At 46.0% G+C, this 144,179-nt stretch overlaps 2 long non-coding RNA genes across 2 annotated transcripts; one reads left to right on the forward strand and one right to left on the reverse strand.

Moving 5' to 3' along the window:
- Nucleotides 1–35,514: 35,514 nt before the first annotated feature.
- Nucleotides 35,515–58,537, forward strand: LOC140213531 (uncharacterized). Its single transcript, XR_011890390.1, has 3 exons — nt 35,515–35,598; nt 54,656–54,883; nt 58,275–58,537. It is a non-coding gene; the product is annotated as an uncharacterized lncRNA (long non-coding RNA).
- A 29,965-nt stretch (nt 58,538–88,502) lies between these two features.
- Nucleotides 88,503–106,344, reverse strand: LOC129388334 (uncharacterized). Its single transcript, XR_011890391.1, has 3 exons — nt 106,214–106,344; nt 92,940–93,167; nt 88,503–88,769 (listed from the first exon to the last, which is right to left on the reverse strand). It is a non-coding gene; the product is annotated as an uncharacterized lncRNA (long non-coding RNA).
- Between the last annotated feature and the right edge of the window lie 37,835 nt (nt 106,345–144,179).

The raw sequence follows: 144,179 nt of genomic DNA on the forward strand, positions 1-144,179 counted from the left end.
AAACGGTTTTAAATCTAGCATTAAGTAGCCTCCTTACTCTGAGTATACTTTTAGGTCATTAGTATTTGCGCATGGGCATGCGCATGCGTTTTCTTATCTTCAGCATTCAGTATTTCCCATTACCAATGAATGCATGACCTTTAGGGAATCGAAAATTGTAGGGCCTCATTACGTCAAGCACAATTCAGGCAAATGGAATACATGAAACATGGGCAACATCAGACAACGACGCCCGGGAATGACAAAATGAAAACAATGAGACTGGTATATTTATGTCAATATACGCGGCTTACCGCACAAACCTTTTCAACATTGCTGTCTAAACAGAGATTTATGGGTCAGGTTGGTCAGATTGGTGCCACTACAAACAGATGGAAAGCTTCAACTACTGATGCTTCAAATGATGATGACGATGGTTTATTGGCAACCGCTTGAGCATGTTGACCTACTCAAGCAGCTTATGTATGCTATACGTGCTTGTCATTATAGCATTTCTGTGTACACATATCGTTAATCTCTCTTCTCTTTCTCAAAACTTCTCTATCTACCTTGTAGCGCTACCTATTCCTGTAACGAACGCAGTCGTATCAATATCTTGCTTACTTATTTCACCAACGTTCTAAAGCGCTCTTCATTGTCTCGACTATTGATCGGTTGTTGCTTCTGTACATTTTAAATCTGAGCGCTTCTCAAAGGTATACGTTGCATGCGGGCCTCACTGAATGAAACCTTTGCGTTCTATTCTCATTAGCTGAGTGGTTTCTAGATTTATGCTACAGCACACACATTCCTCATACAGTTGCGAATATTTGAGCTCGCTTTTTCTTGTCCTTAGGCAACCAACTCGAGCCTCAAATAGTAGGCCGCTGACATTTGTGTTATCGCACAGGTGGTCCCTTTTAAATTTTTTCTTCGTACTCTTGAAGATATTCATGGTCGCTTTTTTTTACATTCTTTGCGCACAATTCACTGTCGCCTTTTCTTTCACTTTCTTTCTGATGACTCTTCCTTTTCTTTTTGCACTTTCAATTATTCTGTACGTGGTTGCAAACTTTCCTGATCTCTTCCTTCATTTCGTGTCCGCTATTTTGATGTTGAGATACTTGTGCACTTTAGGTCGTTATTTTCATCCATGTTCATCTGTATGTGTTCAAATCAAATTCCGTGGGAAAAGGGGATGGTTACCAGGTGGGAGGTTTAGACCCTACTGCGCCGATGACTCAGTTGTCTGTGTATGTATCCCTCAGCAGCTTCACAATATGGCCATCAATACCTTTGGACTTCAGAATAACCTATAACAGTTCTCTGCAACGCTGTCGTAGGCCCCATTACCATCTGGAAACGTAATCCATAAAGATATATCCTTCCCTATTGAAATCTCTATGCACTAACTTACTACAAACGCATTATCCTCTAAGCGTCAGCATGATCTCAACGCATTCTCAAGTTCCCTCAACAAACCAAAATCTTGCGCCCACCCATGTTACTAGAGGCATTTCTTTTGCCTTCTTGTATAAAATATTTCTGCACAAAATTTTGATCTCTCTACTTCTTTGTTGTTCCTGGACCTTTCTTGCAAAAGTTATTTGCAACATTTATTTGGAGCTCGAGTAGCGAATCGATGAGGCGCGACAGTCTCTTCATCCCCCTTGAACGTGGTGGTCTAGGATTAGCACACATCTTCATCAGGCAAATTGTTTCTCGCCTGTTTTTCTTTATCTGTTTTTCTGCGAAATTTTGCAACTCCAATTAGTTCATTATTTTCTCAATATAGTTGTGTCATCAGATGACAAATATGTCCCACAGGCTCCTTGGGGCTCTCTCAATATGGCCATTGACTCATTTCTTGAAAGTTACATTCAGCCTGGAATACATGTCCACTGCAAGTGGAAAAGCAATTTCTTCGGCACTGGTGGACTCGATTTCCCCAGATCCTTTGCATCGCCCACCTTATTTAAGTCGCCCTTATCCGAATGTCCTTATGCGGGGCCGTGAAATGTGTATACCTTCTGGAGCAAAAGCATTTTTCTTTAAACGGCATTCGGAAACACTCCCTTTTATAACGGTTAAATTCCAGAGGCTGCTTTGTGCCATGGTCAACGAACTGTCGACTCTGTCCACGTGCCAAGAACATAGATGATTGGTTTATGGCTTGTAGACACGCTGTATTTTTTAGACATGCTGTAACGGACGCTTGAAAAGGACATTTACATCATTCCTTAACCATGCCAGCGCTGGCCACCGCCATCCGAAATGGCTGTTGGAATGAGCCCCTAATAGCGTACGCTCTAGAAGTATGCGCCTGCTTTTTTCGGTAACTTAAACCAATATAAAGCCAAGAAACAATGAAGCATGGGAAAGCGTACGGGTTACACGCTTTTATGTTTACTTTATACCTAGAAATAATCAGAAAAAGAAAATTGCGAAAGGGCCAAGAACAACACGATCAAGGAAAGAAGCGAGCCTTCATTAGCGTAATAGCGTACGCTGCTCTATCATTCATCTTCCGCTGATGTGATGTTCCCATCCACTTTCGTGGATATTCCGACGTATGATACACCTAGCTTTTGGATTTTCGGTAAGTGTTGGTTGTAGTTATGGCAGCGAATGTGAAGCATTCTATTACTCGCGGGCGTACGACTCGAGTGTTCCTCTAAGTGCCTCGAGCGGCCAGTCGCGCGGCAATTACATCATAAGCTGTCATGGGCTCATTCCAACAACCGTTTCGGGTGGTGATGGTGACCGCGGCAGCAGGCGCCCCCGGTGTCCGGTGTCCGGCATCCTAGCAGCTGTCGCCGGGAATGAGAATAAAAAGATAGGGGCATGGTTCCCGCCGGAGTCGAACACGGACACTCTGCGCTGAAATCAGCTACTCGACAACTGAGCCACGCCAGAGGTTTTCTTTTTCCGAAATTGACATTGAAACAGATGGATTGTTTCTGAGTGAGCCACACCATCGCTTGTGAGCGTGCAGCAAAAATGCCCTATAAACGCGTCCTAGCGCGCGAGCAGAGACGCGACGACAGACATGCGTGCCGCGTAGCGTCGATACGTGCAGATTTCGCATTTCAGTTGCATATTATTGCACCAGACAGAACACTATGTGGCACATTCACATGTAGCGGTACAAGGCAGCTAAACAAGGTTTGAGGAATAAAAAGAAGTGTAAGGAGCTGCAGACAATAATTCTAAAAAAAATATTCATCGTGAACATGTTTAAAGCAAGCTGGCCAGGTGCCTACGTCACCGCCCCACTTCAAAAGATTTGCCAATAAATCATAATCATCATTAGCATCGTACAGTGCTACTTGGCTAGCGATGCGAAATTCGCGGCCGCGTAGCGTCTATATGTGCGCCATTTCCATTGCAGTTGCATATTATTACACTAGGTGGCAACCCTGTAGCAAGCTGAAATGCCATGCAGCGGTGCAATGTAGATAGAGAAGTCTTAAAGAAAGAAAAGAAGATTATGGAGATGTGTAAACATTGATGCAATAAAAAACATGTACGATATACCTGGCTAATTTAAGCAATCTAGATGACTGTTTTTCAAAGCCTCGCTTCATTAAATCAGCATCATCATCATTACCATCGCAACGTGCAAATGAACATGCGCGCCGCGTAGCGTCAATACGTATAAAATATGCATTGCAGTTCCAATAAGTTTCACAAGTTGTTCCGACGTGTGGCAGTTGAATATAGCTGTTTCATGCTGCATATAGCTGACCCTGGATGTAGCAGGCTAGGTGACTATTTGTCCCCGTCCCGTTTCCAAGGGGATGCCATCATTATCATCAACAGCAATCTCCTGTGCCATGGTTCCAGGGATGTGACATGTGCGCCATGTAGTCTGGATTCCTGTGTTTACTCTTCGGTACACGTTATGGTGCCTCCTCGCAAGGGATGAAACTGCATAAGCGATTCATAGAGCTACGCGTGCGGCTGCAGCCAGGCAACATCGGGCTCTGCGAGCCATTGTGCACAAAGAAGAAAAAGCCGTAGTTCACCGCAATTCAGGCGGACAGTTCAGATCGTTCTCGAGAAAACGACGCGAAGATACTTCGCCGCTAAGACCCGTGGAGCGTAGTGCACAAAATGGAGCTCTTAGGTAGTCGCTCATCCAGCTTACACTGAGACTGTGCTCCATGTGTCACGCAGGCTTGCGAACTTTTTCACGCAAGGAAAAATACTTATGCAGCACGTATTGAGCAACAGAAAGGTATATAGGAATTTTTCTTTATGTTGCTCTACACTTTTCTTATTGACAGTTTTCTTTTTTCATAGTTATTGAGAAACTGAAATAATTATTCAGAAGAATCAGAATCAAAAATTTATTATTAGAAGTTGGGTCACAATTACAAGTACTTAGTATGCAGAAGGAGGTCCCATAGTCAAAAACTGTATCGGGACCTCCTGTACAAGAACAGTTATTGTAGTTAACATCTAAAAGCAACAACAGCATATAATCAGGAAGTATACAAGCAACAAGAAAAGAACGGTTACAGAACAAAATACATGATTGATTACAAAAAATAACAAGGTTTAGCATATCTCATGGTAGCAGCAAAATTTTGCGCGAAAAAATACCAGCTGTTTATTTACAACAACAAAAGAAAAAAAGAGGAAAAAGAAAAAGAGAAGAAAAAAGCGAACAATGAAAGACTACAGTAATCGTTGTCGTTAATCTGTCAATAAAAAATGCATTTTTAGTTCTCTTTTAAAATGTGATAAAGATCTTGTGTTTTTTATTGTGAAAGGAAGCGTGTTCCATATTGATATGGAAGAGAATTCTACAGTCTGTTTGCCATAGTCAGTACGGATTCTTGGTAAAAGAAAATTGTTATTCAACGCAAATCTGGTGGTACTATGAATCATCAGGTTAGGAGGCGAAAATGGGATCGATGGTAGCTCAATAACTTTCCCAAAGAATGGTAGAATGCAAATAGGTCTGTAATTATTTAATAATGAGCTATCGCCTTTCTTAAAAACTCGGATGATTTTGCCACGCTTAAGTTCAGAAGGAAATAAACCAGCCTTGAAAAATAAATTAACAATAAATGACAGTATATCTGAAATTAAGTGCACAATTAATATAATGTTAGCAGGCTGGACCTCATCAATTCCAGCACTTGTCACTTTTAGAATATTTACAACTGTAGTTATTTCTGCCGGCGTTGTAGGAAATAAAAAGAATGAATGAGGTAGACGGTTCATGCTGATGGTCTGTGTAGGGGAAGGTAAATTGTTAGGAAAGATAAAACTACTAAAAGCCTCAGCCATATATGCAGGGGAATTTAGCTCGCCTCCATCATTTAAAATTCTGGATACTTGGTTTAGTCGAGTGTTCCTGTTTAAGAAAGAGTTGACAATCTCCTATTTTTTTACTATTAGCCGCCTGTAAAATTTTTTGCTCGAAATACAATCGCTTAGCTGATTTTAGTTTACAGGTAAGAGTGTTACAGAAGTTTTTATATCGGGCACGTAAGTTCATGTTAAACGGTTGGCTTTTGGTTTTCCTATATAACTTATCCCGTTTACGCAATGCTGTTAATAACTGCTGCGAGATCCATGGATTGTGAGAAAATGCTACAGTTTTTTTACATTTCTTTTTGCTTTCATTTCCTTTTACATTTCTTTTAATGCTTTCTGTGGGTCGTTTAGTGATTTAATTTCAGACCAATTTGTATTAGCAACAGCAGTTATGAAGCCGACTTTGTCCAGAACTTCTTTAGTACGTGAAGGTGGGCAAGGTCGTACGTTGGAGTTGAAGCGTAAGAGCAGGGGATAATTATCAGTAATGTCCATGAGCAAAACTTTTGCCTCTGGTGAATGAAGGAGGTTAGAAAGAGCATGATCAATAAGTGTACCTGTGCCGTTAGAAACTTCACGTGTGGGAACTTCAATTAAACAATCATATCTGTAGCTATGGAAGAAACTAGTATAGTGAATACATATGGGTGATGTTTTATCTAGTAAATTAATATTTATATCACCCATTATAACAACTTTCTTATTTTCTAGTGATATAGTGTGTAAGATATTATCAAGATTAGTACAGAAATCATTAACTGATGATGAAGGAGAACGGTAAATGCAGCCAAATATCAAATCCTTGTTGTCCTAAGCAAGAAAGCAGTTACTGAATTCAATCCAAACAGATTCGCAATTAGTAATGGTTAAGGATGATAGGTCATGTCTTCTTCGATAAGCAATATTAGGAGAAACAAATATGGCCGCACCACCGTGACAGCTCGTTAATCTATTGCAGTATTCGGATTTATAGTTAGGGAAGCAATATAAATTTTTGTCGTCGTCAGATACCCAAGTTTCAGTAATGGCAATTAGCGAAAACGAACTAGTTAGCGATGCGAGGAAATTATCGATTGAGTCAAAGTGCTTACGAAGACTCCTCGCGTTAAAAGGAATGATGGAATGAAATCCCCTCAAAAAGGAATTCACTTGATGAGGTTTCAGTAGGGAAGCCATAATTGTTATGTGATTTGGTTAAACAATGAGCTCTAGTCTATTTTGGTTCGGTCACATTCGTCTCGAATGCGGAGAACTTTGCTGTTAGTGGTTTTCCTAGCCCTGATTCGGCAGTTGTCCGTCCAAAGGAACATCCAGTTCCTTTCTTTCTTCAAAGTTAGGGCGTTCGAAAAGAGAGCCTTGTTGGATGGGGTTAGATGCTCATTTACAAAGACGGGAGCATTAAATGAGCCAGAAAATCCAATGTCACTAAGACAGAGTTTGGCTTTACGCGCTTTGCTCACAAGATCAGCTTTCTTAGCTCTGGAGCAGAACCGAGCAATGATATTTTTTTTTGTCGTTAGCTCTGGTGGGTACGCGATGAACAATGTCCAGATCGCTAGGCGATACGGGACAGCCAATTTTGTCTCCTACTGTTGTCATTATTGCGATACAGTCCTCTCCTTGGGAGCAGAGAATGCCCTTGATCTCAACATTGCCAAGCCGAGAGTACTGTTCAAGCTCCTCCATCTTGCGAGTCAATGACTGGTTTTGAGATTTCAATTGTTTGTTCTCAGCAATTAGGGTTGTATTTTGGCTACGCAGTTCTTCTACAAGACCGGTCAAGTGCTCGGCACTTGTATTCAAGGAATCAACTTCTTTTTTCAGCTCGACAAAGTCAATCCCAGACTCCTTCATTCTTAGCAAGATCTTACCAAAGACCAGTTCATGCGTGCTTTTAGCCATGTTGTTAATCTTAACTTCCAGCTCCTCAATTTTCTTTGATAGTTCTGCATTCGTTGGCATGTTATCAGTATTAAACAGACTCGGATAGAAAAAAAACAGAAGAAAAACAGTTGATGGCAGGACTACTTATCTAATTAGGCGGAAAGCATAAAAAGATTTTCTGAGCATCTTCAAGCGACGGCACACATCATTACCTTGGTTCGGTCCAGCCACGTGGCATATGCTAATCTTTCAAGTGTGCCACAAGTCGCGTGAAACAGCCTGTATGCGTAGCTGCCTAATGTATTGCTGCTCATGTACTGGCTAACAACTTTGTTATCTATGGAATGAAGCAATGAGGCAACAAATACTATTTAACTAACCTCACTGAATCAAATGTACATGTTCAAGCCTATCATACTTTCAATAAAGTGAATATCTTTCTAGAAGCGTTCTGAAGCATTCTAGATGCGTCAGCAGTGCAGCTGTAATGCAGTCTGCCAAACACTCAACCAGCAAGCCAGGTCTGGTATTGACAGCAGGTTAAAACAGCTTCCAGAGACGGCCGAATTCACTGGGTTGCAAAAAAAAAAAAAGCCTTATCACTTCGCTCAATCGAGTTAGCCACAGTCGGGATAGCATTCTAGCTTACACTGATGGCATACGCGCTTTGCGTAAACTAAGTCGAGTTTCTGCTGAGACACTTCATGCATACCATGACCATGGTAGACACTGTAAAAAGAGCTACAGCGTCGCACTGTTTGGAATCGTCTCTTCAGAAGTCGTGCCCGCACCTGATGCAGAAAAGTTTTGAGAATCAGGCCAGCCGACTTGTGGCGGCGGGCTTCCCCCATTCGGTCTTGATTGCGGTGTCTGAGACCCTCCTTCAGAAGCTAAAACTGGGAACACGAGGAAAAGATGACCGTCGGAAGACCGACAAGCCTTTGGTTGTGCCGTACCTGCACAAGACTTCGCACAGTCTTAAGAAGGTAGCCAACAGGCATGGTGTTTCCGTAGTTTTTTCGGCACCCTACAAGCTGGCACAGTTATGCCCACGCATCTGCAACTCTAAAAAAAGAGGTTGCCAGCTAAAACATGAGAAGCCGTTCATCAAGTGTTCCACAGGAGTGGTCTACGCCATTCCCTTGAAGTGTGGAAAGGCTTATGTCGGCCAAACGGGCCGCTGCATTAGTGAACGCTTGGGGGAACATGCCCGAAATTTAAGCAACTTAAAGGACAAGTACGCACATTTGGTCGCGCACGTAATTGGATGCACAGGATGTGAGGCTCGTTTGGGAGAGACGAAGATTCTCGGCAAGAGTGCCGACGCGATGGCGCGCGTCAGTTTGGAAGCGTTCCACATACACAAATATGGCAGCAAGTGCGTAAGCACCCCTTTTGTATCGCTTTTTGCGGCAGAACTTCATTTTTTGGAAGCGACTGCTTACTGATTTCATTGTATCTTAGTATCCCTCGCCTTTTTGCTAGTGTTTTTCTAGTTTTTTCGTTTTCTTGTTTTTTCGCGCCTGATTGCGTTGACTGCTGGCACGTTCGTTCATCGATGCGCATTGTCATTTTCCCCGATTGTATCACTCCCTTCCCCCTTAACTTCTGCCTTTCCCCTTATATAAGGTATCCGTCTTCCGTTAATAAAAGTTAGTTGACAGTCAGCGCTTGTGTCTTGTCCCTTATACTTTGTGGTTGCATGTGTTTGCGCTGTAACAGTTTTTATGTCAATGTGCACCAACTCGCCCAGAAAGAAGTTTTAATGAACCATCTTCTTCTCACTGGCGCCACTCTTGGTTGTGCCGTAACATAACTCTCGCCTGGAAAGGCGCCGTATCGACGCTAACTAAAAGGGAGCTTAACTCAAGGCAAACGCTTCAGCCGAGACACATGCACAACGTCCGTGGAGATATGTGAGTTAAGTGGAGCGATATCGTAGTTGACATCGCCAAGCTGATTTAATATCGTGCAGCGCCCTGTGCAGCGCGGAAGCAGCATTTCAAGCAAGCCGACGCGGCGACATGGCGCCCATAGGAGGACGATGGATCCAGGAAGAAATCGGACGTCCTGATGTCGGCTGTCGCACCAGATCTCCTGCACGGCCGGGGAATGAGTTAGCCAGGAGTGGCCACTATGACGTGCCGCGCGAGCCGAGGCGAAGACTTCTTGGGCGTATTCAGTGGTATTTCGGGAAACTCGAGTGCAACGGTGAACTTTTCTATCACTTTGTGAATTACGGGGTCATGCAGTACCCTCTAGAGAACTTAAGGCCTTCTGGCTGTACCTTCTCCCCTTGAGCTACGGCACGCAAAAGAGGCCCACATAGAAGTTCCGTGCAGCGGGCAACGAAGCTACGAGCGGCACACCTGTGTTGAAAATGAGACGCGGAAGACCGAGTGGGCGACAACGGCGACAATTCGATTAGTTCCGGGAACCCTGCCGCTCCTTCGATATCTTCGAGGTTGGAAAAGTCCTGGCATGCTGCGACATGCTTCTGAGCGCACTTTTTTTGTGGACGTGAACCGTGCATGTAGTCTCTGCGCTTGTGCTGCGATTGCGGTTGTGTGTCCGACATGCCTTCATTGCCGCGGAATGTGGATTACGTTCATGCCAGGATATGCCTAATAAGTGCTGCGTGCCCAATTCCTGGAGCAATTACAAATCGGGGCTGAAGAATCATGCATTCATGTTTCCGCAAGATCAATGACTGAATATTGGGTGCCCATGCTAAGGCAAAGCAGCTTCAATTCTTCGGAATAAGTAGCTGTTTCTTTGTAAATAGTTGCATGGATGTGTTGTATCTCCATTGATAATTTGAGGCGTTGTAAGTATGTGGACTGCGGTACTATATGTAATAACGCTTCGAACGCGTAATTATTTGTTTAGAGCGTAATCTAGACTAGAATAAATACATGTGTTCCGAATGTGAAGCAGTGCACACCAGTGAAGTTGTCATGAGATATGTGTTATGTTGTAGTGCTAATATTTGTGAAATTTTCGTGGTCGAATGAATGGCAAACTTCTTGACGCCGACCATAAATCAAGGCAAAGAAGCTACTCTCAAGAAGAGGGCAGCACTGTGACTTTTAATTATAAGCCATGCTCCCTGTCATCATTTACCCGAAATTCATTCTGAATCCTAAGGCTGAACCATTTCGTTTTTGATGGACAAGTTTTTAATAATACAAAGCGTAAATCATCATCATCACCACCACCATCATCATCATCAGCCTGGATACGCCCACTGCAGTGAAATGACCTCTCCCATTCTTTTCCAACTATCCAGGTGATGTTCAAATTGTGGCGATGTTGTCCCTGCAAACTTCTTAATCTCATCCGCCCGCCTGACTTTCTGCCGCCCCCTGCTGCGCTCGCCTTCTCTTCGTATCCAGTGCGTCACCCTTAATAGCGATCGGCTATCTCCCCTCATCAGTACATGCTCTCTCCATGCCCATTTCTATTTCTTGATTTCAACTAAGATGTCATTAACTCGCGTTTGTTTCCTCAACTTTTCCCCTTTAACGTAACACCCATCATTCTTCTTTCAATAACTCGTTGCGTCGTCCTTAATTTAGGTAGAACCCTTTTCGCAAGCCTTCAGATTTCTGCACTGTACGTGAGTACAAGTAAGACACAGCTGTTATACACTTTTCTCTTGAGGGATAAAACAACCTGCTGTTCATGATCTGAGAATGCCTGCCAAACGCACCCCAGCCCATTCTTATTCTGATTATTTCAGTCTCATTATCCGGATCCACGGTCACTACCTGCCCTAAGTAAACGTATTCCCTTAACACTTCCAGTGCCTCGCTACCTATCGTAAACTGCTGTTCTCTTCCCGAGACTGTTCAACATTACTTTAGTTTTCTGCAGATTCTTTTAGACCTTCTTTTAGATTCTTTTTGATAATTTTTAGACCCACCATTCTGTTTTGCCTCTCTAGGTCAGTGAGCATTCATTGCAATTGGTCCCCTGAGTTACTAAACAAGGCAATATCATCAGCGAATAGCAAGTTACTAAGGTATTCTCCATTAACTCTTATCCCCAGTTCTTCCCAATCCAGGTCTCGGAATACCTCCTGTAAACACGCTGTGAAGAGCATCGGAGAAATCGTATCGCCCTGCCTGACGCCTTTCTTTATTGGGACTTTGTTGCTTTCTTTATGGAGGACTACGCTGGCTGTGGAGCTGCTATAGATATCTTTCAGTATTTATACACACGGCTCGTGTACACCCTGATTCCGCAATGCCTGCATGACTGCTGAGGTTTCGACTGAATCAAACGCTTTCTCGTAATGAATGAAAGCTATATACAAGGGTTGGTTGTATTCCGCACATTCCTCTATCACATTATTGATAGTTTGAATATGGTCTATTGTTGAGTAGCCTTTACGAAATCCTGCAGATATTTTGGTTGACAGGAATCTAAGGTGCTCCTGATTCTATTTGTTATTACCTTAGTAAATACATCGAAGGCAACCGACAGTGAGCTGATCGGTCTATAATTTTTCATGTTTCTGGCGTCCCCTTTCTTATGGATTAAGATTATTTGGCGTTCTTCCAAGATACCGCTACGCTCGAGGTCCTGAGGCATTGCCTATACAGGGTCGCCAGTTTCAACATACTTACCATACTTGACCATACTTGACATACTTGACATACATACTTGACCATACATACTTGGCCATACTTCAACAAATCTGCTGTTACCTGATCCTCCCCAGCTGCCTTCCCCCTTTGCATAGCTGCCAAGGCTTTGTTTACTTTTTCCAGCGTTACTTGTGGGACGTCAAATCTCCCTAGGATTTTAGGCTTCCTCCATTCCTCAGAGCATGCTCTATTCTATCCGTATTATACTTTCATATGTCCGCTATCTTACGCATGATGATTAACTTGAAAAGTTCTGCCAGTTATATTTTAGCTGTAGGCTTATAGCCTTTCATACATTGGCGTTTCTTAATCAGATCCTTCGTCTCGTGCGATTACTTACCGGTATCCTGTCTAACGACGTTATCACCGACTTCTATTGCACGTCCCTAATGATGTCCATGAGATTGTCGCTCATCGCTTCAACAGTAACGTCCTCTTCTTGAGTTAAAGCCGAATACCTGTTCTGTAGCTTGGTCCGGAATTCCTGTATTTGCCCTCTTACCGCTTATATACCAGTTTCTTCCGTTCCCTCCTCAAGTCTTGGCTAATTCTAGATCTCACCACCCTGCGGTCACTGCAGCGCACTATGCCGAGCACGTCCACATCTTGTATGATGCCGGAGTTATCGTAGAGCGTGAATTCTATTTCATTTCTAGTCTAGACGTTTGGGCTCCTCCACGTCCACTTTCGGTTATCCCGCTTGCGGAAGAAGGTATTCATTATCTGCAAATTATTGTGTTCTGCAAGCTCTACTAATACCTATCCCCTGCTAATCTTATTACCATGCTGGGATGAATCCAAAATAGAGCCGCACGTTTCATTTTCCGAAATTATGACTACCGTTGTAGCGTAACTCAAATAAGGATTCACCTTTCACTTCAGCTGCTAAGTAATCGTCGCGACATAGCCCTTTTGTCATTATTTCATAAATACGCCCACCACACTAACAAACGTACCTTACACCTAGAAACGTCATCGCACACGTCGCACAGATTATACAATCATCATAGCTTCACGCGCATCTATGGTAAAACAGAAGCATTTAACTCGTCTGCAATTCCACGTGCCATTCGGCTCTGGAACGACCTCCCCGACAACATAGTTTCGGAAGCTGACCGTGAAAAATTCAAGCACTCACTGAACTCGCTTAACCCATGTTAACTATTAATATCACACTCACTGTTCTGTGTTATTTTTTTTTCGACCTTCTTCTTGCACTGTTATACGTTTGTTACAAACTTATATTGTTCCTTTTTATTGTAATCATATGCAGCTTTATGTAGCTATATGTTTCTCTGACTTTTAGGCTGTGCACTTGGCTGCTGTTTTCATTTGTTATTGTTGTTAATATATTGTTTGTACTTGATTGTATGCCCCCTTACTCAATCCCCATGTAGGGGCCTTGTAAGGTATTTTACAAATAAAATAAATAAATAAATATGCCATATTCCCTCACTGACTTGTCTCCACCGTGCTTCTTGCCTACCCTGGCATTGAAGTCATCCATCACTGTAGTGCCCTTTGTTTTGACTTTACCCATTGCCGATTCCACGTCTTCATAGAGGCTTTCGACTTGCTGGTCATCATGACTGGATGTAGGTGCACAGACCGGTGCGACCTTCAATTTGTAACTCTTATTAAGCTTCACAACAAGACCTGCCACCGTCTCCTTAATGCTATATAATTCCTGTAAGTTAGCAGCTATATCCTTATTAATCAGGAATCCAACTCCTAGTTTTCGTCTCTCCGCTAAGCCCCGGTAGCGCAGGACGTGCCCACTTTTTAGCACTGTATATGCTTCATTTGTCCTCCTAAGTTCACTGAGGCCTATTATATCCCATTGATGATGGCTAATTTCGCCAATCGCACTGCTAGACTCGTCTCACTAGATACCGTTCTAGCGTTAAACGTAGCCTGGTTCAGATCCCAATGGCGGCGGACTGGATGCGCGTAAATAGTTTTGCATAAATAGAATAATCTTGGAACACCCTCTGTTTTCTGCGAGTCGTTTGCTCAACTATGCCTAAAAACAATAACAGCGATCTGGTTAACGTTGCCCATAAAGACGACATCCCTTCATTCATCCCGTATCCCCGAGCACGCCGCTGGCCTCTTCTCCGTTATGTCACTCACCCAGCGCCCAGGTCTTCTCTTCTATCGGTAGGTTTGGGTCGTGCCCCAAATGTTGACTCACTTGAGGCGATGACATCCCCGTCCCGATGTTGTGCACGTAATACTGATGAAGCCGAAATGCCTAGTGTAACGTGCGCTCTCCGGGTGACAACTATTATTATTGGAATATGGAATGACCCGGTTCTTGTCCAATACCCCAAAATGGATATGTACCACTAACGCCTAGGCTCTACAGCTACATCTACATCTGAACGAACACCATTTTCCAAGGTCTCGCGTGTAAACATCGTGAAAATATTGCAATGCACCTCGAAGAATTGGCCCGCTTGTTTTGAGCGCATGAACACCTCTATGTCTATAGAGAAAAATACTGAATATTTGATGTACGAAGTCAATCAAGAATGTCAATAGCGCAAGAAGTACGGGACTTGATGTGGGGAGTAAAACAACAATTCTTGAATGTCCTGATTACCCACCCGGCCAATGCGCTCACAGAACCCACGCAGGTGTTAAGGAACGTATATATGGGAGATGGCTGCTCTTTTCCGTGACCACACTTATGTAACCTTAGACAACGCCGATGCCATTAGGGAGATCATGAGGATTGCCACTTGGGATGAGCTCCAAAAGCTCTTCTACATCCAGTCTCGGTACCTTGAGTTTCTGTCACTGAGGGCATACATGAGGCAATCCCGCAGGCTGTCAGTGATTCAGAGCGTATCAAAACCCACGGCGCCAAATACTGCAGCTGACACTTACCAAATCGTATGCGGAAGGTTTACGAAAGCGACTGCGATTGCTATTCCATCGGGCTTTGTCGGGCTACCAGGAATCATCTGTTGTGTTGTCATGAGACAGGGCTTGTGTGTTCGGTACTAACTGCCCTCGGAAGATGGTAGATGAGAAATTTGCAGGAGAATTTTCGCCTTCTGAGTGCCCTCTTTGCACCCTATGCGCGTCTTTTCTTCATGAGGGCGTGAAGTTCTGAGGCCTTACGCCACACCTGTCATGGCGGACGCATGAACTCCAAGGAATGGAGTTTGTCGTTTTCCACGTCGGTGGCATCTCTGCTTCTGTGGTGAGGCCTGCAGTTTGTACAGGATATGTCCTTGCCGTCGAGCGGCGTTTCGCGGCTTTTTGCCTAATAAACCCTATCGATGCAACGGCAAACAACGACTGCAAATTTAAGCTTCCCAGGCATAGTTCAGAACCTATGTTTATCCATGATAACGCAAGCATGAATTACGGTATCCGGCCAAAAGAGCGTGTCTGGTCTGTTCAAGGCAACAGAATCTATGAGGTGTCGCTCGCCATTCCTTCCACCCGGAAAACCATAACTTCATTTATCTGCACGGATGACTTCAGCAGGGGAAAGTGCGGTACCTCTTTAGGACAATGCCGTCATTTGTTTTGTTCATCTGCATCTTCTGTCTACGTGGAAATATTTCTTATGTGTGCCAATATTACATGGTGTCATCGAATAGCGAAAGAGCTAGTAGTGAACCAACTCTAGTTTAACAGTAGCGAGGACTGTCACACGCACATGTTGAAAGGTCTGCTTGAAACCACAGTCATGCCACGTAGGGTTGTCGGTCCTTCCAACGTGAAAATCAAGAGTTCTTAATGGCTACTCTTAGCAACATCCGAGAAAGCAGGGTGGACTTACGTCCGCATAGTCCAGTTCGGATTAAAAGGGAGAGGGAAGCGTGCATGTAATGCAGATGGAGCACCTTAACATTTGAAGCAACACTTGAATTACCCTAGCGTCTACTGACTATGATGAGAGTGTAGATTCCTTATTACTCTTTTAAAAAACAGCCCGAGCAGGTATATAAGCGTACTCGTTACCTATGATGCCGAAGTGAAACCACTGGTAAGAAAACTGCCCTATTCTGGCGTAGGTATGAAATAATTATTTGTTTTTGAATTCCACTTGGTTCTGTGATCCGTGCCACTGGGCTGTTTGCAAAAACAGCGATTATACCTTCGAGTCGCTCAATTTTGGCCACCTGGCTTGTTTTTCACGGGTGATACAAAGTACAGCGTGAAGCGCTCCAGGTTGTGAGGCAATCGATACCTTCGCAGAACAAATCAGATAAGGGACGGTGGCGGCGTACAGAAAATAACTGCTAACTGCGCTAGCTGGCTCGCTTAAATGAAATTATCCAATCAAACTATTTAGGAATGCCGACCACCCAGTACAGCCCAGCCGAAGGCGACACAGGCGCTGCCACACATTTTAGGACAACCCACTGGCACAAGCGGTCTCGCGCGAACTGGAGTTCTTAGAGCAGAGCTCTTAAGGCCCAAGTTCTGGCTTGCAGCAGCAGTTACTGACATGCGCCGACAAGCGAACGCGTCGTTTCGCATTGGTTGGACAGAAGCTCTGACGCGCGCCGACGCTCGCTCCTCGGCTGCGGCGCACTGTCGCTAGACTAGTTATCTTCAATCGCCCAAGTCCTGCCTAAAATAGCCCGTTGTAAACTAAACTTTAAACAATAGGTTAGTTATCTGCATGCTGTTTATATATGAAAAACACGTTTGATTAATGAATGTACGCCTGCCGCGACAGTTTTTTTTTACCTTTGAAGTAACAATAGTGCACTAAATATTGACGTCAGCGTTCTCCTTCGCGCGTTTTCTGTCTACAAGATAGCTTTGCGAACACCTGCACAACCATGCCATATCGTATCAAAAGCTCTCGTACGATTTCGTTTTTGATAGCTCATTGCTTAGCCAGCTACGAAAGAATTAGGCGTGCAAAGTATCTCTGAAATGTATGTTTTATAAATATTGTCACGTCGTAAGGACGGTGAAAAATTATGCAGAGTCAAAACTTGTAGTTAAAATTTACCTCTTTATTAGGCGTATTTGCACCCAGCAAAATCAACACTCGTTCGCAACAATAGCGGCGAGCAAAGTCGGCCACCGTCGAGAATCTCATGTGCGGGACAAGCGTGTTGGCTTTCATAAATCAGTCGTCGAAATCTCCTGCGTATTCGCCGGGGCGCGCGTGCCTTCCAGAAACTACTACATAATTCGTGTCGCAGGTGCCATCAGACTATACAAGGTTCGTCCGCAACAGACAAATGACCGAACCATCGATGACATTCCCGATACTTCCGATACATGCAAGCGCGTCCTGCGCCGAGCGATAACTCACAAAATTTGTTAGCCGCTCAAATACGGTGACCAGATGCCTCATAAAGAAGTATACGTGTCAATATGATTATGCTTGCTTGTGCATCAAAGAAACGTGAAAGTGGGTTCTTAGAAAATCAGCAAAAAAAATTGAAGCAGCTGTAGCACTAAAAAACATATTGAATAGCTACAATTTACGTATTCCGTAGTTTGTCTGCTCTCGATCCATGATTGCGTCAAATCTTGGCCATGGAGGACCTAATTTATCATTCTATGTTGTTCTGTAGCACCAACACCGTATCAAGAAGACTTCACATCGAGTGTATTGCTAGAAAAAAATTTCACAAAATAAAATATTTCAGTCTAAATGCCATGTTCTATTGTAACTGGTTTCAAGATGGCAGGTTTGTCTTTCCGGACATTAATGAAATGACATACCATCAGATAATACAAGCTGGAGAATCGCAGGGCTTTAATAGGTGTTTTCGTTGCCCTTTCCCAAGCCGTAGTGTTCAAGCGCTTATTCGAATGTACGAGGGCAGCTCCTTTCCATAATATAAGAAATATATATGTGTATAAACATGTCATTTTCCCAATTTCTACACTTCTTCACCACAAAAAATACTAGTTTATGGTTTTACGTCTACGATAATGTTTTGGCTGAGAAAGGCATTCAATTTCTTCTTTGAGGCAGGCAAGAATTGCTGTGGCATATTATGCAGCCTCAAATCAGTGAGAAAGAAACTTGGCATGGGACAAACCAAGAGGTGTGCACTGAAAGGTCAGCAGGGCAATATCGTCAGCAATATCGAAGATATAGTAAAAGCAGCGGAATAATTCTATACTGGCCTGTACAGTACCCAGAGGAGTCACGAAACCTCAATTAGAAACAGTAATGAACAGGATACAGAAACTGATCCTATAACTAGCGATGAAGTCAGAAAGGCTCTGCAAGACATGAAACGAGGAAGAGTGGCAGGAGAAGATGGAATATCAATCGATTGAATCAACGATGGAGGAGACATATTGCTTGAAAAACTGGCGGCTCTTTATACGAAGTGCCTATCGACTGCACGGGTCCCAGAAAACTGGAAGAATGCAAACATTATACTCATTATTAAACGGGGCGACGTTAAAAAAACTGAAAAATAATAGGCCCATTAGCTTGCTACCAGTATTTTATAAGATATTTACCAAAATGATCTCCAATAGAATAAGGGCAACACGGGGCTTCAGTCAACCAACGGAATAGACTGACTTCAGGAAGGGATACTCTACAATGGTTCACAACCATGTCATTAAAATGAGGTTGTCGAGAAATCCGCAGGGCATAATAAGCCTCTCTATATGGCTTTCATAGATTACGAACAGGCATTTGATTCAGTAGAGATACCAACAGTCATAGCGGCATTGCGTAATCAAGGAGTACAGAACGCTTACGTAAATACCTTGGAAAATTCATACAGAGTTTCTACAGCTACCTTGCTTCTACACAAGAAAAGCAGGAAGGCATCTGTAAAGAAAGGGGTCACAGAGGGAGACACAATTTTTCCAATGCTATTCACTGCGTGTTTGGAAGAAGTATGCAAGCCATTAAACTGGGAAAGCTGAAGAGTAAAGATCGACAGCGAATATCACAGCAACCTTCAGTTTGCCTATTACATTGTTCTATTCAGCAACAATGCAGACGAGTTACACCAAATGATAGAGGACCTTAGTAGAGAGAGTGTAAGAGTGGGGTTGAAGATTATTATGCAGAAGACAAAGATAATGATAAAAAGCTGGGCAAAGGGACAACAGTTCAGGATCGCCAGTCAGCCTCTAGAGTCTGTGACGGACTACGTTTACCTAGGTCAAATAATCACACGGAACCTTGGTCATGAGAAGCGAATTCACAGAAGAATAAAAACGGGTTGGATCGCATACGGAAGACATTGGCAGCTCCTGACTGAAAGCTTACCAGTATCATTGAAAAGGCAGGTGCACAAGCAGTGCATTTTACCAGTGCTGACATATGGGGCAGGGACTTGCACACGGAAAAAGAAGTTTTAGAACAAGTTAAGGACCGCGCGAAGAGCGATGGAACGAAGATTGCTAGGCATAACTTTAAGAGACCGAAAGAGAGCGGTTTGGATCAGAGAGCAAACGGGTGTCGACGATATACTAATTGACATCAAGCGAAAAAAATGGAGCTGGGCAGGTGATGTAACGCGCCGGCTAGATAACCGTTGGACCATTAGCGTCACATAATGGACACCAAGAGAAGGGAAACGCAATCGAGGACGACAGAAGACTAGGTGGAGCGATGAATTTAGGAAATTCGAGGGCGCTAGTTGGAATCGGTGAGCGCATGACAGGGGTAATTGAAGATCGCAGGGAGAGGCCTTCGTCCTGCAGTAGACATAAAACAGGCTGATTATTATTATTATTATTATTATTATTATTATTATTATTATTATTATCATATTGCACAACACTGGATATAGTAGCGAACCAATACAAAAACTGAAAAGAAATATTTAGCACAATGCATATGATCAGGTACATAGCATTTTATTGCACTTTCTTAATTCATGCCTTTTTTTCATTGCTCTAGAGCTACTGCACTGAAATAATATTGTATTACATACTTAAAAAGCACAATTTTATACTATAATAATAATGAAATACTTGTTCTGATGAACATGTCTTTCATTATTATTATAGTATAAAATTGTGCTTTTTAAGTGCCCAGGAATGGCAAGAGAGCCTTCGTAATGGTGCACTTAAAGAGCAATGTGTGAGACAAATGTACTGAAAACATGAATGTGGTAGACAAAAAAATGCGAGATAAAGAAACAAATAGGCAAAAAGAAAACGAGGAAGATTAAAAGGTAGTTAGCCATACATGGTTATCTGCAGATACACAAAGCAAAGGAAATGAACTCTGAAGTATATCAATACAGGCACAGTTCATATTACATGTGTTTTAGAGTCGAGTCATATATAGCACAGCCTTGCAACTAGGAGAGGCAAGGAATGCGGAATTCTGCCTTGTATACTCTTGAGGCAGGAACAAATGCATATGATCAAGAAGCTTTGAGGAATGTATAATATCATGAACCACCTTATATAGGAACAAAGTGTGTCATTAATTAAGTCTTGAATGTAGATGGTGCGAGTTGAGGTATACTTGAGAAGGCTGAACTGAGGTCTCCAGAATGGCAAAAGTGGGGCTTGAAGATAGATATAAATTTATTCTTGACATGTTCAAAGAGGTCAGAATTAGATTTGCACGTTGCACCCCCTACTACAGAGGAATACTATAATAGTGGAACGCACAGAGCAGTATACAATTTCAGAAACACAACAGGTCAGTGGAAATCATGCAATATGCGGCATGCAATTGCAATAGCGTGAAGGGCATATTGTGTAATAATCTCTGTGAAGAGAAACTCAGCATTTTGTCGAAATGCACACCAAGATCTTTCATTTCATTGACCCTGGGCAATGGAGCATCCCGTGGGGTGTATGAAAATTGCACAAGGTGTGTATTCCGCATATAACTTAATGCCATATTATTGCGAGCATTTAAGAGTACCTTACTTTTCTCTGCACCAGTTTAAGAGGGAACAAATGTCTTTTTGGAGGTTGATGCAGTGGTGAACATTGTTGACAGTCTCAAATAGTTTTAAGTCATCGGCACACAAATACATGTGTTTATTTATTAAAATGCTCTTAGCACTACCAGAAAACAAAGAATACAACACCGATTCAAACAATTCTGATGCACTGCAGAGGATAGATCTATGCTGGCAGTTGGTAACCACCGGATTTATCCACGCGCAATGTCCACGCTACCATCCGAGGGCTAGAAAACGTACTGGACTTTAGAGAAGCATTCAAGGTCCTAGTGAGAACAAGGAACAAATGTGCTTCAATACGTCTTAACCCTTTCAGACGCCACTCTATCCTGTAATCGAAAACATGCATTCAGTACGTCTCTTGCATCTTAAGAATCATAGAAAGTGTAAAACCGCAGAAAAGATGAAGCATTTTCGCTTGTTTTGTGAGTTTCGTCAAGTTTACAAAACTTTGACTCCATGCGAAAGCTCACAACAGGAACATCAACTATGAGAACACGTGCTATTTCGTGTTTCAAAATCTTGAAAAACACTTATTCAGTCACTTGAAAGTTATGCCTGGTGCATAACGTTGTGAAAAACAATAAAAGAAGTGAACCCACTACATACAACTTACTGAGACAGAGTAAAAACACACAGCCGTCTACCTTCCCACTCATTTTCCTAAAACATTCTGCACATTAATCAAAATTGCAGCACAGGTCCAATAAAAAGTGTTTCAAGATGTATGAAACACATTTTGATATCATTACTTTCAAGGTGCTTCTGCTATTGATGCACTATCCTGCTGTGCGTAATTGTGTAGACAGCGTCTCAAAGTGTTAAGCACTGCCGAAAAAATGGCGTCGACAGTACATGCGGGATGGAGCTCAGGCCGTGCAGACTACTTGTTCAGACGAACTGAAGAAGAAAGGTGAGTGTTGCCCAGAGAGCCGTGAAGCACCCTGCAGAATTGACAGACTAGTGCAATGTAGCGCTGGTATTGCAGGGTGTGCCACTTAAGGGCTTTGAGGCAATCGTCCTAGGCTGGGATGAGCTTGCGACAACCAAAAAGAGTAGAGGGTGCGTGTTTTCCGGCGCTGAACAAGCTCAAGTTTGTCAGCGACACGAGTTGAGTACGGGCACTCTACAGATGAGCAGTAGTCAAGCCGTGACAGAATGATAGAAGTGTATAATGCTCGGAAAACCTCAGGTCACCAGGGAAGGGAGACACGGGACACAAACGCATGAATGGGCCGATTCTGATTCAGTGCTGGTGACATATGCGAAAGCGAAATGTTCAGAGAAGAGCTGAATGTTACACCCAGAAGGGGAAGGGCCCGTACAGTCTCTATAGAGGTGCCTTCGAGGATGTAGGTTGGACACGCAGCTGTTTCGTTGTTGCTGATACGCATGGCAGCACTATTTGCAACGCTACTACAAAGGTTGTGATTGTAGGCCCAGTCGTTCACCTTGAGAGAATGTATTTTGTTCAAGCACATATGCTCTAAATCAGCATAATGTTGCAGTGGAAGTGTCAAGTTGGTAATGAAACCAGTTCTGCGAAGGTTCATTAGGAACTTGGTTTTCACTGGATCCTTCTCCTGACAGCAGTTTATAGTGCCGCAGCGAGAAACATAGTAGTAGAAGCTGGCGAGATTTAGGCAGTTTAAGCATACCACCTGCAGAAAGCACTTATGACACCTTTCCACGTTGCCCACAATGCACTCACACCATCTGCACTTTCCATAAACAAAAAGTGAGACAATCGATTACCGTTTCATTTGCTAAGTACTTGCTGATTCTGAAGCAGTCATTGAACCAGTCCTGGTATACGCCGCTACATGCATAGGCCTTGTAGTCAAGAGTTCGATGAAATATCTTCTGGGCAGGTAATATGACGATGAAGAAATTGCGGTCACTGACAAAGTCAAGGTGAAAATAACAAAGATACCTTTCGGAACACGTACGCGTTCCTTGATCATATGAGAAGCGGACAAGAGCCGCGAGTCGTTTTTATGCCAAAATGTGACGTAGAGAGCGCGCGTAGTTCGCAGGCCGATTTCCATCAGTCCTGTTGATACTGTTGTCCGTAGTTTGAATAAATAAAGATTGTAACAAGTGTGCGTTATCGGATTCTATTCCTTAGCTATTATAGCAGCGTTTTCCCAATTGATGCGGTGACTGCGATTATCGGCGTTCGTTCCCGTTCGCTTCCGTTTCTGATGTTTAGAAAAAGTCACAGTTTTCCCCTAAACGTGAAGAATCGACTGCGACAGCAAATTATTGGACACAAAAAAAGACAGCAGCTTTATCGGCCGCATGCACTTGTGAACATAGGCATAATAACTAAATTAACAAGCGTTTTGTCACGCGCACACAAGCGAGCATATCTCACTCGACGACTGCGGAAACTCGCTGTCAAAACGCTGGGACTAGGAAGCGAAGGAGCAGCAGCGAGCGAATAGACCTTCGTGCCGCGTCTCGCATCAACGCGAACTAAGCCGCGGAAACACGCTGCGTGGCAGGCTGTGTCCCTGTCGCAGATGGCTTGCAAGGTACAGTGGTCCGGGTGGGCGGGCCCGACCAAGCAGCTCGGCAGAAATGCGCCTGGAATGTCCAGATAATTGATATCGCAATAAAATGACTTACCACTGGAATTACATCGTCTATTCGCCTCTGCGCGGATGATTGAATTGTCTTCCGCCAGACCTCAAACAGCACGGATCAAACATTACTGCAACACGACCTTAACCTTATCGCAGCATGGTGCGCGCGCAGGCTCACGGAGTCCAATTACTCAAGGTGCAAATGCATGGTTGTCTCACACAAAAAAACTAACGTTGTGTTTCAGTATTAGAGTCTAAAGAAATATCCGAAGTGGATTCCTGCAGCTGTCTAGCTGTTCTCATGAACAATTCATTGTCCTGGTTCGACCATATCGGAAACCTGCAGCCCATGCCTCAAGGTCCCACTTGGTTACCTAAAATGTCGCAGTCTCTCCTTAGAGGCCAATCATCATTTGGATTGCGCATTTATAGACAACTAAATGATGTAAGGACAGCAGCTTTACCGCCGGTACAAACTCGTAAACATTCGCTTACTAAAATAGCAAGCATGGTGTTACGCTAGCACACGCAAACATCAACACAGCTCACTTCATGAGCGCGGACATTCGCTGTAAAAACACCGGCGTCAGGAAGACCGGCAGCGTCAGCGGGCGAATTGACCTTCGTGCTCTTTCTCACTTCAACTTAAAAGAACCCGAGAAAACGCAGCGTAGACGAAGGTATCAGCCTCCGGCGCACCTTCACACAGAACTCATCGCAGGTTCCTTTCTCGATAGGAACAGAGCGGTCGCGCTATACGCAGCGACCGCCGGAGTTGAACGCCCCGCCCTCTCCCTCCCTTCCACTGGTGCCCTGTGCGCGAAGGAACACGGCGCACCTCCTCCCCACTTTCCTTTCTTGAGCGCGCGAGATTTAGCTGACGGCTCAATGTAGTAAGTCTAATAAGTTTAATAAACGAAGCATACCGACTTCGTTCGAGCTTTAAGCTAATTAGACTATGGGCGCGCACTTCTCGCCAGGAGATTCCAATGAGCCAGGCTATTGCTTCCTTCCATGGTGTTTGCTTATTCCTCAAGTACAACTCATTATTCCAGCCCTTTACAAAAAACATTACCTATCGCCACATTCATTAAACCAACTTAGTTTACCCATCTGGCAATAAAGTGCAGAAACTTGCGCATCAAACGTCTATACTGATGGCTCGACTACACTTATCATATCTGGCGGATCTGTGGTTATACCGCTAAACTGAGTAGTACCACGATTCAAGACGCCACATGCAACGATGTCTACGGCGGCGGAACTCACGGACCGGACCAGTGCATTTCTGTTCATTGATAAGACAGCTAAAGGGTCCGCGTTTTCTAAAATATATTTCAGCTTTTCAATGCAGTAGGCTATCCGAAGCAGATTTTAAGACCAGCTGACGCATAAACTCATAGAGCATCACCACCGCGTAAAATAAATAGGCCACAAACTTTCTTTCCAATGGTTGAATAAGAAAGCATTGGAAGTTTTTATGCAGACAAGTCTGCTGGAGCGTCAAGTTCCATTATAACCTCCATGAGTGTTCATATTCCACTCTTCGAAACAGACACTAGAAAACAGTATTGGTACTTGGCATGGGGCACATTCTTGTTTAATAATGAAACACGTCACACGATCACCAGACTACACTAACCAAACCTTTCACTCAACCTCCAACCTCCGCCAACCTCGCATTTTCTTTCTGTGTCGGCTGTGGCTGGCCAGACCGTCACTGCTGTGTGCGTTCTCTGCAGCTGAAAAAGTACACCAAGCACTTATTGTGCCACTATCCTGGATTTCTATCACACAGACAAGCACACTCTAACGCTTTGCGACCACTAGGCGATTGATTGATGATAATATGATCGAGGTCAGCGCGGGCCTCGCACGCTTTGCAGAGTGGGGAGTATGCATCGGGGTAAATGCGGTTGTAAAACACGGGGTTCGGAAAAGTTCGTGTCTGAATGAGTTGCCAAATGGTGGATTGAGATTTATTCAGTGTTTTGTGTGCGGGGGGGTAGCGTAACCGCTCTCTGTGGTAGTGTAGGAGAATTTCTCTGAACGTGACCATTCGGTTCTGCGCGTGACCGCAATGCAGAACAGAGGGCTGGTCGGGATCGGAAGACGCAGGAGAAGGATGATGCGCCCGGTGTGCGAGAGCTCGGGCGGCATCGGGGGCGGCTTCGTTTCCAGCCAGAACCGAGTGACCAGAAGCCCAGATGATCTGCACGTGGCGTTGCCTTAAGGGAGGAGTGCCAGAGAGAGTCTTCTGCGCTTGGGGTGCTATCAGTCCTCTTGTGTAGTTACGAATGGCCGTTTTTGAATCGCTGATGATGCAGTGTGCATTGGTAGCCGCGTAGGCCAAAGCGATGGCCGTTTCTTCTCCTATTTCGGGTTGCGTGGTGAATATTGATGCGGCCGCGGGGAGGCGGTACTGCGAACCCGCTACTGCGACGACCGCCATGCCATTTTGGTTGGGGTATTCTGCTGCGTCCACGTAGGTTACGTCAGCGGCTTGGTCGTAGCGCTTTTGTAGTTGTTTAGTTCTTTCTGCACGTCGCTCCGGATTGTGTTCAGGATGCATATTGCGAGGTATAGGCGGGATAACTATCTGAGCACGAATGTTTGGAGGGATGGGTACTTTTGGTCCGAATTGGGTGGTGTACGTTATGCCTAGGGTGCCTAGAATGTGCCTGCCCGTGGTGGAATTGGTGAGTCGTTCGTATTGGCTAATACGTTGCGCTTCAATGAGCTCGTCTATGGTGTCATGAATGCCGAGGGCGTCCAGTTTCTCATTAGAGCTGGTGATGGGAAGATGTAGGGCTTGTTTGTAAGCTCTCTTGATCATGGTATTGAGTTTGAGCTTGTCAGTTGCATTGAGGCTAAGGTACGGGGCGACATAGGTGATCCTGCTCAGGGCGTAGGCGGTTACCAGGCGTATAAGGTTTTCTTTCATGCCGTGATGTCGATTTCCGATGCGTGCAATGAGGCGAGTGGTTTGGTGTACATGTTTATCTAACTGCTTGAGTATCTCCGTGTTTCTGCCGCTTTGTTGGATGCGTAAGCCAAGGATACGAATTCTAGGTACTGTAGGTATGCGTTGCTGGTGCACGTGGAGTTCTATCTCGGGTGGGTGAGGGTCTGGACGTCGACCTCCCCAATTAGGCTTGTACAGGAGGAGCTCCGATTTCTGTGGGGAACATGCCAGGCTGCGCGGTTCTACGTATGCAACGACCTCGTTGATGTCTTCCTGCAGCGTGTCTTGGATGTCCCCTTCGCTGCCCCCGGTGACCCACAGGGTGATATCGTCTGCGTAGAGGCTATGCTTGAGGTTGGGGATGTTAGCTAATGCAGGCGGTAGTCCGAGCAAGGCCACGTTAAACAGAAAAGGGGATAGAACCGATCCTTGCGGCGTGCCTTTGCTGCCCAAGTGAATTATTGGTGACTGCAACTCTCCGATAGTAATGGTGGCCGTGCGACCTGTAAGAAAATTCTTCACGTAGTTATATGTTCGATGTCCAACCTGGAGTTGTGCCAGTTGGTTCAGTATGACCTCATGCGTGACGTTATCGAAGGCTTTGTTTAGGTCTAGCCCCAAGATGGCTCTGATGTCCAGCCTGGAGCTTTTATCGCCATCGATAATTTGGTGTTTGAGCTGAATCATGATATCTTGAGCAGAAAGTTTCGGGCGGAAGCCAACCATGGTATTGGGGAAGAGGTCGTTGTCGTTCATACGTCTGTGTAAGCGTGTGAGGATGACGTGTTCGAGGACCTTTCCGACACAAGAAGTTAGGGAGATAGGGCGGAGGTTTTCGAGTAGGAGGCGCTTCCCGGGTTTGGGAATCATAATAATTTTGGCTTCTTTCCATTGTGAGGGGAGGTTTCCAGTTTCCCAGTATGCGTTAAAATAAACTGTGAGGGCAAGTATAGAATACTCATCTAGGTTGCGAAGCATTTTATTAGTAATGCCATCAGGTCCTGGGGCCGCGTCCAGGTGGTCGTATGGGCGGGTCCAGGTGGTCGTTAGCGGTGCCTGTGTATGCTGGAGCGGTTGTAGCAGGTTGAGGTCCTATGTATCGATCTAACAGGCCTTGAAGAACTTGTGCGTCCGTGCCCGTACGGGTGTGAATAATTTTTTGCAAGGTGTGCTGTTGTGTGTTCTTGCTGTTGGCCGGATTGAGGAGGCAACGGAGGATATTCCGCGTTTTGGGCAGGTTTGGTTGCCGCTCCATGCTGTCGCAAGTGCTGTGCCAATTTTGACGAGCAAGTTTTTGTGCATAGTCTTCAATGTGAAGGGTAAGAGTACTAATACGTTTTCTGAGCGTTCGGTTGAGCTTGTTGTGTTTGTACCGGCATTGCAGACTGGCGAGGGCTTCCCACATATGCAGTAACTTGCTATCTGCCTCCTGTAGATTGGCTTCCTCAGGCACCAATTTAGTGGCTTCGCTCGCGTCTTAAAGCAAGGATGCGACCCAATCTTCGAAAGGGGGTTGGGTACCGGAGAAAGAGGTGAGGACTCTGGTCTGCCGGAAAGCGTCCCAGTTCGTTTTGCGGAGTTGACGGCCCTTAGGCTTTCGCGGGCCTGCTCGAACTGTTGTTTGGATTAAAGAGTGGTCGCTGCCCAAGTTGTCTTGTGTGTTGATCCAGTCTGCTTGTGGAATTCGTTTTGCGAATGTCAAGTCCGGAGTAGTGTCTCTTCAGACGCTGTTTCCCATACGAGTGGGACAAGTTGGATCCGTGACAGGAGTAAGACCTAGATTCTGTCCGTCAAGCCACTGTTGTCTTCTCTGTCGGCGGTCCATTGGGTATCCCCGTGCCACCGCAGGGGCGTTTAGGTCCCCTACGATGAGCAGGGGGGCTCCCATAGCTACTTGATCTGCTTTGGTGAAAAGTTGTAGAAACCTATGTTGTTGTTTGAGGCTGCTGTACACATTGAGGATGAAGAGGCTCTGTTGCTTGCGCCTTGCAGACGGGATGATCTCCAGGAAAATGTGGGCTGCTGTATCAATGCCTGTGTGATGCTGTATAACCCCCGATGCTCTATACTTCCCCCGATGTTATCGCATTACAAGAGACCGGAGAAGCGGCTAGGTTTCTGGATACGCGGCATACACCGCAGTTTGCCATGATAACCGCAGGCCCCAAGTAACCACACTAGTTAAGCGAAACATTCCGCGCAGGAAATGCTGCTGTACCGTCCCTATTTCCCGTCAGCCACCAAAGCAGTGAATGCATATCTGTGTTGCTTGAGGGCAGCAACCTTGTCTTCATTCCTTTGACCGTGTGGCACAATTCACGCACGTGCATGCCTGCCTGTGTCTTCCCTTCCTTCTCTTTCACTGTGATCTTTTTATACCCATTTCAAACAGCTAGTATACGGTAGCCAAATAGGCAGTTTTCCTGTCAACGCTATTCTCTTTTCGCTTGTGCTTATCTCACTAATCTTTGTCAATGATCCCCTTTATACGTGTCTCATTTTCTGAATCCTTGGGTAATTCTTCCTTTGGCGACTTTCTTTCCTTGAGAGAAGCAATGCAGGCGGCCTTGGTGTGGCCACGTGCAGTATTTTTCAATGCGGCATGCACTCTACTAACTATAACAAAAATAATGTGCCGGTGAGTGGTTGCGTCGAAAGCAGCAATCTACTGCCTAATAAAAAAACGCACTTAAAAAACATCAATGTGCCTTACGTAAAGCATCTCATATACCAGACTTTCCGCCGAAGTCGTTTAATAATGCACAACTGTCCTTTCTTCTTTATTTTTCCTACATTAATTTAGTCCTGCACATATATAGAAACTTATCAGCGCGTTCAACGAAGTCGTTAGATTTCAAGCGTACTTATTTCATGAAAACGCTGACCATTAAACTACATCTAAAGAATTGCTCAATAGTAATAGCATGTCTAAAATACGCATACAGCTTAATGCTGCTCACTTCATTATTACGATCACTTTCCGAGTTTATTCGTACAGCGCGCCTGGTGGTATGATTGGATTCCGACTACTTATATTGTGCGAGTGAATGTACCTCTGTTCGGCATAGTGAAACAATAAATCGTCGCATAAACTCTATCGGTGCATCGTCGCAGACGAACTGAAATGTGGGCGAGTTGGTGTTCATTCATCCGGTGGGTTACAGCGGCTACACAGACTGTTCTATTTTGGTAATTGCTTTTGTCAATCTTTTTCTGCTCTCTTTACTTTTTATTGTTTTATAGTGGTTTTCCCATTCCCCAGTACAGGGTGGCCAGCTAGATATCTCTCTGGGTAACCTGTCTCTTTTATCTCTCTCTTTCTCTATGGGTGGCGCTGAACACGGGGACGAGACACGAAGACACGTCCGATGCGAGCGCAAGATATTAATTTATGTTTTATTGAAGGCATGCTCGGTTACTGAAATACGTATCTTACAAGTGAACCAAAAGAGAGAGAGTTTTGGAGTGATGCGAACACAGAACCACAGGCATTTCCTGCCTGGAAGTCGCGCGACGTGTGCTTCACGCATACAATATTATTTTTCTATTAAAAAACATACGCGATTGACTGGCGTATGTGTCTCCCAACTTTTTAATGCGAAGCGCCTCTGTCATTTCCCTTTAACTTTTCTCCAACTACCGCCACTGTATCTGCAGTTAATTGATCCACTGCATCCAGTGCATGAGGCTTCAACCTCATGCAACAGCTGCTGACCTAAAAATCTGAAGTGACCGGAGTGCCAATAGACATCGCCAACAGTTTCTCACTACCTACGAGTACTTTGTCTTGTTGTTCAAGATTTACAGCGCTACCTGAGAGCAAGAGTTGTCAGTCACACCTTTCTAGTTAAGCTTTGTTAACAATGTAGATTAAGTGTAGATACCAAGGACAGCTTTTAGATTTGTTAAGAAAGTGCACAAAAAAGGCATCCACTAGTTTATATTGCATGACTACGCGCATTTCCTGTCCTGCATACTAGCCATTGCGATGGATTTTACTGATTTGTTTCTAAGAGAAAAAAAGAACTTTTGTTGTTTCTTCAGAATACTTAGGAGATAATATAGATGTACCTTAAACAAAAGATTCTTGAGCAAAAAAATACATTTTGCTGTCAACTCATCTATATGCAGCTGACCAGGAATAATGCTGCAGTGACCAATTAAAGGAATCTGATTGATACGGTCATGTCAGGGATAACGTCTTAAAAAGAAGCAATTATAGCGTATCTAAAGCTTTGGCTTCTGGTAACGCGCATGCAAGTCATAACTAAGATTACTGAGCCCCGCTGTGCATGCTAGCTAGCTTTTCTTCCTTATTGAGGTAGTAAATATTCAACAGTAATTTTGCTATAAGAAGACCAAGAGTATAACTCCTATCTATATAGCGTAATGTGTCTTAATTAATATATTGACCTGCTTTCCCTAAATATATACAAAAATATCATATAATGTATTTGTTTTTAGTCTTTGGAAGCCTCATCGCCTTAGAAAAAATACCATTTTAGAATTCTCTACAAGCAACCTTTAATCCGCTAATTGGCTCTGTTTGCTGCTTTATTAGTACTTCAATTGTGAATACACCCTGGTCGCACACTTGTTGAGCTCGAAAGGAAGCGTGCTACTGTATAGAATCAAAATAAATATAATCTAGTAATAAAATTAGGAGACGGAATGCATATTTCAATACATTTTTAAAGGATATAGGTGTCTGGTTATATGTATTACCTTTGTAGGTTATATGTATAAGGCCATATATGTGGTTATATGGCCATATATGTTTGATCGATATACGTGTGCATACTCTAGCATTTATGCGTCACTTCTGCACAGTACTCGGCTCACATTAGCCCCTACATGGGAACCACAGGAATGTGGTTGGATTATGCCGTTTTTCTTCACTGAACAAGAGAATCAGGAGACCAACAACATTGCTGCTAATTATTTGATGTATTCTTCTGTAATTTGAAAACAAATATTCAAGAGTAGCCGAAGAACGCTGGAAAGTAGGTGCTTTACGCTGCGTTATGATTTAGTATTCCACCTTTATTAGAATGCTCCTTGTCATGTTTTTTTTTGTTGTTGTTGTTGTCATTGTGTTGCTGTTTACAAAAGTACAGAACTCGCAATGCCTTCAACGTTTTTAATTACGAGAAAAGAAACTGCGTCCAATGTTACGTACAAAACACGGACGCACAGCCTAAAGAGAAGGCCATATGAAGAGAGTTAGCGAATAGTACAGTGAACCGCCTTCTATACTTGAAGCCTTATAGGACTTTTTACCAGGACTGCGGGGCTAAGAAACAGGTCTGCTTCAAAGCCTCCTCAACTGCATTATCAGTCTTCGTACTTGTTCAGCGTGAACGCATACATGGCGGCACAAGATCTAAATGTGAACGTCAGCAAATGGATGGAAAAGAACACCGCGATAAAGGCTAATACAAAAAAAAAGAGGACAGGACTGACTGCTACTTTATCATTTCCTTTCTCGCAATGTTTTTCGCGTCATGATGCCGTACCAATCAGGTTCAGACTTTTTTTAGAAATTCAAACCTTTTTGTCAAGACATTCTTGCTTCGTTCACCTCATGATGATATGCGAGGCAAGTGCGTTGACTTCGCAGCGTTCATTGAGCACACCAAAGTCTATTGGTTAAAACAAAGAGCGCGCCCGTCAGCTACCATGGTGGAGTTGGGCTTCCAGAAACGATACCAAATATTGAAGAAACACTCATATTTCATTAGTGATGTTTCTGAAAAGCACTGATCCATTCATAGTGTGGAAATCTTAAGCACTATTCGCGAAACGTCATTAAATTCGTACTACTTGGTTTGGTACACCAAGCAAAGTAGTACAGTGTTCTCGCTATTTTCAAAATGAAACAACTTAGTCAGTGGCCAGGCGAAATCATTTCCCGACGGCAAGTAACGTAATAAAACAATTGAATCGCAGCTAACGAAGCAATAAAATTAATACCGTGTGCTATGTGCCCACATTTGCGACGGGTTCAATTGCTAACATCAAAACAATTAAAATATTACACAGCAGAAAAAAAGTCGCTCTCTCCTATCACTTCATTAAACTAAATACTCTTTCGTAGCTATGAGCGAACGTCACGAAATTAGCTCTGTTTAAAAAAAATTATTGGGTTTTAGTCGCCTGGGGTACTTAACGTGCACCTAAATCTAAGTACACAGGTGTTTTTGCATTTCGCCCCCAGCAAAATATGGCCACCGTGGCCGGGATTCGATCCCTCGACCTTGAATAAGATTTGTTAAGAACTCACGCATGCTTTTCGCTTGTTTCTCGCAGCCACAGCAAAACAAGTACAATCCGAAAAGGCAAGACTAGAGAAAAAAGAACATTTGTCAAGCCCTTACATCTACTACAACAAAAAATCACCGCTCATGCATTCCGTACGGATGGTTAACCAGCGAAGCTGGAACGTGCGGCCTCGGTCTTTATCACTCGGTTAATCCCTACGGTTCATTAAGCGACGGCGTGGTAGGCTGCCAGATCCTCGGTACGTAGTTGCTACTTTCGCTCGGCTGCAGGAACCTGTTGTACCCGAGCTTCAGAAATGGCATGGCGTAGACGAGCATGTTCCCTGTTCTGCTCGCAGCGTTACTGGTCGAAACCTGCCTTCTGCTAAGGAGTACGTGTGACGCGTGGCCTAGCCATTTCGTACCAGGAGATAAACTGCTGCCAGCGCGTTCGGCTACAGCGGATAGTAAGGACGTCACTACTGGCGCAGCTAATCCAACACCACCTAGATAGCACAAGGCCTTTTCACTCCTATCCATGACGTCATCTGCGCTTTGTGCGTGCCCCTATGTTTCCGTTCATGACCGGTATTCATCACTCAGTTCAAAATTTTGCCTAATTCTTGAACCGACTATCCCAACAATATGCTTTACCTCAAGTTACCTGGCCCGATTGCCAGCTGATCTAATTGGGATGCTCGTGAGTAGGCAACAGTGATTTTGACGTTGCGCCAGCCTTATCAACAGAAATTCTGGGCCTGGTAGCGTGACATCATGGATCGGAGTAAACAGGCCTCATGCTATTTAGGTTGTGTTGACCAATCGCGCACCCTGCTTTCTCTCCTTTTTCTCTTGCGCATGCGCACGGGGTTGCGCAGGAGGAGCTTTCGGTGCATAGACGACCGACAGGCGGGCCGACGGACGAATCGCCAAGCCATATACAGCTTCGCTGTAGACAATAAAGCTAAATTTAAGGCCCAAATCCCGCGTTGCCTCACAAAGCGCAATGTACGTTGAAATGTGGGAACACGTAGCTCCAAAATTTTGTCGCTGTCTGCTTGAATTTTCTTTGAGGGCTACAGTATAGGCCGGTTCTATGTCATAAACACGCGGAAAATATTCGACAAAAAATAAGTCGTGCAGGATTTGAAATGTATGTGAACTGAAAAACCCTCACATCTTCCGATTGACGGAAAAAGAAATGGAGCAGTGCCGACACGCGTTGACTCGAAGAGCAGCCATCTTGATTATGGCACGGGGCATCAACGCAGTCGTTGATGCCCGACATAGCGTCATGCGTGCTATATGCAAGAAACGGCGTGTATGAAAAGAAAAGAACGCTACTCTAAAATTGTATGTTATATTTATTTATGAAATTGCAATAATTTAGAACTGCTGTATTTTAGTTTTAACTTGATTTATGGGTTGTAAAAATATCAGAAAGGTTCAGTTTTCTTCTTTTAACAGGTTTCTGTCATACAACATTCACAGAAAATTTGTATTGCGGTACAGAACAATTCCCTAAATGTTCATCTTTTTTTTCAAGTGTAGCTATTTTTTACAGTGTAGAGGACAGCCATTGGGAGAGCAGGATTTCATAGAAACCAAAACATGGGCACATGCAGGCGGTTGCTACTAACATATTCGATTTACCGAACTTCTCTATTTCGATGGAAGGACTTGTATTTTGTGTGCAGCCACTCGAAAAAGTTTCTCGTATATATTGCGTTCTCCTTTCTCCTTAGTTTACTAGTGGGTGATGCTGGATTGACATTTAAACTATATAACACATGTGAATCTAGAAACGAATCGCAACTACTAACTCTCTGGGACAGTTGCGCCCAGTTGCGCCCTGCTGCATAATGAATTTCTTATGTGAATAATTTTTCATTCTACCAGACTGTTTTCTGTAGGTAAGAACGGTGCCCATGAAAGGTAACATATCCAGCAGCACGTACTTAATAAACAAAAAATGAGCACCAGCAGAAAAGCACCTTCCTAACATGGTAGCAGCGGGATATCAAGTGAATGCACAAGTCCTGCAAGCCCACATTGGTAGGTGCGGTGGCATTGGAGAGCAAGTTCCAATTTTGCATTGCAGTGCTGGAATATAGGGGTATTCAAAATCTCCGACAAGGACTTGATTGCTGAGAGTGCACCATATCTTGCTGAATATGCTTGCTGTATGAAGATTGGTGCTTACGATGACTTATTGCCCATGCCTGGCCAGAAATTCGGAGCCGACGATGAAACCGTAAAATGATTTTCTTCTGGCTTTTCATTGGGTGAAGTAAAATAATGAAGACATTCATGGGAGGAACACAAGGCAGCTATGACACCAATTTTGTGCAGCAATTTTTATGTGGGGTACAAAGATCACTGTAAAAAGGAGGATAGGCTATGAGCTATTTCCTTTGACTGAAAACAAGAACACATTTTTTTCCGTTTCGGAAGCACAGCGAACGCTTTACTCAAGAAGTTTTGTAGACGCTTTTCAGAGGTTTATCTTGCTCAAGGATACTCAAGTGATTCTTGCGTGCTGGCGTTAAAAACGCAGCCTGTTGCAGCCGATTACATTTGTAACGTTCTAGACGCACACAGTGGTGTGCTTTTTCCTACTTCATAATTCACAAGTGAAAAAAGAAAGAACAAAGAATCCTGAGAGTATGTTCTGAAATGCGCTGAAAAATTCTTCTATTGTAAAGGGACGCGAACGAATGAATACAAAACTGACAAAGATATATTTTGCCTGCGAAATGTCGAGTCAGTTTATTGATCACCCGCAACTTCATTAATAATGTTGCTCTCATGCACTTTGCGTTCTTGAAACCTGCATTTCTCTTACTCCCTACCTCGCTCTAGATATTTTGTTTATGGGGAAAGGAGAATAGTGCGGGGGGGGGGGGTTGTTGGTGTATAAAAGATGGCGACCCTTAGCTACCCTGTTCACAGTACGGTGAAGAGCTCCTAGTGCACAATATTCGTTATGGCTGCTTCGAAGGTTCTTGTAATCCTGTCCATTATTGCTAGCGTCCTGATTGTGTAAGTATGCGTCGAGACCCTTACAAATGTAGTGATCTACAGAATGCATACATTTCTTGTCCTTGAAGGTTCTAGTGGTCGTATGTCATTCAAAATCATGGAGCGGTAGCTAGGAGGTTGCAGAAAAGTTTCGATTGCTGCTGCACTACTGATTCTTAATATATGTTAGTTTCCCTCTTTTATACTTAAAATTTTTACCACGAAATGAGCAGCGAAAATATCTATACCTTGTTAAACTAGCTGTAACGTTCTTTTTTATGCGTCAGTGTAAGAATGACGTTGACTCATGTACCATAGAGCTAACGTTGCGTGAACGTTCTAGAGCTAAAATCCTTAAAGTATGTTTGTCAAATAGGAACGAAAACTGAGCAAGTTGGTTTGGATACGTACTTGTAAATGATGTAAGCAACACAAAAGAATTTCTCAGACACGTACCTATTCGTGCCACACAACTAGTAGATGAAGTTCTGCATTTTCGTAAACAATCTTAATATAAACCTTTCCTGTAGGCATGCAAACTTTCTACAACACAAATATTAAGGCGTTCTGGCAGACAGCTTTGATGTGTACTTCGTGTAACCCAAGGCAATGCATGGAGAAATCTTCATAGGACAAGAGCGAAAGCTTGCTAATGCTGCTGTGCCCTTAAGCAGTCACAGTCTCGGCGAGCCACCTTATATTCTCAAACTGGCCATTCCGAAGACTGCAAGCGGAATGTTTCCGAATATTGTCATACAATTCCTAATATTAAATGCGAGGCAATTAAACTGGCTTCTCCTCAAATCTATGTGGTCTCGGTAAGGTGGCCGCGTAAAGAAAATCACAGGGCGGTTACTAGAGAGGAAAACGAATTTTTTAGCATTCTCTCTGCTGTGAGCTAGGCGTTTTCTCTCCCGATCTCGTGCTCGCCGAACTGCTTAGGGGCCGAATGTCCTTGTTCTTCCATGATGTTTTCGTAAAGCATGTCCTGTAGCGTCCTCGTCTAAACTACTAGGCTCTTCTCAGATTGCCCAAATGCACGCCGACTTTCTAAGCCTACACTGGCGCAGCCCGGGTTGACGCAGCGTGCTGAGCGAGGCATCGCCACCGTAACAGTTAACCATCTAGTTATCGGGACGCAACGGCAAACAGAAAAGCAAGGCGCGTAGGTGATACAGAAAACTACCCTATACAGGCCGCGGAAAGCAACACAATTACTCGTGTTACAGCTACCGGAGTTTTGCATCAGGTCACCGACCAACTCCCCTCTCACTGAACGCGATGTCACGTGTGCTTCCATCAACGCAAGCTTCTTCTGGCTTTGCTCTCGCCTATGTCCCTTCTCTCGCTCACCCTTATAGCTACGGACGGCGCCAATGCGTGAAACAGAGCAACTTGCTAAGAAAAGGTGACATTATTCTTCAATTACAAAAACATATTTTCTTCGATGCGTAGAGCCCGAGTCTACTAGCAAGGAAGATGTCACCTGTCCTTGAGGCTATGCCAAAAGTTTAAATGTGTGCGCAGACTATGTGCGACGCTAGAGTGTAAGAACCTGCGACCAGTACACTGTCACAATACCGACAACTATGAGCGGCTTGACAGTGCTCGATCAGCAGACGTACAGAGACGGGCAGTGCGTGTGCTTTTCAATAAGATCAGTTGCGAGTTAAATTGCGAGTTGAGATAGCGAGTTGCAGGCTATAAAAGTAAGGGCCACACATTGCCCTCGGCTGGTTTTTAACGCGTGAGCGTAGCAGTGTCTATGCGGCAAAATGTGCATGCATGCCAAGTGCTAGGTATACTATATAGATAGGCTATACAGAGCACGAGAGAGACCGCACTCGCCGACAAGACGCCTACTATCCCGCATCGTACTCGTTCCATCAACACCGTTCTCCATCTCCTCCAGCTGCTCCAAATCTGCCTCATAGTTCCCGTTCGGCCAGACGTCGTTCTCCATCGCCTTACCGGCGCTCTACATCAGCGCTTCGCCCCACTTCCCATCTTGTCGACCAGCACTCGGAAAACTAACTGTTGCAGTTTTTGGAGGGGAAACTGCTTCTTATCGGTCTTCAAAAATTCCTCCTGTTCACCTGGCTAACATGCTTTCTGTAACTGTCGAAGTTGTTCCCGCGTTAGCTCTCATCGATACCGGTGCAGCCGTTTCTGTTCTTCGTAGTGATCTGTGTTTCCGGCTCCGGAAAGTAAAAACGCCTTATCTTGGACCTATTTCGCGTGGTGATAATAATGCATTTATTCACCCCGATGGACAGTGTACTGCATTGTTGTCAGCGACGGCATACGCCACCACATTGAGTTTCTCATCCTTCCAACGTGTATCCATGAACATATACTGGGTTTGGATTTCCTACATTCTGCTTCAGCTGTCATTTCATGTAGAGAGGAAGTTGTCCATATCACGGATACAGCGCTTGCACTTGTTACGGACTCTTCACTTTCATGCGTGAACTTGGCCATCGCTGCAGACTACGTCCTGTGTCCTGGTGACGAAGACGTTGTAGCCGTAACATCCCGTCAGATCACCGATGGAGACGCTAGTCGCCACTTCTTCCCGCTGTACTTCTCGCGGAATTCTCATTGCCACCTGTCTCGTCCAGTTTTCGCGTGGCCGCGCCCTCCTGTCTGCTTGCAACACGACCCCAGATCCTGTGATGCTGCCCAAAGGGATGACTGTGGCGACCCTCGCCGACACTCAGCCTATCTCTATAGTCACGCTTTGCCCTTCTTCATCGCCAGCACCAACTTCAGGTTTGGATGATTCTTTCCCTCCTCCAGCCGTTCTTGGTTCTGACCTAACAGCCGCGCAGTCCGAAGCCTTAATAGTTGTCTTGGCAAAGCACAAAGCCTGCTTCGATAGCTGTTCCCCTGTGTTGAGCCAAACTCCTGCGGCTACTCACCGCATCTAAACCGATGGTTCCGCTATAATACCACGACGCCCCTATCGTGTATCGCCGTGCGAACGAAAGGCCATTGAACAGCAGGTTGCTGACATGCTTGCGCGGAAGATAATACAACCTTCGTCTAGCCCATGGGCTTCTCCCGTGGTCCCGGTAAAGAAAAAAGATGGCTCCGTTCGCTTTTGCGTCGATTATCGAGCGCTCAATAACATCACACGCAAGGACGTATATCCAATACCTCGAATTGACGATGCTTTGGACACACTACAAGGGGCAGAGTATTTCTCCAGCCTTGATCTTTGATCAGGATATTGGCAAATTCTGATGAACGCTACTGACAAAGAAAAAACCGCATTCGATACACCAGACGGACTTTATGATCTTAACGTGATGCCTTTTGGCCTTTGTAACGCTCCTGCCACATTTGAGCGCATGACAGACAACGTACTTCGTGGTCTAAAATGAAGGACCTGCCTCTGTTATCTGGACGATATTGTCATCTTTTCCTCCGACTTCAACCAACATCTTCATCGATTAGACGAAGTTCTCAAGTGCCTTGCAAATGCTGGCCTCCACATCAGTACAAAAAAATGCAAATTTGCAAGCAAGACTAAAAATATTGGGTCACGTCGTCTCAAAAGAAGGCATCCAGCCAGACCCCGAAAAGATTAGTGGTGTTCTACAGTTTTCTCGCCCCCAGCAACAGAAAGGTCTGCGTAGTTTCCTCGGCTTGGCGTCATATTTTCGTTGATGTATACGCAACGTCGCTGCAATAGCAGCTCCTCTACACAGGCTACTGATAACTGGTACCTCCTTCACATGGACTAGCGACTGCGAGTCGGCTTTTCAAGCTCTTAAGCGGCATCTTACATCCGGACCAGTGGTTCACCACTTCGATAATCGAGCCCCCACCATACTCCATACTGACGCAAGTGCACAAGGTATTGGCGCAGTACATCTGCAACGTAATGAAGACTCTTAAGAGCAAGCCATAGCATATGCCAGCCGAACACTTTCTCCAGCTGAGCGGAACTATACCATTACAGAGCAAGAGCGCCTGGCTATCGTTTGGTCGATTCAGAAATTTCGCCCATACCTTTACGGCCGCCGCTTAAGCATCGTCACCGACCATCATGCTCTGTGTTGGTTGTCATCAATGAAAAACATGTCAGGACGCTTAGGACGCTGGATACTCCGCTTGCAGGAATATGACTTTACTAAAACGTGCAAGTCTGGAAAAATACATCATGATGCAGACGCATTGTCTCACTGCCCACTCTCACTCTCTTCCGGTAACGCGCCGTCGTATTCCCCACCACGCCCTTCCGATGCTACGCCTGCCTCACGCCAACTCTCGATAACGCCCCTAGCCCAAGTTACGCTTTCATCACGCTCTGATTTCATCTCGCTTCAGCGGGCTGACTCCTACTGTCGAGCTCTCATGGATCGCCTTAGTGGGTTCGCCGAACCACCCAACAGCCGCTTGCGACGCCAACTTCGACAATTCCGCCTTGAAGATGGCGTGCTACACCGCTACGTTTACCACCCAACAGGTCACCGGTGGGTCCCAGTTCTACCTCGCTGCCTTCGCCTGCGAGTATTAGGGGCCCTTCACGACGACGTATCGCCTGGCCACTTAGGCTTCCACAAGACTTACGACCACATAAGGACCAGCTGCTTCTGGCCTGGCCTATCCACAACCGTGGTGAAATACATTGCCTCTTGTGCGTCATGTCAGCACCGCAAACGCTCGACATCCCCTCCTGTCGGTTTACTACTACCTCTCCCTTGCCCGGACGCTCCTTTTGAATTTGTTGGCCTTGATTTATATGGTCCCTTGCCGTTGACACCCTCTGGTCACCGTTGTATTGTCACTGCGGTCGACCATTTAACAATATATGCCGAGAATGCCCCTCTGCGATCCGGTACCACTTCTTAGGTCGCCGCCTTTTCTTGTGCTCCATCGTCTTGCGCTACGGGGCTACTCGCGTTCTGCTCAGTGACCGTGGCAAGGTGTTCATTTCACAAGTTATCGAGGAAGTTCTTCGGGCCGCCAATACCGTCCACAAATCTACTTCTACGTATCATCCGCAAACCAATGGCCTTACTGAGCGCTTCCACCGTACGCTATCTCACATATTTTTCATGTACATCGGTGCTGACCACACCGACTGCGATAACATTCTTCCTTTTGTGACATTAGCATATAATACTGCTTTTCAAGGGACTACCGGCTACAGCCCTTTCGTCCTTGTGCATGGACGATCTCCTTCCACCATATTCGACAGAGAATTCTTTTTAGCACCTTCTTCGCCTAACGCCTCACTTCCAGAAAATTTTGCTGCCCGAGTTGCACATTGTCGTCAAATCGCCCGGCAAAGCACATAAGCTACCCAAGCTGAGCGCAAGCGTCACTGCGACAACAAACGCTGTGACCTACATTTTCACCCTGGAGACCAATTCTTGCTTTCGACTCGAGTCCGCACCCCAGGCCTCTGTGAGAAGTTCCTTCAACGCTACATTGGCCCATACACGGTTGTGCAGCAAACATCTGCAGTGAACTATTTTGTCCGCCCAGTACACACTCTCACTGACCGGCGCCGCCGGAATGCCGAAATTGTCCATGTCTCGCGGATGAAGCCCTTCACTCCCCGTTTAGATAACCTCTAATCTGCGGACAGGCTGGCCGCTTCCATGACGGGGGGAAGTTAGCGTAAGCGCGATTAACGTACTTCGTCGTTTTCATTTGTACATAGCCATCATCATCTTCCCTGTTCTACTTCGTCGCGCATGAGTGAGTGAGTGAGTGAGTGAGTGAGTGAATAAACATTATTGTAGGTCCGGCGAGGACGCGAACTCGTTGCGCACCCGGCTAGTCCCACGTCGGGACCGGCAGGTCTAGCCCACCGGCCCGGTCGCGGGCACGCCGGACGGCCAGGATTTGCTTTTCTAGAGCGGGGCTACGCAAAAGCGAGCCCCACTCCTCCTTGATGAACTTGGGGTATGTCGACCCGCACTCCCAGAGCATGTGAGGTAGAGTGGAGGTCTGGCCGCAGGACGGGCAGGCGTCGTCGCGATACACGTCGGGGTAAGCCTCGTGGAGAGCGGACAGACACGGATATGTGCTGGTCTGTAGGAGCCTAAGCGAAACGGCTTGCGCCGTATTCAACTTGGGGTGAGGGAGTGGAAAGACCCTTCTGGACATGAAGAAATATTTAATAACCTCGTTGTGAGTAGCGGGAGCGTCCCTGTGACCGTAGAGAGGAGGGGAGTCGGTGAGGTCGGTGAGGTCACGCGCAGCCTCGTGGGCAGACTCATTGAGGTTCGGGGGAGCACCCTCGACCGATCCTACGTGAGCGGGAAACCAGTGAATTGGATTGTTTATGAGAGCATGTGGACTCGAGCCGCTAAGAAGACGAACAGTTTCCTTGGCGATGCAACCCTTTTGAAAAGCCCTAACTGCCGTTTTGGAATCGCAATAGATTTCGGACCCACGACCGTCTAGCAGGGCGAGGGCGATGGCGACTTGCTCGGCAACTCCGGGGTCTGAAGTGCGAATCGAGGCGCTATTGGAAATGTTGCCGCCCGAGTCGACCACAATGACAGCAAAGGTCTTCCCGTCACTGTAATCCGCAGCGTCGACGAAGCTTGCGCTAATGTTGTGTCGCTTGATCTGTTTGAGGATGGCGGCTGCTCTAGCCTTGCGTCTGCCCTCGTTGTGGACGGGATGGACGTTTCGGGGCACAGGGGCCACTTCGAACTTGTCTCGAATGCACCTAGGGATCGGGGTACTGACCATCGGGAATCCCGCAGGGTGGTAACCCAGCTCTTCGAGGATGCGTTTACCTGCTGCTGTGGTGCCCAGGCGAGTGAGTTGCGCGCGTTCTTGGGCTTCGGCAATCTCCTCGGCGGTGTTATGCACCCCCAGCTTCAAGAGATCCTCGGTATGGGTCCTGATGGGTAGCCCGAGAGCCCTATTGACTATTTTGCGGATAAGAACGTTGAGCTTGTCTCGCTCCGCTCTGAGCCAGTTGTGCATAGAAATCGTGTACGTGAGGTGGCAGAGTACGAAGGCATTGATCAGCCTGAGAAGATTGCTTTCCTTCATGCCTCGTTGCCGGTTTGCGATTCTGCGAACGAGGCGGAAAGCGTTGTCCGTCTTTGCGATAATCTTCCGGAGAGCAGTTCCGTTTCCGCCGTTGTATTCGACAAACATGCCCAGGACCCGAATAACGTCGACCCTGGGTATCACCCCCCCCGTCACAAGTGCGAAGTCTGATGCTGCTTTCAGAGACTGGCTTCCAATCTTTGGGTCTGCCGCCCTTCTCTTTTCTGTAAAGTAGCAGCTCTGGTGGGGCGGAGATACTCCTCGTTCACGTCAATCGCCTCCTGCATGGCTTCTTCGACTCTGCCCTCGCAGCCGCGGGAGCACCATATGGTGATGTCATCGGCGTAGATGGTGTGCTTGACGTTCTCGACGCGCGCCAACCTCTCGGAAAGACCAATCATACAGATGTTAAACAATGTTGGGGAGATGACGGCGCCCTGAGGAGTGCCCCGCCCTCCGAGGGGCACATCTTCGGAGCGGAAGTCTCCAATGCGAAGCTTGGCTTTCCTGTCAGTTAGAAAAGAGCAGACGTAGTTGTGGCATCTGGAAGCGAGACCCAGGTCTGAAATGGTCTTGACGATGAAGGTGTGGAGCACGTTGTCGAAAGCCTTCTCGAGGTCCAGACCGAGCAGAGCCTTGACGTCTCTGGAACGGCCATCCACAGTCTGATGCTTGATTAGTTTCAAGGCATCCTGTGTTGAAAGTCCGGCGCGGAAGCCGATCATGTTGTACGTGTAAACCTCGTTGTCTTCGAGGTACCCGTTAAGCCTGTTGAGGACGACGCACTCCATGACCTTGCCGACGCAGGAGGTCAGAGAAATCGGCCTCAAGTTTTAGGTGTTCGGGGCCTTGCCGGGCTTGGGAATGAGCACCATGCAGGCCGTCTTCCATTCTGCAGGTACAATGCCGCTCTTCCAGGACTCGTTTATCTTGTCGGTCAGAAAGACAATCGACGTGTCGTCGAGGTTTCTCAACATTCTGTTGGTGACTCCGTCCGGACCCGGCGCAGACTTGCGGTTGAGCGCGAAGATGGCCTGTCTGACCTCGGCAATGGAGAAGTCTTCATCCAGCTTGGGGCGTGGAGGGCCTCGGTAGTCCGGGAGTTGGGTCGACGGATCGCCGTCGCGACGGACAGGCAGGTACTTCTGTATGAGTTTTGCGACGAGTTCATCGACCGTGTTAGACCTGGTGGCTTCGTGAAGGGCCCGGGCCAACGTATGCCTTTGATTTGACTTCGAGCCGCTTTCCTCGAGAAGGTGCTTCAGCATACCCCAGGATTTGCCGTTGCGCATTTGTCCGTCGATGGATTCGCAGAGCTCGTCCCACTGCTGCTGGCATAGCGCCTTGCAGTGGTCTTGTATGACCTTGTTGAGCTCCGAAATCTTCTTTCGTAGTCTGCGATTGAGCCTTTGACCCTTCCATCGGCGGAGCATGGCGGTTTTGGCCTCGATCAGGTGGCGAGTCTGCTGTCCATCCGCTCGACGTCGAGATCTGTTTCCACTTTCTTGGTGGCCGCGGAAGCGTCGTTCCGGATGCCTTCACACCATTCTTCGAGAGTGGCGGGTGCCCTGGCTCTCCCGGGTTTGTCACGAATCTTGCGAAAATGGTCCGAATCAATGAACGTGAATTCCCTGACCCTACTCCGAGACACCTTGAAGTTGGTCTCGAGAATGTAGTGGTCGCTGCCGAACTCCATGGCGGTGTTCTCCCAACCCACGTCCTCGACGTTCCTCACGAAGGCGAGGTCAGGTGTCGAGTCCCGGGTGATGGAGTTGCCAATGCGCGTAGGAAAATTCTTGTCAGTGACCAGAATGAGGTCCATCTCTTTGGCGTCTTGCTACAGGTTTCGCCCCTTGGTAGTGTCGTAGACGTAACCCCAGATGCCATATGGTGCGTTGAAGTCGCCGACGACGACGAAGGGTCGAGGGCCGGCCAAGTCGGTCGCCTTCTTGAGAATGGTCTTGAACTGCTGGCGCGAGTCTCTGGGGTTGCTATATACATTACGGACGAACACGCTGTTTCTGCGCTGATTCCGCTGCGGAACGTCGAGCAGGATCTCAACCAGGACATATTCAATTCTACCACTCGCCAGCTTGAGGTCGTGGGTGATATGAGTTAGCCGTTTATCGATCAAGGTGCAAATCCCTCGCCCTCCGGGCCGGCCCGACACGGCCCTGTATCCCTAGAGCGAGGCTACGGAGATTAATGTTTCCTGGAGAGCAATGACCTGAGGTTTCGCAGAGAAAGACCTGAAAAACTGCTGCAGACGGGCTTTTTGGTTAGAATACCCTCTGCAGTTCCATCGCCAAATGCGAAAACTCTCTTTGAATCTATCCATTATGGTTGACCTGACGGACTACCACCTAACGGGGCAGTTAGGCCTGCACAAAGAATGGGTCCTCCTGTCGCCGCGCTGGTGGGATAATGAAGTGTAGCTTCCTTTAGTATGGCGGGAACGGTTAGCGGTTGTACGACGGAGGCGGATGAAGCCATTCGCGCCTCAATGGCGTCGATGCGATCTGCGAGAGCTCCGAGGCCCCTGTTGGGGTCCCCGAGCGCAACCTGAATTTGGCGAATGTTATCACTGAGGCAAGCGACGCTAGCGGTGACCTGTTTGAGGCCGTCTGCCAGGCCAATGAGACTTTGGTTAATCTCGCTGACTTCTGCCGACAACGCTCCCGATTCACATGTTTGTTTGAGTACTGCCCTGCGTACTTGAGCTGGGGCGTTGCCTTTCTTGGAATAAACAGCGCTGGACAGCTTGATCGGCTTCGGTATTACAATATATATATATATACATATATATATATATATATATATATATATATATATATATATATATATATATATATATAATTATTGAGGCCAGCAAACACTGACAACCGAGGGAACATTTGGGAAATCGCTCGTACTTACTAGTTGAATTGAAGAAATGCAAAATGCATCCAGGATAGGATGGGGATAACTTTAATAAAGTGCCGGCAAACGACGGTTTACCGCGTCGTGACGCTGGCCAAGCGTCGGCGCGGGGTTGTACCCTACTCTGCACTTCCCCATTTGAACCCGTTTGTAGTGGGTCATGAGGTTTGTGCTCCTGGAGGGCATCCCCCGCCTGCTGGTCGGCCCATAGTTGTGTGTCCTTGTCTGCAGACTGCACTGCACCTTGAAGTTTGGGCGGGTAAGTCCTTGAGGTAGCTGCCGTCGGGAACCTGGCACATTCCCACATGATGTGCCATTGGTCCACCGGACACGCTGCACAAACACCGCCCAGCCCACTCGGATAGACCTCTGGGTGAAGCATGTGCAGCATTGCGGGGGCGAGGAGTGACGCGGTCTGTATCTGCCTTAGGATTACGGCCTCCTCCCGACTGAGTGCCGGGTGTTGAAGCGGCGTTGTCCGTCGAGCTAAGCGGTGACACTTGGTCACTTCGGCATAACTGGTCAATCTGTCTTTGGTTTCGAACCACCACACGAAACGGTCACTCTCGGGGGCCCGGAAGGTAAGTGCTCGCGCCGCCGAATGGGCCGTCTCGTTGTGGTTCGGTGAGGATGCACACTCGTGCGCATGCGCCGGGAACCACTTGACACGGATAATGCTGCCGCGGTCTTGAAGTTGGAGCTTGCTGATGATGGCGGCCGCCGGCGCGCATATTCGCCCCTTGGCAAAGTTGCGCACGGCGTTCTTCGAGTCGCTGAGCAGGGTGCGACACTCGGCATCGGTGATTGCCAGAGTGATGGCAACCTCCTCAGCGTCTGTGGCGTTCGTGCACTGCACGCTCGCTGCCGTTGTCTCGATGCCGGTAGCCGCCGCAACGACCACTGCCACGAAGCCTTCCCGCTTGTATCCCGCGGCGTCCACGCACCGGGCGTGCGAGTCTTGGGCGTGTTGTTCGGTTAGGGCCTTGGCCCGCGCCTGCCGACGTTCTTGGTTGCACTCTGCGCGCGTGTTCTTCGGGATGGGGTCCACGTAAGTGTGTGCCCGCGCCTCATCTGTGATCTCGCACAGTTGCCGGGTGGGAGCTTGGGCGTTGTAATTCAGGGACGTCAGTATACTGCGGGCCGTCTTGGTGGTAGAGAGGCGCTCGAATTGCGCGGTGAGCTGCGCCTCGGCTATTTCTTCTAGGGTGTTATGGACGCCGAGCTGCAGGAGCCCAGTAGTACTCGTCTCCATTAAGCCCAGCGCCGTCTTGTTAGCCCATCGGATCAGCGTGTTGATCTTGGTCCTGTCAGTGACGTGCCAGTTGAGGTAGCATCCAAACGAAAATGGATGAAAAAACAACTTACCGCAGGTGGCGAGCGTTCCCATTTCCTTGCTTTACGCGTGCGATGCTCTACCAATTCAGCTACCGCGGCGCCGTTTCCCTATCCGCTTTCTCGGGTACTTCTCTATAACTACTACACGTAACCCTAAGGAATGTTAGCCAGCGCCACCACTCACAAACCCTGGTCGCGGATGTTGAATATCCTTTCTGCCACAGGCATCATGCGTACGGGATCCTCTTTTTTTTAGGGTGAAACTAACTGGTAAATAAACTCAGACATAGTGCCTGAAGGCTTCGATCTTGCCGGATTTGAGACTCTGGTTATGTAAGAATGAGAAGAATGGGGGTTAACTTAAGGGCCCTATTTTTATTAGTGATGTCATAAGAAGCCAACGAACAAGGCCACCAAGGACAACAGGGGAAATTGCTTGCGCTTACTAAGGGAAATAAAGAAATGATAAATTAATGGAAATGAAAGTGGACGAAAAAACAACTTGAATGCATTAAGTGACGTTTCGTTATGAAAGTAACTAGAACGGCATTGGATTTCTTCGCAAGTTCGATAATTAATATCTCGAAACTGGTATCATCCTAAGAATTCATTCAACGTGGATCCGGCAAGCGAATTCGACGGCTAGAATTTGTAAATTGTAATATTGGCCACAAGGTAATTATTTAAAAACTTCATTGGTAAATCCTGTTAAATCGTCGAATATGCATTTCAATTTCTTTCTCCAGGTGTTTTCCGCCGCTTTGAGTAGACCGCCTCATGAACAAGTATTGTGCTATCTGCCATAGGCAACCTTAAAAACTTTTGAGAGCGCCCTCTGAAATACCCGCCATATCAGTGAAGATTAGAATCACAGGATCCGGCGTGGAAGTAGTCCCAATAGAAGCACATAGGAGAAACAACACGACTTTACTAACACGATATATATATATATATATATATATATATATATATGTCCTCCTCAAAGCAGCATCTTCATGTACAGGGAAGAAGTGACCATCTCGTGTTTTTTTACGGTAAAAACTCCATTACTTTGCCTAAAGGAAGAGATGAAGATAGAACTACGTGCGGTACATTGCAATGTTGCTGCTGCATCTTAGATTTAAACACACTCGGAAAGAAGCATAAGTATGCCTCAAAGCTGCTTTCTGCTACCTTTGATAACACAGTTGTAGATCACTAAATCACTTTTGTACAGTTACAGAGGCACATGACTTGATATACAGAATGAATATTTTAAGTTATCACTACCGAGTGAATTTCGTAAACAGAAAATGAGGGTGCAATATATTGTACAAGGTGACTCAGCAGAATATATATACGGGGCGATCATTTTCAAGTTTTCTATAACTTTAAAAACCGGCTATGGCAGATAGAATAATTCTTGTCCTTAAGCTCGGTAATTCGAATAGGCGGGCGTCACTATTCTTTTTTGTTTACTGTTTATGGGTACCTCAAGGATCCCAATGAGACATTGCATGAGGGGCTGGCACGTAAACGGCGGGGAATGATGATGATGACTTGAAAGATGAGTCAGAACACTCGATGGCAGATGTACAGCTCACTGTATCGCAGATGAGTGCAGTTTCTCTCGGAAGACCATTTGAGTCTCGGGCTATTCGGACGATGAATGACTGCAGGAATGTAATGGTGCGGGCTCGTGGCGGCATTAACGAGTTCGTATGGTCTGTTCGACAGAGACGATGAGCCAGCTCGATCCGCTGGCCGTAACGCGGTATGGAATAAAAATACCTGTGATAAAGGCACGGGCGAGAGATGCGACGACGAGAGGCAAGATGCGACAGGTGTACATTAGGCATTAATGTTGAAGCGCTACTGTGCTGTGAGTAATCTGGAAGAATAAATCCAGCATCATAGTTGTGCGCAGGATAAATGGCTTTAGTGAGATTAGTTTGGTAAGGATGAAAGATAGCACATGCACATTCAAAGTTTGGTCGCAGGAGCGATTTATGAGCAACTGATTTGACGGGTGGTTGTGCCACGAAGAGATTACGGCTAAGATAACCAGGAATTTCGTTATCTAAAAAAATTATGTGCCTTACGTGATTTGCCCAATACAAATCTTTGCAGAGGTGAATTCCTAGGTACTTGAAGGAGTTGGCGGTAGATATGGTATAGTTATTAATCTTGTAGGCGGAAAGGATGTACTTGGGTCGAAAATCAAATCAAATGTGTACAGTCTGACTAGTGTTCAGAGACATGAGCCATATAACACACCAGTCTTAAGCATGAAAGATCCTCCCGATTTGAAGAGCCGTATATTAGACCCATATTTAGACGTATGAGACCCATATTAGCGATTTCCTGGCGAACCACGAACTGGATCAGCGATATCGTCTCAGCAGTGTGATTCCAAGACGTCTGTTGAGGCGAGGCAGGAAACGCTGCTTCGAGTTCGCGGCGTACAATTCGGGTCACGTTATCGCTCCGTGGTGGCGAGCTAGATTGGTCGATGGGTTCTGTACAGGAAGAGGTCGCTGTGGTATTTGGAAGCCGTGTAAACTAATTGTATACACAGCAACGCTTTGCCTTCTCGAAATGCGGAATTCTTTCACGATGGCGTCTACAGTCGATACGTTTCGAAAGAGCAGAAGGTTGAATGCGTCGTCCGCGATGCCTTTGCTAATGCGTCCAATCTTGTCCACCTCTGGCGTGGACGTGTCGATTTTATGACAGATGGCTAGGACGTCCTGAATGTAGGAGACATACGACACGGTAGCGGTTTGGGCACGCGTGGCGAGTTGTTGTTTGGCGGCTAGTTGTCGACCGGTCGCATTTGCCAAAAACGTCGGAGAGCTTTTATTTGAACAAGTCCCAGCTGGGTAGCTCTTCTTCGTGTGTGTAAAACCACGTTCCCGGTGTTCCGTCGAGGTAGGACACGACATTGGCCATCAATATGGTCGGATCCCACCTGCTCACCCTGATGACGCGCTCACACATCTTTAACCATTCTTCTACGTGAACACCTTCGAGGCGCCTGAATTTGGCGGGGTCTTGTGGCTGAAGTAGAGAAACGTACTGGGTATGCGTAGTCGGCATTGCAGTTGCAGAGGCGGCGCCTTTCAATGGAAGCATGGTCCCAGGCTTGGTGAGACGTCCGCTGCGTAGCTCCGTGGAGAAAACGGGTGCCTCGCACGTCCACCAGCATGTCACGGGTATAAAACTATTTACACGATGTATTTGCAGGATGTGTATATAAACAGCAGCCGAGATTCCCCGAGGCTGTTGCCACTTCGTCTTCTTCACCGTCGACCACTTTGTCCTGTTTTTTCCACCGTAACAATATAGTACAGTTATTATTCCTGTAGGCAGAGGGGATGTACTTAGGTCGACGATGGAATGAAGTGTGTAGAGACTTACTAATCTACAGGGACATGCGCCATATAACACACCTGTGTTGAATATGAAAGATCCTCCCGAAGGGAAGAGACGCCAGTGAGGTTATTGACAGTGTCACACTCATAAGCGAAAATACGCATTAGAGAAGTGACAGTGAATTTCAGGTCATTAGTGTAGATTAAAAATAGGAGCGGCTGGATGTGTTAAACAGTGCCCGGAGGTACACTAGACAGAACGTAGGAAACAGATGTAAGGTGGTTAGCATATACTAACTGTTTTCCGTTCATTAAAAAACACTAGATTGAGTTAAGAACAAATGGGTGGATGTTTAAGCGTGATAACTTTAGCAAAACACGAAAATTTAGAACCTTATCCAAAGTCTTTTCTAAATCTAAAAACAGGCCATAGTTGGGATGTAATAGTCGAGGTTTAAATGAATATCATGAATAAAAAATAATAACTGCGTTCCACATGAGGTATCTTTCTGGAACCATGTTGATTAGGGCGAAATAACTTCACTGAATTTAGGAAGTTAGCAACGTAAGAGTATTTGACATGTTCCATTATTTTCGAGCATACGCTGGTGAGCAAAATGGGATAGTAGTTACCTGGGGAAGACAGACCACCTTTCTTGAAGAGTGTAAGGACATTCCGTATTTTCTAATCTCTTGGAACAGCGCCTGTGTCAAGTAATCACTCAAAATAATACAGAGGATTGAACTATGCCCATACATCGTATATTTTAACACTTTGCCGCTGATATACCGTCTATCCCACAGGATCACGGGCACTTGAGGTCATCTATAAACTTAACGATGCCTTCTGGCCTAAAATCAATACCTTCCATCGGTGTAAAATCTGAAAATTGTAAATCTGGAAGTTCATTGGCAGGTTCTTTTGCAAATTATGAACAAAAAATGCAATGTTCAAGGCAACAGTAACATCTGAATCAGAAATGGGTGAGCCAGAATTATCAGCTAGAGAAATAGAGCTATTATTTTCAGGTTTTATCATTTTCCAAAAAGCGCTGTGGGTTAGAGTGCAACATGTTTGGGACGGTAGTACAGAAGATATCGCGTTTTGCGTGTGCTTTTAATGAGTTGTATTCTTTGGTGGCTTCGTTATATATTTGAGCATGTGAAATCAAAACACATAATAAAGAATGTATGTAAATCAGAAATTGACCTTCTTATGTTTTACGGCTATTTAGTAAACATAGCCAGTGAGTTTGCAAAAAAATATCCAGTTGACACTAATCTCGAAGATGATGCCAGTTTCGACATATTCCCCGAAGTGGGACGAAATACATGTGCATTAAAGATAATTTCGCGCTTCAGTGCATAAAGAGCTTTTTGTTAAAAAAGTAAGTGGGACATTGCATTCTTACGGCCAGTTTGCTGGCGCATATGTCCAAAGTGGCGTTACTCTGGAACATTAGTCCTAAAACGTACGTCTTGCAAACGCAGCGGCTACACTTTGTAAATTGCGATTTGTGCGATAAAGTAAATAATGATGAAGGTAATTAGTAAATCTACCTAATTATTGAACATACGTGTTTCGATTTCTCGTGCAAGTAATATCTCCCTGTCTACGTAATCGATGGCAAGGACTGGAAGTATGTTATCCCTACCAAGCCATTTTAGAAAAATAGGGAAAACTGAAATATGGTCAACCCGTCCATTACAACTGATGGTGGCCTCCTACGGGCCACCGTCAGTGACACTTCGCTCCTTGAAGAGGCAGCATGTGTGTCGAGTGAGGTCCTGAACAACCCTTTGGAATATTTTGAATGCGGCTTAAATCAAAGATGCGTGATCTAAAAGAGGGGCGAATGTACTGCGAAGACATTTCTCGCGTATTTACGCCGAAATTGCTATAGCATTTTTTTTCCTGCTCCGACTTATTCTTTGCTTTCAAAGAGTTTTTGCCTTCGTTAAAGGAAAGTACCTATGCAAAGCCATACATACGGACCGCCATGTGGTTTGTTTGTACTACTAACATATTTATTAGCAGTGCACGCAGGCGTACGGACCAGAGCATGCATGGACGAGATCGGGCAACAGCTTCTGCGTACGTCGGAGGTGCAGTGACCGACGTCTGTTCATGGGCTGCAGAAATGGCTTGATAAGCTTGCTCATGGATGAAGTCGCGGATCGGAAGTGTTAAGCGGGTGTTAAAGCCGTTGCCTGCGCAACTCGTCGTAACTCTGACACAATTTCGTGACTTCAAGGAGAGAGTGAGCACTCTTCGATAGTGACATTTGGAACACATCGTTCTCATTACTCTTCATTATATGTGTGATCTTCTCATCTTCTCAAATTGACACGTCCACCCGTTTAAAAAGCTCAAGAATGTCCTCAATATAGCTCGTGAAATTCTCTTCAATCTGTTGGTATTGCGTAAGCAATCGTTGTTCTGTACGAAGCTTTCTTACTGCTGGCCGACCGAAAACTTGGTTAAAGCTAGTCTTGACGACCAACAATGTAGTTAGGTCGATTTGGTCATTTCGAAACCAAGGTTTCGCAATGTCCGAGAGCTACAATGTTACATTTCTCAACTTGCTAACTTCGTCCCACTGGTCATGGGCCCTCATTCGTTTGTAAGAGGAGATGCACTCCTAAACGTCTGTGTCATCTGTGCCGGAGAAGATAGGGAGATCTCGCGCTGACGCAGGGCACCGGCACAAACCAGTGTGGTTGGTGCTGTTGGAGTAGTTGAAGGATGATGCGCATCGTCGGGCATGATGGGGGAGTAGAGTGTGACTCAGAAGTTCCAGGGTGTTCGAAGCCGAGCAAGCTCCACCACTTCCTACGAGATTTATTATCAGCGGACGCAAGCGAACGGGCAGCGGTCAGAAGCGTTGGGCGAAGTACAGCAACCACGAGCTCATGCCGGTGGCCATGCTGCTAAGGAGCAGGCTACTCTTGTTACAGTACGATTTTGTATATCAGACTATTTATGCCCGGGGTGCTTGCTATGCAGTTCAAACAGACAGGTGCCTCAGTGATTACTTTCATGAGGGTTTTAAGAACATTTAAAAGAAAAAAGATGCTCTTTTGACATTGCACAGCCATACGTGAAGTTGTGCATGCATCTTCTGGAACGCTGTTGTCATTTACAAAGACAAAGGTGGCCATACCTATACCATTGGTGAGGGAGCACAAACAACAAGACAAGAGTGTGTTGACGTAGGAAAGCCGTGTTTGTGTGTGTGTTGGGAAAAGAATTAATTTCCTTGAAAAATTAGTTTCCCATGAGTCGCAGAACTTTCTTCATTTCTAGCACCACACCTTAGTTTGTACTCTTCTTATCATACACGCAATGGTCTATCGTGTGTCCAGTGTGCAAGATAAATGTCAGTCCAATATGACTTTCATTTTGTTGCAATAGCAATTATACGGATTTTGGTGGCGCATTCGCGCCTTCGCCTTTCACAGTGACTCCTCTGCCGCCGCGCTGTCAGATCATCGATACGCATGTACGGCCATCGCGTAGAAGATAAGAAGGTCTTCAGAATTTGCGCAATGTGTTTGACAGCAAAAGCCACAAAACTACCAGGACGAACCCTCGCATCCCCTTCGATTGGTTCTGCCAGAGTCAGAACGGCGTTATGCCTTCCGATGCTGCTTACAGTGCTGTGTGCACACACACTAATGCTCCTGCTCAATAGTTGTATGGAAGCCACGTAGTAGCGCGTACATTGGTGATAACGCGACGTAGCGAGAACACCAAGCTTGATATTTGTAATCGTAAATTTGGGTGCTTACTAAGTCTGACGGTTTTCGTTCCTTCTCACCTCTTGCAGCATCGATGCGCGACGACTGCGATGCCGCTGGTAGCAAGCACTCCTCGTCACGACATAACTCTGAGGAGCCGTCAGCGTCACATAAAGCCTTGCTATTGCTTTTAGGGCTTCGCGTTCGATTGAAACTGCTATATTTCTTAAGCAGCCTTAATATGAGCCACTTCCTTAGCTGATTGGCACTCTGCAAAATGTAGCAATATGATTATTTCGCCATCATGCCCCAGATGCTTGTATGGCTGATTATTATAATCTGTAAGTTACCCTAGTTCTTCTTGCGAAGATTCATTTCGGTTTGACTTTATTCTTTGAATAACGACGATCAGGTCTTTTCTACTGATCAGGGCTTTCTTAATTTTTTCATTCCTTCGCTTGAGCAGTGCATTTAAAGTTTTTTTCTTCTGGAATGTTGGTAATACATGATGAATTGGTCTGAAATATCACCTCGACTTTAATTCGAGTTTTTTAGATTCAGTGAGGACATCTTTGGCGCAAACGTTTCACAAGGGATTGATATTTTTCTCCGACAAAAAGTAATTTGAGTAAGTATTGCAATGTGTTTAATTCTTCTGTATATTAGGAACACAAACTTCGAAAATGTGTTTGTGCTCGCAGAACTCAATGCATGGCAGCAGAGACAGCACCTAGTGGGTCACCAGGTTCAGGAGGCGATAGTGCGCCCGCCGGCGGTGCCGCACCCGCTGCCGCCGCTCCCGCCGCCGCTGCCGGCGCTCCCGCCGCCGCTGCCGCCACTCCCGGCGCTTCTGCTGCCGCGGCTACTCCTGCTGGCACTGCTGGTACACCCGCTGCACAGTAAAAACCTGAACGTGCAGCCTGTTGACGGTGAGACACGTTATTATGGTTTCCATGAGATTTTTTGGGATGGTATCTGTATGTTCATATAGGGATGTCTTTACAGCCGAGCTACACTCGTTTTTGTTAGAACAACAGACATAACTTACTCGGTTTATATAGGAAATATAGCATCTAATCTTAATTATTTTATCTACGTGCTGTCTCGATGAACTTTCTTTCGCAGATAATGTTGGTGGTGGTGGTGGCGTTACAGCAGGCGGGGTTACCCTGGAACACGTAGCCGGCAATTGAACAACCTGAGCCTTCTGTATGTGTCATTATGTGGGTCCCCAGGTGTCCAAGAGCCACGTGTCTGGCATGAGGAAAAGTATCATTCATTGCGCTCTTTTCCTGAAAGGCACGGACCCTCCTGGGAAAACGAAGTCTTCAAATTTCCTATGCAAAGGACCATTCTTTTCCACCCTGTCGACCATCGCTTTTCTTACTGCGTCGAACTGCGAGCATACGCAAATGAAATGTTCGACGTCGCCTCTATCATCACAGAAAGTACAGAGCTGGGAAGCACATCGCCCAGTCTTGAATAACCAAGCCGCTGTTTAGGCGGAGTCGGTTCGGATGCGGCGCAAAAGCGTTGCTTTTTTCGCGAGCAATCTCACGTGTCACACAGGCTTGGTGTGGAGCATGGTGAATCACTCTAAAGTGAATGCAGATTGCATCCATAGGGTTCTGAAAAATTGTTGGTGCTATTACATTTGGGGCATATGTCAGTGTCAGGCGTGCAAGAGCGTCCGCATTTTCATTTCCTTCTATTCCTATGTGGGATGGGATCCATTGAAATTTTACCGCGAATCCCTCGCTCATTAGAACTGTAATGAGTGCCAGAGATTGCCTTGTAAACTTCTCTCGAGGTAGGCCAAGGCGTAATCGTTGTAAGAATGAAATTGAGTCCGCGAACACCACGACATCACGTGCGAAATAAGCGCGTACTTTTCGAAAAGGCACGTTCATTGCGGCACATTCTAGTGTTGCAGTAGAAACTACGCAATCGAGGCGGCCAGACCATTATAAATAATAAGACGGTATGCAGAACTCTCTCGCGCGCACACCGAGTGGTCTGTGTACATTTGTGGGTGGCATTAAAGCGTTGTGCTCAAGTGGTCTAGCACAAGAAACTGTGCTTCGGCAGTTGAAATTGTGCGTTTCGTCTGTAGGTTGGGTATACTGAGGCTGCAGGTCACGTCCCATAAAGACCATGGTGGATCGAGGCGACTCCATTTAGCTGACTCCAATGTAAATATTGAAAGGTGTTCAGCGGCGCATGGAAATAGGAGTGAGTTCTTGCACTTGGCCACCGGCAAAGCTGCGCACCGTAGGGGTACTCGCCAAGCCCCAATAGCTGCGTCAACAAAGCCTGGAATGCATAAAGGCTGAGTGGACGAGACTCCGCTTCATTAGTAACCTTCTTTTTGAAGCACCCTGAGGAGCTCCATCGCCAAGCGAAGTCCCTTTCTTTAGACTGCCTCCGAGCATTCCAAGTGTCTCGTTGATGGAGATATTAGCGGCAGCTGAGGGAGAATGCGCCTTGTTATCAGTGAGCATTCAATTTAAGCGTATACATAGGATTGTGTCCCCAACTTACACCTGTCATGCGACGAAGTGCACTGAATATTTGCGCTGATGCAGCCGCAAGACTTTCAACAGCGCTTTGCCACAGTAGCTTGCTGTCGATGGTGATGTCCAAAAATCTAACACTAGTCGCACGGCGAATTGGGTAGCCTATAATATTCAGCCACACGCGAGTTGATGTCCGTTTCACTTGCGCTATAAGCATGAAGGCAGATTTTTTCGCTAATAAAGATAGGCCAAGCAACGATAAGTTACCCTCGATGACGGAGATTGCGCCCTGGGCTATCTGGGCCAAACGATCTTGATTTAATTTCGAAATCCGAAAGCGGATGTCATCTACCCAGATGGACGTTTTCACTTCAGCCAAACATACCTACAGTGCGTCTGTAAGTGTGGTCATGGCAACATTAAACATCAAGGGAGATTCCACACTTTCTTGTGGGATGCTGAGGGAAATGCGGCGCTTTTCGCTCACTATATTTCCGAGATTAATCTGAACATGTCGCGCTGTAAGCAATTTAAGGACCAATCGAAGACCATTTGCAGAGACACCCAGGGCTTGGAGTTCGTTAATGATGCCAGCATGATGCACACTGTCGTATGCTTTGGCAACGTCCATAAAGAAGGCGAGTGTCGACAGGGATTGGACGCGAAGGTGCTCGATGTGGCTTAGTCCAAGACACGTTCCTGGACACTCAACCGAGGGCGAAATGTTGTCTTACACGCTGACAGTCTACCTACTTGTTCAAGAAACCAAGTTCACCTCGTACGTATTAGTATTTCCATCAACTTTGATACCAGTGATGTTAGCGATATCGGCCGATATGACTCAAGGTTCGCAGGGTCATTTCCAGACTTGAGCACTGGCACCGCCCATGCTGTCTTCCACGCTTCGGGGATCTCTCCCGCGCACCAGAGTGGTTAAATATGTCCACAACGGCTCGTCTTCGCTCGTATTCAGATTCGCCAGGATTTGATTGCTGACCAAATTGGGATCTACACACGTCTTTTTGGGATCTACACAAATGGGCACGTGACAACAATACATATTATTCACGGTCGTGGCTGAATGTGTGGGAAACATGCGCACGGGTATGTGAATAGGCCGTCGTTACGAAATAATCCAACTCAATCACGAATGACTGCCCCGCTCTGCTGCACACCTTTAGCGCTCTGTTTCTCTAAACATATATCGGCCGCGCTCCTTCACTGTTTGTTCTTGGGGATCTTGGCTGTAATGTACAATAAACACGAAGGTTACTCGACCAACATATCTGCTTTCCCGGCAACAGGAAGGAACCAATTTGACTGCGCATCTATAATATGCACAAATTGTGCCTCTTCTCGCGAGTCTGATACACAGACAAACTTAGTCTAATTAACAGGTTCACTAAGCTAAGAAGTCACAATTCCTCGCATAAGATATCAACCGCTAACGGAAAGCGTTGATGCCTTCAGGCTATGTTATCTTTAATAAAATTGTGTCACTAAAATTTATGACATGAACTATAACATATTTGGTATAATTTCTCAGCTCGGCTTCAATGAATACTAAGGTACTCGAGATCAGTATAAGCAGGATCAATTGTCTCTGCTCTGTACACCTTAGATTTCGATAGTTTAAGAATAGTTTTATTAAAAGCACCTGCGGCTTGTATTTTGGTAGGACAGAGCAAGAAAGGAAAGGCAGGCATTTCAACCAGGAAAACTATTTCTTGAATTTTGTGATTTATATAAGCCATCGACCCATGATATTGGGCTTGTGTAACCTAATGAATTTTGATCTTTCCAGGGCACATTTGAAGCCACCGAAAAACCTCAAGATTGCCACTTATGGTGTTGGTGCCAACGAAAGGACAAAAACCAATCACTAGCGAAAGACATCTCAATATGGTCTTATCATTGCTTTCCCACGATATTGAAGTGAAGCACCAACAAAACAAAGGAAAAGCAAAATACTGATGACATTCTATCTCAACGTTCTTCTAAATTGAGTCATAAAAATTCTAAAATGGAAAGCAGTCATGTCTATGAATGAACCCGCTGAACAGATTTCGACAATCGCAGAATGTGCTCTTCGCTATCGTTGTGCTTTGAGTGTAACTTTCTTTTTGGGGGACAAGTTCTCCCAATAAAACATAGTTTCGTCAATAACAGCTTAGTACTGTGTTCTTTAGCCTTACTACTACGTGACAGTATAACAATTTAAAAAAGGCGACCCATAACCAACATTAAGAAACTCAACGAGTCTCGGAGTTGTAAGGCATCAAGGTACCTGTTCGGCTTTAAACACCCGCTTATAAGCCTACCTAGAAGCGCCGAATGTCCGCGAAAGCGAAATAGAAGAAAAAGTGCGTGGATCCCACGCATTGCACGAATAATTTTAAGTGAAGCTTTCGTTAGTACCGTCTTCGTTATCCACAACGTCAGGTGATTCTTCGCACTGTGTCAAGTATCGGTCAATCCTGCACTACAGCAGCCGTAATTTGGGGGTCAATGGAAAAGATGGCTTCGCGAAAAAGAAATTTTCACCCGTAACGCTAAGTCTGGACCTAATAGCGTGCAAACCTACATGCGGAGTAGGCCTTAACTGCTTCTTGCGGTGTTTCTTGGATTGAACATTCCCAGGGTTATGCGTGCAATATATTTGCTGGTTGTAAAAAATGTGATAAGTGTTTGTTTATGGTAGCTGCGCAGTCCTGTGGTGAGTTAAATGGCTGGGTTTTCTTTCTTCTTTGGCCTAACCCCTCTTACCATTAGCCTCCACTAAAACAGCACTTTACCTTTTCACTGGAGAGTTTCTGCGGCTTATCTCTATTGGGGCAACATCATTGTACGGCCCAAGCTATCCTCTAAGCAACAAAATGATGTCATTTTCACCCTGTAAACATCAGAAGATTGTGAGTTGTAATGGAGACCGCGCAGATGCACCCAGTCAGTGTCGTTACATGTAAAAGAGGAAAATTCATTTATTACCACCTCTCTGAAAGAGAAGGTAACGTGCTAGATCAGCAAAAGAGGTCGTGCACCGGCTCTGTCTAGTTCACAAATGTCCAGCGGGCCGAAAGTACTAATGGCAGCTGCTTGCACGATCGTGCTATACAGGAACACTATTCTCCACTTCAACCAGACTGGTTGCTTCGATTTCTTTTCATTTGTGGGAGGGCTGCTTTATGTATGTATACAAACAGAAAAAAAAAATACGAATAGAATTACACATTCATACATTTTTCATCGTTGCCTCTGTTTTAGAGAAAACTATGCTTTTTTTCTCTGTCGGTTATTACTCATGCAAAATTGTGTTCTTTCCTTATTCAACAAGCGATTTGCATTGCCTTTTGCAATGCAATGCGTTCGGGAATGCTTGTATTCGCTAGGACGAGCCGTTAGACACCACTCTGCCGTACACAACCATTGTCTACACCACGACACTGCAAGAAAGATGCTGTTCAAGCTGCTGCTTTACGGAAGTAACACCGCAACTATGCTTGACCCCAAGCTACCTAATATCAGTGACGAAAACAGTCTCGAGGTCACCGCGTACCTCCACGCCAACGAATAATACGAACGACTGGCCTGAAAAAGCAACACAGGACCAACATCCATTACTTGAATGTTTGAAGGCGGCACTTAGTATACGATCCCTGTCACCATGCATTTGGGTTTGGGCACCACGTATAATCTTGTCTAACTACTCCCGTCAGTCTAGCGCAGCGTTCATGAAAAGAACCAGACCTTTCCTTCCGCCCCTACGGCTCCCATCAGGCTCGTTTTCGTAAAATCTGCCAGTACAGTCACGTATTCAAAATCGCTGTTTTTTCAACACATTCCCAGGTTTCAGCTTGAACCGATGACCTTTTCAAAGTAAGCTTGCCATTGTGTCCCAAGAGAAACCACCGAATGGAACCACCTTCCCTCCTCTATTGCTGCCATAGCTTATACAGAACGATTCATATCGCCTGGGAAAATATCTTTTTACGTTATTTCACTGCACACGTTTGTATCCATACCGCTCCTTTCTCTAGTGCCTTTGGGCCCTAAAGTATTAACGGTACGTAAATAAATTAATAAATACGTAAATAAACAAACTGCTAGGAGGTTTATTTACACTGAGTCTTTTGTCTTTATCATTCTCACTTCAGGAACCACCTATCTTGTACTATCTTAGTCCACACTAAATAAATTGCGACATCGCAGTAAGGGCCGACCTTTATTAAGCCTGAGAGACGCGGCGACGGACCCTCGGCGCAGTCCACTATGATGATGCGACTACCCGCACGATGAAACAGGGCCTACACATGATGATGATAGTATACAGATGATGAAGTGCACAATGAATGCCCACACTAATCGCCCCCGCGAGAGAGCGGCCATCCTGGCCGCAGCCTAAAGGGACGGAGAACGCCGCGTGATGGGCTTCATACGAAAAACCTGGACCACTTCGGTAGAGCGGGAACGGTGGTCAGTTAAGGGAGCAACAGGGGTCACACCATAATTAACGGCAGAAGTCATTTCCAGGACCGTGTATGGGCCAATAAAGCTGGACTAAAACTTCTCACACAACCTAGGATTGCTAACTTGTGTCCATAGCAACACTTCATCGCCGGGCTGGTAGAAAACTACGCGATGAGATGCGTCATAATGTTCCTTGCGATCTTGTTGTCTGGCCTCGGTGTTGAAGCGTGAGCGCCGACAACAATGGTGAAGGCGGGAAACATATTCTTCGCTGGAATCTGAAGCTGGACTAACGGGGCAGAAAAGAAAGAAACATCGAGAAATGAACTGGGTGAACGGCCATAAACAAGGTAGAATGGCGAGTAACCGGTTGTGCATTGAACGGCAGTCTTATACGTGAAAGTGACGAATGGCGAAATCGCGTCCCAATTTCTGTGATCTGTTGAATATAGGCGACTATCATGTCAGAGAGCGTACGATGAAACCGCTCAGTCAGGCCGTCGGTCTGAGGATGGTAACCTGAAGTAGTCTTGTGAGTTGTGCCAGAGACTCTGAGCACTTCGCCAACCAGTTCTGAAAGAAATGTCTTTGCGCGGTCGCTTAGAAGGCCACGAGGGGCGCAGTGACGCAGGATTATGGCTTGAAGAATGAAAGTAGCAACTTCAGAAGCAGATGAAGAACTGACACAAGCTGTTTCGGCATAGTGCGTGAGGTAATCGACGGCTGCAACTACCCATCGACTACCGGCTGGAGTCATGGGAAGTGGCACAGACAGATCAATGCCAACAACCTCGAATGGATCCGCAGGACATAAGACCGGTAGTAGCTGCCCGGGAGGAGCTGATGTTGGCCGCTTTTGACGCCGACAAATGACGCAGGAAGAGACGTATCTCGCCACACTGGTAGACAGGCCAGGCCAGTAGAAGCTACTTCTTATGCGGTCCTAAGTTTTCTGGACACCAAGGTGGCCAGCAGTCAAATCGTCATGAGAGGCCTGAAGGACACGAGCATGGAGAGAGCAAGGCAGTACGGGCACCCAGCGTTGTCCGTCAGGATGATGGATATGGAGGTAGAGCACGGAGGTTTGTAGCTTGAATTGTGTCAGCTGTCTACGGAGCCTGGCGTTCGGTGGGCGCGAGGCTCAACGAAGGCGGTCCTAATACGTCGACAGTACGAATCGGCGAGTTGCTGAGAAGAAAATGATTTATGGTCGTCCGAAGTGAGATGGTCAAGAGTGGCGAAGGACAAAATCGCTGTAGAAGAGACGTCAGGGATTGCGTCCCTGGAGGTGGTTGCGCAGTAATTGATGAGTGCGGTTCTAGGAAACGGGCAGCGAGAAAGAGCGTCTGCGTCTTGGTGCTTCTTACCAAACCTTTACATGATCTCAAAGTCATATTCTTGCAGACGAAGAATCCAGCGACCAAGACGTCCTGACAAGTTCTTGAGCGTGGAGAGCCAACATAAGGCGCGATGGCCCGTAACAATGGTGAAATGGCGGCCGTGGAGATAAGCGCGAAACTTCAGGATGGACCAAACGACAGCCAGGCATTCCTGCTCGGTGATGGTATAGTTCTTCTCGGCAAGTGTGAGTGCGCGGCTTGCATATGCAACAACTCGTCACGCAAAGAGGTGTTTCGTTGGAGGAGAACAGCACCAATGCCATGGCCGCTAGCGTCCGTGTGCAAGATGTTGGGTGCAGTCTCATCAAAATTACACAGGACAGGTTCAGATGTGAGGGCGCCCTTCAGCTGGTGAAAGGCAGATTCACATTCCGGTGATCACACGAAGGGAGCACCAGAACGAAGTAGGTTGTGTAAAGGAGCATCTACAGAGGCGAAGTCCCGTATGAATCGGCGAAAATAGGAAGCGATGCCAAGAAAACTGCACAGCACTGTGGTCTTTTCTGGTCGGGGAAAGCAAAGCACGGCTGAAATTTTGTCAGGATCAGGTCGAATACCATCCTTGCTCACAATGTGTAAGAAACTCGTCGAGACGTTGAAGGTGCTGGGCAAATGTCGATAAGAAAATAACTATATCGTCCAGGTAGCGCAAGCATGTTTTCCACTTCAGGTCGGCAGAACAGTCTCAATCATGCGCTCAAAAGTTGGGGGATAATTGCAGAGGTCGAAGGAGATGATGTTTAACTCGTAAAGGCCATCTGCGGTTGCAAACGCTGTTTTTCTTTGTCGTTTTCGTGCGTCGGAATTTACCAGTAACCTGAATGCAGATCCAGGCTGGAGAAGTACTCGGCACCTTGCGGAGAATCTAGGCATAGGGTATACATACTTGCGTGTAATCTTGTTGAGCGCTCGGTAATCGACACAAAGTCGCACAGAGCCATCTTTATTTCGGACGAAAACGATGGGAGACAACCTAGGGGCAGCAGAGGGGCGGATTATCTCACGTCGCAGCATGTCGGCGACGTTTTCCTCAATCATATTGCGGTCGGCTAGAGACACCCGATACGGCCAGCGACGTACGATGGATCTGCCGTCTGTCTGAATGCAATGCGTTGTGACGGAAGTCTGACCCAATGTCGAAGAATGGGCGTCGAATGAAGTTTCATGCCTCTTCAACAAACTAAGTAACTGTTTGCGAGGGGGTCAAGTCGGGGCTGATTGCGGCTGCAAGAGCTGGAGGTAGAGGGAGAATGTCCAGCGTAAGAGATTTAAGGGGGAGTCGCCTTCAAGCAAACGACACAGAGAGGCTCGGAATTAACAACGCAAGCCAAAGTGGCGGCTTTAGGAAGGAGAATTGTCTCGGGTGTTGTGTTCCTTGCGGCGAGAAGCGCAGACCCATGGTCAAATCTAACTAGGCCTGATACAATGGCTATCCCCTTTGTGAACCAACGCGAAGAAGGTAATACTAACCCATCTCCATAGTCGATGACGTCGGACGTGATGGTCAGAATTTACTTACAGCCTGGAGGTAGCACGGTATCTTCTGCAGCGAGGAGAAGAAGTGGCTTGTGCATTTCATCGCCAAACGAATAATCGGTGTCGGTCATATGTACGACAAACTGCCCACAACAGATCGCAGAAGAAGCAGATGCAAGGAAATCCCATCCTAAAATGAGCTGTGGGGAGCATGGCGACAGTACAGCAAACTGTATGTGGTGGATAATGCCATCGATCATTACACGCGCAGTACACAACGCGGAAGGGCGGATAGAGTCCCCTTGAGTTGCAACCAGCAGTGGTCCATCGTAAGGCGTTGTAACTTTCCTGAGACGCTCACACAAATCAACATGCATAACAGATAAAGTGGCACCGGTGTCCACCAAAGCTTCAACTTGCACGCCCTCAACGAACACAGATATCATATTACAAGGGCGCGCTGGAGGAATTGTACTCCTGTCGGTAAATGCAGTTTTGCCTCCCAAAACTGCATTACTTAGTTTTCCGGGTGACGGTCGGAGGTGAACGTGGCAGGCCGAAGCGGTGTCGAGGAGCGGCGGAAGGGCGAAGGTCAGCGGTGTCTGGTGCTGCGGCAACCATTCGTTGTCTCGGTTGTTGCGGGCGGAGATGTGGAACGGCTCGGAGGGGACGCGTAACGCCGGTTTTGCGAAGTGGCACCACCAGAATATGCATCGCGTTCACTCATGTCGTAGCCGGGACGTTCATCTTATTGGCGCTTACGGCAAAAACGTGGCATGCGGCCGCGATAACCACAGTAATAGCATATAGGACGAGATTTCGAAATGAACTACCTCCAGGGCTAGTTCCCCGTGTGGCTAATTATGCGCTCCACTCAGAGACGCCAAGTACAGCTGCACGTTTTACCAGTCTCGCGGTTGTTTGGTTACGCTCTGGTGCGGGACTCGCAGGTGGTGGGTGTTTGTGACGGGCCGTACCGGCGGCTCCGCGCAATACGCCTACGCTACAGGCAGTGCAGCATTGGCCCAGGTTGTCGTTGCTTGCGGGTAGGACGAGATGATCGCCAAGGCGGGTAGTAGGGCCCGCTCGATAAGCTATGAGATAGTGCGGTCAGATGAGGCGATGAAGGCTCAAGGGGTATGGAGGGGAGATTGGCCGGAGGAGCGGCACCAACCTGCGCGTATGAGGGTAGAGTCAACGTTGAACGCACGCCTGTTGGAGACGCGGTAGCAACCTGGGCGTATGTTGGCAGGGGGTAAGGAGCGGTAGGGTCAACATGCGCAGAGCAAGTCATGGACGCGAGCTCCTGCTTGATGACGTCGCACAACGCTGTACCAGAATGCTGAGGAGGAAGAACCAACGAAGATATAAAGCCAAGTGATTGAAGTTCCTCGCGGATAACCGGCCCAATCATTACACGCAGGTCAAGGTCCGCCGTAGGACGGGGTTCGCAATCCGGCTGCAAGCGTATGGACTCGAGCTCGTCGAGGTGCTGGCACGTCAAGACGATGTCAGCGACGGTAGTCGGTTTCCTCACGGCGAGCGCATTGAAGGCCACAATCCCACTGCCTTTAAGAATATGACGTACGCTATCTGGCTCAGCTATAGCATAATTGACACGGCGACAGAGTGCAAGCACATCCTCGATGTATGATGTGTAGGACTCACCGGAGTGTTTGCGAGCATCAAGAGTTTTTTTTTCGCAAGGGCGGAGCGAACCGCCGGCGTTCCAGATACTTGTCGAAGCTGCCGCTTGAAGGTGGTCCTATCGGAGAAATCAATCTCATGGTTGAAAAGCCAGGTCTTCGCCACTCCGTCAGATAGAACGAGACATGGCGGAGCTTGAGTAGATCATCCCACCAATTGGCAGAGCTTACGCGCTCGTAATCGTCCAGCCAGTCCTCAACAACTTCACCGCGAAGACCAGCGAACAGATGCGGCCCACGCTGCTGGCCACTGATGATCTGAGGTGGTGCGGCTTCGCTTGTCGAGATGGTTACGGTAGAAACGCCAGGCAGCTCGTCCTGCGACATGCTGGCGGACAGTCGGCACAAGCGGCGACGTGAACGAAGCTCTAGGTAGTATTCCAGGCGTGCAGATGATGGGGGATCCAGAAGCGCCTCCACCACGTCTGACGTCACAGTAAGGGCCGACCTTTATTGATCCTGAGAGACGCGGCGACGGACCCTCGGCACAGTCCACTATGATGATGTGACTACCCGCACGATCAAGAAGAAGGGAACACACATGATGATGATAATATAATATAATATAATATAAAAAGTGCACAATAAATGCCCGCAAAATAAATAAATATGCCGACGTTGATTTATTGAAAGAAAACATATATATTCCATGCACATCTTGGAAGCAATGTGAAGGTTTTTGTAGCGGTCAATCATATGCTATGAGTTTGCCTCTGTAATTCCAGTGTCTAGGATTAAATAAATAAAAAAGCGGCACGCGCGCAATGCTCTCGCGTGCCCTTGCTACGCGATATCAGTGGGGACGATAATGTGAAAGAGCTAGTTGACGTTTACACGATAATGGTATACGTAGGACTGTGGCGTAATCTTCCAGGGCTACATCAGGATTCAGCTCCAGCGTGAATTGCAGAGTAGTGTATCTTTTTTCAGCTGCACCATAAACGCGCCAATATTCCTTGCCGATCTCGCTGATCTCGCTTGATAAAACAAAGTCATGTCGTGGGTCGTCGTCAAGAATGATAAGCAGAAGCCACTGCAGTTCACGCTGTGCACCTTGGTTTGCAAGGCTGATGATGATACATACCTGGTATTTCACTTTCATCCTACGAAAATTGACAATTTCTTAATTACTACCGGATTAGCAAATGCCTACGCGTTAGCATGGCTGAATCGATAGGTAGACAAGGCAATGACTTCGCAAGGCAGAGACAAGTGAATAAGGGCGTCTTGAAAATCTTGCATTGCACCAACGATTCCACGAAAATATTAGATTACGTTCTTTGGTGTTAGGCGTGAAACAAACATATTGGTAAGAGGCATGCGGTAGTGGGAGAGTCTGAGTTAACTTTTGCTACCTGGCGACTATTAAAGAGCACGCAACGCATGGTAAACGGGCGTGTTTGCATTTAGCCGATATCGTATGGGTCGCCCTGGATGCATTTAGCCGGTATCGTATGGGGTCGTCATGAATTTTACGTACTAAAACCCCAATTGGATTGTGAGGCACGCAGTAGTGGGACACTCCGAAATAATTTTGACCAGCAGCGGAACTTAAGAGGAAGCTTTAGCTCGGCCTCAACTCAGACTCGGCCTATTGAAGTACATGTCAAACAAAAAACGTTTTTCTGAGATAACCCCTGGGCCGATTTTAATGAAATTTGTAGCGTTTCAGAGAAAAAGTTAAATTCTAGTGACTGTTGGAAGGGACGCTTGGAAGCAGAGTTTAGAGGTTGGTCCTGAATTTTGTATATAATATTTTCAAAAAGTCGAAAGTATATAAAAGATAGAAGCACGACGTTTACAAATTAATGACTCTGCACATAGAATAGGTACCTCGGTTCTGTAAACGGCATCCATTTGATCATTGAAAGCGGACAAATTCAGTACGTCATCTTTTATCCTAGGTAAATTTGATAGGTTGTTTAAAAGGGTTCCGCAAAAGCTGTATTTATATATTACAAAAATTTGGGAGATTAATGTGTAAATTTTGAATTTTGTCCGCTTTAGATGTGGTATTATATGCAATTCACGGAATTGCATCAAACATTTTCGTTGTGGAGTTACAGAGTTGTAAACTTGATAGCTTCGTTTTTAATTTGCAAGTTTTTAACAAAACATTGACCACCTAAATAAAATATTCGAAACAAGCAGTCACTAGGTTTTCATGCTTTCTTTTAAATCCAACAAACCTCGTCAAATTTGGTGCAGTGGTTGCAGAGAAAAACGATTTCTCCTTTTACATGTATTTTTATAGGACCACCCGCGCTAAAGCTCCCTCTTAAACTTGCCCAGAGTGCACGGGACACAGGCGTTCTTGCGCTTCGCCACAGTCGACGTGCGGCCGCCGTGGCTGTCATTTGACTCTGCTATTTAGTGCTTTTCAGCCCAGCACCATAGCCACTAAGCCACCACGGCGGGTTACCAAAATTTGAACCCACAGTGTCGCGCCAGCAAGCGCGATGTCATTGTGGCGAAACCAGAACAGCGGGACAGCTGGACTTAGCAAAACCGTTTTCCCCAAAAGCCTCTACTCGAAAGTGCAGGTACTCCAACAAAACTGTCATCAAGCGACCACTCACTTATGTTTTTCCCACCCAGTGATGAGTAGTCCTCTGCTGTTGAATACGGCGTGCCGGATTGTCTGCAGGCTACTTAAATAAAGGAATTAAAAAGAAGTTCTACATGAACCTCATTGATGCAATTCTTCCCATACCACTGTATAGGTCAAAAACTTTTACTGAACCATAACCCAGGTTGCCGAAATATTTCCTCACCTGACTGATCGCCTTATGGTCAGCGTTTGCTCGTTTGGTGCTCGCAGGAGAGGCCCTGGCAGCCGCGATTTCCGCCACCGCTGTGAGCAGTGAGTGAGCAGATGGCATGAGACTTTGGGCAAAGTTGCTGAGAGTAGTATAAGTATACATTTCATTTATACGCTTTGTGCTTCAGTCTTAAAGTGTGCAAGCTTACCTGCTTTAAGGTGACTAATGTAGATGTCAAATGTTTCTTTTGCACTGTACATTCTAATCTTTACAACTGCAGATTTGCAGAGTCACTACGACCATTCGCCTGTTGTCGTTAAGTGTGCATGCAACAACTTCCTCTGGGAAGCATATAGGCGCTCCCGGAAAATGCATGCTTGCTACCTGTCTAAAACCAGTCGTTGGTTCATACCGCGTAATTCTACAAATTCTCAATTCTACAAACGGTGCACGCGGTCTGCGCAATTATCATTGAACTCCCTCTGGTATCCCGTTAATTCAAAAATTATTGGACCTCGTACTTTATAATTTGAGCGCTGCACCGATTCTATTTTATTCATAATGTCTTGCTTTGTTACAATATGCCGCTTTCCTAACTTACGTCCAATAAACGAAACTGTTTAGAAGCGCATTTCGCAGTTAGTGTTTTACTGCCAATCTCGCATTCCTCGTTTTCTGAAACAACGCTTCCATAATGGCGAAATATTCCGGCCAGTTTTCCATTCCTACTAGGATCTAACCTATGGAGTGTTCGACGTTAGACGATCCCTCTAGAACCCTTCTTATCAATTTGTGAATAACGCGGCTGCCGTTTTTAGTGCAAACGGCATGAACCTTAACTTGAAAAGCACCTCGGAACATTAAAACGCTGTCGCCTCTTTCGAGGACTCCTCCTTTTGAATTGGCCGATATCCTTTTGCTAAATTAATTTTCAAAAACACTTCTTGTTAGCTACCTTCGCGAACATTATATCTACTCCAGCAGTGGGTTCTGCATCCTCTACAACCACATTATTCAATCCCTTGAAATGAACACACACGGCTTTAACAGTCCGGCATTTCAGAACTACTAGTGGTGTGTCATATGCCTAACTCCATCTTTCGATTATAAGCATGTATACCGCGTCTTGGATTTTTTTGTCGATGGACTCTTGTATGGCTATTGCTAGTGTGTACTGTTTGAACTTTGCGTTTCTATCTGTACTGAGTTACAACCGAACTTTCAATAACTTTCGTTTGCCCAGGCTTGTCTGAAAAGATATCCCCTTAACTTCGCATCAGGCTTTCTGCTTGGGTTATCTTGTTCTGGTGCAAAAGTTCATTTATCGTCACTGTCTCCCAGCTCATACTTCTTTGTGCGTTATGTATGGGTACCTCTGCCTTTTTTTTCTTCTACTATCAATACACATGAAGCTTTTATCCCCCCTAGCTTACTCTTTTATTGATACGTCTTGAGCATATTGTCATGGCACACTTTCTTTCTGCCGTTTAATAAGAGTTCATAATTAACTTTGTTCCTTCGTTGCGTCACTACGAAGGGTCTGTTCCATTGCACCAACTGTTTACTGTTGTCACTATGAAGTAAAACCAACGCTTTTTCTCCCTCCTTTAGACATTTGTCCATTGTTTTCCTATTGTAACTCTCTTTGTAGCTTTCTTTGGCTGTGTACAGATTTTCATATGGACCTGGTTAGAAGATTCTTCTAGCTTCTCCCTTAAGTGCAGAAGTTAAGTTAAGTCAGTTTCGGGTTTACTACCATGGCTTCGTTACTCCAAAGCTCCTTGAATATTACTAAAGGCCCCCAGGCTGGTCTTTCATATAGCATTTCGAAAGGCGAGTATCAAGGGCTTGTCATCGGTACTTCGCACTATGCAAAGAGCGGTGTAGGTGGATATCTGTTTCATCTCCGCGGTCTTCCTTCGAACATTTTTCGCATCATTGTTTTCGACCTACCATTGAACTTTTCTACCAATCCGTTAGTCATAGGGTGGTAGGGCTTTGTGATCAAATGTCGAATCCACATCATTCGATTGATCTTTTTCATTAAACCCGAGGTCCAGTTCAACCCTCTGTCGCTGAGTATCTCTTTTGGTGCCGCGTACCGGTAGAACATTTCCAGTAAAGCTTCCACCACCTGCACGGTGTCGGTGGTTCACATGGGAATGACATCCGGATATCTTGTGGCCATATCTACTACATTGAAGACATATATGTTTCCTTTGCTAGACATTGAGGTAATAGATCCCATAAATATCAATGGCTATCGTCTGAAATGGCGTGCTGATAGTTCATCTCATTCACCGTTGTACTCGGCCTACTCTACCTTTCGGTATGGATCTTTAATATTGTTGGCATCGCCTTACATGTCTATTGGAGTCACTGTGAACTCCAGGCTAAAAAAAACCTCTTCTGCTTTTCTTGCTATCGTTCTTTTCATTCCTTGGTGCCCAGCCATAATACCATCTTGTTCCAGGCTCAAGACCACATTCCGCAGAGTTTTAGACACTAATAGTTGCAAGAATTTTCTTCCTGAAGTGAATACACACCGTATAGGTAATATCCCCCCATGCGTTTCAAACTTCTAAGGTCGACTTCTCTTTCTTATGAACGTGGTCTTAACTCTTTCAACACTTTCGTATTCATTCACCACTAATTCAACAGTGTCATGCTTGAGTTTGGTGCATGCACGTCATAAGGGCATGTAATTGTTCCAGTCGTCACGATCGCCTTCAGTGGTGACCTGACCTGCTGCATTGCTGATCCCTGACCTGGCTTGCCTTTCTCACTAAATTAGCAGTTACTGGGGGTCGGCATCATCAACGTGCCTTACTCCAGGGATGTTACCTAATATAAGGTTATACGAAGGCTGTCTCAACTTAATCAGGGACTTCTGTTCATTCCAGGTTTAAATGGACGCCTCGGCTGCGGGTTTTGTACGCAGTAGAAACTGTCCCCTGGGTCCTGTTACTTGTAGACGGCGCTCATTTCTCGCGCCTCTGGATAGACTGTTATACAAGATAGCGTACAACAGTGTGAACGTCTACGTGGCAGAGCGCGTTGTGACAAAGTTTTTAGTGAACGACGGCATAACACCTGATTAAAATTTGCAGAAGGCTTCGGCTCAGTACGGTGATGAGAATGAGACACTCAATCGCAGTAAGACATTTAAATGGTGTAAGCATTTCAAAGATGGTCGTGTCTCTATTACTAACGGTCCCGGTCGTGGTGGATCAATGCACGGTAGTCATTCCTGGAAACATTCAGTGCGTGGAGCAGCTGATTGTGGACAATCGTCGCATAATAGATCGTGAAATAGCAAGTGTGTGTAATCTGTCGTTGGGAACAGTGAACACAGGAACTCATGATCAATTGTTGTTCCGGAAAAAGTGTGCGCACTAGGTCCCACAGCAGCTGTCTCCATTTGGCAGACACACAAGAGTTGAAGTATGTAGAGAACTAAAGGAACGCTATGAAAGGGAAGGGCAGGATTTTCTGAATCGCATCACGACATGGGACGAACCATGGGTTCACCATTTTACCATAGAATTCAAGAGACCATCGATGCAGTGGAAGCATACGGAATCACCACCTCACAAGCCATTTCGAACGGTCGCGCCTGCTGGTAAAGTGATGGGAAGTGTATTCTGGGATGAACATGGAATTATACACGTTTATTTTTTGCCCAGTGGTGTCACTATGAAATATGAATATTACTGCCGCGTTCTGCGTGATGTGCACAAGAGTTTATGGAAGAAACGTCTGTGTTTGATCACAAAGGGTGTTGTCTTCTTGAAAGAACAGAGCATGATCGCATACCGCTCAACACACATTCCAAACAATCCAGGGACTTGGCTAGCAGTTATTAGACCCCCCCCCCCCCATAGTCCTGACTTAGCAACCAGAGATTTCTACATGTTTAGGCCCCTAAACGAATTCCTTGGAACAGGACATTTCAACACTGCTTAGAAAGTGAAGAATGGTGTCCTACAATGGTTCCGTCACAATAATAAATCTTTCTATGCAGAAGCATTCCAGCAGTTAGCTAAACGCTGGAATAAGTGTATAACTGTTGCTGGAGGTTATGTGGAACAATGAACCCGCTTTCCACACTTTGAAATTTGTTCTTCTATTTGCTTTTAAAAAAGTCCCGGATTGACTTGAACGACCTTTGTAAAAGGGGTTCTTGTGAGTGCTTCGCTGTCATCAAACCCGTATAGAACGGTGTGGACACGAAAACCCAGGCCTACGGGATCCACCTATGGGATCCCTCCGCATTAAATACGGATATTTTTCATGCCAGTGAATTCGGCACCATCCACTAAGCTTCTTCTTACCAGCACACTACCTTTGCCGCTATCTCGCAGGACCAACACCCATCTTCCTTATATCTCGCCACCAACTACTGGCTTATGCGGTTCTCCTTCATGTGGGCTTTGCTCCTGCTTACCCTCAAGGCTTGTTTTCTTCCAGCCATATAAATGGTCTTTCCTGCCACCGTCTTGGTCTTTTCGATATACGGCACATCGTGTCTATTTTTGATGCTATCTTCTCATGCCAGCCGTACGCCCTTTCCTACTACATATCTGACATCCTTGCGCTGCCCGCAAACAACCCCGGCACTGCCCTCCGCAGCTCGAATGGTTCAGACAGCTGCAGAGGAAACACCTTTGAGGCCGTGGTGTCTGTACATCGACCGCCCTTTCTTAACGAGGGAGCCCTTGTGTCTCACATCGCTCATTCATCTTCTCCTGAAAATTTTCACGCCTTGTGCTTGTATGAACTGGTCGGCGAAGATCGTGCATTTTCTTATAATTTTTAGGTTTCGTTCTTTGAAAAATATTGCCATCTTCCGGCTACAGCACTTCAAGAACTTCTCCGCTACTGCACTATCTCTAAAGGCACGTTCATACCGACGGCGGAGCGGACACGCGGACAAGTGGACCCGGCCAAGCGCCCGCGGATTTTTCGCTTTGCGAAAAATACGCGGCCGCTTGGCCGGATCGCGCCCGGACCGATTTTTCCGCGCGGACAAGTTGGCCGCTTTGGCCGCAGCCAATCAAAACCCGACACTGAGGAAGCGCCAGTCAACGAATGTCTTTCTCTGGGCTTTTCGCTTCTGTTCTTGAAAAGCGTCAGCGTCAAAACGGCAAGCTGGGCCAGTTGGTTGGGATTCACAGTAAGGTTTGTTACAGCGCAACACAAGCCAAGGACAAGAGAAGGTATGAAACGACGACACGGCGCCGTGTCGTCGCTTTATACCTTCTCTTGTTCTTGTCTTGTGTTGCGCTGTAACAAAACTTGAGAAACGACTAGACAAGGGGCGAGTACAATGCCAATGATCCCCGTGTTCTTCGTTTGAGCTTATCATTTTGCAGAAGTAGATAGGGGACGGGAGCGCGCCAACCCACGACGAAAAAAAATATCGAAAGTGCGCGTACCAACCCAAAGTGCCGCGAGGTGGCGGCACGTTCCTGAAATTGCTAAAGAAATGGCGAGATGCCCCGCCTTCCCTGCGACGCGGCCGCCAGGCAAGCCGTCCGGTCTGAACAGCCTCGCCGCGTTGGAAATCCGCTTGGCCGCTTAGACGCTCCGCTTTTGGTGTGAATGTGCCATAACTCCAACGCGATGGGAACGGCTTCGCGAATTGTGTATCACAAGGTATGTACTTGAGAACTTTTCCCTAAATCCTTCCGGTGTCAACTTAAAGCTCTATAGTGATGTGCTTTTCACCTTGCATAGTGCAATGATTCTGATATTGGCATTCTGGGGTACAGACCCAATGCTTCTAATGCCAAATTAAGGCAACGCCTTTGCCCATTCGCTCTTATTTATTTTTTTTATTTACAATACCCCTAAAGGCACTCGAAGGAGGGTATTACATAGGGCGGGGCTACAAGAAAAAACACAAGTGTGCATTCAGGTACACCATACATAATAAGAAAAAGATTTACAAGAGATTTTCTTTTCTTTTTTTTCTACCCTTACCGATAACTATCCAATCGAACCGCTGTAGGTAGGCATTGAGGTCGTCGCTCTTCTCATCAAAAGGTGTCCTTAATTCTCTGGGGCATATTTTCTGAGCGTGGGTCGGCCCTCTTTCTGATGATACCGAACGTATTTCATCTGCTGAGTTCTGTGCGTTAGATTCAGCTAGTTGCAACTTTGGCTCTAATATCTCCTTTTTCATCTGTGCTCGTTCCTTGTCTAGTAGCGCTGGTCGCTCGGCCCCGCGATGTTCTTCGCGTGCCATTTCACGTGACGCCGACCTCTCATCGCGCGAGAAGTTTGCGAATTCTTCACCCTCGAGACCTCTATTTTCCGCCAGGTTAGGTAACTTGTCTAAGTCCATGGCTGGCACTGCTCGACAATCATAACGATGAGAATCTTGGAAGGCTCGCGACTATTTTGTCACGGTTCCCGGCGCACGAGATATGAATACAGAGACATACAAAGCACATTTAAAGCACTACCGTACAATACACAAGTCGACATAAAATCTACATAAACGCGGACAACTAGTTACACTTGCAGTTTGGTCTCTCCCCTTTCCGGTAATAATTTCACCAGTTCTTAAACCACGCAGTTCTCATTTCGCACTACGTGTCCTAAAAAATCAAGTTTTATAGGGCGCCTCGATGACCGCTTCACTGTAGTCCATTCACATGGTCCGTGGCCTACTGGCACCCCTGATGAGGGTTTGTCTCCCTAGAGAAGACCTACACTATAAAACAATTGTCCTCATATACGGCAAAAGCTGGTGGTAAATTGTTGCCGGAGGGTTTCTGTAATCCGAAAAATGCAGGTGTTGTGAAAAGGACTCACACTCCGCAAGAACTGTACTGACAGGTGTAGTAAAAATGTAGCGCATCACGTAGAAATTTTACGGGTAGCTTGTGTAAGAATATTCTAAGCTCCGTAAATGTAAGACGATGAAATGCGTTGGAAATACTATGCATATCGTGCAAAATATACAGGCAGGGCCCGTAAAAACAATGCATGTGACGTAAATGGAATACGATGAAACGCCGTAGAAATTATGTGCATCCCGCAAAACCAATACAGACTGGTACATAAATGAAATATGAAAAAAAAGCCATGAAAATTACGCCCAATCCACAGAACATATTACGGTCATTTACGTTTTAAAAGCAGCTGTCCTGTACTACCAGTAATAAAAGTATGTCATGCAAATGTGTCTCAACACTATATATTAGCAGATCTATCGTGCATCATATTGCGCAAAGTGGAACGCCAAGCAGTACAAGTGGCCGAGCAGTGTTCTTTCGAAAATGTGCATACAGACTGAAACTGACTCATTCCCATGGATTCATGATAAAGTTGTGCTGTGTATATTCATAAAAATGAAATATGCTGTGCAAATTAAACACACAGTACTTATTTGGCACAGCAGTCATGATGCAATGACTGGAAAGGCAGCCGTCTTGTCTCGTTCCCCCGTCGCGTGTTTCTCGTTTCGCCCTTTTAGTGATTGATCGACACGTTATTTATTAGGTAACCTAGTTAGAAATAACAGCTGCGAGGATTACAAAATTGTGAAAGATTTTACCTCGAAGCGAAGAGACCAAACTCCAACTGTAACCAGTTGTCCGGGTTTATGTACAGTTCATGTGGACTTGTGTATTGTGTGGTAATATTATAAATGTGCTTTGCATATCTCTGTATTCTTATCTCGTGCGCCGGGAACCATGAGAAAATAGTGGCGAGCCTTCCAAGATTCTCATTGTTATGATTGTCGAGCAGTGCGAGCCATGGATTTACACAAGTTACCTAACCTGGCGGAAAATAGAGGTCTCGAGGGTGAAGAATTCGCTAACTTCTCGCGCGATGAGAGGTCGGCGTCACGTGAGATGGCACGCGAAGAACATGGCGGGGCCGAGCGACCAGCGCTACTAGACAAGGAAAAAGCACAGATGGAAAAAGAGATATTAGAACCGAAGTTGCAACTTGCTGAATCTAACGCATAGAACTCACCAGATGAAATACGTTCGGTATCATCAGAAAGACGGCCGCCCCACGCACAGAATATAGGCCCCAGAGAATTAAGGACGCATTTTGAAGAGAAGAGCGACGACCTAAATGCCTACGTACAGCGGTTCGATTGGATAGTTATCCGTAAGGGTAGGAACAAGAGTGAATGGGCAGAAACGTTGTCCTAATTTGGCAGTAGAAGCATTGAGTGTGTATGCCAGAATGCTAATATCAGAATCATTGCACAATGACAACATGAAAAACACCTTACTATGGAGCTTTAGATTGACGGCGCAGCGATTTACGGAAAAGTTCTGAAGTACAAAACCGTATCATACAGAATTGGCGATGCCCTTCACATCACGTCCGGGAAACTATTTTGACAGATGAATGGATACGTCCAGCACGGAAAAAGTATACGATGAAGTTAGAGATCACGTATTAACCAAGCAGTTGTTGACGTGCTGTAGCCCTTACTTGGCAATATTTTCGAAGGAACGATACTTAAATATTATAGAAGAACGCGCTATCTCTGCCGAGCAGTTCATACAAGAATAACGCTTGGAAAATTTGGGGAGAAGATGAATGAGCGGTATCAGACACAAGGGTTCCCTCATAAAGAAAGGGCGTCCGATGTAGAGACTCCACCACCTCAAAGGTGTTTAATCTGCAGCCGGTTGAACCATGGAGTTCCGGAGTGCAGGGCCGGGGCTGTTTGCGGACAGCACAAGGATACTAGATATGTCATAGGCAAGGGCGTACGGCTGGCATGTGAAGATAATATCAAGAAAAGACAGCTTGTGCCGTATAACCAAAAGACCAAGAGGGTGGCACGAAAGATCATTTATATGGCTAGAAGAAAACAAGTCTTGAGGTTAAGCAGGAAGGAAAACCACATGAAGGAGGACCACATATGCCAATAGTTGCTGGCGAGATAAAAAGAAGATGGGTGTCGGCCCTGCGAGATAGCGGCACAGATACCGTGCTGGTAAGAAGAAGCTTATTGGATGTTGCCGAAATCACTGTCGTGAGAATATTCATATTTCATGTGGAGGGATCGCATAGGTGGATCTCGAAGGCCTGAATTTTTGTTTCCACACCGTTCTATACGAGTTATGTGCCAGCGAAGTGCCCACAAGAACCATTTTGGGTTCTTGTAGTTCAGTCGATCCGGGACTTTTTTTAAAACAAAAAGAAGAAGAAATTTCGAATTGTGGAAGTGGGTTTATTTTTTCACATAACCTTCAGTGACAGTTATACACTTATCCCAGCGTTTAACTAACTGCTGCAATGCTTCTGCATAGAAAGATTTATTATTGTGATGGAACCATTGTAGGACACCATTCTTCACTTTATCATCAGTGTTGAAATGTTTCCCTCCAAGGAATTTGTTCAGGGGCCTAAACAGGCAGAAATCTCTTGGTGCTAAGTCAGGATTATCGGGGGGCGGGGTATCATAATTTCTAGTCAAGTTCCTGGATAGTTTAGAATCTGCGTTGAGCGGTATGCGGTCGTGCATTGTCTTGCAAAAGGACAACACCCTTTGTTAACAAACTCGGACGTTTCTTCCATAACTTCTTGCGCACATCATGCAGAACATGACAGTAATACTCAGTGTTGATGGTGACACCATGGGGTAAAACGTCAGCGTGAATAATTCCATGTTTATCGCGGACTACACTTCCCATCACTTTAACAGCAGGCGCAACTGTTCGAAATTTCGTAGGAAGTGCTGATTCCGTACGCTTCCACTGCATCGATGCTCTTTTGGATTCTGTGGTGAAATGGTGAACCCATGTTTCGGCACATGTGATGATGCGATTCAGAAAATGGTGGCCTTCCCTTTCATAGCGTTCCTTCAGTTCTCTACAGACTTCAACACTTCTGCGTCTGTCGAAAGGAGGCAGCTGCTGTAGGACTCAGCGTGCACACACTTTCCGGAACAACAATTGATCATGAGTTACTGTGTTCACTGTTCCGAACGACAGATTACGCACCCTTGCTATTTCACGATAGATTATGCGACGGTTGTCCACGATCAGCTGCTCCACGCGCTGAACGTTTTCTGGAATGACAACCGTGGATTCATCCACAATGACCGGGACCGTCAGTAATAGAGACACGACCATCTTTGGAGCGCTTACACCATTTAAATCTCTTACTGCGATTGAGTGTCTTGTTCTCATCACCATACTGAGCCTGAAGCCTTCTGCAAGTTTTAATCAGGTGTTATGCCCTCGTTCACTAAAACTTTGTCACAACACGCTGTTCCACGTAGACGTTCCCACTGTTGTCCTATATCTTGAATAACAGTTTATCCACAAGCGCGGGAAATGAGCGCCGTCTACCAGTAACAAGGCACAGGTGTCAGTTTCTACTGCATACGAAACCTCCAGCCTAGGCGTCCAGTTAAACCTCGATAGAAAAAAAGTACCGGATTCAGTTTGACGATCCTCTCATAACCTTATATTAGGTAACATGACAGGAGTAAGGCACGTTGATGATCCGACCCCCAGTGATCGCTAATTAAGTCAGAGAAGCAAGCAAGGTCAGCGATCAGAAATACTGCCGGTCAGGTCCCCATTGAAGGTCATCATGACTACTGATCATGGCCGACCTCAACGCGAGTTGAATGTACTTGATATACAAATCTAGATGTCGCACCTGCTGGTCTTGTCAGAAACAGAAAGACGATGAATCAATACGAAAATGTTTTGAACGAGTTAGTACCCCATTCAAAAGAAAGAGATGTCCAACTTTGGATTTTGAGAAGCATGGGGGGATATTATTTAAATGGTGTCTATTCATTCGCGGAAGAGAATGCTTACGACTGGTAGTGTGTAAACGAGTGCGGACTGTGTTCCTGATCCTGAGGCACGACGCAATTATGGCTGAGCACCAACGAATGCAAAGAACGACAGCAACAATACCAGAAGAGCTGTTTTGGGCCTGGAGTACACACTGACACGAAGAGACATGTAAGGTGATGCCAACAATATCAAAGATCCATACCGAAAGGTAGAGTAGGACGAGTACCACAGGGAAAGATATGAACTATCGACAGGCCATTTCAGAGGACAGCCGTTGATATTATGGGATCTATTACCTCAGTATCTAGCAAAGGCAACAGATACGTCGTCTAAATGGTAGATGTGGCCACAAGATATCCGGATGTCATTCCTCTGTCAACCATCCACACAGTGCAGTTGGCGCAAGCTTTGCTGGAAATGTTCTCGCGATATGCGGTACTGAACGAGATACTCAGCGACAGAGGGTCGAACAGGACCTCGAATCTAATGAAAGAGATTAATCGAATGCAGTGGGTCCGACATTTGATCAGAGTGCCCTACCATCCTATGGCTAACGGAGAAAGGTTCAATGGTACCTTTCAGTCCGTTTCAGTCGTATCTGTTTCAGTCCGCAGGACTGAAACAGATATCCACCTACACCGCTCTTTGCATACTGTGAAGTGCCGAAGACAAGCTGTTGATGCTCGCCTTTCGAAATGCTATATGAAGGACCAGTGAGGGGGCCTTTAGCAGTATTCAGGGAGCTTTGGAGGAGCGAAGCCATGGCAGTGCACCCGAAACTGACCTAACTTGCCTTCTGCACTAAAGGGAGAAGTTAGAAGAAACCTCCAGGATTGCCCAGGAAATCTTGACACAGCGAAAGAAAGCTACAAAGAGAGTTTCGATAGGAAAGCAATCAACGATTGCTTAAAGGAGTGAGAAAAGCGGTGGTTTTACTTTCTTCTCACAACAATAAAGGGTTAGTGCAATGGAAAAGACCGTTCGTAGTCGCGTAATTAAGGAAGAAAGTTGATTATGAGCTCCTAATAAACGGTAAAAAAAGTGTTCTATGCCAATATGTTGAAGAGGTATGAAGAAAAGAGTATGCTGGAGGGGATGGAAGCTTTATGTTTATTGATAGTTGAAGAAACGAAAAAGGCAGAGGTTCCCATACATAACGCACAAAGAACTATGGGCTGGGACAAAGTGACGATCAATCACCTTTTTAGCTGAAAAAAGATAACACAAGCAGAAAGCCTGTTGCGAAGTTAAGGGGATATCTTTTCAGACAAGCCCGGGCAAACGAAAGTCATTGAATGCCGGTTGCAGCTCACTATAGATAGAGCCTAAATTTGAAGCAGTATACACAAGCAATAGCCGTGCAAGAGTCCTTCGACAAAAAAAATCCAAGAACTGGTAGACATGGTTATAATCGACAGATCAAATTAGGCATATCACGCACCAGTAGTAGTTGTGAAATGCCGGAGGGTTACCGGAGTGAGACACTGCAAGCTTCATGGACCTCAGCGCTCAATCATTGCCCCTTTTTATAAAGCCGTGTGTGTTGGTTTCAGGCGATTGAATACTGTATTCGTAGAGGATGCAGAACCAAGTGGTGCGGTAGATATGATTTTCGCTAAGATAGCTAACAAGAAGTTTTTCTCAAAACTAAATTTAGGAAAGGGATATGGGCAAATTCAAATGGAGGAGTCCTCAAAAGAGACGACAGCGTTTTGACGTTCCAAGGGGTTTTTCCAGTTAAGGTTCATGCCGTTTGGGCTAAAAACGGCAGCCGCGTTATTCAGCAATTGATGAAAAGGGTCCTAGTGGGATAGCCTAACGACGAACACTACATAAATGAGATGCTAGTAGGGACAGAAAACTCGCCGGAACATTTGGCTACTATGGAAGCGTTGTTTAAAAAAATGAGGAATGCAACACTGATAGTGAAGCCCACAAACTGTCAAATGGACTACCAAACAGTGTCTTTTGTTGCACGTAAGTTAGGAAAGCGGCATATTGTAACAAAGAAAGGCATTATGATTAAAATAGAAGTGGTGCAGCGGTCAAGTACACAGAGCGAGTTCTAATCATTTTTGGAATTTACGGGATACAAGAAGGCATTCAATCATAATTACGCCGACCCCGTTCACCGATTTGTAAAGTTGACAAAAAGAACGGAGCAGTGAAAATTGTAAGCCGGACAGCACTGCATGAAAACGTATTCGCTGTTCTAAAAGAACGCATGTCAGAATCTACTGTGCTGCTAGCACCACACGTCGACAGCGAGTTTGTACTGCATATTTACGCATCTAGTAATGCACTCGGGGTAGCTTTACTGCAAGATGAAGATGGAATAGTGCGCCTTGTATGCTGCGCTAGCATAAGATTAGGTGAAGCGGAATGAAATTACTCGACTGTCAAGAAAGTGCGCCTGGCGTTAGTATGGGCATTGAAAAAAAGACACATATATCTGTATGGTCGATATTTCCATTTGCAGGTGGACCACCAATTCTTAGAATATCTAACGAAAGAAGAGTCCACAAACAGTAAGCTGATGCGTTGAAGTTTTAGCCTACAGGAATATAGCTTCCACATATAATATATAAAACGCAGGTACAACATGAGGGGTGGGGGATATTTTAAGTAGACTGATCTGAAGAAAGTACTTCGCTTGAACATGTTTGTAACGAGTGTCGGCAGTGAAAGGTATATAAGTTAAATGTAAGCTGAATGACATTATGTGATGTTCTAAGTGTGCATACGTGCATAAAGGTTGTGGCGTTTAGCAACGCAAAACTAATTATCGGCTCATCTGTAGACACATTTAAATATGCAAGAAAGATGTGCAAAGTTGGGTGCTGCAATGTCGGACATACACTAGAATGCAAAAGGGATGAGAAAGTGACGCGTTCGAGCTGGTGTGGTGCTTATGGTGATGACTTGAATGATGATTATGGATAATTATAAGAACATTACCCGAAACAATGAGGGACAAGCTGCTTTTTTTAGCAAAAACTCTTCGAAGAGGGCGCATTGTCCGGAGCTGAAGAACAAGTATATAGCACCAAGCAGCAAATATCGAAAAACAGCGTTACTTCAAAACAAGAGAAGACATCGCGTGCACACGGAGGGAAAAGAAGGAAGGGCGAGAGGAAGGCTGAGGAGGAAGGCTGACGTGATCTGGAAGGAGCGAGGGGGGGAGGGACGGAACGTCGCCAGAAGAGAAGAATCAGGAGGGGCGCTCGAAGACTTGGTGGAAAGGAGGCGCACCGGTGGGGACGGCACTGAAGAGCTGAGAGGGAGAAAGACACCCGTGGCATTCTACCAGTGTGCATGGATCCTCGACGCCCCGCCCCTCTGCCCGTGGTTCCCGGCAATGCTTTGGCCCGAGAATAACGCACCCATCCTACGCTTCGGGGACAAGCCCGCCCTCGCCTGCAGCGACACTCAACAAACCAGGTATATTCTACGGAGACAAACCCTCAGCAGAGACGCAAGTAGTCCACCGACCATGCGAAAGACTGCAATGAAGCAGTCATGTAAGCGCCACACAAAACTGTCTTTATAGGACACGCAACGAGAAACGAGAACTGGATGGTTCTCGTGAATGTATTAGCGGGAAAGGGAGAGATTAAACTCGCAGTGTAACGAGTTATCCGGGTTTATGTAGATTTAATGTAAACTTGTCTATTGAATGGTAATGTTATAAATGTGTTTTGGTTGTCTTCTTCTGTATTCACGCCTCGTGCGCCGGAAACAGTGACAGTTCGCCACAAACCGAAATGTGTGAGCTGAGACACTGCAAGCTTCATGGACCTCAGCGCTCAATCATTGCCCCTTTTTATAACAGTTGGTCATGCACACATTTCCGCAAGGCGACCACAAGCTCCACACTCGACTTCCAGGGCAGCATAGCCAAGAGTGTCAGCCATGATGGGCGGCGGACCGGTGGCAATGAATGGCACGCTAAGACTACATACAGCAACAACACTGCAACATTAAAATACCGCCGGCACAAATATTATGGAATGGTGAACTACAATAGACATGAAAGTCAGCGCTACGAGCTATCACTGCAGGTGCACTTGATATTTTCGAGCACCTTCTCTTTCCATAACAGCCAAGCGAATCGTGCCATAATAAGCGAATCGCGCGAGTATTCTTTGTGCATCAGGGAGCAGAGAAACGGCGAAGGATAGTTCAGGCATCACAAGATTCTACTGCGATAGCAATTATATGGGCACGCCAGGCGCTATTCCCCCATCGGCGTCAGCGTCGCCGTGATGTTTCATATAATATCGAAGCGTGATAACAACGTGCCCACCCTCCGCATGCTGTATGCGCCAGTGAAACCGTATTACGGTGAGGCGAGGATGGTGGCTTGCTCACCCGCTCAAGAAATTAAAGCGGTCAGGAAGCGCGCCGCCTTCCATTTCGCGCAAGACAACGAGTGCGAGGCGAGGCCTTCCACTATGTGTTCGAGCTGGCTAGTTTGCGCTGAAGCAAGGAACTACACGAAGGTCAATTCGCTCGCTGCTGCTGCCGCGCTTCCTCACGCGAGCGCTTTAGAGCGAGCGTCGGGGTTTATCGAATGAAGTTTGTTCATATAAGCCTGTGCACGCGTGACACCTTTCTTGTTGATTTGGAATATTTGGAATTCTATATGGCGGAGAAACTACTAATCTTGCTACCGCAATGGATGCTTCGCCTTTCCGGCAATACTGCGACATTTTTGTCCTCACGTACACAAGCACATTTTCGCATGCACCGTTAAGTGATCGGGGCCCCGAGTTATCCGATGTGCGGTAGTAATTACGCAGTACCAACCAGCGACTGGTTTTAGACAGGTAGCAAGCATGCATTTACCAGGCGCGCCCATATGCTTCCCAGAGGAAGCTATGGCATGCACACTTAACGACAAGCGCACGGTCGAATTGGCTCTGGAAATCTGTAAAGACTAGAACATACATTGCAAAAGAAAACATTTGACCGTTACATTCATCACCTTAAGCAGGTAAGCTTGCACATTTTAAGATTGAAGCTCAGGAGGATAAATGAAATATATACTCATACTACTCTCGGCAGCTTTGCCCAAAGTCTTATGTCGTCTACCTACTCACTGCTTACAGCGGTGGCTGAAATGGTGGCTGCCAGGGCCTCTCCTGCAGCCTCCGTGGCCGTTGTATAAAAACGAGCAAACGCTGATCATAAGGCGATCGATGGCGGGCGCTCCCAGGTGGGGAAATATTGTGGCAACCGTGGTTTAGGTTCTGTAAAGGTTCTTGTTTGACCGATACATTCGTATAGAAAGAATGGCATCAATGAGGTTCATGTAGAACTTCTTTTTAATTGCTACGTATAAGTAGCCTGTAGAAAATGCGGCACGCCGTATTCAACAGCAGAGGACTACACTTATCACCGGGTGCGAAAGTGAGTGGTCCCTTGATGACAGTTCTGTTGGAGCACCTGCCCTTTCGAGTAGAGGCTTTTGGGGAAAACGGTTTTGCTAAGTCCAGCTGTCCCGCTGTGCTGGCTTCGCCACAATGGCGTTGCGCTTCCTAGCACGAGGTTGTGGGTTCAAATTTTGGTAACCCGCCGTAGTGGCTTAGAGGCTATGGTGTTGTGCTGAAAAGTGCGAAATTGTAGGATCGAATGCCGGCTGCGGCGGCCACACGTCGATTGTGCCCAAGCGCAAGAACGCCAGTGACCCATGCATTCTGGGCGCGCTTAAGTTTCCCTGCTGGTTAAAATTATTCCAGAGTCCGCGACTATAGCGTGTCTCATAAGAAAATTGTGGTGTTTGTACGTAAAACCGAGAATTCGAAAATATTTTATCCATGGCGATCCCATACGATACCGGCGAAATGGAAACACGCCCGTTTATCATGCGTTGCCTGCTCTTTAGTAGTCTCCAGGGTTGTAAACGTGAACTCATACTCCCCCACAACGGCGTCCCTCATACTGGTCTCTTTGTTTTACGCCTAATACCCAACGATGCAATCTAATATTTTCATGGAGGCGTTGGTCCAAGGTCATCGCAGGTCGAACATTTGAAAGATGCCCTTAGTCACTTGTCGGTCGCTTGCGAACTGGTTGCCTTGTCAGCCTATCGATTCAGCCATGTTTAGGCCGAGACGTTTGCTATTCCGGAAGTAATGAAGAAATTGTCAATTTTCGTAGGATGAAAGTGAAATACTAGGTATGCATCATCATCATTCTTGCAAACCAGGGTGCACAGCGTGAGCTGCAGTGGCTTCTGCTAATCATTCTTTACGACGACCCACGACTGGCCTTTGTACTTAGAAGCTAGGTCAGCGAGATCTGCAAGGAATATTGGCGGGTTTATCGCGCGTCTGAAGAAGGATACGCTACTTTGCAACTGACGCTGGAAGTGAATCCTGGTGTAACCTTGGAAGATTACGCCACAGTCCCACGTATACCATTATCGTGTAAACGTCAACTAGCCCTTTCACATTAGCGTCCCCAGTGTGAAATTGCGTAGCAAGCGTGCGCGAGAGCATTGCGGTCGTGCAAGTATTTCTTTCTTTTTATTTATTCCTAGACGAAGGAATTAAAGAGGCAAATTCATAGCATATGAGTAACCTCTAGAAAAACCTTCACATTGCTTCCAAGATGTGCATGGAATATGTATGTTTTTTCTCACTAAATCAACGTCGGCATATTCATATTTAATTTTGTGAGGACAAAGGTAGCACAAGCGTTACTCCGCCACATGGTTCCTGAAGGGAGAACGACAAACAGAATAGGGTCTGTGTCGCTGTTCTTACTCGCGCTGGCGCTTGGCTGGAATTGCTCGACTGCTATCTGCGCTGGACCCTACGTGACAGCGATTCCCGTGAATAGTCAATAAACCTCGTAGCAATGTTTTGTTTGTCTATTTGGTTAATTATTGATTAATTTATTTATTTATCATTAATACATTTAGGGCCTGAAGGCTCAACAGAAAGCAGTGGTGTGGACAGAAACGCGTGCAGTGAAATAACATAACTAAAATGTTACAAGATATTTTCCAAGGCGATATGAATCCTTCTGTATCCGCTATAGCAGCAATAGAGGAGGGAAGGTGGTTTCATTTGGTGATTGTTCTTGGGACAAAAGAATCATGATCTAAGTTAGTGGGACACGATGGCAAGCTTACTTTGAAAAGGCGATCGGTTCTAGTTGAAATGTAGCAATGTGGTAAAAAAGAGCGACTTTCAATACCCGATTGCAGTTGCATATTTCATGAGAAAAGGCCAGGCGGGATCATCTGTGGTGGAAAGAAAGGTCTCGTAAGTTCGATGTTATTTTCTTGGAAGCTAGGCTAGAATGACGGGAGTAGTTAGTCAAGATTATACGTGGTGCCGAAACCCGAATGCATGGTGACAGGGATCGTATACTACGTGCCGCCTTCAAACATTCAAGTAACGGATGTTGGTCCTGTGCTGCTTTTTCGGGCCGGTCGTTCGTATTATTCGTTGGCGTGGAGGTACGCGGTGACCTCGAGACTGTTTTCATCGCTGATATTAGGTAGCTCGGGGTCAAGCATAGTTGCGGTGTTACTTCCGTAAAGCAGCAGCTTGAACAGCGTCTTTTTTGCAGTGTCGTGGTGTCGACAAAGGTTTTGTAGGCCGAGTGGTGTCTAACGCCTCGTCCTAGCGTATGCAAGCATTCCCGAACGCAAATGACAATGCAAATCGCTTGAGGAATAATCAAAGAACACAGTTTGGCATGAGTAATAACCCACAGAGAAAACAAGCATAGTTTTCTCTAAAACAAAGGCAACCACGAAAAACTTATGAATGTGTAATTGCATTGGTATTTTATTTCTGTTTGTATACATACCTAAAGCAGCCCTCCCACAAATCAAAAGAAATCGAAGGAACCGGTCTGGTTGAAGTGGAGAATAGTGTTCCTGTATAGCACAATCGTGCAAGCAGCTGCCATTAGTACTTTCGGCCCGCTCGACATTTGTGTACTAGATAGAGCCGGTGCACGACCTCTTTTGCTGATCTAGCACGTTACCTTCTCTTTCAGAGAGGTGGTAATAAATGAATTTTCCTCTTTTACATGTAACGACACTGACTGGGTGCATCTGCGCGGTCTCCTTTACAACTCACAATGTACTGATGTTTACAGGGTGACAATGACATCATTTTGTGTCTTAGAGGATAGCTTGAGCCGTACACTGATGTAGCCCCAATAGAGATAAGCCGAAGGAACTCACCAGTGAAAAGGTAAAGTGCTGTTTTAGCGGAGGCTAATGGTAAGAGGGGTTATGCCACAGAAGAAAGAAAACCCAGTCATTCAACTCACCACAGGACTGTGAAACCACCATAGAAAAATACTTATCACACTTTTTTACATCTTGAAAATAGAATGCGCGCATAACCCTGGGAATGTTCAATCCAAGAAACACCGCAAGAAGCAGTTAAGGCTCAGTCCGCATGTAAGTTTGCAAGCTGTCACGTCCAGACTTCGCGTTACGGGTGAAAATTTCTTTTTCGCGAAGCCATCTTTTCCATTTACCCCCAATTTACGGCTGCTGTCGCGCGATATTGACTGATACTTGACACAGTGCGAAGAAGCACCTGACGTTGTGGATAACGACGACGGCACCAATGAAAGCTTCACCTAAGATTATTCGTGCAATGCGTGGGATCCACGCACTCTTTTGTTATATTTCGCTCTCACAGGTATTCTGCGCTTCTAACTAGGCTGATAAGCGGATGTTTAAAGCCGACCAGGTACCTAGATGCCTTACAACTTCGAGACTCGTTGAGTTTCTTAACGTTGATATTTGGGTCCTCTTTTTTTCCATTGTTATACTGTCGCGTAGTAGTGACGGTAAAGAACACCGTATCAAAACTGTTATTGACGAAACTATGTTTTATTGGGAGAACTTGTCCCCCAAAAAGAACGTTACACTCAAAGCACAACGATAGCGAAGAGCACATTCTGCGATTGTCGAAATCTAATCAGCGGGTTAAGCACGTCGACTTTTATACATGAGTCCTTGAAGATTCGAGAGTACTCACTGGTACCGGGGTGTCTTCTAGAAAGTACTACACAATTCGCTTCGCGCATACATGCAATCAGATGATACAAGATGCGGCGACAACACAGTGGATACAACCATCGATAAGATTCGAGAAGGTTCCGATACATGCGGGCGCTTCCTACCCTGAGTGATAACATTTGTTGTACGGTGGAACATGATCACCCAAAAAAGATAAAAACAAGTAGGTGTGTCAATATTATACGAACATTCAGAAATAAAAGAAATGATAATCATAACAGCGTTTATTTCATGTCGCGTAAATCAAGAGAAGATCTGGCGACGTTTGTGTATCGCGACAATATTGTGCCTCTGCAATGTGCTATTGACAAATCTCCGCACAGGGCTTATATATAGAGCCCATAAGAAGACAAGAAACATATTTTTTAGAATATATAATATTTATTCATAGAAATGACTGCTTTGCATTTTAGAATTTTTATGACTCATTTTAGAAGAACGTTGTGATACAATGTGATCTGTATTCAGCTTTTCCTTTGTTTTGTCGGTGCTTCATTTCTATGTCGTGTGAAAGCAATAATGAGACCATATAGAGATGTCTTTCTGTAGTGATTGGTTTTTGTCGTTACGTTGGAACCAACAGCATAAGTTGCAATCTTGAGGTTCTTTCGGTGTCTTTAAATGTGCCCTGGAAAGATAAAAATTGATTAGGTTAGACAAGCCTAATAACATGGGTTGATGGCTTATATAAATAACAAAATTCAACAAATAGTTTTCTGGTTGAAAGGCCTGCCTTTCCTTTGTTCCTCTGTCCTACCAAAATACAAGCCGCAGGTGCTCTTTTGCGGGAAGGTTTTTAATAAAACCTGTGTTAAACTAGCGAGATCTATGGCGTACAGAGCACAGACGATTGATCGTCCTTATACTGATCTCGAGTACCTTAGCATTCATTGAAGCCGAGGAGAGAAATTATACGAAATAAGTTTTAGTTCATGTCATAAATTTTTGATGACACAATTATATTAAAGATAACATAGCCTGAAGGCATCAGCGCTTTCCCTTAGCGGTTGATATCTTATGCGACGAACTGTGACTTCTTCTCGGCTTAGTGAATCTGTTAATTAGACTAAGTTTGTCTGTGTATCAGACTCGCGAGAAGAGGCCTAATTTGTGCATATTATAGATGCGCAGTCAAAATGGCTCCTTCCTGTTGCCGGGAAAGCAGATATGTTGGTCGAGAAACCTTCGTGTTTATTGTACATTACAGCCAAGATCCCCAAGAACAAACAGTGAAGGAGCGCGGCCGATATATGTTTAGAGAAACAGAGCGCTAAAGGTGCGCAGTATAGCGGGGAAGTCATTGGTGATTGATTTTGGTTATTTCGTAACGACGGCCTCCTGACATACCCGTACACATGTTTCCCACACATTCAGCCACGACCGTGAATAATATGTATTGTTCTCACGTGGGTGTCTTGTGTAAAGCAATCCGTCGCGAGAAGCTACTTCGCGCATGATCGTTCCGTTTTACTGAACGGAGTGGGGAATGCACACACATGGCGCAGAACACGATAAGTTTTTCTCTTTTCATCGCCTTTTCTTCTTTCGCCGCATGTGTACTTGCATCGGCTTCTTTTGTAGCAGTGTGAACTTGTGTTTCTTAAAACGAATACCCTCCTGCGCCTCTGCTTATATAAAGCCTGTTCAAATGTTAAATAATTTGAATGTTCTCAAAATCTGGGCAGAGCGGAGCGATAACTAATGAGAAAACATGGGAATCCCCTTGCGAAAAGTGAACATGATAGGGTAAACGCTGTCGTCCGTCGTCACACATAAAGATTCAGACGAGTTCAATGGGCAACTTTCTCTGAGACCTTATCGGCGTTTACTCCCTTGACAAGAATATGGGGAGTAGTGAATAGCCTATAAGGAAAGGTTCGCCCACACAAGTCATTTGAATCAGTTGCTTTAGTGCCAGGAAACGATTTAGCAATCTGTCTTGAAGATTTTGCCGATATATACACATCTGGCAGATAAGCGGGAATGCACTTTAGTAGGACGTTTTTAAGGGCTAGTTGGTAAATACGTGAATTAAGGTTAAAAGTGTACGAAGAAAACGACGACAAGCGAAAAAAAACACAACACACCACCAGCGCAGGCGTGGCCAACCCTCTGTCATCTCAATGATTCCATGGCATGGATACGCCATTCACCTTTCGCCAGTAAGATTTGGAGCTTAGCGGATTAAAAAGACGTGTGCAGATCCCAATTTGGTCAGCAATCAAACCCTGGCGAATCTGAATACGAGCGAAGACAAGCCGTTGTCGACATATTTAACCACTCTGGTGCACGGGAGCGATCCCCGAAGCGTGGAAGACAGCATGGGCGGTGCCAGTGCTCAAGTCTGGAATTGATCCTGCGAACCTTGGGTCATATCGGCCGATATCGCTAACATCACTGGTATCAAAGTTGATGGAAATACTAATACGTACGAGGTGAACTTGGTTTCTTGAACAAGTAGGTAGACTGTCAGCATGTAAGACAACATTTCGCCCTCGGTTGAGTGTCCAGGAACGTGTCTTGGACTAAGCCACATCGAGCACCTTCGCGTCCAATCCCTGTCGACATTCGCCTTCTTTATGGACGTTGCCAAAGCACACGACAGTGTGCATCATGCTGGCATCATTAACGGACTCCAAGCCCTGGGTGTCTCTGGAAATGGTCTTCGATTGGTCCATAAATTGCTTACAGCGCGACATGTTCAGATTAATCTCGGAAATATAGTGAGCGAAAAGCGACGCATTTCCCTCAGCATCCCACAAGAAAGTGTCGAATCTCCCTTGATGTTTAACGTTGCCACGACCACACTTACAGACGCACTGTAGGTATGTTTGGCTGAAGTGAAAACGTCCATCTGGGTAGATGACATCCGCTTTTGGATTTCGAAATTAAATCAACATCGTTTGGCCCAGATAGCCCAGGGCGCAATCTCCGTCATCGAGGGTAACTTATCGTTGCTTGGCCTATCTTTATTAGCGAAAACATCTGCCTTCATGCTTATAGCGCAAGTACAACGGAAATCAACTCGCGTGTGGCTGAATATTATAGGCTACTCAATTCGCCGTGCGACTAGTGTTAGATTTTTGGACATCACCATCGACAGCAAGCTCCTGTGGCAAAGCGCCGTTGAAAGTCTTGCGGCTGCATCAGCGCAAATATTCAGTGCACTTCGTCGCATGACAGGTGTAAGTTGGGGGCACAATCCTATATATATGCTTAAATTGAATGCTCACTGATAACAAGGCGCATTCTCCCTCAGCTGCCGCTAATATCTCCATCAACGAGGCACTTGGAATGCTCGGAGGCAGTCTAAAGAAAGGGACTTCGCTTGGCGATGGGAGATCCTCAGGGTGCTTCAAAAAGAAGGGTAGTAATGAAGCGGAGTCTCGTCCACTCAGCCTTTATGCATTCCAGGCTTTGTTGACGCAGCTATTAGGGCTTGGCGAGTACCCCTACGGCGCGCAGCTTTGCCGGTAGCTAAGTGCAAGAACTCACTCCTATTGCCATGCGGCGCTGAACACCTTTCGATATTTACATTGGAGTCAGCTAAGTGGAGTCGCCTCGATCCACCATTGTCGTTATGGGACGTGACCTGCAGCCTCAGTATACCCCACCTACAGGCGAAAGGCACAATTACAACTGCCGAAGCACAGTTTCTTGTGCTAGACCACTTGAGCACAACGTTTTAATGCCACCTACAAATGTACACAGACCACTCGGTGTGCGCGCGAGAGAGTTCTGCATACCGTCTTATTATTTATCATGGTCTGGCCGCCTCGATCGCGTAGTTTCTACTACAACGCTAGAATGTGCCGCAATGAACGTGGCTTTTCGAAAAGTACGCGCTTATTTCGCACGTGATGTCGTGGTGCTCGCTGACTCAATTTCATTCTTACAACGATTACGCCTTGGCTTAGCTCGAGAGAAGTTTACAAGGCAATCTCTGGCACTCATTACAGTTCTAATGATCGAGGGATTCGCGGTAAAATTTCAATGGATCCCATCCCACGAAGGAATAGAAGGAAATGAAAATGCGGACGCTCTTGCACGCCTGACACTGACATATGCCCCAAATGTAATAGCACCAACAATTTTTCAGAACCCTACGAATGCAATCTGCATTCACTTTAGGGTTATTCACCATGCTCCACACCAAGCCTGTGTGACACGTGAGATTGCTCGCGAAAAAAGCAACGCTTTTGCGCCGCATCCGAACCAACTCCGCCTAAACAGCGGCTTGGTTATTCAAGACTGGGCGATGTGCTTCCCAGCTCTGTACTTTCTGTGATGATAGAGGCGACGTCGAACATTTCATTTGCGTATGCTCGCAGTTCGACGCAGTAAGAAAAGCGATGGGCGACAGGGTGGAAAAGAATGGTCCTTTGCATAGGAAATTTGAAGACTTCGTTTTCCCAGGAGGGTCCGTGCCTTTCAGGAAAAGAGCGCAATGAATGATACTTTTCCTCATGCCAGACACGTGGCTCTTGGACACCTGGGGACCCACATAATGACACATACAGAAGGCTCAGGTTGTTCAATTGCCGGCTACGTGTTCCAGGGTAACCCCGCCTGCTGTAACGCCACCACCACCACCAACATCATCTGCGAAAGAAAGTTCATCGAGACAGCACGGAGATAAAATAATTAAGATTAGATGCTATATTTCCTATATAAACCGAGTATGTTATGTCTGTTGTTCTAACAAAAACCAGTGTAGCTCGGCTGTAAAGACCTCCCTATATGAACATACAGATACCATCCCAAAAAATCTAATGGAAACCATAATAACGTGTCTCACCGTCAACAGGCTGCACGTTCAGGTTTTTACTGTGCAGCGGGTGTACCAGCAGTGCCAGCAGGAGTAGCCGCGGCAGCAGAAGCGCCGGGAGTGGCGGCAGCGGCGGCGGGAGCGCCGGCAACGGCGGCGGGAGCGGCGGCAGCGGGTGCGGCACCGCCGGCGGGCGCACTATCGCCTCCTGAACCTGGTGACCCACTAGGTGCTGTCTCTGCTGCCATGCATTGAGTTCTGCGAGCACAAACACATTTTCGAAGTTTGTGTTCCTAATATACAGAAGAATTAAACACATAGCAATACTTACTCAAATTACTTTTTGTCGGAGAAAAATATTAATTCCTTGTAAAACATTCGCGGCGAAGATGTCCTCACTGAATCTAAAAAACTCGAATAAAGTCGAGGTGAAATATCCGACCAATTCATCATGTATTACCAACATTCTAAAAAAAAACTTTAAATGCACTGCTCAAGCGAATGAATGAAAAAATTAAGAAAGCCCTGATCAGTAGAAAAGACCTGGACGTCGTGATACAAAGAATAAAGTTAAACCGAAATGAATCTTCGCAAGAAGAACTAGGGTAACTTACAGATTAATATAATTAGCCATACAAGCATCTGGGGCATGATGGCAAAATAATCATATTACTACATTTTGCAGAGTGCCAATCAGCTAAGGGAGTGGCTCATATTAAGGCTGCTTAGAAAATATAGCAGTTTCGATCGAACGCGAAGCCCTAAAAGCAATAGCAAGGCTTTATGTCACGCTGACGGCTCCACAGAGTTATGTCGTGACGAGGAGTGCTTGCTACCAGCGGCATCGCAGTCGTCGCGCATCGATGCTGCAAGAGGTGAGAGGGAACGAAAACCGTCAGACTTAGTAAGCACCCAAATTTACGATTACATATTTCTAGCTTGGCGTTCTCTTTACTTCGGGCTATCACCAGTGTATGCGCCACTTTGTTGCTTCTATAGAGCTATTGAGCAGGAGCGTTAATGTGTGTGCGCACAGCACTACAGGCAGCATCGGAAGGCAGAACACCGTTCTGACTCTGGTAGAACCAATCGAACGGGTAGGCGGGTACGTCCACATAGCTTTGTCGCTTTTGCAGTCACACTACGCTTTTCTGAAGACCTTCTAATCTTTTACTCAATGGCCGTTCATGCGCATCGATGATGTGACAGCACGGCGGCAGAGGCGCCACTGTGAATGGCAAGGGCGGAAATGCGCTGCAATAGATCTGTGTAATAGCTATTGTAAGAAAATGAAAGTCAGATTGGACTGACACTTTTCGTGCATACTGGCCACATGACAGACCAGTGATGGGAAAATAAAAAGGGCACAAACGAAGGTGTGGCGCTAGAAATGAATAAAGTTCTGCGACTCATGCGAAACTGATACTTCAACGAAACTAATTGTTTTCCCAACACACAAACAAACATAGCTATCTTACGTAAACACGCTCTTGCCTTGTTGTTTGTGCTCCCTCACCAATGGCATAGGTATGGCCATCTTTGTCTTTGTAAATAACAACAGCGTTCTAGAAGATGCATGCACGGCCGCACATATGGCTCTGGTATGTAAAAACAGCATCCTTTCTCTTTTAATTGTTTTTTAAATCCTCATGAAAGTAATCACTGAGGCACCTGTCTGTTTGAACTGCATAGCAAGCACCCCGGGCATAAATAGTCTGATATACAAAATCGTACTGTATTAAGGAAGAGTAGCCTGCTCCTTAGCAGCATGGCCACCGGCATGAGCTCGTGGTTGCTGTACTTCACTCGACGCTTCTGACCGCTGCCCGTTCGCTTGCGTCCGCTGATAATAAATCTCGTAGGAAGTGGTGGAGCTTGCTGGGCTTCGAACACCCTGGAACTTCTGAGTCACACTCTACTCCCCCATCATGACCGTAGACGCACACCATCCTTCAACTACTCCAACGGCACCGCCCACACTGGTTTGTGCCGGCGCCTTCCGTCAGCGATCCCCCCCTGTCTTCTGCGCCAAAAATGACAAAGATGTTTAAGATTGGATCTCCTATTACTAGCCAATGAGGGCCCACAACCAGCGGGATGATGTCAGCCAGTTGAGAAATTTACCATTCTATCTTTCGGACATTGCGAAACTTTCGTTTCTAAACCATGAAACCGACCTCACTACGTGGTTGGTCGTCAAGACTAGCTTTACGCAAGTTCTCGGTCGGCCAGCAATAAGAAAGCTGTGTGCAGAACGACGTTTACCTACCCTATCCCAACCAATGGGAGAGAATTTCCCGAGCTATGTTGAGGAGATTCTTCACCTTTTTTAACGGGTGAACGCGTTGATGTCAGAGGAGAAGATCAAACTAATAATGAAGGGAATTGAGAACGACGCGTTCCAAATGTAATTATCGAAGAGTCCTCACACTATCCTCCAAGTCATAGAATTGTGTCAGAGTTAAGACGAGTTGCCCAGGCAACGGCTTCACACCCGACGTCCCCCAAGTGCTGCCGACCCTCTGCCAAGAGTTGGAGTCGTCGTCGACAACCACGCTACAGCGTTCCTAAAAATTCAGGAGTTCGTTCGCCCAGTGGTTGCTCGCCATCAATCTTTGATGTCTTCTGTCGTTGACCCACCGCTTGCTTTGCCACCTCGAATTCGCGACTTCATCCATGAGCAAGCTGATCCAGCCGTTTCCCCAGCCCAAGAACATACGCCACTCACTGCACCTCCGACGTCGCAGAAGCAGTTGCCGACCTCGCCCAAGCACGCTTTAGTCCGTTCGCCTGCGTCCGCTGCTAATAAATTTCTTAGCAGTACGAACAATCCACATGACGGTCCTTAGGTGTGGCTTTGCATAGGTACTTTCTTTTAACGATAGCAAAACTCATTGAAAGCAAAAACTCCGTCGGGGCAGGTGAAAAAAGACAATGACAATTTCGTCGTAGATACGCGAGAAATACTTCAGCAGTACACCGCTTCTCTTTTTCTTCAAGGATCCATGATTTAACCCGCATTCGCCGCATTGCTAAGTGTTCAGGATCTCACTCGACACACACGCTGCCTCTTCAAGGAGCGGTGTGTCCGGGCCACCGTGGCCTCCTCACGGTGGCGCGGAGGAGGCCACCATCAGTTGTAATGGACGGGTTGACTATATTACAGTTTTCCTACTATCCTAAAATTGCTTGTTGGAGATAACACATTTCAAGTCCTTGAGATCCATTACGCAAACAGGCAGATGTTACTTGCACCAGAAATCGAAACACACATACAACTGGTTAGGTACACTCACTAATAACCTTCTTCATTATTTATTTTATTGCACAAATCGCAACAAATGGGCCAGCAAACTGGCCATAAGAATGCAAGGTTACACTAACTTTTTGACAAAACACCCTTTATGTACTGAAGCGCGAAAGCATCTTGAATACTCGTGTATTTCATTCCACTTCGGGGAATATGTCGAAAGAGGTATCATCCTTGAGATTATTTCCAACTGGATATATTTGGAAGCTCAGCAGCTATTTTTCATCAATTGCAATATGTGTCGTCAATTATTAGGAAGTCAATTTACGATTTACTTTTTTTCTTTTCCATGTGTTTCGATTTCACGTCCTAAAAAAATATAACGAAGCCACTAAAGAAGACAACTAATTAAAATCACGCGCGAAACGCGATTTGTCTTGTGGTACCGTCCCAAACACGTTGCACTCTAACCAGCAGCGTTATTAAAAATGATAAAACTTGAAAATAATAGCTATTTTTCTCTCCGCGATAAATATGGCTCACCAATTTCTGATTTCCTTGAACCTTATATTTTATTTTGTTCACCGTTTACAAAAGAACCTGCCGATGAACGTCGTGATTTACCATTTTAAGATTTTACACCAATGGAAGGTATTGATTTTGTAGGCCAGAAGGCATCGTTAAGGTTATAAATGGCGTCAAGTGGGCATCATTCTGTGGTATAAACGCTGTCGGTGCCAAAGTGTTAAAAACATGAAGTATGTGCGTAGTTCGGTTCTTTGAGTTATTTTTCAGTAATCACTTGGAACAGGCACCCTTCCGAGAAGCTAGAAAATAGGGAGCGTCCTTCCAGTCTTCAAGACAAATGACTGGTCTTCCCCAGGTAACCATCGTCCCATTTCACTCAACAGCGTATGCTCGAAAATCATTAAACACGTCATCTACTCTCATGCTGCTAACTTCCTAAATTCAGTGAAGTTCTTTCACCCCAATCAATATAGCTGCCGGAAAGATAAGTCATGCGAAACGCAATCAGCTTTATTTTTTCATGATATTCACTTAAACCTCGCCTAACATTCCAACTGACGCCCTGTTCTTATATTTCGCAAAGGCTTTCGATAAGGTTGCACCTTCTCGTCTTTTGCTAAAATTATGATGCCTAAACATCCATCCACTTGTTCTTAACTCGATCCAGTGTTTTTTTCACTAAACAAAAACTGTTCGTATACGCTAACCACCTCACATCTTCTGTTTCCTCCGTTCTGCCTGGTGTACTTCACAGCACGGTTCTAGGGCCGCTCCAATTATTAATCTGCATTAATGACCTGCCATTCACTGTAACCTCTGTATTACGTCTTTTCACTGATTAATGTGGCCTTTACCGCCCTGTAAATAACCTCACTGACGTCTCTTCCCCTCGCGGGGATCTTTCCTATTGAAGACTGATGTGTTATATGGCGCACGTCCCTGACGATTAGTAAGACTTTACACATTTCATTCCATCGTCGACCTAAGTTCATCCCTCCTGCCTACAAGATTAATAACTGTACTTTATCTACCAGCGACTCCTTCAAGTACTTACGAATTCATCTCTGTAAATATTTGTCTTGGACAGATCACGTAAACCACATACTTATTTCAGCTAACAAAATGCCTTATTATCTTAGCCGTAACCTCTTCATGGCACAACCACCTGTCAAATCAGTAGCCTATAAAACGCTCTTGCGACAAAAACTTGAATGGGCACGTGATATCATTGATCCTTACCAAACTAATCTCACTAAAGCCATTGAGTCTGGTAAGAACCGTGCTGCTAGATTTATTCTTTAAGCTTACTCATATCACACTAGCGTTTCAACACTTATATCTAATATGAACCTGTCACCTCTTACCTCTTGTCGTCGCATTTCTCGCCTATGCCTTTACCACATGTATTTGAATCCATAGCGGTATTCCATAGCTGGCCGCGTTACGGCCAGCTGATCCAGCTGGGTCATCGTGTTCGTCGAACAGACCATACGGACTCGGTAATGCCGCCACGAGCCCCCAACACTACATTCCTGCAGCCATTCATCGTCCGAACTGCCTGAGACTTGAATGGCCGTCCGAGACAAACTGCCCTCATCCGCGGTACAGCGAGCTGTGGATCTGCCATCGAGTGCTTTGACTTATCTTTCATCTCATCTTCATCATTGCCGCCTTTTCGTGCCCACCCCTCATGTAATGTCCTGTTAGACCTTTGAGATATTAATAAGCAATAAACAATACTGCTTCCCGCCTATTCAAATAAACGAGCATAAGAAAAAGGATTGTCCTATCTGCTACAGCCGATTTCCAAAAGTTCCACAAAACTTGAATATAATCACCCCTCCTGAGAACCCTTGTGCAATATATTGTACTTGAATTGTCTTTTTACAATGTTCCCTCTGAAGCGATTACTAAAAATACTCAATCTGGCTATCAAGTGCATCTGGAACTGTACAGAAGTGATTTATTCATTTGACATCTGTGTTGTCACAGGTAGCGAAAATCAGCCTTGAAGCGCGCTTCAAATTCTTTGCGAGTGCGTGGAAATCCAGGACGCAGCAGCAACATAGCAAGGTACTACACCTAGTTCTAACTTCATCTCTTCACTTAGGCAATGTAACATAGTTTTTACCATCAAAACACGAGATGGTTATTTCTTTCCTCTACACGAAGAGGCTGCTTTTAGAAGGATATATATATATATATATATTGACGAAGGCGCGGCCCTGGCCACAACGTCAGTAAGGTCCTGTAGTTTCTCCTATGTGCTTCTATTCTTGGGGCTATTTCCGTGCTGGATCTTGTGATTCCATGCTTCAATACTAAACTGGGTGTTTCAGCGAACACTTTCAAAACTTTTTAAGGGTTGCCTGTGGCAGATGGCACAATACTAGTTCATGAGGCGGTCTACTCAAAACAGCGGAAACTACCTGCATAAAGAAATTGAAATGCATAATCGACCAATACCAAAATTTACGAAAGCGGATTTTAAACTAATTACCATGTGGCCTCTATTGAAATATACAAATCCTAGCCATGGAGTTCGCAAGGCGGATCCACGTGGAACAAATCCTCAGGATGACACAAGTTTCGAGATATTCATTCCCTAACTTTGAGGTGAAATGCACTGCCATTCTAGTTGCTTTCTTAATAAAACGTCGATTTATGCCTTTCAAGTTGTTTTTTCGTCCATGTTCAATTCCATTAATTTATTATGTCTTTAATTCACTCAGTAAGTACACAAGCACTCTCCCCTATGTAGTCCTTGGTCTGATTGTTTGCTGACTTTTTATGGTATCATGATTAAAAATTGGGCCCTGTGGTTAACTTCCTTTCTTCTCGTTCTCACATAACGAGGGTCTCGAATCCGGCAACATTGATGCCTACAGACACATGTGTGGATTTATTGACCAGTTGTTGTCACCCAAAGAAAAGTTCATCATCCGCCACCAGGATTTGTGAGTGGTGGTGCTGGCTAACAGTCCCAAGGTAAGGTCTAGTAGTAAAACAGAAGTACCCAAGGAAGCGGACGGGGAAACAGTGACTAGGTAACTGAATTGGTAGAGCATCGCGTGCATAATGCAAAGAAGTTGGAACACTCCCCACCTGCGGCAAGCAGTTTTTTTCGTCCACTTTCATTTCCATTAATTTATCAGTTCTTGAAATAAATAGGGAAGTACACGTAACTTCCACAATGATGTCATTGGTGCCATTGTTTGCTGGCTTCTTACTATATATATATATATATATACACGGCAGCATCGCAAAGATACAGCCTTCAAATCCGTTCCTGTTTATTCTACAGATAGGCTTCCTGCACCCTGCACAGGCGTGCTACGAGCTACAACCACCGTCCCGAGCTGCTTCTATCGTCGACGAGGATCTGCTGATGCACCCAGCCTCAGTCGGCGAAAGCTATAGGCCCTTCCATGATGGCGCTGGTGTCACATCGACAGATATGCTGGGATCATCGATGACGACAGCATGGAGCGACCATATAAAGCAGGACGCATACGGCACAGCAGGCAGTGTGCACGGCAGCATTGCAAAGATGCAGCCTTCAAATCCGTTCCTGTTTATTCTACAGGTGAGCAGACGCTATGACAAGTCGTCTTAGTAACGATGTCTGCCTAATTCTGCTGCCGTGCCCACGGTCGCTTCGCGAACCCTTTTGCAAATTGTTTGTTTTCTTGCGCATGTTGTTACTTCTGGGTGGAGATGTTGAGTTTAACCCAGGCCCTACACTAGATGACATAGCAGAACAGTTAAAGGTAATTGCAGGGGATATTCAAGAAATTAAGAATGAATAATCTATAACAAACACTAGACTTAATGCAATTGACAAGAAACTTGAAAAGATAGCTGTCAATGAAAAACAGATCTCAGAGAACAATAAACGAATATCTAACTTAGAAAAAAAACCTAATGGCTATGGAAAATAAAGTCGAGGATCTGGAAAACCGGAGCCATCGGTTCAACCTTGTCATATACGGTGTTGAAGAAAAACAAAAGGAAACAACAGACATGCTTCTTGAATTGGTCGAAAAGAAGATTTTACACCGGTATACTTCAGATAAAAACCAAGGGAATCGAAAGAATCCACCGGCTGGGTAAAAACAAGCAAACTGATACTTCTAGACTAAGACCCATAATCCTCAAACTACTCGATTGCCGAGACAAAGTTTCAATCCTCAAGCACTGCCCGCTGCTCAAGGGCTCAGGTTTCTCTATCAGTGAAGATTTTTCTCGTAGTATTCGAGAAATAAGAAAGAAGCTGTGGGATCGAACGAAAGAATATCGGGACAGGCAGGAAAGGGTGTCGCTAGTCTATGATAAAGTGCGTATAAAGGGTCACCTTTTTGCTTGGGATAGTGACGACAAAGATTTAGTTGAAGTTCAAAAAACGAAAAAAACGACGCCTTACAGAAGAGAGTCACTCGAAGTCGACAGAAGTAACTTTGTTGAATGTGAACGCACGACTTGCAAATAAAATAGACCAATTCTAAGCTCTTGTTTTAGAAATTAACCTGACATTATTGCTGTCACAGAAATGTGGCTTCACTCCGATATCTTAGACCATGAAGTTTTGCCGCCGGGATATGTGATTGTGCGCAGAGATAGGGGCACTAGAGGTGGGGGTGTTGCACTTTTCTTTAAGAAAGAACTACGATGCACCGTTTTACCAGAAAAGCCAGAAATTGAGGCGGTGTGGTGCAAAGTACAGCTGCAGAAAGGCTGCATATTTGTAGGAGCTATCTACAGACTGCCTAACGCTGAGACAAGCTTTCTAGAACTTCTTCTGGATTATATGCATGATCACATGACTAACGAAAAAATTATCGTGGCTGTTGGTCTTAACCTGCCTGAAGTGGAATGGTCGTCAAGAAAAGTGCAAGGTACTGCGAATGACGTCATATTAGATATATTGTTCAACTTTAACCTCAAACAACTCGTACGCGTTCCCACACGTATCCAGGGCAAATCCAGTTCTCTCCTAGACGTTTTCTTGTTAGCGACCATTTCCTGAACGAACAGACATGCACCGAAATCTTAGACGGCATATCCGATCATAAATTAGTCCTATGAACACTGCCTCTGCCTGTTCTTGTACGACAGCACGGCCCTGCAAAACACGTTCTTGCATTCAATAGAGCAGAGAACGAAGCAATAATCCCATATCTCACTCACGAATTTCTCGTCGATAGATTATGTATTGTTGCAATTCAAAGCACACGTGATGCATTGTATTGAACATTTTGTCCCACTAGAGCGCAAACTTACAAGAAAGTATAATCCATGGATCACGTTCGCGTCCTCGCCGGACCTACAATAAAGTTTATTTACTCACTCACTCATGGATCACCCGCGAAATAATTCACGTTAAACGTAAAATTAGTAGGCTGAGGAAAGCTAGGAGGTCTGGTATAGCCGCTAATTTCATTACCCAGATTTCCGCGTTATCTAAAACAATGAAAAGCAAAATACGCGTTTCCAAAATGCACTACTATGGTACTACTCTGTCCACGTTCATGAAAACATCACCAGAAAAATTATGGCGTTAAGTGAATGGTAAGCAAAGCGATAGAAAGGCTTCTCCTTCAATAGAAACAAAAGATAAGGCGGATCAATTCAATCGCTACTTCCAGTCGATTTTTGCAATCGATAATGGACTAGCGCAACATTCCCCGATTATACCATCGACCAAAAATAAATTACTAGGAACCCCAGAAATAACCGACAGTGGTATACTGCGTCTGCTATTAAACCTTGATGAGAAAAAGAGCTGTGGCCCAGACGGGATACCAAACGCTGCTCTCAAACGGTATGCAGAACCAGCTAGTAAGTATCTACGCTTAATATTCACAAAATCTATCCAGGATTCACAGATTCCTTCTGAATGGAAAGTCGCAAAAATAATCCCAGTGCATAAATCCGGTGAGAAGACGATCCCATCAAACTACAGGCCCATTTCCTTGACGTGTACCAGCTGTAAAATACTCGAGCATATTGTCCTCAAATTCATCACAAAGTTTGTCAAAGACAATGATCTGCTACACCCCAACCAGTACGGATTTCGAAGAGGCCTATCGACCGTAACGCAGCTCGCCGAGATAATGCACGACTTGGCCCAAGGCATTAATGAACACTCCCAAGTTGACATAATTTTCATGGATTTCTCGATTTAAGCCAGTACAAATTTAAGCCAGTACAAATATCTGGCTGTGATAATAACTTCTGATCTCAGTTGGGCAGTTCACACGGAAGCTATAACCGCGAAAGCAGTAAAAAATTGTTCTTCCTTAAGCGGACGCTGCGGCACGCTGACCGTGACACTAAGCTTTTAGCGTACACCACACTTGTCCGACCGATTCTAGAATACGCCAATATAATCTGGTTCCCCTTCACAAGTAGCGGTATCAGCATGCTTGAAAATGTGCAGCGCAAAGCGATTAGATTTATTTTTAACCGCTATCGACGCCTTGATTCCCCCACAGAGTTGCTACGCTGTGCAGGTTTGCCATCACTCCAAAGTCGAGATAAAATTCACCGCCTGAAGTTGTTATATATGCTAATGCACAACTATATTAGGTTTGACCACACAAGATACGTCGAAACTAAACAAACAAGGCAACTACGTCATACACATAATCTCACACTCCAAGAATGTGCATGCAAGAACAATACATTCTATTATTCTTTTTTCCCTAGATGCATTCGGGAATGGAATACCCTTGACCGACTTGTAGTCGAACCGCAAAGAATTGATGATTTCCTTGAGATGTTGCATAACTCACTTAATACATACTCATCAACCTGATGTCATTTATATATATTTTCCATATGATTATTTATTTTTTCTATTGGCATGCTTGTCAATACTCGTATTCATACTTACTGTTGTACGTATATTATTCCTTCTTATTCGTACTTGTTTAGCATATCTACCTTGACAATTGCTATTATTACCGTTGCTTCCTGGAACCCACTCCTGTAATAACCCTGCCACAGGGTTGACAGGATGTTGAAATAAATAAATAAATAAATAAATATATATATATATATATGTACACACACCTACCACTTGGCATGTATCCACATTTTGCCAAGACTTTCATCCTGCTAAGCTCACGCGTTGAACACTAGCCGGGCACAACTGCGTGGCCCTTATTTGTCTAGCCTGTGGGACACTGTTTGTAATATCGGGCGTACTGCAACATTGCCCTGCTCATCCTCGTTGTCCTATTGATGGCAACGGGTCAAAATGATGAAGACACGCTGATGTGCGCGTCTTTTTCATTCTACATATCGGAAGCGAGCGCCCGTTCTTCGTCACACCATTGCTTAATTTTCGGAGGTACGAAGTTAGTCGCGAAAGTTCACGCCATGTACGTGATGCTTTACCGATGGTCGAAACCTCGCGTATTCAGCAATTACAGGGTAGGTCTTTGATGACAAAGCCGATTCCGCATTCATTCGATGCTTATTTGCATAAAGCGTAAAGCTAGGTATGTCGCTGAATTCAGGGAAGTTATAACTTGAAGCGTTCCACTGAGTGCTGGTGATCTGGCCGACTATTACATCGATTTAAGACTGGCTATTATTGTGACCTCCACTACTGGCATGTTTAAAAAAATCGGATAGAACCAGTCTAAGATCATTGCCTAACTAATAGGAGAGCCCGTAATTCGCGCAGCACATGTTCTTTATTCTACCTTCATTGCAGTCGACTGAGCGGAGGGTAACGTTACTTAAGTTGCCTTCAGAGGATTCGACATTTGTGCAAATTGGTACTGGTGGAACATCTTGACTGGACTGCGCAAACAACGAAGACACAAGTAAGGAGAAATACAGAACATCGCTGAACCGCAATTAACCTTATTGGAAAGCACACGCACTGCGCTTCTCTGGACCTCTGCTGATCGAGCACTCTCATGCCGCTCAAGGTTGTCGGCATTGTGACAGCGTACTGGTGGCAGTGCTCTTACACTCTAGTGTCGCGCATAGTCTGTACCTACTTTTCAACTTTTGGCACTGCCTCAAGTATTGGTGACATGTTTCTTGGTGCAAGCTCGGGCTCTACACATCGTAGGAGAAAAAATTTTCTAATTGTAGAATAATGTAACTTTTTCTTAGCTCGTTGCTCGGGTTAACGCATTGCTGCCGTCCGTAGCTCTAAAGGCGAGCCAGAGAAGGGAGATAGGCGAGAGCAAAGCGACGGAAGCTTCCGTTCGTGGAGGCGCACACGGCGTCGCGTGCAGTGAGAGCGGAGTGGTCGGTGACGTGAGGTAAAGCTCTGGTAGCTGCAACACGAGTAATTGCGTTGCCCTCCGCTGCCTCTATCGGGGAAGTTTTGCTGAATGACTTAGGCGCCTTGCGTTTCTGTTTGCCGTCGCATCCCTTTAACTAAACGGGTAACTATTACGGTGGCGATGCCTCGCTCCGCGCGCTTTCGCAAGCCGGGCTGCGCCAGTGTGGGCATAGAAAGCCGGCGTGCATTCGGGCAATCGGAGAAGAGCATAGTAGTTTAGACGAGGACGCTACAGAACATTCTCTACACAAACATCATGGAAGAACACGGACATTCGGCTCCTAAGGAGTTCGGCGAGCACGAGATCGCGTGCGAAAACGTCTAGCTGATAGCAGAGCAAACGCAAAAAAAAATGTTTTTTTCACACTAGTAACCGCCCTGTGATTTTCTTTACGCGGTCATGCTATCGAGACTACAGAGATAACACGTAGATTGGTGGAGAAGCCAATGACATTGTCTCGCATCTATAAATAAACATCATATGCCAATATCAGGTAACCTTCCGTTTGCAGTCTTCGGAATAGCCAGTTTGAGAATATCAGGTGGCTTACCGAGCCGGTGATTGCTTGAAGGCACAACAGCATTAGCAAGCTTTGGCTCTTGTCATATAAAGACTTCTACATGCGTTGGCATGGTTGACACAAAGTAGGCATCAAAGCTGTCTATCGGAATGCCCTAATATTTGTCTTGTAAAAATTTCGCATGCCTACAGCTAACCTTTATGTTACCATTGTTTACGAAATGCAGAAACTGCATCCCCTAGTTGCGTGACACGAGTAGTTACGTGTCTGAGCAATTCATCTGTGCTTCTTGCGTCATATAAAAGTACGTATCCAAACCAGCTTTCTCAGTTTTATGCCCTATTTGACAGACAAAGCTTTTAGAATTTTAGTTCTAAAACGTTCATGTAATGTTAGTTCTATCCCACGTGAGACAACAACATTCTTACAGTGACGCAGTAAAAGAAAAGATAGGGCTAGTTTAACAAGGTATAGATATTTTCGCTGCTCATTGCGTGGTAAAAGTTTTTAAGTACAAAAGAGGGAAAATAACACATATTTAGAATCACTAGTGCAGCAGCAATCGAAACTTTTTCTGCACACTCCTAGCTACCGCTTCAAGATTTTGAACGACATACTACCACTAGAACCTGCAAGGACAAGAAATGTATGTGTGCTGTAGATTACCACATTTGTAAGGGTCTCGCCGCATACTTACACAATCATGGTGCTAACAATAAGGGACATGATTACAAGAGCCTTCGAAGCAGCCATTGCGAATATTGTGCACTAGCAGGTCTCCACTGTACTGTGAACAGGGTAGCTAAGCGCCGCCGCCTTTTATACACGAACAGCTCCCGCCTCTCTCCTCCTTCCCCCATAAACAAAATACGTAGAGCGAGGTAGGGAGTGAGATAAATGCAGATTCTAAGAAGGCAAAGTTCATGAGAGCAGCATTATTGATGAAGGTGGGGATGATCAATAAAGTGACTCGGCCTTTCCTAGGCACAATATATCTTTGTCTGTTCCGTAATCATTTGTTCGCGTCCCTTTTCCATAGAACTTTTTTTCAGCGCAAGAGAAAACGTACTCGCAGGGTTGTTTGTTCTTTCTTTTTTTTTCGTTTGGGAATGATACAGCTGGAAAAACGCGCCCCTGCGGGCCTCTAAGAACGTCGCAAATGTAATCGGCTGCTACGGGTGGTGTTTTTAACGCCAGCATGAAAGAAACACTTGAGTATACTTGAGGAAAATAAATCTCTATAACGCTTCTACAAAACTCCTTGAGTAAAGCTTTCGCTAATTTCTAGCACAGCAAATATCGAATAAATATCGCTACGCTAATTTCTAGCACAACAGAATTGCAAAAAAATTACAAAATTGCACTCGGTCTCCTATAGCGCCGGACCTGCCAACGTGGACCTGTAGGACTTATGCATTCGCTCGATGTCCCACTGCTGCAATGTTAGGAAGCCGCTATTCTGCTGCTGCCCATTTTCGCTCATTAGGTACGTTCTACTGGATGTGTTATCATTCACCGGCCCCGTTCTCATGTACAGAAAACAGGCTGGTCGAAAGAAAAATTTTGCTCATAAAAAATTCATCATACAGCAGGGCGAAACTTGGCACAACTGCCCCAGAGAGATCATAGTTGTGATTATTTTTTGAACTGGCATGTGTTATAAAGTTGAACTGTCAATGCAGCATAACTCACTAGTAAACTAAGGAGAGAGGAGAACACAATATGTACAAGAAATACTTACAATTTGCTGCACACAAAATACAACTCATTTTATAGAAAGTAACTTCGGTAATTAGAATATGTTATTAGCGACAGCTTGCGTAGGCCCATGTTTGTTTTTTCTGAAATTGTGTTCACCCAGTGGCTGTCGTCTACACTGTAAAAAAACTGTTAAAGTAAAGAAAAGTAACAGAAATGTTCCGTATCGCAAAAGGATTTTTCTGTGAATGTTGTATGACAGAAACCTGGTAGAAGAAAAAAAACACAAATTTTGTCTTGTTCTTACAGCCTATAAATCAAGTTATAACTGAAATAGAGGCGTTGTAAATTATTGTAGCTGCAGAAATTAATATAAAATAAAATTTTAGGGTTCTTTTCTTTTCATACACGCCGTTTCTTGTTTATACCACGCCCGACGCGTTGTTTGCTGTACTGTGTTGACGCCCGTGCCATAAAAAAGATGGCGGCTCTTTAACTCAACGCATGTCGGCACTGCCGCGTTTCTTCTTCCGCCAATCGGAAGACGTGAGGGGTTTTCTTTTCACATATATTTCAAACCATGCCCAACTTATTTTCTTGACCAATGCTTTCCGCGCGTTTATAACATAGAACAGGACTACAATGTAGCCCGCGACGAAAATTCAGGCGGACAGTGACAAAATTCAGCAGCTACGTGTTCCGACGTTTCAGCGTACGTTGCGCTTTGTGAGGTAACACGGGATTTGGGCTATAAGTTGGGCTTTAGTGTCTACACCGAAGCTGTATATGGCTATGCGATTCGTCAGTCCCTCCGTCAGTCGGTCGCCTGTACACCGAAAGCTCCTCCTGCGCCGCTCCACGCGCATGCGCAAAAGAAAAAAGAGAGAAAGAAGGGTGTGTGGTGTGTGAACACCACCTAAGTAGCATAAGGCGTGTTTACTCCGATCCATGATGTCATGCTACCAGGCCGAAAATTTCGATTGACAAGGCTGGCGTAAGGTGAAAATCACTGTTGCCTACTCAGGAGCATCCTCATTAGATTATATGGCAGTCGGGCCAGGTGACATGACGTAAGGCACGTTGTTAGGCTTGTCGGTTCATGAATTCAGCAAAATTTTCAACTGCGTGAAGAACATATGACATGAGCAGAAACATAGCGGCACGCTGAAAGCGCAGATGACGTCATGGATATGAATGAAAAGGCGTTGTGCTATCTAGAAGGTGCTGATAGTGTAGTGACGTCGTTGCTGTGCGTTGCAGCTGAGCGCGCGACCAGCAGTTTCTGTCCGGCACCGAAACGGCTAGGCCACGCGTCATACCTACTCCTTAGAAGAAGGCAGCTTTCGACCAGTAACGCCGCAAGCAGAACCGGGAACATGCTCGTCTATGCCATGCCGATTCTCCAGCCCGGGCGAAAGAACAGGCTCGAGGAGCAGAGCGTAAGCAGCAAGTGGATACTAAATACCCGGCAGCCGATGAAGCCGTCATTTAATGTAGCGCAGGGACTAAGCCAGTGATAAACACCGTCATTTAACGTAGCGCAGGAATTAAGCCAGTGATAAACACCGTCGTGGGCCGTTCCAGTTGCGCTGGTTAACCATTCGTACCGAGTGCATGGGCAGTGATTTTTGTTATATTACACGTAACAGCTAGCCAGTGCGCTTGACAAATGTATTACTGTTTTTTTGCATTTTCTGATTGTATTGTCTTTGCTGTGACTTCGAGAAAAAAAATGAAAGGATGCGTGAGTTCTCAACAAAGCTCATTCAAGGTCTCGGGATGGAATCCCGGCCATGGCGGCCACATTTCGATAGGGGCGAAATGAGAAACCGCCGTGTACTTAGATTTAGGTGCATGTTAAAGAACCCAGGTGGTCCAAATTTCCGATGGCCACCACTACGTCGTGTCTCCTAAAGGGAAGCTGAAGAGTTTGGCAGAAAAAATTACTGAAGAGCTGTACGTAATGGTTTTCAACCCGCGTAATTCGAATATCGCTACGAAATTGAGCGCAAGAAAGCACAAACAGATTTTATTTCGACGAAAAGTGCAGCGGCACACTCGGGGCAGCTCGCGCGCCTCGTTTCCGCCTATGATTGGTTGGGCGCCTCGTGACGTCAACAATGGTGTTCGTCCGGACCGACCACTGCCGCCACACATGAAGCAGAGTGCAAGGTAGTTTGGCGCTGTGGTATGGTGAGACGGTCATGGTAGATTACCGTCTTGCGTTTCTCTGAGGAGTTCGGCGTTGCTCCCTACATCTATGTAGCCGGCCTCTCCAAGAAGCAAAAGCTGCTGGTAGCAAGCAGTGCTTTCGACGCGAACGCAAGCGAAGTTTTAGCATCTCCTCGTGTTATAGATGTTCTTTGGTGAGTATGTTTTTTGCAAAACTGTATTCAGCAATCCTGTGAGTTCGTTTCCGGGGAAACAGCTCTACTGTTATGTTCTTGCATGCCTCCTCGTGGAACGTAAGCAGGGACGCGATCGCCAGCATTTGTGCGCTGCCCCAAAGCTGTCGGCAATCTACAGAGATGATTTACATGCGGGAAATGTTTTCTGGCTCTTGTAGGACGTGTAGTGACATTCATCAGCGCGTCATCTGCGCGCTACTCGTAACCGGAGCCGTAAAGGCGGCGAATTCCGTCGGCTAGGTGAGACAGCCGCTTTTCCTCTGTGCGCGAGGGGGAGCGCAGCATCCTGGCGTGCGCCAAACACATGCAAACTTTACACATGCAAACTTTACACTTGCACTATCTTATGGTAGCTGCATGTAGGCTGTTTCACAACACACGTGCGAATAGAAAATTAACGGCGGTTTTCGACAAAACGTGCGTCAAGGATGGGAGATAAACATGTGCCTTCCGTTCGGCGTGCTAACACGAAGGAGCTAGCAGTAAATCAAAATCCAGGTTTGGCTGAGTTCGTGTATTCATAAGATCTTCCAAGACCAGTTACCATCCGTCCACCCGCACCCGTCCCGCCTTTCTGCGTTCGTTACCCTGACCTTCTCGCGCTGCGTTTAGAAAGCCTGCTAGCAGCAAGTGTACTCTCACTCATTCACGCATTATTGATTAACTCTGGTAGTAATCGTCGTCACGGAAGTGGTTAGAGCACAGTAATGTTGTTGTTTACGCTTGAAATTCTTCCACTTCGCTGCAAGGTTCTTGTCTTGCGGGAAGCAATGAAACATCGTCGCGGCCGCTGGTGTTCGTGCAACCGTAGGCAGCACAGAACGCAGGCATGATCGGCCCACCACTTCAATTGATGCTGCACACGTCAACTACCACTCTACACACACAAAAGAATGCTGGGTCCAGCGAAGCAGATTATGACGGCACGAACGCAGGAACAAGCGCGGTCAGGCACGGTCGCGGAGACTGCGACGAAACGGAACACCAGTGCTTACGGCATTACGCCGCGGTTTCCGGCCGCCGCTCGCATCGTCAGCGTCAGCAGCAGCGTGCGGCGCTCGACAGAGGGCGGAGTGACCGCGCAATTTTATCCGGCGATTACGTCGCTCCTAAGTGAAAAATCCCGCCCGAAATTTTACCTGCATGGTTGACGAGGTTCCCGCATCCGTATATGAACGCCTTATTGAATTCGACAGGCTCTTTAGCTTCCCTTTAATAAAATCGCGTTTTTAGCGACTAAAACCCTGTAATTTAATTTTTTAACAAAGCTCACTCTGCCACGTTAGTTCTTAGCTACGATCAAGTGTTTGGTTCATTGAAGTGACCGGAAAGTGCTACATTATTTCGGTTGTGTAATATTTTATTTGTTCTAATTTGTTTTATGCACCCAAATAATATTTTATTTTGGGGCACAGAGCATACGGTATTCATTTTGTTCGTTCGTTAGCTGCGATTCGACTGTTTTAGTACGTTACCGTCAGCAAATGGTTTTGCTTGGCCACTGACTAAATCGTTTCGTTTTGAATGTAGCGAGGACACTGTACTGCTTGGATCGGTGTATTATCTGCGCATTTTAGAAGCACAGCGCAGAAGGTCGTAGTACGCTAACAGCGAAGATAAGCTATTATCACGCATGTGGCCACAAGAAATTTCTCGCATCTCGTCTGCTCTTACTTCCTGTGCCTCAAAAATTATAGATAAGTGTATCAATGATGGACTGCAAAAATAAGGAAAAGAATGGTCGAACATTGCATAAATCGAGCAGCAGTAAAGCACTTAGTAAAAGAAGTAAAAAAGCAGCATGTGTCACTGTTTCACGTAACCAATACTGTATAGGTAATGTAATGTGTCCACCCGTTTAAATTATGCCAACTATTTTCTACGTTGTGCCATTCTGCAGGACAATGCTACAAAAATAGCTGACGTGGGCTTTCTTTGCGACGTATGTACGGTACACTCGAAGCCTCGTGTTGGTATTGCATATAGTAAATGCTGTAAATATTTGGTACTGAAGTAAATTCCGATTTTTTTTTTCAATTTTTTCTGTTCAACGTTGCTGTAGAGGAGACGTAGAGCAGGCAGCACACCGGAGTTCGGATTACAAGGGGCTCGCTTTAAATGCAGTTTTGCCTTTCATGCCGTGTGCTCTTGCGCGCCGTTTCCAGCGCTGATAGTAGAGGCGGTACAAAAAACGCGCTGAGAGGACAGACATCTACAGAGAAAGAGATGTTGTCGTGGACTTTATGCTCTCCTTCATTCAAATAGTGCAGACGTTAGCATCTTTACGCATTCTGCACAACGTGTGTGCATACAGCGTGACCGCGTTTCGCGCAGACACCGTGACACAGGGGAGACGCTCATGCATGCCTTCTTGCCAACTATTGCATGTTTTGACCGCAACTAGCTTGCGTTGCGCGGAAGCAAACTTCGCTTTCAGTATTATAATTCAATTGCAGTAAAGAGCCAGCTTCACGTGTATGTAGATGATATACGGTGTTCTTTGTCTTTTTTTAACGCGATAGCAACTACATGGACACTCCCGCTGCATTTTCGCCGGTGCAGTCAGCGTCGCCGTCGCCGTGATGTTTCGTAAAAAGTCCAAGGGCGATAACACCGTTCTCGCGCGTCGGATGCTCTATGTGCGAGCGAAAGCACGCGAGGGAAGCCGACAATGGCGGTGCAATATGGCGCTCACGAAAAAAAGAAAGCGGAGCGCAACGTCTGCCGTCGCGCGAAATGCCCTGGAACGGCGAGAGGGAAGCAGGAGAGATTCGGTGTTTTGCTCCGGCAGCAACTGCGCATTTTACGACCATGCCTAAGGGGAACTGACGATCGCAGCCCAATCACGGGCGCGACATATGGAGGAAAGCGGGTGGCAGCGCGAGAGGGAGGTGGCGGCTTCCACTCCGCCAAAAAGTGAGTACTTTGCGCGGACGCGTCGCGTCACTCGCGCCGTATCTTGAATGTGATCTGCAGACGGCTCATACCTTTGCGCGCGCTGAGTTGTCGCCGCCCTTGGGTTGAACCCGTAGATCGCACGAAGGTCACTTCTCTCGCATCTGCTCCTGCGCGTGCTCACACCAGCGTTTTGACAGTGTGCGCGCTCATCGAGTGTGACGTGTTCATGTTTGCTTGTGCGCTCTGACGCCGTGCTTGTCAGTTGAGTTAGTAAGCGAATGATTCCACATTTCTACTGCCCAGAAAACTACTATCCTTACGTCGTATAGCTGTCTACTAATTTGTTGTCGTCATCAATGCTTCACATTTCCGGCGACACTGCCACTCCTAATTTCTAATTCGAAAAATATAAAAAGCGCGTGGAGCACATAGCACAATTCGGCCTATTGATATTGATTACATGAAGAAGTCTACTTGAGCGACAGATTGTAATGGTCTGGTTGCTAATTAAAACGGTTTATTGAATAACTTCATAAGTATTCGATTTGAAGCATATGCACAGCTTTAGAATTTGCATCACTTCAAGCCATTGCACCACTGATCTCCTTCTAATCCGCAATTTCAAAACGTGTCCTTAAGTGAATCTTAAGATTTGTTTAGAAGAGTTATATTATAGGAAGTCGTGAGACAGTGTGCATGCTCGTTTTTAATATCACATTCAAACAGGCTGCATGCTTTAAGAAATGTTTCAACCATAGTTGCGCAGACGGTATGTTAATGTTGTCATGAGTAGGTGAAGTGCAACACAAAACAAAAAAAAAACTGCCAGTGAACTAAGATAGTGGGAGGGCGATAATAACGCTTGTAGCTGAACCTGTGGAGCCCAACATGGGAGCTTTTTTTTCTTTGTCTTCATTGACTGTGGTTCCCTTAAAATGAAGCTAGTCAGAGCCTCAATTAACCGGAAGTTCACACATTCCCTAGCTCAGTGCACATTGTCGATAATAAAATGAAGCTTGTCAGTGCAGTGTACTCTACATGCTTCTACATTTTTGAAACAAACAGCGACCACCAACATGAAGTTGTGTCTGTGTTTTGTATGCGTGTGTGTTGCCTATGTGTACGTGTGCATGCGTGTGTTGCGTGCGTGTTGTAGGTATACGTGTTTTTTGTACGTGTTGTGTGCTTGTGTTTTTTATTCGTGGGGTGGGGCGGGTGCGTGTACATTTCGTCCAATGGTGAATGGTGTTTGTTTCAAAGTATATACGGTGTCACTGACTGTCCACGTACTAATATTCTGCAGTTACCTGAAAAGAAATAGTCGTCTGGCTGGCATAAACATGATTAGTAAGTGACCTCGCACACGGTACTCAGATATGCACAAACTACAGGGTTTAGTTGGCCACTCGTCCCCCCCCCAAGAAAGTATTGTGGCAAAGTTCTTCAATGACCTCTGTACAATCATGCGATTTGCAAATGTATATTGAAGCACTACTGTTGTGTTTCAGGTAAGTCGCAGGCTAACGTCCTCAGAGAGGAACCGAGCTTCAACGCCCAAGCAAGCAGAACTGCTTTGCACCAACGCTTGTCTCCATAATCAGGTGTCTTCACGATTGAGCTTTAACGCATGTCTTTAACAACCCAACGCCGAGGCCTCATGGAGAGTTTTTTTTTTTTTTTTTCAGCACCATTAATGTTTGATATATAAGCTCGTTTTCTTGCGCTGCAGTAAGAAGTTTACTGTTTCTGTTTTGTTTTCGTATGGCTTATTTACCATCAGTTTTCATGCTTCAAAATAAAAGACTTTTCTGTTCTGCTACGAAACAAACTCTAGCCTGGCTCTTATTTGTAGCAACCTTTACCACAGTGTTAGCGCCAAGCTCTGGAAAGCGAGTGCTAGTTTTGGTTTCAAGGAACATGGGCGCTCCACGCGGTTGCCGGACATCCTAACTAGTTTTTTTTTTTCTCTTCTGGTAAATTTTAAATCGGGTGAGGCGCGGAAGTGGTTGTTTTCGAATGTCCGTTGAGATTATCCCCGCTGATCCTAGCCACTCGCTCAGGGATATCACAGGTCGGATCTCGCTTCGTGATCTGCTGAGGTTGTCCTCCCAAGCATCAAGATGGGAAATATCAGACAGAGAAGCTGGATCAGGCGTGCAAGGAACGGAAGACGCAGGAAACTAGGTCAACCAATCATTAGGCGAATTTGGCTGAATCGGGGCATCGTATGCGTGGCGCGGCTCTGGGGTATTCTAACCCCGGGATATCTAGTTCTGCGAAGCTTTTCAGGTTTCCTAATGGCTGCAGCTAAGCAGAAGTATTTCACTTCAATTTCTGAGTAGGTAATGATTTCATATGAGTAAGTCAGTTCTGTGCAAACCTCAGTGGCTTGACATAGGAGCAGTGTAGTTCGACCCATTTGTCAGCACGGCAGCCCATCTGCTGTCAGTGAAATACGTGTACAGAACGGCTTGAGCGCGTCTTTGCTTAGCTATACATTTTGCGCATTTTTTACGTTGTCGACACATAAAGCCAATACTAAAGTAAAGAAAAATAAACACAGCCGTGATGTTTTATAAAATTAGAGCAATAATGGCAATAGGATGCACGCACGTAATTTCTCCTTGGGTTTGGATGCACCATTACTAAGATATCGTACTGAATAAGGTTGAAGCTGTGAATTTTATCTGAATTTTGGAGCGTAGATGGTCCCATACGCTCAGTTACATTGTTTTAGTCTCAGCTTCGGTGTGCGCAAGGTTTTGAGCACCTGTATTATAGATGAGGCGCAATGTTATTTGTTTTGCTGGCAAAATGTGTTTGTTAATACCAGTAATACAAGTATACAGCATTTAATGCTAATTAAGTACGAACTTGTAATCCCACTTGCCATGAAGAGTGCTATTAAGTTTTTTTTTATGAATGGTTCGTTCCTTGCGTTGCTCTTGTGTTCAAATAGTGTCCTAATACTCGCCGTGCTTTTCTGTATATATGAACAGGATGCAAGGTACGGCTACAGGCAGATTATATACGCCTGTAAGCGCATGCTAGAAACATGTTACGTAATCCGGCACGTAGCTCAAGTAATGAGAGCAATTATAGGCTACTTCCGTTTCTTGCAGATGCATGTAGCCCGTTTAAAATTCGGTGGGTCCGTACTACTCATATTGTCAATGCAATACATGTATTATTCTTTACCTTACTTCTATAAGCCACAAAATATCTCCCCGTCATAACGTATGTGACAGTAAAGTTCCGTGTGACCAACTCGTGATGGTAAATTTTCGCATTGGTTTGGATCGTCTGCAATCTATGTTCGCTTCTTATGTACAAAGTTGCGAATGAAAATGCTTCTGCAGATTGGCACTTTCCCACTGTGTATAGGTCAGTCTTTTTCCAATAGGGAATATGTGAATAAAAACAAAAAACGTTGAAATTTTAATTTTAGTTTTGTCTGATTGAGAAATCGGCCAGCTTTACTTGAACCACTTCACAAAACACAGACCAGATTGACGATTGATGATGACAGGAAGATATTTTATTTATAATACCCCCCACAATATATGTGCGCTAGTTCAACTGTAGCCCTAATTTTAACCACAATTTACGAATTTCAAAGCGACTATATGCTTTCAGGAGATGACGAAATGTAATATAGTACCTGCGAATATTGGTAGTTAACGACAATTGCTGTGTTAACAAATGTTGCGACAGTTGCTAAACTCAAAAGCCCACGTGCCGTGCATAAGGGGCACGTTAATGATTGCCTGGTGATGAAAAGTAATCTGGAGTCTCCCACAACGGGGTTCCTCATGATGCAATCGTGTTTTTGGTACCTAACGGCACAGAATTCAAGCATTGAAAAAAGAAAGCGTTAGAGCGAAATTAGATGTAACAATTATTGCAGTGACGAAAGTTTTGCTGTTTTGCTAGTCATCTAAGATGGTTAAATCAAATAGCTGACTTTTCACATCAGTTCCTTTTTACATCTAAAAAGCATTCAATTGCCTCTGCATTTTGAATATAGGCGCATGTCTTCAATTTGCACTTAATAATATCTCGACACTGTGGCATAATACATAAGGTGCACCAACCATGATGCCTCATAGACACTGTATGCCAATCTTGATCTATCTATCTATCTATCTATCTATCTATCTATCTATCTATCTATCTATCTATCTATCTATCTATCTATCTATCTATCTATCTATCTATCTATCTATCTATCTATCTATCTATCTATCTATCTATCTATCTATCTATCTATCTATCTATCTATCTATCTATCTATCTATCTATCTACACAACAAGGTATGTTCCAAGCAGGACATCTTTAAGTTACTACCGGAACGAATGTACTGTAGCGCAGAGGTCTAGCTATTACCGTTTACCTTAACTTGAAGCTAAAGCGGAAATATTGAGGAGATTTTCTAAGTAAATAGTGCTCGCTTTACGTGTATCCGGCTCTCTAAAAACTTGCCGGCGATTTCTCCTCATAAGCGTTTCTATTAAAGCTTTGGGCTTATTGCTAAACGGTGGTGAATGTGGCGTGGACATGTCCGATGTCATTAACCATACCGACAAACATCAGCAAGCCGACTATATGACGCAGAGGATGGATGTCCACTTGACCGTGTCCACCTCTGTGTAGTCCGATCACATTATTGATTTTAATGACGTTTCACAAATAGCATTTAAAATTCCCACACGCTGAATAAATCATTGCTTTTGAGAAACTTCACAAATGGACAAAATGAGTGTTTCTTCAATATTTGGTATCAGGTCTGGAAGCCCAAATCCACCATGGTAGCGGCCGGATCCGCTCTTTGCTGTAACCAATACACTTTGGTGTTCTCAATGAACGCTGCGAAGTCAACGCTCTTGCCTCGCATGCCATCATGAAGTGAACGAAGCAACTATTTCTTGACAAAAAGTTCTGAATTCCTTGAAAAAGGTCTGAACCTTATTGGTATGGCTTCATGACGCAAAAAACAGTGTGAGAAACGAGACTACAAAGTAGCACTTAGTGCGGTCGTCTTTTTGTATTCGCGTTTATCGCACTTATCTTTTTCCATCTATTTGCTGACGTTTACATTTCCATCTTGTGCCACCCTATCTGCGTTAACGTGGAACAAGTGCGAAGACTGATGATGCTTATTGAGGTAGCTTCGAAGCAGAACAGTTCCTTGGTCCCGCAGTGCTGGTACAGCTCGTATAAGATTTCAAGGAGGGAAAGCGGTTCACTCTATTAGTCGCTAACACTCAACATATGGCTTCTCTTTCGGCTCGCGAGCGATTGCTTGGAGTCGAGAATAGCATCCTATGTCAAACGACCTGGTTAAAATACGTAAGGGTTCCTTACAGAAAATTAAAAAAAGAAGATATGCATCAGGGTATACCTACCAATTGCAACGGATACTTGCCAGCGTGCGTGCTTCCATGCAGGGAAGTGCCTCAATCCAGGCTCATCGTCTCACCTTAGGACATGTAAGGACGCATGGCGACTTCTACAGACGTAGAGCTTGATACCAAGGTTAAAATTAGAGACACGTACCTGCTCAACAACTCGAGAAGCATGAAGATAAGCGCGAGCTAGCATGTCACAGCTTGGAGGAGGTCAAAGAGCACAGCAAACGCTAGTACAAATCAGTACTAAGGCGTCCCTGTCCTCCAGACAACAGCGTCATCTTACTGCTCAGTTACGGCGTTGTACAAGCGCTAGATGCAACGGAGAGCAACCCTTTATTAAGGTACTAAGATCGAAAAGGCAGGTAGAATAATTATAACAAAATATTGTTTGGTACCCAACACATTGGCTATGGGGAAGGAGATGTAAGCGAATAAATGAAGAGACACGGAGAGAGAGAGAGAGAGAGAGACAGAAAGAGAGAGAGAGAAAGCACAGATACACTGTCACAGCACCTGATCACGTGCCGCACGAAACGTTTACTGATGATTATGATACTCCCTAATGGGAAATTTGGGCGCAGCTGTATCGCTGCCTTTATTTCGGATGTATCCTGGCAAAGTTTGATTCTGAACGATAGGGTACTCTCGGCGGCAGCGCTGAGCCTCTGCCCCGGCCGCTCGTTTAGCAACAGCGGCAAACGAAGCAGTTCCACCGGTTGCGTCGCTAATTGTTTTGAAAGAAAGCGTGAACAGGGGAAACCGTCGCTCGTGAGGAGCGCCTTCTCTTGCGGCGGCGATACGGTCGGGGAAGTAACGCTGGCGCAGTGGGTCCGAAGCCCACGGCAGGGCTTTCTTTCCGCGGCCGCCGCATGCCTGCTCGCCACCGGAACTCCACCTTCCTCCGCACATTTTCGCCGTACCCTCCTTCACTTTCCGCTTCATTTTTCCGCTGCAACCCATCTCCACTTTCCTTCTCACACCCCTTCGCTCCAGTAGTTTTTTTCATCCCTCGCTGCATTCCGCGTTCGCTCTCATCTTTTGCTCCGCTCAGTCGCTCGGTTATAAATGACGCCGACGCTCGCCTAAGAGCTGCGCTCTAAGGACTAAAACTGAGACAAAAGAATAATATATCCACCACCCCACCCATCTTTAACACAACACAAAGCAGTTGGCTGGCGAAGGCTGCAGACAGGAACATTCTCCAATATAGACATCCTACATAAAATGTTTCCCAGTCAATACAGGGACACATGCCCATGGTGTGGGGCCATCCCAACACTATATCACATCACATGGGAGTGCAGAAATAACTTCTCTTTCCACAAAGAAAAAAAACCCAGTGCGGAACAGCGGGAGGGCCTGCTCACTAGCGGCGGGCTCACAGTCCAAAAAGGGTTGGTGTAACACGCTCTCAAAGTGGCCAAGCTCAGCGGTGCTCTGGAATAGGGGCGCCGACCACTCAAGACGACGGAGACTTCAGTAAAACATGAAGACCTCTGTTAGCTGCTGAAAGCTGTAAATAGAGCATTAAAGTTTTTCCTTCCTTCCTTCCTCCCTTCATAAAATGTGTTGCAGCGCCTGGGTTGCCCTCGGCTGGGCTGAACTGGGTGGTCGGCATTTCAAAACAGTTTGTGTGGATAATTTGATTTAAGCGAGCCAGCTAGCGCAGTGGCGAGTAACTTTCTGTACGCCGCCACCGTCCCTTTCCTGATTTGCTCTGCAACATATCGATTGCCGCACAACCTGGAGTTCTTCGCGCTGTACTTTGTATTGCCCGCCCACAAGAAGCTGCAAGATGGTCAATATTGAGCTACTCGAAGGCATTATCGCTGTTTTTGCAATCATCCCAGCGGCACAGATCACAGGACCAAGTGGAAAACGAAAATAAATAATTTGTTAATACCTAGGCCAGAATACGGCACATTTTATATAAGTGGTTTCACTTCTTCGTCATAGGTAACGAGTTCTAGATAATCAGATTCAACGCGCCGTCCGCGATCAGTTTGAGGCTGTGTTAGACTTTGTCAACTTCGGCCATTTTCTTGTCGACTTTCCAACAAAGAGCGAGCACGTCTTGTACGCACGAGACAAACGATTCAATGGAAGACAGCACTCTGATAGCAAGTTCTGTTCTTGCCGCCCATTCGTGACTAGTCGGCTTTCCAAAGAGGTCACGGAGCTTCTCTTTGAAGGCATCCCAATTACACAGCTCGTCGTCGTGTGTGATCCAGACACACAGTGTTCCTCCCCGGTAGAATATGTCATTGGCTAGCATTATGGGTAGAGTACAAGCGGTTGTTCTGGCTAACGCGCTCATGCATGCTCAGCCAGTGCTGACCGTCTACATTATGTTGGCCGGAGAATTTGCCAGGATTGCGGGGAATTGTAACCGCGACGCACGTTGTTATTGGAGTTGCACTTGTGGAGGTAGACGAAGTGTCGCCACCGGGAGCCTCGGTTGAAACCTGGATGGTGCGGCCACTGCTGACCTCCATGGCGAGGACTGGGAACGCGAACCTCTGCCAAAATGTTACGCGAACGAATAATTGAACACTAAAAACTATTTCCAAAGTACATTTACAAAAAATAATTCCAGCGCTGGCGAGTGCAACCGACAGCTAGACACCCAGGAGAAGTTCATTCTTCTTCGGAGGGCGAGCACGCACCGTCCAAAAGCAGCAAAGTAATACACATGTAGCAATATTACCACTTGCTTGTCTAGGAAATGCATAATAAGCATCCCCTCCCCATTTTTTCTCTTTTTCTTTTTTCAATCTCTGACTTTCATTATGTTAACAAACTTGAGTAGAGCTAGGTGTTAGGGTTGTTTGTACGCTGTGTTAAGAATGAAAACAGCAAAATACGGCACAAGAAACAAAGAACAACAGAATGCTAATTGGCGCTTAGCGAAATATTTTAATGATGGGGGTGCTTCGCGAGAGAAGCTAAGGAGCCGCCACAACAAACAGGTAGGAGGGCAGGTGGACGAATGGTTTCGAAGTGCACGCAGAGAAAGAAATCTAGGGATGTTTGCGACCGCCCCGACATTGCATAACCTGGTGAATGGTGAAGAGTTGGACAGTGACTAAGGAAAACGACTTCTAAGGGGAGTTGGGGGATGGATTCGAGGAGAGGGGAGAGAGACGCACACAAATGGCGTCAAGAACAAATTTAGCAGATAATAATTGGCATAGGGACTACGTCTCGTCATTGCCCGATATCTTGACAAGAGATTGGCGTGGTTGGCGGCATAGCTGATGCCCACCTGCCACGTCGTAAACGTGCTGCTTGCTGTAGAAAGCCCATTCTAACAAAACATCTCTGCGATTTTAAGATCAGACATGTGTGAGGTGACACGACAAGTTCATATCTCTCAGAGCTACTGGCCGCTATTTGCTGAGCCCTACGAATGCTGTAATTTTCACAAAGGCTTCTAAGCAGGAAGCAGCCCTGCTTCGGACTGTTAGCCTTATCAATTCCCGAGTGTGATGAAATCACAGTATGCGACGCGTTATGACTACGATACCATGATCCCAAGTTACTTCCAAACACCGCTTCAAAGAAGTCGCAAACCAAGTCAGTGAAAGTGAGTGAAACTTGCACTATATGATACTATCGATGCTCTAGCGCAAAGCTTCGTTACTTTATTTTGAAACCTACAATGATATAGCATGACCACAACGCGGAAAGCGTAATTGACTGATAGGCGACTTGCAAATAGTACCCGCCCTCTTTCGTACGCAGCCATGGCCGCACCATTCGCTAGGAGGTCTGGCTGGAAAACAATAGGTATCTTCACTGTTACGTGGGCTGCAACAAGTCTGGCCTGCAAACAAGAAGACACATGATAGTGTGTGATCTCTTGTTTTCGTTTGGCCCCATTCTTAGCGCTGTTCGTTTTTTCCACATCATACACCAGCTAGCTCATAGGCATACGTTATATAAATGCATCAGTGCGTAAAGGAAAATTAAGCTTTTTTAACACCGTCATCTTTAAGAAATAGCATAAGGATGATAGCATAATTTGATGAAAAGCGGAAGCACGCCTTAGTAATAAGAAAATTTTGTCAGAGGTTAAGCAGAATGTCGTTTCGGCAATACAAAAACGTGCACATGCAGAGAGACAGAGAGAGGTAGAGGTGAAGGAGGGCAGAAGTAATAGTTGCCGGACCGAAATAAATTTCTGGCTAGGCCACTGAACTGAGTACAAATTGTATGGCAACGCCGAATATGAAATGATGTGGTAGAGATTCACCAAGAAGTGAAATTCGCTCAAACTTTGCTTCGAGTTGCAGACAAATTCGACATCGCCCTGCCATCTACTGGCCGTTTGGTTAGCTCAGATGGTAGATCGGCTGGCCGGAAAGGCGGTGGTCCTAGGTTCGAGTCCCGGAGCAGGACGGGTCTTACTTTAATTCCGAAGATTTTCTTTCGAGGAACCAGTATGTTTCTTTTTTTTTTTTGTAGCAATTCGCTACGCTTGGGAGGATGTCTCATTTTCTCCTTATTAATTTCTTCTCTCCACCTTGCGTGCTTCCGCAGAAGTATTACGTCTAGGCTGTCCTGTTTGTATTTTTGTTCCAGCTTTATGTCCAGGGCCTACATAGAGGAATGTAAAATATTGACATAGGGTTTCATTTATCTTAAATTTGTAATGGGCAAAACGTGTAACAAAACGTACCTGTACTTTGCATGTTGACAACATAGTGCTTCTAGCGGACAACGCAAGTGATTTACAGAAACTTGCGAACATATGTGGCAAGGCAGAGACAAATGTAGGCTTAAGTTTAGCATAGACCAATCAAGAATTATGACCATTATCAAAGAGAAGACTAATTACTGTTGCAAAAATTTAAGAGCAAGTAATACCGATATTCAAACCAAGAAAAACTTACTCAGGCACCTACCTGCATATCCCAAAAATAAAGCGGAAGCCGAATTCAGCAACAACAAAACACAGACTCAGGGGTTAAAGTAAATATGAGGTAGCGCGTGGATTCTGGGAAGTAGTACAGTCGCCAGTGCTAACTTTTGTAAAAGCCATTCTGTACTTAGAAGCGGAGATATTGTCAGGGTCGTAAGTTAACCAGTAATCGGTAAGCAGGTAGGCTTTGGGATCCCACGCTAAAATAACAAATGACGCAGCACAGAGCTACTTGTTTCGGACCTCGTTTTAAAGTCAGAGAAACGCACAGCAAAATTTGATTTGAACAAATACAGAGGAACATGGATGAATAACGCGCTAAAATGCACAAGTCTCTCAACGTCAAAATCCTGGACACAAAAAGAAGAAAGAGGTCAGGAAAGTTTCCAACCAAGTACAGGGTAACTGAAAGTGTAAATGAATAAGAAGGAGTCATCAGAAGGAAAGTCAGAGAAATGAAGACAGGCAATTGAGTGCAAACAAAGGAAACAAAACTGGCCATGAATATCTTTGAAGAGTAGGAAGGAATGAATTAGAAGGGATACCCTGTGCTATAACACAAGCGACAGTGGCTTGCTATTTGAGGCTTGAGTTGGTTGCGCAACGACAAGAAAATACCGCCTAAAATATTTGCAACAATATGAGGCATGTGTCTGCTGCAGCATGAATCTATAAACCATTCTGCACATTGTAATGAATTGCAAAGGTTTCATCCATTGAGGCCCGTAGGTAACGTACGTCTTTGAGAAGCACTCAGATTTGAAGTGTACAGAAGCACCAATCGGTCAGCAGTCGAGTAAACCAAGAGACATTTAGAGCATTGGCGGAAAAAAAGACTAGAGATTGATCGGACCGCATCCGTTACAGGCATAGGCAGCGGTACAAGGCAGCTATAGAAGTTTTGACAAAATGAAGAGAGATTGAGGAGATGTGTACACAGAAGTGCTAGAATGAAAAGCATGTATAGCATACATAGGCTGTTTGAGTAGCTCAAGCATGCTCAAGTGGTTACCAATGAATGATCGTCGTCATCGTGTGAAGCATCAGTTGTTGAACGTTTTCATCTGTTCGCAATGGCACCAATCTGACCAGCGTGACGCTTGAATCCCTGTTGTACAACAATGTCGAAAGGGCATGTGCGCTAAGCCGCGTGTGCTCACAACCGTATACCAGTCCCAGAGTTTTCATTTTGCCATTCCGCGGCTTAGTGTTCTGATATTTCCCATGTTTTGTGTATTTCATTTGCCTGAATTGTGTGTGATGTAATGAGGCCCAGCAAGGTTGGATACAGGAAAGGTCTTGCGTTTAATGTTGATGGGAAATACTGAATGCTGAAGATAAGATAATCCAAGCGCATGCACACGCGCCAAATACTAATAACCTAAAATTATACTCAGAATAGCGAGGCGGCATAATGTTAGTTTTAAGACGCTTAGGGAAAGTCATGGTATTCATAAAACTATACCGACAATGGCATTTGCTACCGGCGAATGTTACACGATTGGCAGGTCAGTGGCAATAGTGCACAATGAGCGGGTTCAGCAGATTTCCCGCTGGGTGCGTTGTAGATAGCGGATGACTTTGTGTGATGATGATGTTGAGCAGGCGGTTCAGCATGCCCAGCTTTCCGAGCCGGATCTCGGTGGCTACCGGTCACTTCGAAGGCGACAGACAGGCACACAGCCGTGTCAAGTTATTCATGTGCGACTTGACGAGCCTCAAGCAGGGGACACTTGAGTTATTTCCAATTACCACTTATCCTTCCTTTCTTCTCACCACATGATGCGCTGCTTCCACGAAGAAAACACATGAAACAAAATTAGTACCGTATGCTCCATCATAATTAAACTTTGTTTCGATCAGGAGAACAGTGCAAGAATGTGTTACTCGGGCTGTATTGAGAACATGAATCGCGAAGCAGGTGTGTTACTAGTTATTTTTGCTGTGATTACCGCGACAGCACCCAACTTTGCAATCACTTTTTCTATGTTGTTGTCGGTGTTGTTGTTCCAATCTACGTCCACCCTTGTTATGTAAAATAGCCGTATTTGCAAGTAAATAGGTATATTGTTTATTTCTTCATGTTATTTTTTACACATAATAACATAGCACAGCGCTGTTTCTATAAACACATACAACAAAAATCACAGGGGCATCACCTTGCCGCATTGCGTTCTCCAATGTCAGCTGCTAGTTGCTTTATACGTAGTGATAACAAGAAAACCTAAATTTACAGTGAAATTGTGAACTATAGATTCGTGAAATCTTAAAACATTAGAAATTGCATTAGCGTACTTCACGCAGTTACAAAAAACTGAATTCTGTCTCGCACTTGCATACGTAACCGCCTCAAAGGTATCGTTGGTTTTATAACTAGACTGCATAAAAAGGACCGACCAAGCTCCAAGAAAGTACGCAATTTCGATCTATACAAGACTTGAAATAGTGAATATATCTTCTTATTCTTCATTTCTTGAACAGTATGTCATGGCCAAGGCCGAAACTGCTTTAATGACAAGCCGCGAAGCAATAAAATAAGAGAAAGATAACGACTACCCAATCAAGAATAACCGATTGCAGGAAGCGGTGACATATTCTAAGCCCCCATCCATCCACAACAAGGAATATCTGCAGGATCTCTCTCTGATGCAAAACTTTGCCCTGGTTGAGGTAAAGTCAGGGGAAAATAGGTCTTGAAAAGGTCTATTTTCTGCGTTTGTGCCACCTTTCTGGAGTTCCATACGCTTTGACCAATTTCCTTTCTCGCATGTAAGTATACTAGCAGTTTACAAGAGTAGTAGCCATTAGACGGGCAGCAAGGATTATTATTGTGAAAGCCAGCCATTATGAAACCTCCTTGTATGAAAGATAACGCGACATGAAGGTCAGTGCCCACGTAAACATGTGGCGCCACTGCGCGAGTCACTATCTCCAAACATTTCTCGAGTATTGTTCACACGTAGGAACAATGTGAACGAGCTCCAAGGTTATTAGAAGAACAACTCAGTGGCTTTTCGGCCGTCGGATGTTGCTAACTTTCTTCCGAATACAATGTTACAGAATAAAAATAAAACTACCTTGCAGAAACGCCTTGCTGCTGACAGCGTAAAAATATGTTTTTCTCTACAGCGCACCTGTGGAAGCCACATGATTTTGCATCGTTCGGCTTGCCTACTATGTTTATACTGGAGCTATTATTAGGACTTTTTCGTTCAACATTGTGTATAATCATAGCCTTTAGGAAAAAACTGATGGTTGCAAAATTAGAATCGTTTTTATTTAACAAATGTTTCGGGGCCTGCGTTTTCTCAAAACAAACAAAACAACGCACGAAAACAGGTGTGCCCAGATTCTATGGATTTTAGCCCACACCCCCGACCAGAAGGGAAAGGACAAACCTGCCGAGACAGCACCCAGCCTAACTCTAGGGCTCACTTTCCTATCTACAAGAAATGTTGATCCTTTGTCAGAGTCCCCCGATGTGTCGGAGTGTGAGGACAGAATGACTAGACTCAATAATTCTGCGAAATATTATAAACTGCAGACGTGCCTTCCCCACAACCTCACCTTCAATTCAATAGTTCGCTCTCTGCTCAATGTCGATAGGTATATACAAGTCATGTAGCAGTCCATTACTACTACATGGTAATTAATGCAGCAGTATACAAGACCGATATATGCAAATATCGTGATGCACGAGCCACCTTAGAACACATACTATGGCACTGCCAGGGAATAATACACAATGATGAGAACACAGCCTCCACCGACAGCCTACGCGCGTGTTGGTGGGCTGTGCCATCATCTCAGTCTGGACAAGCAACTCTGAGCAATACAGCTGACCGAGGAAGTCGCTAGGAGGCAAGGCCTCTTGCCCAAAACCTAGGCTGGAGCCCAGTCCACAAACATGCCGCATATAAAATGAAGTTTTTTCTGTCTGTGTATCTTCATTGTAAGTCAAAAATAAAACCACCACAAAATCTGTCGCCGCATAGGCACAACATTTATTGCATGACGTGGTATGACATATTTAAGGCGGCAAATCCCGGTCTACTTGCATCTTTCGACATCTTCCATGCAATGTTGTTGTCTCACAGACACAGAGCAGGACGCAATATCGCTCTATACAAAGCGCACAGAAATTTCTAGCGTCCAGCTGGCATCAGACAATGTGGCTGAAGGCCTGCCACCATAAAGGTGCACTGCGATACACCTTTGTACTGTCGTTTTTGTAAGCGTCCCTTTCCGCTACCTGTCGGAAACGAAGCTATTGCCTCATGATTTTGCAATGCATGACGTATAATTTTTGATATGCTCAATTTGAAACCTTTAAATTTTATTTCAGCACAGGAAATCTAGCGAAAAGACTATAGTAACGTTTCTGAGACACTGCAGCGAATTTTCTGTTATGAATAGTTATTTAAATAAAATTTCATTAGTTATCGTGTACAAATCTAATCCCCAGGCCGGTAATAAAAGATAACATAAACCTTCCGTGATCTGGAACTGCTTTTGACGAATGATCGGCTGATGTTCCCGATATATCCCTGCTTTTCAACGTATGTGGTTTTACTGACATAACCTTGTCATTTGTTTGGAGATTTTGAAGGCAGAAGTATTGAGCGTTCCAATGACACGTTCCAATAAAGAAATCATACTTTCTTCGCATACGCAACTAACACTGTAGTGTTATTTTTCTTCCGTAGAGGGACGCAAACATCCCCTAAGAAAAAGTCCATGATTCAGGAAAATATTAGCGCTCCTATTGTATCTTTACGTGCCTTGTTCTTATGGGTGTTTAGTTTTGGAGGTAGGAAATAAATGTGCGCCAGGTAAATCAACTGAGCACGTTTCTCAAAACGGTTATCCATTCTTTTACCAACCGAGCAATGACTTGAACTGAGATGACAAATTGCATGAATTCAATTGAATATATGGCCAAGGATAATTACATCAAATTTAATGTTCCGAGGAAAATCTCCCCAAAAAAGTTAGAGGTTTTGCTTGGCAAGGCCAGCACAGTCACAACATAAGCTGGAGGACCAGATCCATAGGGGCTCCATTTTTGGCCGGACGCACTAAGAGTCTTTGCGGCGAAGTCTGTTTGCGTCGTTTTCACTAGAACGATCTGAGCAGCACGCCGGCGTTGAGGGCGAGCTACGGCTTGTGCTGCTCTCTGCACAGCAATCTGCCCAGGCCTACGTTGCCTGGTGGCAGCCGTGCGCGTAGCTCCCCGATTCGGTTCTTCAGCGGCGATTCGTACCTTGCGAGGAATCACCGCAAAGTACGCCGAAGTCTAAACACAAGTTTCGAGACTATGCAGCGCATATGGTAAATTCCTTGACCCGTGAAATGGTTCAAGCTGTTGTTGGAGATCATGATATATTAGCATGCCCTTTAATGCAGGGCGGAGAGAAATAATCGCCCAGCCTGCTTGAATTAACAAACCCCAGCTATAAGTAACAGGCAAGTGCTACATTCAGTGCAAAGTCTCTACTCATCGACGTTACGCTGCGTGAATCTCAGGTTCCGTGACAAGTCTCGCGAGTCGATGCTGCTAATGCTTTATTGGCATACACTTTGAGACGGGGCAGTGACAGTCTCCTGGCCTGCTTGATTCAATCATGTATGCTATACATGTTTTTCATTCTAGCAATTTTGCAAAAATCTCCTTAGCCTTATTCTGCAGAGGAACTGTTATACGATAGGTTCTGTTGGAATCGCACCGCTGGCACGAGTTGTTGGGGTCTCGGTGTTGACGCCCGTTATTGCCAATGGGTCGCAAGCCCCAAGGGTAGCGTTGGCCTGGCGGCCTGGGGCACTGGAAGCATCTGGAGGTCCCGGCAAAGCATGAGAAGACTGGTAACAGAACAACTTGTTTATTCTAACATAGCAAAAGAGCGGCCGGTCAGGTCGACCGGAGTGGAGAGACGGGAGAGCACGTAACTCAACAGTACAAATCGGAGCCTCTCTCCTGGCGTCCGGGGGCAGCTGCTCTTATACTCTCGGCGTCGCGGTCCAAAAAGGGAAGGTCACGGGATGAAGGTCACGGGACGGCGGAGCATGAGCCCACGACGGCGCGAACGGTTGAGCCGAGAGACCTGCTGAACCGAGTGTAGTGACGCATCGCCAACCCTCACACACGACGGCGCGAACGGTTGAGCCGAGAGACCTCCAGGCTCCTCATTCGGGGAACTCCGCTCCCCGGCTGCCGCGCTTTGACAAGCGAGGGCACACACACACACACGCACACACGAAGACACGTGGCACTGAAACACGCCTGGACACGCTTGGCGGGTAGGCGTTGCGGCGGCGTTGAACGGGCCAAAATGTCCGCCGCCTTGAACAAAGCCCCGGCGTCCGTTGCATCTGCGCCGGCATTACCGCGCGTTGTAGGCGAAACGTAACAGACCGCCCCGCCGGGGGAAGGAGATCCCGATGGTCAGGGGACTGCATCCGCTGTCCGGAGGGATGTCGCTCGATGATGCTCATAACCGAAGTCGGGCGTCCTTTGGCGTTTCTTGAGCGCAGCGCACAGAGAAGCCCTCGTTCTCACGTTCAGGTGCACACAGGACACTGCAAAGTGACTTCGGGAGAGTTGACATTTTTGTTCTCGTTTCCGGCAAGCGTTAGAACCACGCCTGAAAGTCAACCGCTCAGTCAGCAAGCACGGCACAACCCTCACTAAGCCCTGCCAGGCTCTTTCCCCTTTTTTACTGCTGCCTAGTTCCTTACAGTAGTTTAGCAGCACTCAGAACGCGTCCACAAATCGGAAAATTGCACTAGAAAGCACATCATCACTTTGAAACACTACACAAAAGCAATAAGTTAAAAAAATCCTGCCTCAGGAAGAAAAACATCAGTAACAAGCAATTTTGAGGCTGATTCCCACGTTAGGGGCTTCGACTTAAGCCATCGGCGTTACCGTTGAGACTCCCCTTTTTGTAACGCACCTCAAAGGAATATTGTTGCAAAGCGAGGCTCCAGCGCAGGAGGCGGCCATTTTTGGGAGAGATGGTCTGCAGCCATTGGAGAGGGCAGTGATCCGTTTCAATGATAAACCTCGAGCCGGCTAGGTAACATGACAATTTCTGAACGGCCCACACGATACACGCACACTCTTTCTCGGTGGCGCTATACGCCTGCTCACGACTGGTCAGCTTACGACTAGCATACGGGACGGGGTGTTCTACTTCTCCATTTTCCCGTTGGCACAGTACAACGCCCATGCCTCGCTCACTAGCATCACACTGAACAACGAACCCTTTTGTGTAGTCGGGCGATCGTAGCACAGGCTGGCTTGTTAGGGCGCTCTTTAGGGCGCTAAAAGCTCTTTCCTTTGTCTCATCCCAGACGACTGTTTGAGGCTCTGTCTTTCTTAGAGCATCCGTCAAGGGAGCCGCGATATCAGAGTACCTGGGGATGTACCTCTGATAGTAGCCGGCGACACCTAAGAACGACCGAATATCGGTCTTCGTGCGCGGTTGCGGGAAGTCTCGCACAGCGGCCACCTTTATTTCAGAGGGGCGGCGTCGACCCCGACCAATCACGTGTCCGAGGTAGACAACCTCGGCCTGTGCTAACTGGCACTTGGGAGCCTTGACTGTCAAGCCCGCATCGCGCAGGCGGGTTAGCACTGCCCGCAAGTGCGCCATATGCTCAGGCCAGGATGCGGAGAATATCGCTACGTCGTCTAGATACGGTAAAGCGAATTCTTGCTGTCCCCGCAACACTTTATCCATGAGGCTTGAAAAGCAGTATGGCGCGTTCTTCAAACCAAAACTCAAAACTTTAGGACGGAATGTCCCCATTGGTGAAATGAACGCCGCATACCTACTAGCCTCTTCTGTAAGTGGAACCTGCCAATAACCCCTGACAAGATCTAGGGTGGAAATAAACTGAGCGCTACTCACTCTCTCAAGGCGCTCCTCGATGTTAGGGATCGGATAAATTTGATCCTTAGTGATGGAATTAAGCCTGCGGTAGTCGACGCAAGGACGAGGTTCCTTGCCCGGTACCTCAACTAAAATCAAAGGGGAGGTATAATCACTCTCACCCGCTTCAATAACACCGAGCTGTAGCATTTTCTTTACCTCAGCCTCCATAATATCGCTCTGGCGGGGTGACACCCGGTACGCCTTGGATCGTACTGGCTCTGGGGAGGTAAGTTCTATGTCATGAGTAAGGACAGAAGTCCTACCAGGCCTCTCAGAGAACAGACCTTGAAACTCTTGTAAGAGCTGGTGTAGTTCTGTTTTCTGCTCAGGCGACAGCGATGCTTTACTTATTAAGTCACTAATGACTTGATCGGTGTCTTTCCTGTTTGTCACTGAGCCTAGTCCCGGAAGCTCGACCGGAAGCTCTTCGGGCACGTTTACCATCATGCACACCACTGCTTCCCGTTGCTTATAGGGTTTGAGCAGATTACAGTGGTAAACTTGCTGTGCTTTCCGCTTTCCTGGCAGACTCACCACGTAGTTAACGTCCGACAGTTTTTGAACAATCCGTGCTGGGCCCTCCCACTGCACGTCGAGTTTGTTCTTTAGCGATGTGCGCAATATCATGACCTCATCGCCCACCTCAAAACGACGGGCCCTGGCTGTCCGATCATAATAAACCTTGGCCCTCTGCTGGGCCTCTGCCATTGCTTCACCTGACAACCCCTGTGCCCTTCTTAAGCGTTCGAGGAGCTTAAGCACGTACTCTACCACGACTGGGTCGTCGCCCCTGCCTTCCCATGATTCTCGAAGCATGCGAAGCGGAGATCGCAGCGAGCGACCGTACACCAGCTCAGCTGGCGAAAACCCCGTAGCCGCATGCGGCGCGGTCCTTAATGCAAACATCACTCCCGGCAGACACAGCTCCCAGTCAGTTTGATGTTCAAAACACAACGCTCTCAACACGCGCTTCATGACGGAGTGGAGCTTCTCAACGGAATTCGACTGGGCGTGGTGCACTGAGCTGTGTAACAGCCTTACCCCGCACCTTTCGAGAAAGGCTGTCGTCAAAGCGCTAGTAAACACTGTACCCTGATCTGACTGGATTTCTGCAGGAAAACCAACTCGCGCAAATATGGACAGTAGTGCATTGACTATCTCAACTGAGCTGAGTTCTTTAAGCGGCACTGCTTCAGGGAACTTTGTCGCTGCGCAGATCACAGTCAAAATGTGTCGGTACCCCGTGGCTGTTACCGGCAGAGGTCCCACTGTATCAATAACGAGCCGTCTAAAAGACTCCGTAATGATAGGTACCAACTTCAACGGCGCCCTCGATTTGTCCCCTGGCTTGCCCACCCGCTGACAGGTGTCGCATGTCTTCACAAAGTGGTCTGCGTCCCGAAAACACCCTGGCCAATAGTACTCCTGCAAGAGACGGTCCTTAGTTTTCTTAACTCCTAGGTGTCCGGACCACGAACCCCCATGCGACAAGCGCAACAGATCCTGACGATAGCATTGAGGCACGATCAGCTGATCGAACTCCACTCCCCTGCGGTCTAGATACTTCCGGTACAGGACCCCACCTCTTTCCACAAAGCGAGCATTTTTCTTGGCGATACCTTCCTTGACAATGCAGCGTATGTTTTCTAGGCTGCCATCCTTCTTTTGCTCGGCTATCAAAGCCGACCGGCTGACTTTTAGCAACCTGTTTAGTCCGTCTGACGTAGGCGCGATGAGCAAATCTGGAGACAGCTCTTCTAACTTTCCCGTGTCGGGATTTTCGTCTCCAGTATCTGGTGCCTTTAACGCTACAGGCTCAATTTTATTCAGTTCGGGCGTGCTCTGAATACCAGCTTGCTGCGCCTCTGACCCTTTCTCATCGTTCAACAACGTCGGCCCCGCAACTACCGCCTTTGCAGCGAGCTCCCGAACCTTCGATCTGGTTAAGGCCTGAACGCTAGCCTCACCAAACAAAAGCCCCTTCTCGCGCAGGAGGTGATCGGACCTGTTCGAAAATAGGTACGGGTACTGGGGGGGCAGCATAGATGACACTGCGGCCTCCGTCTCAAGTGCTCCGAAAGGTCCTTCAATAAGCACTTTTGCTACCGGCAGACACACGCTATGAGCTTCCACTGCTTGCTTGATCCATGCGCACTCGCCCGTGAACATATCGGGTTCTACGTAAGAGGGGTGAACTACATCCATTGTAGCTGCGGAATCGCGAAGCACTCGGCACTCTTTCCCGTTCACGAGGAGGTCTCGCATGTAAGGCTCGAGAAGCTTCATGTTCTCGTCAGTGCTGCATATAGACAAAAACACGACTTTTGTTTTTGTTTCTGGACACTGCGCCGAAAAGTGACCCGGCTTCTGGCACGTATAACAAACGCGCGCTTGCCTTGTCTCGAACCGCTTTCTGCGTTCGGCTTCGGTTGCCGCCGTCTCCTTACGTTCGGTCGGACTGCTTTCACTCGCATCCGCACTACGTGTATCCCCCTTTGCTCTCATGGGTGTGAACTTCGGCCTCTCAAACTTGGAGCCAAATTCACCCTTTTGACCGTCCTTAGCTCCGCGAGCCCGACGCGTCACAAACTCCTCGGCTAGCTCAGCGGCTCTAGCCACCGTACTAACGTCTGGCCTATCCAAGACCCAGTACCGCACGTTCTCAGGTAACCGACTATAAAACTGTTCTAGCCCGAAACACTGCAGAACTTTCTCGTGGTCACCAAACGCTTTCTCTTCTTTGAGCCACTCCTGCATGTTTGACATAAGCCTGTACGCAAACTCTGTATATGACTCACTTTTGCCTTTCTCATTTTCCCGAAACTTCCGACGGAACGCCTCCGCTGACAGCCGGTACTTTTTTAGCAGACTCGATTTCACTTTGTCGAAATCCTCTGCCTCCTCTCTCTCCAAGCGAGCGACTACGTCGGCCGCCTCGCCGGGTAGCAAAGTGAGCAAGCGCTGTGGCCACGTTTCCCGAGAGAACCCCTGCTTCTCGCACGTTCGCTCAAAGTTAACCAGGAACAAACCAATGTCCTCTCCAAGCTTAAACGGCCGCATCAGGTCAGTCATTTTGAACAATACTCGTTCTCCTGCACCGTGTGCCTGACTTCCATTACGAGCGCGTTCCATCTCTAACTCGAGACGCTTCATTTCCAACGCGTGTTGACGGTCGCGCTCTTCTTTTTCTTTCTCTTTTTGTTCTTTAAGTTCGCGCTCCTGTCTTTTTGCCCGCTCCTCAATGGTCTCAAGGCAATCCGACAGCTCGTCATCCTCAGCTTCTAACTCAAGAATAGCCCTTAGCAGTTCTGGTTTTCTGAGTTTGTCTGAGACATCCAGACCCAACTCTCTTGCAAGCTCCAGCAATATCGGTTTGCGCAACGACTTCAAATCCATGGCTGCTCTGAATGCTGCTTTCTCTACTGTCTACTATTGTCTTGCCGCAAACTAACCCGGCAGCAACGACAACCACAATTACCAGCTCTGTTTCTAACACTAACAAAAGCCTGGCAAAACTCAGAAGAAGAAAGTCCCGCACTCACCAAACCTCGCAGCCAAGACTTCAGCGCAGTCGTTCCGCTGCAGGCAACCAGTCATCACACAGGGCTCGTTGCACTGCTCCCGGATGGTCGTTGTGCTGCTCAGCATACAGTCAACCGCATCTCTTCGCTGCTGGCCTCCGTTGTCGCGATCTCACCGCTGGCAACCAGATGTTGGAATCGCACCGCTGGCACGAGTTGTTGGGGTCTCGGTGTTGACGCCCGTTATTGCCAATGGGTCGCAAGCCCCAAGGGTAGCGTTGGCCTGGCGGCCTGGGGCACTGGAAGCATCTGGAGGTCCCGGCAAAGCATGAGAAGACTGGTAACAGAACAACTTGTTTATTCTAACATAGCAAAAGAGCGGCCGGTCAGGTCGACCGGAGTGGAGAGACGGGAGAGCACGTAACTCAACAGTACAAATCGGAGCCTCTCTCCTGGCGTCCGGGGGCAGCTGCTCTTATACTCTCGGCGTCGCGGTCCAAAAAGGGAAGGTCACGGGATGAAGGTCACGGGACGGCGGAGCATGAGCCCACGACGGCGCGAACGGTTGAGCCGAGAGACCTGCTGAACCGAGTGTAGTGACGCATCGCCAACCCTCACACACGACGGCGCGAACGGTTGAGCCGAGAGACCTCCAGGCTCCTCATTCGGGGAACTCCGCTCCCCGGCTGCCGCGCTTTGACAAGCGAGGGCACACACACACACACGCACACACGAAGACACGTGGCACTGAAACACGCCTGGACACGCTTGGCGGGTAGGCGTTGCGGCGGCGTTGAACGGGCCAAAATGTCCGCCGCCTTGAACAAAGCCCCGGCGTCCGTTGCATCTGCGCCGGCATTACCGCGCGTTGTAGGCGAAACGTAACAGTTCTTGCGCTTTGTGTGCGTAAGCACAAACGCTGGCGACCACCCCCGCGCTGAAAGAGCAAAACCATACAGAAAAAGTGCATATCCCAGCTACGTTCTTTCGCGAGAAGTGTCAGAACGTATTCTAATAAAAGATAGCGCAATAAAAAACTGAAAACGCAATAGCGACTTATCAGTATGAATTGCTGTTTAACGTCGCGGGCTCTATAGGCTAACAACGTAACCTTATCTAAGTTTCCTTTCACCCGTTCAATGAGTAGGCCGCGTGAGGTGAGGACTGCGGAAGAATAGCGCGCCTACGAAGAACATCGTTGTGAACAGAAGAGGGAATGTGCGCGGCGACGGTGGGTATAATACGAAGATGCTGCCGTAAACGCCAAGCGTCTGCTTTTTTGTTTGGAACACCCCTACCGACTGCACTCGCATCGTAATTGCGGGTGGTTTTAACATAGACGCGTCTCGGAAGGATGGAAAATTGTTCGGGGCGTTTCTCTTCGACAGCTTCGGCATTCAATGTTACACAAACATCAGCGTGCCCACGACCCGACACCAGTCATGTATACACCTCACATTGGCCGAAAACCTTTCCAATGTCCCCACAACGCCACTGGCCGTATAGCATAGAAATCATAAAGCGATATTCACGTTAGTGGCCAAATACTACATATAAAGAAGCAGACAGAAGATGGTTAAACAAAGAAGCAATGAGTGTGCAATTTATTTAAACATCAAAGCAATCGTGAAAAACGAAATTCATTGTGTTATGAGTCATCCATTTTCAGTCAACATATTTATAATCAACATATTTATCACCATATTGTCACGTGGTAGTGATGTATGAACAATACAGTAGCAATGCTGTGAAAGACGAAACTAACTTTCATTGGGTGAACCTTAGCCCACAGAAGAAAGACTACACCTACAGAACTGCGACAATGGCAAACACAGTCGGCGATTGTCAAAATCTGATCAGCGGGTGAAGCGTGTCAGCTTTTATAGATCAGCGGTCGAATGATCCAGAGAAATCACTGGGACCCGCGAGTCTTCCCCAAAGTTCTACAGCATTCCCATCACGCATACATGCAATCAGATTACACAAGGTTCGGTGACAGACAGCGGATGGAACCAGCGATAACATTCCAGAAACTTCCTGTACATGCAGGAGCGTCCTGCGCTGTGCGATCACATCTGTTAGGCGGTGACAAGCGGTCACCCGCTAAAGATAAACAAGTACACGTGCCAATACCCCCCTCGTAAAAGCATCGACCTAATGCGGCAAACAAACAAAAGTAATAAACAAAAACACCCGTAGCAAACAGAAAAAAATAAGGAAGCTCGTCAGCGTGCGTAAACGGGCTTAAGACGCAAACCGTGGACCACTTCAGGTCGTGCGGGGCGCCGCTGTGAATGCGAAATGCCGTCTGGCACAACCTTATAGTTCATAGTTGATAGTTCGCCAATACTGGACTGCCATCGAACGCATTTTCCTTTGAAGTAGCCCACCCCTCATGTAAAACCCCTCTCCCTGGGGCATTTGAGGAATAATAAATAAATAAATACGTCGGACCATCTTGTAGGGTCAGAAATAGCGTCGCAATAGTTTCTCACTGAGTCGTCGTCGACGTATTGGGGTCCAAACCCATACATGGTCACCAGGCTGGTACTGAACGTAGCGTCGTCAGAGGTTGTAGTGTCGGCTGTCGGTACGCTGCTGGTACGTGATCCCCAGGCGGGCGAGCTGTCGGGCTTCTTCGTCGCACTGTAGATAGGTGACGACGTCGAGATTCTCTTCGTCGATGACGTGCGGCAGCATTGCGTCGAGAGTTGTCGTTGGGCTTCTTCCGTAAACCAGCTTGAACGGCGTAATCTGTGTTGTTTCTTGGACGGTCGTGTTTTAAGCGAACGTTGCGTGCGGCAATACGGCATCCCAGGTCTTGCGTTCAACGTCGACGTACATTGCTAACATGTCGACGAGGGTTTTATTCAAGCGCTCCGTCAGGCTCTTCGTCTGCGGGTGGTAGGCAGTTGTCCTCCTGTGCCTTGTCTGACTGTACTGCAGAATGGCTTCGGTAAATTCCGCTGTAAAGGCCGTACCTCTGTCGGCGATGAGGACTTCTGGGGCGCCATGTCGCAACAGGATGTTCTCGACGAAGAATTTTGCCGCTTCGGCTGCGCTACCTTTCGGCCGAGCTTTCGTTTTAGCGAAGCGGGTGAGCTAGTCCGTCCCCACGACGATCCAATTATTTCCGGTTGTCGACGTCGGTAAGGGAGCCAACAAGTCCATCCCGATATGCTGAAACGGTCAGCAAGGAAACTTGATCGGCCTGCAGTAATCCCAGTGGCCTTGTTGGTGGTGTCTTGTGTCGTTCACATTCACAGCATGTCTTGACGTAACGGGCAACGTCGGCGAGCAGGCGTAGCCAGTAATACCTTTCCTGTATCCCCGATAGCGTCTGGAAGAATCCGAGGTGCCCAGTGGTCGGATCGTCATGCTGGGCATGCAGTACTTCCGGACGCAACGCTGAGGAAACAAGAAGGTAGTTGGCACGGACTGGTGAGAAGTTCTTTACTAGTAGGTTGTTATGAAGAGTGAACGAAGACAATCCTCGCTCAAATGCGCTTGGGACAACGTCGGTGTACCCTTTCAAATACTCGATGAAGCGTTTTAGCTGCGGGTCAGCTCGTTGGTGTTCAGCGAAGTCTTCTGCACTTTTTATTCCAAGGAAGTCGTCGTCATCCTCGTCATCTTGCGGCGGCGGGTCAATGGGGGTGCGTGATAGGCAAACGGCATCAGAGTGTTTTCGTGCGGACTTGTCGGTTACAGTGATGTCGTATTCTTGTAGTCTGAGGTTCCACCACGACAGCCGTCCTGAAGGATCCTTTAAATTCGCTAGCCAACACAACGCGTGATGGTCGCTGATGACTTTGAACGGTCTCCCATAGAGGTAAGGGCGAAAATTTTCTGTAGCCCAAACGATAGCGAGGCATTCATTTTTGGTCGTAGAATAATTGCTTTCTGCTTTTGACAGCGACCGGCTAGCGTAAGCTATCACCCATTCAAGTCCGCCTTTCTTCTGGACTAGGACGGCACCGAGGCCAAGGCTAATGGCGTCTGCTTGGATTTCGGTATCGGTGTCCTCGTCCAAGTGCGTAAGTACCGGCGGCGACTGCATGCGTTGTTTGAGTTCTTGAAATGCGTCGGCCTGCGGCATTTCCCATTTGAACTCGACGACACATTTTGTTAGACGTGTCAGCGGCTCAGCGACGCGTGAAAATTCCTTGACAAAGCGCCTGTAGTAGGCGCACATGCCATGGAATCTACGTACTGCCTTCATGTCAACAATGGGCTGCGGCAACTTTGCGCTGGCAGCTGTCTTCTGCCGGTCGGGGCAGACTCCAAATTTTCTGATGCGAAGCGGGACTGCGTGGCGAAGCTGCACTTCAGAGTGAGCCCTAATGAATTGATGGCCTCTAGTACTGTCGCAAGTCGCCTAAGGTGATCGTCGAAATTTTCGGCGATGACAACGACGTCATCCAAATAAACAAGACAGGTCTGCCACTTGCTAACCCTGCTAACACCCAGCCCATGACGCGCTGTAACGTTGCAGGTGCCGAGCACAGTCCAAGTGGCATGACCTTGGCCTCGTAGAGGCCGTCTGCCGTGATGAAGGCAGTCTTTTCGCGATCTCTTTCGTCGACTTCTATTTGCCAATAGCCAGACTTGAGATCCATCGGCGAGAAATATTCAGCGTTGCAGAGCCCATCCAATGCGTCCTCTATCAGTGGGAGAGGGTACACGTCCTTCTTCGCGATCTTGCTAAGTCGAGGATAATCGACGCAGAAACGTAGGGCTCCATCGTTTTTCTTCCCCAAGGCTGGAGGACATGCTCACGGGCTTTTCGACGGCTGGATGATGTCATCGCGCAGCATTTTGTCGACTTGTTGTCTGAAAGCTTCGCGTTCTCGCGTCGAAACTCGGTAAGGGCGCTGGTGGAACGGTCGAGCGCACTTTTCAGTCGATATGCGATGCTCTGCGACTGGTGTTTATCGAATCGTCGACGACGTTGAAAAGCAGTCTTTGTATCCTCGGACAAGACTTCTGAGCTGTTGCTGCTTAATCATGGGGAGACTTGCATTTACGTTTTAGTCTGGTGCTGGAACTATGGTCGTTGGGGTGGATGCGGCAGGATCCGAGAGGACAAACGCATTGCTTGTTTCCAGAATTTCCTCAATGTATGCGATTGTCATGCCCTTGTGTATGTGGTTCAACTCCTGGCTGAAGTTTGTCAGCAACACTTTCGTTTTTTTTCCGTGCAGTCGAGCGATCGCTCTTGCGACGCAAATTTCACGCTCGAGTAGTGGACGTTGGTCACCCACATTGACGGCTTCTACGTCAGTGGGTGTTTCGGTGCCGATGGAAATAATAATGCTGGAGTGCGGCGGGATGCTCACTTGATGTTCGAGCACAATCAGGGCGTGGTGACTACGAGAGCTATCTGGCGGTAACGCTTTATCTTCCGACAGCATTATCGATTTCGACTTCAGGTCGATGACTTCGCAGTGTTGGCTCAGGAAGTCCATGCCGAGAATGAAGTCTCGTGAACACTGTGTGGAGGATAACGAAGGCGGCAGGGTAAGTCTGGTAATGAACGGTAATTCTTGCCGCGAAGATTCCAGTCGGCGTAATGAGGTCCCCTCCTGCAGTCCAAATTTGAAGGCCTTCTCATGTGTCTCCACTTTCTTCAACTTGGCCGCGATGTGTCTACTCATGATCTAGTAATCTGCCCTTGTGGCCACTAAGGCGGAGACTGCGTTGCCATTGAGAAGCATGTCGAGGTCGGTGGTTCTTTGTCTTGCGTTACAGTTAGGTCTTGGCGTCGGATCACGGCTGCGTCGAGTTGACCTATGGCTGGCACGCGGCGTCGTCAGGACGTCTGTCGTCGGCGTATTCTTTACTTCTAGACTTCGTCCGGATGGTGGCGTGTCTTTGTTATGTCATCGAGATAGTCCCTCCGCAGTCTTCTTCGGCGGCGGAGGATCTTCGTCAGTTAGACGAACAGCAACTGCACCTCCATCAGTTGCTCCTATTAGTTTTCCGGATATAGGCTTGCAGAGCTGCCCCTGGCTAGACCAGTGCATGGATGGCGCTGTGGCGACAGGTAGCAGCCAGGTGATGGAGAACGGGACGGTCGTCGAGAGCTCCACTGAATAGCGGCCAGGCAGTCGGCGATATCGCGAGGGCGTTCACCTTGTTGTGGGCGGGGAGCGTTGACAACGAACCCTCATAGTCCCATTTTGTGGTATGGGCATCGGCGGTAGATATGTTCAGCTTCCCCGCAATGATAGGAGAGCGGGCGGTGGTCGGGGGCGCGCCAAATGTCCGTCTTCCTCGCGTAGCTACGCTGGGCGACAGGTGGGCGTGCTGGCGGCGGTGGCGGTGGACGCCGGAATATCGGCCTTACAGTGCCCTGGCGTGGTCGCGGAGGGGGACCTCGCTTGCTGCACGGGAAGCGACGATTCGGGCTGCACTTCGGTAACGGGCAGTGACCGTCGAAGTTCGTCCTTGACGATGTCTGTGACTGATGAGGTTGCGAAGAACGAAACATCTTGCGCAGTTCTCTGCGCACCTTGCGGAAACATGTTGCACCCCTTTTTCTCTTCGTACATTTCCGGATCGGCGTGCCGGAAAAGACGGATCATCTCTTCCGTGAAGATGGCGATGGTCTCATTGGGCAGTTGGCCTCGGGTTTCAAGCAGAACTTCGGCGCTTTCTTTTCGGACAACGCTTGTGAACGTCCTCATGAAATTACTGCGGAACAGGTCCCATGTTGTAAGGGTGAACTCGCGGTTCTCGAACCAAATCCTCGCGGCATCTTCCAAGAAGTACACATGTCATAGCTTATCCTCGGAGGTCCAGTTGTTGAAGGTCGCGATCATTTCGAAGGTTTCGAGCCAGGTTTCCGGATCCTCCGATGTAGCTCCACGGAATGTAGGGTGCTTTTTGGGTTGTTGAAGCACAATGGGTGACACTTGGGCTTCCATTTTGGTTGTCTTGGCCACAATCTCCTTGGTCTTCACAGGTAGAAGTCCGTGCTCCGGGGGCAGCTGTTGCAGACGGCGGCTTGCTCGATGGTCTGGGACTACGTTGGTGTTCTCGTTGCGGTCCGCGCTTGGATCACGGTTGTCGGGGGCATCTGGTACATGAATAAAAAGCACCTCCACGAGATGTCATGTGGTAGTGACGGTGAAGAAAGCAGCAAAACTGGGAATGACGAAACTAGCGTTTTATTGCGCGAACTTGTGCCCAATAAAGTCAGATAGATAGATAGATAGATAGATAGATAGATAGATAGATAGATAGATAGATAGATAGATAGATAGATAGATAGATAGATAGATAGATAGATAGATAGATAGATAGATAGATAGATAGATAGATAGATAGATAGATAGATAGATAGATAGATAGATAGATAGATAGATAGATAGATAGATAGATAGATAGATAGATAGATAGATAGATAGATAGATAGATAGATAGATAGATAGATAGATAGATAGATACGCCCGAAATAAGGAAGTAATGCTAATCATATATTAAAGTTTGTGTTATTGCTTTGAAAGCAGTTAAACTGTGGAAGTAAAGAAGTCATTCGCTTAAATCAAGTAGAAGTTGGTAGACTGCCTAAAATGAACGCATTCCTGATGAATAAGTGGAAGTACTTGACCGGAACTTGTTGAAAGGATGCGTTTGATCAGAAACTAGTGTCACTACGCAACAGCAACTGCTTTAAGCAAAATTATTTCTTCCGTCCGCACTCGCATCTCGCTTTCTCCACTGAGTTAACGAGGGCTGCGAAATATGAATGAGCAAACGCGGTGCGCAGCGGGAGATGAAAGGCCGTGCGAGTGAATAGAGGGCGAGAAGGAAAAGGGAAGAGGGTGTAGCGCAAGCTTGAAAAAAGCGAAGGAGGAGATCATGGCCAAAGAGTGAGGAGGAAATCGGAGTATCGCACGAGACATGCTCAACGGCGGCGACCAGGCAACGGCGGCAGTGCAAGCGCCATTGAAACGAAGCGCTGGTGGGGGCTTAGGCCCAATGCGCTGCCGCAGCTAGAGAATGCGCTCCACGGGTGCCAAGCATTCACATATTCACGCTTTCTTTCTGCGCATTGAGATACAGAACCGATGTAAATGCTTCCTCCACCGTTGCTGTTAAACGCGAATATTTACCACAACATATTTTGCATCCAAAACACCTAATAGCTGCGCTCAGAATTCACTCAAGTGGGTGCCGCAATCATCGGTGAATTGCTTTTTTTTTTTCTTCAATTCAAACAGAAACAAATGGGCGATTACAAATAGGCAATTCTAGAGTTCTATACGAATCAAAGAAAACATCATGCGCATAAAAAATCACCATTAGGCGTTCGTGTGAAGCGAAGGTTTCTTCAAACGGCAAACGAAATGTTATGAATTTTACTATTTCATTGCTGCGTCAGCGGGGTGAAGGGAAATGAGCGCGCGAACGCCAGTGCTACGTATTGTTATAATATTACATCCGTTCGTCTTTCTTCATTTATTCTTGTTTATTTTAAATACACGGGGTGCTTTTTACCTGACCCCCCGTGTCAGAGATGAGAGCAATAGTACGGATACGTGCCGTCGTAGTATAGAAAGAATATCCATCGTCAATAAGAGCTAGTTGACGTTGAAACGATAGCTACCGCCCGCCCCCTTTTTCGCCATTCAACCGCTGTGACTGTGTGTCATAGTATGAAAATTATCATTATAATCAACAAGCGGAGGTCATAAGAGAGAGCATAGAGGCATATGTCCGATGCGGCCTCAAACAAACAAATAGATCGCATACAGCAAGTCAGTTCTTTTCTTCTGACCATTTTTTCAGTTAATCAGAGACACTTGTGAGTAAACAAACTTGTATAGATGTAACTATGCCAGTCATTGAGAGTATATATAATGGATCTTGGACAGGCACTAAAAATTAAAATAGAGAATAATTGCAATTGTGGCCTTAGGGCTATAGCTCTATGCCTGATGAAATGGGGAGCCGAGATTCAAGTCCTGCGTCGAAGGCTATTAATTTTTTTTTAAGTTTGGAGGAGCTTACTCAAGAGCAACTCGACCAACAACGCGACGGCAGGAAAAGAGAGCTTCAGCACAGTTGACGGTAATGTGTTTAGCATTGAATCAATATATCGACACAACCGACTGCCACTGTCAAAACGAGCTATGTAATAGGCGTGTACAGCGGCGGGAATCCTCTTTTACGCTCCTCTAAGAACCCGCGGCGCCATCTGGGCTTGCCGCCTCAAAGCCTGCGCGTGTCCTCCAAAATGCATAATCAGCCAATGTGTGCAAACGCTGAGAACTGTTCCTTCGTTCACAGCACCCTCAATGTCACACAATCAGCCATCTCCTACGGCATAAATTGGAGCACTACGAGACACTCTAGGGACATAAATTTCAAGCAAGTTGGTGGTGCTAAATAACAAGGGAAGAGATGAAAGCTTTGGTTGACGATTATGGAAATGAACAAACATAGTTTTGATGATATCTATAGATAACTCGGAGCGCTATAACGTAAAACTATTGCAATTCTGCAATCAGCCCTCCGCGATTGGTCAAAAACTTTTTTGGACCCCCCCCCCCCCTTCACCTGTCTATCACGCGACGTCACGAAAACCGCGATAGCTCTCCATCTGATATGACGTGTACACAGTGATTATGCCTAATTTCACCAAACAAAAGAAAAATAGTTTTTTGTCATTCGACGCCTTTTTGCCATTAGCCCTGGGTTATTGGTCAAAAGCTTTAGGGCAGCGCCCACTTCACCTAGATGTGAAGTCACGGTGCCAAAGTTACATGTACGCGTTAAAGGTGCATTAATATGCCAAAAAAAACATAACTTTCTTCTGAATAGCCGCAGGTTGCCCCATTCCGAAAGGAATAAAAGA

Source organism: Dermacentor andersoni, chromosome 10 (assembly GCF_023375885.2).
Source record: "Dermacentor andersoni chromosome 10, qqDerAnde1_hic_scaffold, whole genome shotgun sequence".
NCBI classification, from domain to species: domain Eukaryota; kingdom Metazoa; phylum Arthropoda; class Arachnida; order Ixodida; family Ixodidae; genus Dermacentor; species Dermacentor andersoni.